The sequence below is a fragment of the Fistularia commersonii genome, chromosome 6, assembly GCF_037954325.1.
Source record: "Fistularia commersonii isolate RoL2024-O1a breed Wild chromosome 6, RoL_Fcom_v1.0, whole genome shotgun sequence".
Taxonomy (NCBI): Eukaryota; Metazoa; Chordata; class Actinopteri; order Syngnathiformes; family Fistulariidae; genus Fistularia; species Fistularia commersonii.
This window is the reverse complement of record NC_141289.1, coordinates 14,849,389-14,957,403: the sequence shown is the minus strand read 5'-3', so window position 1 is coordinate 14,957,403 and position 108,015 is coordinate 14,849,389. Positions and strand designations below refer to the sequence as shown.

Below are 108,015 nucleotides of genomic sequence, written 5' to 3'. Positions count from 1 at the left end.
CTTGCATTCGAGTCTCACCCAGACATGGGATAAAGTGGCAACTCTAGGATGGGATCTCATTCGGTCTGGCATATATATTTATTTATCGACATCATACTGAAGTAGCCATACATACAACTATCTAATGTAGCCTATTTTGTGTGAAAATAATCTTAACAAATGAGAAGCTGCTTGACAGTGGTTAAATAAGGAATGAAAATTAAAACTTGAAAAAATGAAATTATGAAAGAATGACAAAATTTAAATTGAAATCATCCAAAACAAAATTTTGATAATATTGAGAAATGTACATGAGAACCGATCAATTGTTATATCCATGAACAAAAGCAAAAATCTCAAAAAACGTTGCAAGTCATTGTGTAAAAAAAAATTCCCTTTCCCATTTTTAAACGGCAAATATGCCGCTGTTTAAATGTATCCAATATACTTTGCTTCACACACTTTTGTTACTCCCTGTTCATAAAGTTCAGTCTGCATATTTAGTCAACCATCCATAAAATCATTCATCGATTATATTTCAAGTGACTAATGAGCCATGAAGATGCACTCATGTTTGTTGATAAAATTCTCATGAGACAGTAAGTTACATCACCATTGAAGCCAATTGTTCCTTTCATAGATAATTTTCCCATAATTGTTGATATGTTCAATTGAATTACTAGGTAATTTTTCCCTTTAGACTTAGGACCACAGATATCACTGCTCTGATTCCATACTACAAAAATTTACTCTAATACTCTAATATGATATATCTTTGAATGGCCATATTCACACACCCATTACGGTATGGGCATGTGATGTTTTATTTTTTATTTTTCATTTATGATTTTATGCAATTTTAACTGAAGGTTAATCAACACATCATGATTTGGCTGAAACAAGTAACATTTTTCTGTTTTTCAGCACTGCATCCATAGAATTAAAGGCATTTAAAATGCTGTTGAGCTTAAATAACCCTTACATTTTGCTAATGCTCGCTGCTTTTACACCTAGTAAAATATTTTCACAAGCCAGAACTATAACCTTTTCTAAAATGATCTGAATACTTTGCTTTCTAAATCGGTGAACTGTGGTTTCATGCATTGATTTTTGTTATATACTTATGGATTTATGTGGGACAAAAATCACATCATGCAACAATTGACAAATAAAGAGAAATGTTTGTGTACATGTGAGAGAGTGAGAGAGTGAGAGAGAGAGAAAGAGCGAGAGGCACTAAGAGAGTTACTGGATTATGTCCAAAAGTGTTTGGATGTGAAAATTATGTTTGGGTTAATTTTTAACATATTTAAAATTTCAGTAATGCAGACCTTTCTGTTTGAACAAGAATTTAGTAACCACAAACCAGCAGGGGACCATGCTGGTGCATACCCCCGTCAACGATACAGGAACGACTGAGATACTTTAGACCAGACAAGAATTGTCGCTATGACGAACATGAGAAGTGTCATCTTGAATTTACTGAAGAATGATTTGTTAGCTGCAATGTAAAACCACGCAAATCTTTTCCACTTGGCCATGCCAACTTACTTTTGTAAAGTTCCATTTCATTACACACATCCTCTGTGACCCTGCTCCTTCTTCCTCTCCCTCGGCATCATGGGAGCGGACAGTTTAAAAACGGAGGTATTTACGACTCAGCACTCTCTGGTAGAGTTCTTGGAGCTCCACAAAAAAAAAAAAATGTGAGCCTGGCAATGTGACATGAGCAGCTCAGTTTAAAGATAGACCAGGTTTTGGTCACTATCTGGCTATTTTGTATCAGGGTCCATCTGTCTGTACACCTGCCTCTCTGTCTATCCATCTAACACTTGAAGACACTATCAAATGTGCTCAGCATAATGTGAAGCCTTGTAACTTCTGCCTAATCAGACTGTTTATGTGCTTCTTAACATCTAGTATTTGCTCATCATTTAACAGTGTCGTAAAACTCACATTAAACAACATTTCCACCTCACAAAATCTAAGTTTAAAACAAACAGATTGTATATGTGAGCAACTTTACTGTCAAAGCTCTGAGCCTTTTCATTGATCATCGCAACAGGTTTTGTTGCCCCATTGTCGCACAATGACCACAGCATCTTTGTAAACTGTCTTTTTTTTTTTTTTTTTTTTTTTTTTTGAGAGGGACCAGCAAAAAGACGTTGGGCAGCGGATGAAGCAGGTGACTCAAAGACAGGGAAGGTCACAACTGGGAACTTCAGGTGCGAGCAATCAGGTAAGTAAGGGCAGGTGTGTGGAGACTTGAAGAGAGAAAGTACCTGAAAGTATTGAATGCAGTTTAGAGTTGCTACAGACTGTTATAGACAATCTTTTTCTGTTTTTTTTTTTTTAGTTTTTTTTTTATAAATGTTTTCACTGACTAAAATTAAAAGTTATTATTTGACCTAATGTTACATTATTTAGATTATGCCACATTGCAGAAAGCCAATTTTAAGAAAATGTGAGTCATTAATTCACAAAAAATTAATTTTGAACATTGAAAAGTTGAATGTCGATTTGTGCTTGTTAAGATGAATCATTCGTGTGTCTTAAGTAATGTTTGGTTTGGTTAACGTCTCAAGAGCGGTGAGTATTTTAATCTACTATCAGTCAAGATAATTATATTTTGTGTTTCAAGTCAGTATTTACAGAGCTGAATCAACTCCTCTTTGTTGACAGTACTATTCCTCCGTTTAATTTTCCGTTTCTTTTTCGGTTTCTTATGTTTTTTTCTGTGCAAGCCGTCAGCAAAACACCGATTTCCTCAAAGCTATCACGTTGTCGCCATCTGCTGGTCACATTGTGTAATCACCCTGGGTCAAGGAAGTGGTTATAAGAGAGAGGATGTTTGAGTGCAAGAGCATATGAAGTTAACCTTCAAACATTTTCTTTTGATTTTTACTTTGTAATGTGTTAAAGAACCTCAGACATGACAGACAAATGCTCTCAGAACCCAAGAATCAGCTTTCACGTTGGGAATTATATCCCAGTGGGACGACAGATTCCTAGAACTCCTCCTTCAGCAGATGTTAAAAGAGACTCAATTGATCCCAGTGAAACTTTCGACAATGACGGCTTCAAGTTACCTGGGCATATGGAGGTACATTGTGTGTGTGTGTGTGTGTGTGTGTGTGTGAGTATATTCTCTGCTTTTCCTTGTCAAACTTGAAAGTAACTGTCACCTCTCAAAAGGCAGGTGTTGGATGTCAAGATGACAATGTCAAAAACAGCACACATAATTTCAACGTTTGTGAACCAAAACCAGGTAAGTGATCAATACTGTTTTAATACACTCATGTAAAGACAAATGTTTGATGTGATGGTCATTTTTGGCCTCCAGTAGTTAAGTAAATATCATTCCCCTCTGGAAATAGATGGTTACAATTACAGTGAAAATAATGAACTGTGTAATACCTTACATAAATTAATTTGGAAGTACCATAGTCTATAACAGGGGTGGGCAAACTACAGCCCGCGGGCCACATCCGGCCTGTTGGTCTTTTTAATGCGGCCCACCAAAGATTGGTACACGATTCATACTTGATGTGAATGATTGGATCGAGGAATGTGGTGCCTCAAACAGGAGATTATTTCATTTTTGGATCTACTTGAGAATTTTCCTGAGCTGAATGACACAGATTGGCTTTGTGATTTAGCTTTTACTGTGGACATACTGACACACATGAATGAACTGGGCGTGAAGCTACAAGGGAAAAAAACAGTTTGTGCATGAAATGCATACAAATGTTAAAGCCTTCAAAACCAAGCTAGTTTTATTTTAAAAGCAAATGTCAGACAATGTTCAGACAAGTCTGGAATGTATTGTTAACAAATGCGTTTTTTTTTTGGTTGTTTTTTTTAATTGTATCTTGTGCTGACCCAGCCCAACTGTCAAATTTTAAAAGTCAATGCGGCCCCTGGGCCTAAAAGTTTGCCCACCCCTGGTTTATAAAGTAAGCAATAATTGTGTATCAGAGATATAAAAGTAAAAGTGCACTGAGTTACAAGCAAATTAAAAGAAAAGTAGAATGTGAAGTGCGCAGATATGACCATTGTGTTATATCATGTTGTTCTTTAAGCCGACAATAAGAGATCTTGTTGATAGAATTGTTTTGCATCCAATTTCCTCATCCAATACTGCATCATAATATGTATCATAAGTATATCATTTTTGTTTTGCAGTCTGTATAAATCCCGTTTCACTAAAATATCAAAAGTCAAGTTGTTGAAATATGGACAATAGAAAATAAGATTTTATGAAATTACATAAGAGGTTTAAAATGGTATTTTAACTGTTACTAATGCAATAGACTTCAAGTAAGGAAGGGGTAGGAAAAGGAGGATAAGGATACAACACTAAATTCTTTCTGTTGTATTTTAGTTTCTGCTTCCAACATTTTGCAACCAGATGACACCAAATCCCTGCTGAGTGATATGAAGGGGTATCAGTTGACAACAGGTGATTTGGAGTTTATTAAACATATGAAAGAAGAGAAACTCATTAAAAAGCTACAGGTCAGTTAGCGCTTTGTTAATTGCAGCCAGAACATGATTCTGATGAATATTGTGTAATTGCTGTGTGTGTGCAATATTCCTTAGGGAGACCTGGAGCATCTGAGCAGGATATTAAAGGGTGAGCTCATGGCATTGGAGTTGATATTGGCCTCAAAGGAGAAAACACAAGCTGAACTCAAAAAGGTGATTTTGGTTGCTTTTTCACTTTGTTAAATCTTAGCTTTATACTTTGGAAGTATTTCCTCTTTGCAAATTAATCTATTATATCTGTAAAATATATTAAAGGAAAAAAAACAAAATTTTATTGAACCACATTAATTGAAACACTTCAGGTTGGCTGCCCAGATTAATAAAATGTTCTTTCACTAAATTATGATCATAATATGGAGATGTTGCCAACATTAACCAAATTTAAGTTAACAGCTGATGGCAATGGGAGGCAGTGTGTATATATTCCATGAGCATAATATTGTTTAACCAGTCTCTCTGGTTAACTGTCTCAGGGGATGTTATTGAATCAAAAGTTGGATTCACCTGCCATCAGTATTGTTTGTATGTTTCGTTGTTTTTTTTTTACCCATATAGGACAGGTTACAATATACTATCTACATTTTGTAATGCCTCTTGTATCCATATATTTTTAAAGTCATCTATTGAAATTCTCTGTTACATTGCTTTTACCTTCTGACCATTGATGGTAAATGATGTGCATCCAGCCTGAAAGCATACTATGTTAACACTGACTAAGATTAATATCACTAACTCCAGCCAAAAATCAGCTGATGCATTATATTGCACCTTTCGCTAAAAGAAGAAATCTTGCCAACTCTTCTTTTGGTTTCCTGTTAGTTTCCATCCAGTGATGAACTCATTGAATGGGTTAAAGAGGTCTTCAAAAAAATCTCGCCATCAGATGAATTACCAGATCTGGATGCAAAGACCCTCCTCACCATGGTTACAAAACAAGATGTTGAAAAAGCAATTGATAAGCAAAGGATAGAGATTACAAAGGTGAAGAATATGGTGGAAAACAAGTATGTGCCATTTCCCTTTGGTATTTTATAGAAAATTAAAGTTGGAATGTTCTGAAATCTTTGTTCTCTTATGCACCTGTTTACTCTTTCACAGCTTCCAGTCATTTTTCTGGATGTAACGCATGTGTGTGTTTAACTTGTCTTCCCACCCTTTAAGTAGCAAGTGGCTGTGGACAGCTGTTTCATTTACATTTTTATTATTTTTCCTTTTTTGGTAAAGTATTTAACATAAACAGAACTGATTCTCTGCAGCCGCTAGTTGAGCTGTGTTTTTTCCTGTGAATTGCGGAAGGGTCAGGGTCCAACAGTAACATGGAGTCTTTATGTGGCAGGAGGAGAAAAGCGGCTAAAGAGAGAGGACGGCTTGAAAAACAATTAGCCAGTGAACAGGTAAGAGAAGCGCCAGCATACATGAAATTTTATGGCTGGTTTTATTTGTTCCGACACTTTTTTTTCCCCTCCCCCTTTTGTTTGCTTTTAGCTGAATTTACAGTGTCTGATAAGTGAGTTGTCTGACCTGAAATCCAAACTTGCACAAGAGGTGAGAACCATATTACACCTTGTCTTACAAAGCTGGACTTGTTGGGCACTGCAACAGAAAATAACAAATTGGTTGCTCCATTGTCATAAGGTTTTTAGGGTGTTTTTTAATTATTTTTTTTAAGCTTATGAAACTTTTCAAATGCAGATCTGTGCTGCAGTGGCAAATGAAGATGAAATAGAGGATATCAAAGCCACCAAAACACATGGAAAACAAAGGAAAATGGCTGGTGCATCCACTGCAATGCCCAAAGTCACATCAACCCAAAGTCAGCTAAAAAGACCAAATACAAACACAAGACCGAGGGGAAGCCTGGAAGATGAACAGCAGAATAAGAACACAAAAGAATCAAGAAAAACATCCACAAAAGTGCATGTGAAACAGAAGTCTGGAGTAGAGAAGCAGACAAAACCAATGAAGGCAGCCAAAGTGTTAGTGGTTGAGCAAGAACCAGTGCAAGCAATGGAAGGGGGACAGAAATCTGTCCTGAAATCCTCAAAGAACAAAATTCCCCAACCAAAAAGGCAAAGTAGAGTAAAATTTAAGGTGGAGCAATCCTTGCCACAGACGAAAACTGCTGCAGGTGATGTTCGAGACAAGGAGCAAAACTGTGGGCTTAGGAGATCCAAGAGGATTGCATGCCGTACCTAAATGGTTCTGAGCCTCGGTTCATGTTAGGCAATTTTTTAGACGCTACAAAATCAACTTTTTTTTAAATTTGTTGGCGTAATGTTAAGCTTTTTGTCCATGTCGTGATTGCAAGTATCTAATGTGAAAAATAAATAGTTTTAAATTGGTTCATGATTCACTTAGTCACATTTCACCAGAAAATCACCTTGCTTGTGAAAATTAACAATTCAAAACTTCAAGTTAAACCAATCCTGAATCCTTTGACTTGAATGTCTGGGAAAGAAGAGCCCGTTTTTCAAATTATGTTGAAAATATGTACCCTATACTGTTCCCATCCAGCACCCTAATGTGCAAATTTATTCTAAAGTGCAGTTTTTCCAGTGATGGCCTCAGTGAACCTCCTGGTGGCCATAACACAATTTATATCTAAGTGGGGAAAATTACCCTTTATTTAGAAATAAATTAACTGAAAAACACATTACAGAAAAGTCTTTTAATACGTTATGAGAATATTACCACCAATGTGTTTTCTTTCCCCCTTATGGCGCACTACACTGCTCATCTCAGCCTGGCCTCTTGCTACAGATCTTTTTTTTAATGGATGAATTCTTGATACAGCCAGAAATATATAAATATATAGATTTGAGACAAAACATACAGCTTAATCTAGTTTTGTGGGATTCTGCCAGCAATTTATCACACCTCATCAATCTTTTCTCACTCACAGTTGGAAGCAAATCAAGATTGCTGCTGAATCATTGTAATTTCTGGACAGCAGAGCAGCAATTTGGGTGTAACATTGTTAATCTTATATTATTTCCCAAGCAATCGGTCTGCGCCAGGCAGAAGAAAAACATCCCTTATTCAACTGTCTGGAGTGGAAACAATTTGTGCTGTCAGTTGGAATGTTTCAAGGCACCTTCTAAAGTTACAAATTAAGTTTAACCTGATGGTCACATTTGTGCGTCATTTGCCAGGATTTGCCTCACAAATGGCCAGCCTTCGTCAACATCTTCTATTTTTCCACATTGGGTCTTGAGCCTTGACTTCTCTTTTAGTTAGAAAGATTTTTTTTTTTTCAGTCTACCTCTAATCCCCTGATGAGGGATTGCCCTTTTTCCTTACAGCTACACAAACACATACACGCACATCTACAATTTATATTTGTCTGCTGGTCAAGCACTAATGCCAGGCCAACACCAAAATACAGGATGAAGGTCATGGATCCATATCCTGTTAATAAATTTAATGTTTTCTGAAAATCAGTTTTCCTTTCAAGCAAACATTATGAGCAACAAATTTATTTTGCGTGAGGTTTCTGCAAGATTTTGTTTTTCTGTTGTTCCTGTATTTGCCTCTCTGTGGCTCTGCATTCCTCTGCTTGCATTTTGCCAAACCTGGAACCCTGAGCTACTTTTTATAATCCAAGCATGGGAACATTACCTCAAATACTTTCAGAAATCAGATCTTGTTTAGAGATAGTGTCCAAGCAGACTGCTGGGATCCTGGACCAAGGAGTTGTGGGTCATTGATTATGTGCTGATTGCTCCTGTCTTTTGCATTGTGGCTGAATAAATGGCCCTTGATTTTTTTTAGCAATTATGGAGTGACTTCTCCCATTTAAACAGCTGGTAAAACAGCTGACTTATTACATGGAATTGTAGATTTGGCAGTAAAATAAAAGCCTTTCATAAAGTTATGAGGTTGGTATCCTAAAATTTAAAAATCTATTTTCATTCAATTTAAATTACAGTAGAAGAATACTTACTCAAGCAATAATTATTTAATGGGTATTGGGACCCAGAATGGCATATTAAACAATCCTAAATGATTGAAAATTATATATATATAGATATACCAATATACATTTTCTGTGTGAGAAAATCTCGGCAGTTGCTGAGGTGTTGTTTATTCTGCTCAGAAATTCTACCAATGTCCTACAACAAATTGACCAGCTCTATGTTATATAGTGAATATGTAGCACCAAACTTTTAGAGTTTTGACATAAATTAACTTTGTGGCTTAGACAGTGGTCAAGGTTCGTGAACATCATCCCACAGTTGAACAAATTTATTTTCAGACTTTTTGCACTATGTTGAGTTTGCTGTTTAGCTTGGACATTGAGGCAGGATGGTCCCCACTTCAGCTGCCAAAGGAAACCCTCCTAATGTATTTCTGGGAGTGAGACTGGGGAGGATTAACAGCCATGCCAAGTTTTGCAAAGCAACACATTTGTGCTCAATAAATGCATCCAAATCCCAGCGTGGAGGCAAAGTGTGAATTTTGCTGCTCAGGACTTATGCCAGTTGTACTAAAATCATACCGGGGGAGCAATTCACAAATGTATTGTTAATGTATTTTGAAACACTGAGGAATGACCAGAGATATGACAGATCTAATCACTGGAATGAATTTTGCGAAAAGAGTGATCCCACCTGGTAATGAAGATCTTTGGTTTGACACTGAAATCGCAGCAGTTTAGATTAATTTAGAAGTGCCCCACATTTTAACATGCGCTCCAAGGTTATTAAATCTGTCTCTCTTTATTGGTTTTTCCCCCCTGAAAGTAAACATCAGTCGCTGAAGTCATTAAGTTTTTCTTTTACATGAAAGATGCCAGGAGAGAAGGACAGGAAGGGAAGTAGCTTGAAACCCCGATTAAGGAAAAAATCATTTTTGTAATTTTTATCATTTTTGTTTGTACGTAGATGTTTTGGAGGTGTCAAGTAATTAACAGAAGAAAAATACATTTAAAATGCATATTACAAAAAAGTCTGTTAAAAAAAAAAGGCACACTGTAAATAAAAATATACACTTGCAAATACATAGATTAAACCAATAAAAAAAATCAATTCTGACTATTAAAGACAATTACTATATGCAACAATTAAGATAAGTAATAACTAATGAGTATTTTTTTCCATTTTAAAAAATAAGTCGGTGGCAGAGTCTCAATGTTGTCTTTTGACAAGCACATGTTTAGGATTATTCTATCAGAAGGAAGGAATGGTAGTGGCACACTGTTTACCCTGGAGAACACCAAATTTTTGCAATACACCAGCATTTTTTTATTCAAGCCCAAGGAAAAAAAATACAATAAATACCAGTAGCCTAGACAGGAGGCAGGCTGCCTCAGCTAACACCTGTAGACAATTAGTCGCTGTGCCTGCAGTGTCTCACGTAACAGGCTGGAGTTCACTTCAGCCAGTTGGTGAGTGAATTCTCACACACAGGATTACTTGAATGTGCTGCACAGTGTGACCTGCGCAAAAAATAACAGACTGTCTCATCATGGTAGAAGTTACAACAAAAATAGGCGAATGGATGTCTGTGCTCTAAAGTTTTGCACATTCCCAGAATAATAAATCAACAAGATTTTACCAAAATGTTGAATCAAACACCAATGCCTGACAGTCATTAATCATTCATTTATCCATCCAATCTCTGTTTTCACAGATGGTTTAAGTGATCAAATGTACAGAAAATCAAGTGCATGTTTGGAAGATATCTCCGAATCTCAAAAGAGGAAGCAATTACCAAGGGATTTACAGGAAATAAGCAACCATCTCAAAGACATTACTCCAAAAAATAGCCAGAGCCAAAGAATAGCCAAAGAAAATTGCGGGAAATTACTTAGCAAAAAAAAATAATCTAAAACATTTTAAATTGAAAAACAAATTAGGCATTAAATATAGAAATCTATGAATCCATTTCCATTGAAAGTGATCTTAGAGGGATGAATTATTATCAATCAAAGTAATGCATTGCATACAGAAATACAGCATACAGAGATGGGTATTAAAAAAAAAAAAAAAAAAACGCATTTAGCCATATTTCAAGGTAAATCCAAGAAATTGGAATTTCTGCATCTGGGCAGCACCTGCAGTGGGGCCTAATCATTTGAGACTTTACTGTACTTATAGTTCTTTAACAAGAAGTTTGAAAGTTGTCATTTTCAAAGGTTATTTTTTTCCTGGACACCTTCATATCTAATTTTTGAAACACACTACAGTTGTTGCTCATTTGCTCATGCACTTACCTGCATTGTATATGATTGAAGCAAGAGGAGCTGAATCGCACCAAGAAAGATTCTGAATACTAGGAGCATTTCTGATACTGCTTGTAGGCCCTTAGGTAGAGCCAGAGGAGGCATTTTTAGTTTACCTGTCCGCATATGTTCCATTCATGTGAAAGCAGCAAAGACCATGTGTCCATCCCATTGTTGTCATATATATATATATATATATATATATATATATATATATATATGTGTGTGTGTGTGTGTGTGTGTATATATATATGTATATATATATATGCAATTGGGCAAAAGGATGAAGAGAATGTGAAGGTCAAAGATCATTGTAATGTTTGTCAAAAATTAGTTCACAAACCAAGATAAAAAAATCTCTTACTGTGTCATTTGATAGGAAAAGGCCTCTTTATACAGAGACAAGGATTTAAACATCATCTCTTTGGGTTTAATTCAAAAATAAAATGTAATCATAACAAAATCAATTTCTAAACCGTTAAAGGTCAAATTCACAATGTCATGATCTTCTCAATTGCATTTTATATTGAAAAATGTTTTAAGAAAAAGTTTTAAGAAAAAGTTATTATATGGGCCTGGTGTTTCCCCGAGCCAGCATCGGGGCGGTACAGGCCAGTATCACCCTGAGCCCGTCCCAAGGCCGCAAAAATGCAGAGGGTTGCGTCAGGAAGGGCTTCTGCCAAAACCAAACATGCAAATCAAACATAATAACCAGATCATACTGAATCGGTCGTGGCCAACATTGATAATGATAGCCGCCATTGGTAGTGATGACCTACAGGGAACCAATGGAAACAGGGCCTCTGTAGGTCAAAGAAGGAGAGGAGGAAGGCATGTTCAGAAGCAGAGAGAGATGAGGAAAGCCAGGAGTCTGGAACTGACAGTAGGGACTTTGATTATTGGGACAATGACAGGAAAAGGTTGAGAGTTGGTCGACATGGTGCAGAGAAGGAAGGTGGATATACTGTGTGTCCAGGAGACCAGGTGGAAAGGTAGTAAGGTTAGAAGCTTAGGAACAGATTTTAAGTTGTACTATCATGGTACTGACAGGGAGAGAAATGGAGTATGAGTTCTCTTGAAGGAAAGTTTTGTTAGGAATGTTCTAGAGGTGAAAAGAATGTAAGATAGACTGATGAGTCTGAAACTAGAAATTGCTGGTGTGATGCTCAATGGTGTTAGTGGCTATGCCCCGCAGGTGGGATGTGAATTTGAGGAGAACGAGAAGTTCTGGAATGAGCTAGATGAAGTGATGCAGAATATCCCAAGAGATGAGAGCGTGGTAATTGGTGCACACTTCAATGGGCATGTTGGTGAAGGCAATAGAGGGGATGAAGAAGTGATGGGCAGATTTGGTATACAGGATAGGAACGCAGAAGGGCAGACGGTGGTAGATTTTGTTTAGCAAAGAAGAAGTGGGACACTGTGAGGACGGAAGAGAACAGACAGGAGTACAGGGAGATACACAAAGTTAAAGATAGAGGTAGAAAAGGCAAAACAAAGGGCGTACAATGACTTGTATGCTCAGCTGGACAGTAAGGAGGGAGAGAATTATCTATACAGGTTGGCGAAACAGAGATAAAGATGGAAAGAATGTACAAGAGGTCTGGGTGATTAAGGATCTGTAGTGAGAGCAGGGAACGGGTTGAAGAAAATCTAGAGAGGTGGAGGTATGCGCTGGAAAGGAGAGAAATGAAGCTTAGTCACAGCAAGACAGAATATATGTGTGTGAATAAGAGGAACTGGAGTGGAACGTTGAGGCTACTCAGAGTGGAAATCAAGAAGTTGGAGGATTTCAGGTACTTGGCCTCAACAGTGCAGAGCAATGGAGAGTGTGGAAAAGAGGTGAAGAGACGAGTTCAAGCAGGTTGGAATGGATGGAAAAAAGTGTCAGGTGTACTGTGCGATAAAAAGGAGTACAAGACAGTGGTGAGACTAGCGATGCTGTATGGCCTAAAAATTGTTACAATGATGAAAAGACAGGACCAAGAACTGGAGGTCGCAGAGATGAAGATGTTGAGGTTCTCTTTGGGAGTGACCAGGATGGATAGGATCAGGAATGAGTCTATCAGAGGAGCAGCACATGTTAGATGTTTTGGAGAGAAGGTCAGAGAAGCCAGACTGAGGCGGTTCGGTCATGTACAGAGGAGGGATATTGAATATATTGGTTGACGGATGCTGGAATTAGAGCTGCCAGGCAGGAGGTCTCGAGGAAGACGAAAGAGAGATTTATGGACATATTGAGAGAGAATATGAAGGTAGTTAGTGTGAGAGATGAGGATACAGAGAATAGAGTTAGATGGAGAAGGTTGATTTGCTGCGGCGACCCCTGAAGGGAAAAGCCAAAAGGAGAAGACGACTTTAAATCAGGACGGGTGACTTCATCTGTAAATAAGTGAGTTTACCCACCTTAACACAAACATCACAAAGTTTAAGACTTTCTCTTTTATGAAATTAATCCTTAATTTGTATTTGAAAACAATTTCAACAGCACTGTGAAAAATTAAACAATTCCATAAACCTGGACAGCGTGCGGTCAATTTGGTTTAGGAAATTCAATTAATAACCTGCTTTATCAAAAGCAAGATGAATCAGTCTGATGAAGGAATGCGGCAGTATTACAACTCACAATTAATTAACCAGGGCTTGTGCCTTTTTCATATTCATCCTATATTTTCAGACATTTTACTTGTAACTTCAAAAATCAAAGACTTCAACATGTTTGCCCAGAGGGATTTGTTCGAAATTGTCTTCGATTTAAATATTTATATTTTTTGATGTATATTTCATCACCGGATATCAATAATATATATTATATCAGCTGGTTATTGGTGAAATCCCAAGAGGTCATATTAAGGAGTCATAAGGCAAGTGTCTGTAAACTTGAACAACCCTCCATCATCATGACTTCCGTCTCTTTCAGCACATTCTGTGTGAAACCTCTCTGCGTGCGTCTCATTTGAAACTCTGAATGCCAATACAAACTTGTTCTCCTGGCAGATGAAAAGAGAACATGCTCCATCCATCAAAGCTGGACAAACAGGTTCCAGAGCTGAGCAAGGGAGGCACAGACCCACTGTGAAGAACCACACTGTTCTTTTGGCCGTCATTTTACTTCTCTGGTCTGGCAGGAATCTTATTATTCTGTCTCTGTTATGACTGTCTTTCACTAGCACTCCCTATCCGGTCTCATCTTTAGTTCTGGTCTTAAAAGACACTTTTCAGACATGGGGAATCCTGAATTGAAATTCAAGCCAGGTCAAGTGATCTGCTTTGGCTGTTTCTGATGTTGTCAATATGAAATGTAACTATAAAGACCGAAGCATCCCACAGCACAGAGTTTTCTTGATCCTAAAAATAATGAGCCGTATCTGGTATCAGAAGCATGGGTTTATTTATTTTTTTTGCAATGTGAAGAAATTCCATATCTTACAGTGAAATTATTAGTGCTACCATTCAATTTCTTTCACATATATTTCCAGCTTTATCCGCATCACAAATGGTTGAACGAAACATTTAACGCCATGTTATTCATTTATTATGTAAATGAGCCATAAAAACGTGAAAAATCTTTGTCTTTGGAGAGAGAGTATAATATTTATAATTGAGGCCAAAAGTACTTGCTGTAAGAATTACTGTATTCAGACAGAAAATGGGTCAGAGGGAGTTACCTTGTTACTGTTTCTGTGGTCTCTAAATGTACAAATGTGTTCATGCAAGTACATGCACGTATTTACATGTGCATGCATTTACCACAAACAGTTCAAGAAGGGGGCGGAGCCAGGCTGACATCATCATGTGGATTTTGGAAGACTAAAATTTTGTGTCGTGGACCCACCACTTTGTCTTTGACAAGGGTTTCAAGACCGACTAAGAACATTAAAGCTAGATATCTGGTTAGAAATCTGTCACATTGAAGTTAGTGAGTAGTGGGGTCGCTTTTTTTAAACTTAGCTGTTGTGTGTGAACTGAAGTGTGCATTTACATACTAAACTGTTCTGCATGAACATTGTTCCATCCATTCATTGTGGAAGCAACATAGTAAAATCAGAAACAATAGCTTTTTATCTCTTTTTTAGTATAGTGGAATACAGTATCTCTGCCTGTCACGTGGAAGACCGGGGTTCAATTCCCCAAAAGGGAGGAAACACTCTCTACAGGGAGGCGAGATGCAGGAGGTGGAGCAATGCTATTTGGAAATGAAAGTTTCTGGTTCGATTCCCAGCTTCTCCGAGTGTCTAAGTGTTGTTCGACTGTGTCGAGGCGGCTGCTCATTGTTCATCCAGTTAATTTCAGAGAACGAATTTCCCCCCGAGGGATTAGTAAACGATAAATTATAATTATGTCAATGCAGCATTGAGAAATTGCTCTTCTTCATCTGTGTGGTTTTCTGATTTTGACATCTATTAAGAATGCCATATCAAATCATTAATGTTTCATTAATGTTCTGGTACTTTATATCTTCCTGTTTAATGGTTGCATATAGAGTTCCCCATCCTCAAGAGCTTTCTTTTCAGTAGCCTCCTGTCTCACTGATATCCTGCGAACTTTCGACTCCTTCCAGTTTCTAGACTACACTCGACTAATTTTTATTGACCTGCTCGATGTGAGATCCCTGTTTTCAGTTTTTCGGCTGGTTTAAAAAGAATGCAAATTTTATTGAAAATTCAATGAGCCACAAACTGATCTTTTGTTGTTGTTGTGGAAAGTCCTCCTCTGGTCATTATTTTCCTTGTTTCTCTGTTCCTTGAATAGTTGAACATAATTTTTCAGGATATTTTGCCTTAACTGCTAGTTGTTTTGGTTTGTTTTTTTTCTTGTTTTTGCAATCTTAGAGGACATGTAGGTATGATATTGTTTGCATTTACTGCATTACAACTTATTAAGGAGAGCTTATGGACCTTCATACCATGAATTGAAGTTCATTTTTAGAGGCATCTGGTCTCCTGCAGTCAAATGTGTAATATTAAGAATATTTACATATTTATGTTTTCAGCTTTCAGGATTTTAATTTTGGAGCAAGTGCTGAAGTTCATTTTAAGGTTAATATCCACATTGATATGAAGACATAAGAGACAGGAAGGCTGAAGGTTTTAAGAAGCAATTTCATGGACAAAAAACAGATGAGATCATAATCCAGGCATACTTTTATTTTTGTATCTAATCAGAGTCTTCGTTTAAGGCCCGACAACAATGAATATTTCACCGTCTCAGCTTGAGTGGCAAAAGAATGCCAGGGTCAGTTTATTCTGTCTCCTGTGGAATGCTTGGAATTGTTTGTACTGTCCGCTTCAGCCTCTGCTGAATCTGCTAGCTTTGGCTTTTTCTGGATGCACACAAACACGAATGCATCACTTTGGACTTCAAGAAATGTTTTATGTTGTAGCCTGTAAACACGGCAGAGACTTTAATACAACAACCGCAGAATGTTTGTCTTGCTGATGCTCAATGACTTTTGGAGGCCAATTTGGGGTATGAGAAAGTGAGCGTGTGAATGTCCCTGTTTGGTGTCTTAGGTGCTTGCTTTTAAACTTGTAATAGACAGAATTTTAAATGCAAATATTTTGCCAAGTGCAGAAATAAGCCAGAGCTTTGAGGTTCAATTAATGAACAAGCAGGATGGAATTCAGCTAGCACGTGACACTTGTGTACTCCTATTTAACACAAGATTTAAATACAGTACTTCTAAAATATTCCCAAATACACGAGAAATGCAAAATTTTCTAATGAAAACATTCATCTGTTCCATGGCATGGGGCAAAAATACCTGTGGTCTGGTGATCTTGGTAGTTCAAAATGTGTAATGAGGGCTGTAAATTACCCATAGAGCTGTAAAATTCTAGGTGGAGGAGAAGGAATCCATCATTTATGTGAAAGTGATATTTTGATTTGTCTGGACAGCACTGACAGTGATGTTTCATGGAAAACAGACAAGATTCTGGCTCATTTTCCTGTTTTTCAGGCTATTATATTTCATTACTTCGCCTCCATTGGCTTGAATGTTCGACAGCTAACTTTCTTGGCTCTCGAAATTATTTCATTCCAATAAGAGAATATAGAGTACATCGACAATTCGAGAGACTTTTACTGAATAGTTTAGACACTAGTCATGGCTGGTATGGTGGACCGTGATTTCACCTTTCCATGGGATCATTTCTGTCAATCTGTCATATTCGACAGCGTTTTCATGTTTTCCCATGGCTATGTGGGTACTGACTTGGTGCTCTGCTATGCTCCCACAATAAAAAATGTGAGTATGCACGTAAATATGCATACTCACTTATCATTTATCACGTATGATAAGACAGTTTGATCCATCAGTTGTCATGTCCAGCGCAAAAGCAGCATTTTATTCTTTATTCTAATTGAATTGTTCTCTTCTACTTCTTCCCCTTTTGGGTTTTCCCTTCAGGGGTCGCCACAGAAAATCCAACCTTCTCTATCAAACCCTGTTCTCTGTATCCTCCTCTCACACCAACTACCTTCATATCCTCTCTCACTAAGTCCATAAATCTTCTCTTTGGTCTTCCTCGAGACCTCCTGCCTGGCAGATCCAATTCCATCATTCATTTACCAATATATTCACTATCCCTCTTCTGTACAAACCATCCAAAACATGTGCTGCTCCTATGATAGACTCATTCCTGATTCTATCCATCCTGGTCACTCCCAAAGAGAACCTCAACATCTTCATCTCTGTCACCTCTAGCTCTGTCATTGTTGCGTCATCATTGTTACTGTTTCTAGGTCATACAACATTGCAGTTCTCACCACTGTCTTGTACACTTTTCCTTTCATTCTGGTTGATAGTCTTCATCAGCTCTGCAAAATCTACCACCATCTGTCCCTCTACCATCCTGTATACCAAATCTGCCCTTATCTGCACCAACATGTCCATTGAAGTCTGCACAAATTTCCCCTCTCTCATTTTTGGGTATATTCTGCATCACTTCATCGAACTAAGTCCAGAACTTCCCCTTTTCCACTAACTCACATCCCACCTGTGGGGCATAGTCACTAACATCATTGAGTATAACACCTGCAATTTCTAGGTTCAGACTCATCAGTCTATCTGACATTGTTTTCACCTCCAGAACATTCCTAAAAAACCTTTCCTTCCAGATAACTCATACTCCATTTCTCTCCCTCTCAGTACCATGATAGCACAACTTAAAACCTGTTCCTAAGCTTCTACCCTTACTACCTTTCCACCTGGCCTCCTGGACACACAGTATATCCAACTTCCTTCTCTGCATCATGTCAACCAACTCTCAACCTCTTCCTGTCAGCGTCCCAATAATCAAAGTCCCTACTGTCAGTTCCAGACTCTTGCCTTTACTCTTCTCTCTCTGCTTCTGAACACGCCTTCCTCCTCTCCTTCTTTGATGCACAGTAACTAAATTTCAACTAGTACCCTGTAGTTCATCATTACCAATGGCAATCACTGTTAACCCAGGCCTGGACAAATCCAGTATGAGAGTGTTAGGTTTGATACGACCTTCCTGACACAACCCTCTATATTTATTCAGGCTTGGGACCGGCTCAGAGAGACACTGGCCTGTGCCATCCTGAGGCTGCATTTCTAATTGAATTGTTGTCAATTTGCATAATTCTAGAATGCTATTTATATAATGTCTTGGCTCACAGCCCACACAGGTGGCCAGCGGCACTTGTCTTTCGGCAAATGACTTCTCTGTGTATTTCAATGACAAGGTTGAGGATATTGGAGTCAATATAACTGGATCTTTCAGTAGTGAGGCGTAGCACCCTGTTGCTTGGCCTTTACATGAAGGGCATGGCTTTCATGATTCTGAAAGTACGTCCCTGGCAACTCTTACTAAGGTTTATATGGCAGCCAGAGGTGCAAATTGTTCTCTGTATCCTCTGGGTTGTTGAAGAATTATGGTTGACATCCAGGCTTCATGTCTTCGATATTCAACATTTATCATTTTCTTTCAGAGTTTTCCCAGCATGTTTTAAAAATGCAGTGGTTTTAACTCTTTTGAAGAAACATGGCTTGGATGCTGAGTTGCTGGCAAACTATAGACAAGTCTCAAACATTGCCTTTTTATGAAAGGTTTTTGAGAAAGTTGTCTCAGATCAGCTTTTTCATTAAATAAGCAAATAACGCACTGGGATAACCTTAGTCTGCTTTTAAAGCAAATCAATACACTTAAACAGTCATTACAAAGGTGGTGAATGATTTTTTTTACTCTATCATATATAGTTGGGCAGATCGGAGAACTTTTTTGGCATCTCAGGCCAGGTCCTCCAGTGGTTTACTTCATACCTGTCTGAGAGATCTCAAAGTTCTGTGTTTAACAACACCCTTTATGAGCCCTGTATTGTGAGTTATGGGAGAACTTGGGAACAGGGTTCTATTCACAGCTTTTTCCACCATACATCACAACATTGGGCCAGACTCTTCAACCATTTGAAATGTACAGTATGTTCACTGCTATGCAGATAATCTGTAGCTTTGCATACCTTTAAACATAGATGGATTGGATACACATGAACCTGGTTCCTGTCAGGGTACTTTTATGAGAGTTTCAGCATTTTTTTTGCTTCTTAACTCAGCTAAGGCGGACATGTTTGTCATTTGGCCAGCGATGCTGAGTTTTTTTTTGCAAAAAAAAAAAAAATCACTCTTTCTTTGGATTGTAGTAGTGTTATTTACTGCATTGACAATGTTAGAAATATCAGTGCGTTCTTTGACAGGAGGCTGTCTTTCAACCATCATATTAAAGATGCAACCTGAGTCATCTTTTCACACCATAGAAACATAACTGAGATCAGATCTGCTCAGTCAAAGGATGCACAGTTCCTAATTTATACATTTGTGGATCACTATCGGATTATTGGAATGCCCGTTTGTTTAGATTGCCAAAAACCAGTGTCTAAGGCCAGCAAACTGTTCAGAATGCAGCAGCCTGTGTTCTAAACAGAGAAAGTATATTTGAACTTATTTCTCAATTGCTGACCTTGCTCCGCTGGCTTCCTGTTCTGGTTAGAACAGACCTTAACGTGTTCCTCCACATATATAAAATAGTTAACAGCATTACAACATCATATTTATCTCACTTGTTAAAGTCATGGATGCAAGGACATGCAAAGCACTCCCAGGGTTCAAACCTTGTGCGTCTAACAAGTCTGAAAATAGACGATTGATGAGAGAGCCTTTTCTTTTCATGCTGCAACTCCATCAAAAACTGTCTACTTCTTGACATCAGGCAGGCCTGCTTTGTTGATGTCTATAGAGCACAGCAAAAGACCCACTTGTTTGCTGTTACTTATGAGTCCTGAGTTGTGTTGTTGAGTTTTGTGGTGGGATTTTTGTTATGTAATGGTAAACTGCAGTGGTTTGCATTTCAGCCTCACAGTAATCAGTTAAACCTGTCCAGGATGTGTCTCATCAATCTTTAAAAACATGGGAATGAATGACTGATTTTGTCTGTGGTCTTCTTGCTCGTGTGTTCTTTTTCCACATGAGGCAAAACAGATGTAAAAAGGAGAATTGGTGTTGATCACCTTCTTTTTGTCCACATACACACAACTGTTAACCTCTTGAGGAAAAGTACATATTTTGTGTTCATTTGGAGGTATTATAAAGAAAACTGATCCATTCATTTCAATGGATGATGAAAAGGCTTCTTACCTCATGGATAATGCTTTCTTTAAATTTGAGACTTTAGAAAAAAATGTATGGTATCAAGTCTTACCATAACTGGCACTGATTATTTAGGATGGAAGTAAAAGTCCTGTATTAGATGATAAGAGTAGGTCTAGACAGGAAATCAATCTTGCACTCTAAATTTATGAACATTGTTGTTGACAGCAAATAATGGTGATTGGGTGTTAGACTAAATGACAAAGTGATCTAGTTGGCTACTATCTCTGACAGCTGGGTAGCTTAACCTATTTGTTTCCTGTTTGTAATACTCATGAAAATACATGGCTCCTCATTCAAATTTAGGCAACTATCAATGTTGATCTAGTTACATTTTGTATGAAGCAATATTATTATTTAAGTTGTCAAACATTGTTGGATGTCTAAGCTGAATGAAATGATGTATCTCAGTTGTATTTCCAGACACAGGCTGATCCAGAAAATAGATCAACCATGGCGAAAGAACAGAGGAGCCAGAGCAACCAGGTGGGTTTTGGAGTACATCCGAAATTAAACTTTACCCACTGCACAATGGACCACTGATTAACCAAGGCCAAGTCCACAGGGATGTCTGTGAAAGAGACATTCCAGAACATACAGCATTTAGTGTACACTGGTATTTGCTTAATTCTACTGCAAAAAAAAATTGTGCTGTAGTTCCCCTTACTTCTAACCATGGTTACGCTGTTTCCATCGAGCTGCAGAACTTCAAGCTGCAGTGAAAACTGAAGCCAAAAACTACTTGGACTTCAAAGATATAAAAGTAACTGAACTCTGTGACAGAATACTGACATTTGCTTCCCATCTCACGGTGGATCCTCTCACTGCTTCATCATACAGTAACTCATACTGTTTGGTTAAATCCTATTTAAATGCTGGTTTTACTGAACTTTCTCATACACGACTGAAGGCTTCATCGCAGCTTATTAAGGTCAACTCTGTTAATAAATCAAATAAACTGTTGGCAGGTACACGTTTGCATTAACAGATCGGACTCCAGCCAAACTACAATCTGCTGGTGTGTCTTGAAAAGAAACAGCTTGTCCTTATGGAGTTCTTACCCACAATGTACTGCATGTTCAGTGAAGCCAAACCTCTATTGGAAGCACATATAATCTTTGATATTTTTAACATGTTTCTTTTTTTTAGCAGTTTTTAGTTTATCTTAATTTGACCATGGAGAGTGTCACACTGGTATGAAGATCAAAACAAAGTTTTATCCAGTCCTTTCTTGTTGCATACCAATTCCCAAATCCACCCTGGTCTGCTGCTCTACTAATCCCTGGAGGGGGTTTCAGTCGCCTCGCCTACAGCATATGTTCAGTTTCACACACTGTCTTGATTGACTAATAATTGCACTATAAGAGAAATCTCCCCACTCTTCATAAAGGTGCTAATTTATGTTTTTTTTTTTTGTTTGTTTTTTTTTTTTTTTTTTTAGAGGTTTATTAGGACAGTGTACTAATACATTAAGCACAGAGGCAGAGATGTTTGTACCAGATTATAGGTCATGGCTAATTTCCATCTGTAGTCCTTTTGACTGGAATATTGATGCTGTGATTCTGAATTTCAGTATATATGTTTGTTTTCTGTTATTTTGTGCGTGCGCGCGCGTGCGCGTGTGTGTGTGTGAGTGAATAGAGAGAGAGGGAGAGACAGAGAGAGAGGGAAACTTAAAAAGTAATTATGAACCACAATTCTGACTGGGGAGGCTGAGGCAACCTCAAATATTCTTGAAGTTATTTTTAGGTTATCTAATTTTTAAGTTCTAAGTTTAGTTGTTTCTTAATTTGGGTGGTTGCAATAATTACTACAAATGGGTATGCAAAATAATAAAACCCACAAGTTCTTCAGTATTATGTGTATACCTGCAATATTTTCAAGTATAGCTTCCTGATGCTGAGCAATAACATATGTTCTAGTTTTAATAGGTGCCATCTAAATCAGGGAGTGGTCCTACTGTTGTTGCCAAAGGGCTAAATCTTAATTCACTCATGCTTTGGTTCCTCTCCCTTGTTCATCTGCTCTCAAGGAATCTTGGCACTGTTCATCCTTCAATCAGCTGACTACAGCTGAATCAAACCTCCAGCAGACAGGAGGCAGAGGAGAAGTTGGGTGAGCATGTAATAAAACACGTCTGGCCTTAGCAGCACTGTGAGGAACTCAACACAAGCTCCCACCGACTCCGTCTGGGATAGACAGAAACACTGGGCGTGCCGGCAGCATGAACTCAAACTACAAAATCTTGAAATTCCTATCTAATCCACAAGTGTTTTAACCCCAAAAAATAGAATAGTAACATTTAAAGTCTTGTGTTTCCATTATTCAGATATGAAATAATCTTGCAATATGTTCAATAATAACAATTCATCAAATTTTATTCACAATAACTGCTTGAACTGGTTCCAAAAGTATTGCAAATGCAAAATGGCTAAGCTAATGCAGAAAAATAATGCAAATGTCAGCCACCTGCGAAGCTGATGAAAGGACCTAAGTCTTTAATTTCTTTAAAATATGAACAGTGATGTACAACATCTTGAATTAATTGGTTTGGTTTGGTTCCTTCATGTGAACTTTGAACTGCCTCCAAACTAAGATCCAAAATTGCAGATGATCTGCAACTCCCAACTTCAGGAGTAACCTCTTACACTGGAGGATGCATTGTGTTCGCAAGAGCAGTAAATCAGCTTGATCCTCAGGACTTGTAATATTTTTGTAACTTAGATGCACCCCAGACATACATACAATGTTACTGTCCCTGCTCCATACCCTCCCTTTCCTACTACTTTCCCTGCTGATCCTAGTTTTTCTTCACTCACTCCAGACGCCACACTTAATGTCATACATCTTTGCATACTTTACCACTCACACCTGAGTACAGTTTTACTCCGAGGTGAGACACACCACTTTTTCAGAACTACTTCTGATCGGGAAACGCGTCAGAGTTCCTTCAATTCAGGCTGGTTGTAGGACTCGCTAAGTGTGTACAGAGCAATGTCTGGTCTGTGCTGTGGTTAACATCTGCTGGAAATCTGAAATTAACCAAGGGAAAACATTTGAATTTGCCTTAGTAATTTGGTCTGGCAATGCTATGTTGGTTACAGGCTGTTTCACACAAATGGAAACTCAGAAACAGTTACCAGAAGAATGGTTAAAAGCAATTTATTAAAACTAGATGTACTAATGCCAACTGCATCAAATGAAGGTTAGATCATTTTGTGTTGCCATATCATGGCAATTATTAGCAAATTATTTTAGAATATACTGTCAGATAAAATGATCAAAAAGAACTCACAAATAAAACTAAGAATTGACCATTTCTGTGTTCAAATTTAACAATGGCATTTTAAAGTGGAATAGGCAATAGACAGGAACTTTCTCATGTCTCGTGCCCAGACGTTGGCCCGCCTGACGACAAGATGTACAGACAATGACTCAGTGGTTTTTCAAACTGTGAGCAAGCGCTTTTTAAACCCACGTTAAATTGATTAATTCACTTCCCACCGTCAAGCAGTGGGGGTTTCCAGTCCTCACATATCTGGCACTCATTCCAAGGGCAGCAAAGGAATGAGGCAAAAACCAAAGCATTTGGCTCCAACTTACAGGCAAATAAATAAAACATTTGAGAGTGAGTCTCTCCTGAAGCTGTGGTATTCTTTCATATACATGTAGTGATCTTGACAGGCAGAGATTACCTTCTTGTCCAAGGCCAGTGAACTGTGTTCAGATTCAAATGATGGCAGAGTTGACATGGAGTTGATATAAATGCAGAGGACATAATTTGGTACATATGTCTTGTAAATGCACCGGTCACAAACAGAGCTTTATGTTTATTACATATATCATTATAGACTACATATGTTTGGTTTTATATTTTCATATTGCTTTATATAAAATTAGATTTCTCTAAAATAGCATAAACACATATTGATAGAAATGCCCTTGAAAAATATCAGTATACATTTCACCTAGCTCCAGTAACTTTGTTGCTAAGCCTGCCAAATATCAAGAATATACAATGAACAGTATTTCCTTTGTTATATCAGTGATTGAAAAGTATACAATATTGAAATTAAGGTAATTAAAAGGGTTTACAGTTATTTATATGTTCTTATTGATTACATTTGGTGTGTGTGTGTGTGTGTGTGTGTGTGTGTGTGTGTGTGTGTGTGTGTGTGTGTGTGTGTGTGTGTGTGTGTGTGTGTGTGTGTGTAAAACTGGGCACCCTGGTTCCAGTGCGTAGGTGCTGATACAGACAGACCACAAAAAAAACAGAAATGGAGGAGAAAAAGTTTAAATTTATGGATCATCTTGGCTGTTTGCATACGTTAATTCTGCTTTATAAGCTGCTGCTCTTCTGCCCAGGGACAGAATGTTGTAACGCAGGTTACAAAAGCCCCATTGATACTGACTGAGCAGTGTAAGTGTTTTTTGTTTTCAAAACTCTTTGAAGTCAGTCCTCAAAAGCAGTTGTATAATTTTATCTGCTTCTGTTGAGGAGTCACATATTAGCAAGAGACACTCGGAGTGTGAAAAGTACAAGCATTCTTAAATGCTGTACAGGGGATAAAAACCTGGGTTGGAAAAACACGCATTCTTTTTTTATTTACAACTTGCATTGGATCCCACTGTGAAATATTGAGAGCAAATATATAATCTCATATATATATGAGAACAAACGCAGAACTGGTAAATCAACATAAATGTATTACAGTATCTATATACTGAAACTTGCATATTCTTCTTTGTGCACAATTAGATTTATGTGCGCAGTTCCATGAGAACTTGTCTTGATCTCATGAGAGACACTATTAATATTCTCCTTCAAAATACATCTGCAAAAATGCATATAAGTCCAAGAAACATCTTAATAGACCTTGTGACTCTTTCAGTGACCATAATATAGTATATTCATGTTCAACAGGTTGAAATCATGTGCCAACGGGATCAATAATATAAGACAAAAATACAGAATATGTGCATATTTGAAAAGATGACAGTTCTATATTTCGTCATTTAACTTTCACATTCAATCATTTTTTTTATTGTAAAACTATTTATTTCTAAATGGAAACAATGGCTAAGATAGCCTGTGTCGTCTTTTCTTTTATGATGTCAGCACAAACTGGAATCTCCTGGCATCCACTGCTGTTTGTTTTTTCAAATATCGCATCGATGTGTCTTTCTTCAAAGTTTTACTCATTTTAAAATGAGCTAATTTGTTGCCTTAAATGCCGGGGGCAGGAATGGGGGTGGGTGGTTCAGTTTTAACAGGCAGCCCAATTCGACAGGGCGTTCCTGTGAGACACTCCTACAAAAATACTGAACACTGTAACAGTATGTACATTATGTACATTTCAATTTCTCTTCTTCCAGACACAGGAGTTAAGCAAACTGCCTGAAGTCTCTGAAAGAATGATTTTTATTATTTTTTTCCTGGTCTGTTGAACATTATTTGATTGCATCATACTTAGAAAAACAAAAGAGCAGGAAAGGAGCAGCAGGATGGCTGCCACCCACCATGTTGCACATATTTCTACACTGAAACATGTCTACTTACTTACAGTCACAAAGACAAAGCAACACAGAAACACTCATGACTGAGGTCTTACAGCAGGAGGCATTCTTGCATTAGACCTTCACGAGGACATACATGTAGAAATAACATTTGCTAATTAGCAAGTAAAAGCATGTGTAAAGCTTCTTGATGCTGCCTTTCTTAATTTGTTTCTTTCTTGATAATGATCATTTTTGGCCAATTATGAGGCTTGTTATATTTCTGAGTTCAGATTTAGTTTGGCTGATTATTTTTCTGATGGTCTTAATTTTTTTGAAAATTGAAAATCTATTTTAAATGCACATTTTTTCTTTTCCAAATATTTAGTAATTGCCCTTGAGCCCGTTATTCCTTCCAGATTTTGAGGTTGTATTTCTTCTAGTATTGAAGTATTGATCTGACCTCTAAGGTATTTAAATGTATTATTTTGCAACTGCTCTTTAAGTATCAAATTATAGCTGTAACTTTGAATAGAAATATTTGTCTGAATACTGAAAGACATTACATATACGTTCTCATTAATAAAAATAACACAGACTTTTGCCTGAAAAATTATCAAACACAATACACTTCAATAAGATATGGTTCTATACTTTATGCCTCTTTACATACCTTTTTTTGGAATATGTTGTGATAAAGTAACAAAACAATGAAGGCATAATTCTGCCAGGTTTATTGTGTAGCTAGAAAGGAATAAGAACCTCTGCAGCTGAAATGGTTAATGAACTTATCTGGCCCCCTTCTGAACTGACATCACAGAGCTTAAATTATCACAAAAACTGACCTAAATAATTTTTAGATCATAATTATCAAACTATAAATTTTAATTATTAAACACAGAAAAGAAAATTCTCAAACTACGAAAGCTGTGTAAGGTATGTGGAATTTCATCAAAGACCTGACCAAAATGTTATGTTTACATCTTAGTTGTATATTTACTAATGGTTGTATGTTCACAAGGTTGTAAAAATACAGAGTTTATTACTTGTGTCACTACCTATTTCCTTTTCAGGAAATGATGCCACATATCCACTCAATTTTTTTCCATCCCAAATATTTCAAGCAGAATTTAGATGCACAGGTACAATATTAAAAAATAAATTCTATACTAAAATTGTTTATGGTGCAATAACAATGTATGTATTCCAAGGGCAAAGCCTAGGAAAGACCACAGCAGAGAGGAAAGCAAGGTCAGTACCCCTTCTTTTTCTCTCTTCACAATAGTTTTAATGGCCACAAAAAATGTTGGTGAAAGCAGTTTGTGGCTAATCAACCTTTTCCTGCGATATGACGTGGAATTCTTTCAGTTTGCTCTGCAATTTCCCCTCGACCTCACAGAAGAAAAATACTTGGTGGCATTTGGAACAATCGGTACCCTGTAGTGGTTCAACTGGCTTCATGTTTTCATAAGCTGCACCACACAGTCTGCTGCCATGAGAGCCTCACTCACCCTGAGATAGTTACGATAACATTTTGCCTTCTGTGCCATATACAGTAATTTAGGCACAGTTCTGGAACAGTGCTCAAGTCAAGCCATGTGTTTTGACTTTATTTTATTTGCAAATTCAAAATACCTATAAGCACACATTTTTCATGTTTTTACATAGTCTATATGTTTTGAACCACCACTGTAAAGTATTTAAGATTGGAAAGGCCTACGATCAGCCTTGTTTCATTATGCAATTTTATGTCCGCACTATATATTTCTGCTGTCACTTGAACAAAGCAAGACCCCAAACTAAGGTGATACAGTTCACCCCTCTGAATGAAATAATACATTTTCCAGTATTGTGACAACTCAACTCATTTACACAGAGCCTCATTGCCATGTGTCTTTGCATGGAAACTGCAAATATCATGAACATGTGTACACCAGTTAGCATTAATCAGAAACAGACCTCTTGTGATTTTATTAAATTCATGTTCTTTCCTCAGAGGTGGGAGATGTTAAAACAGCTGTGCCACCATCTGATTTCTCTTGAAAGTAAATGACACATTAACATGTTCACAGCAATATTGATTGCCATTAATTATCAGCCTAATACAGCCGCAAACAGACATACTGGCTAAATTCAACTGAGATTGTTTGAAGAAAAGGTTTTTGCAGACATAACAATAACTAAATTCAGATGGAATTGCAGCATCAAGGAACCACAAGAATAGAATAGCTTTAAATGCATGAAAAGTAAAACAAAATTTATATATCTACTTTGGTATTTTCAGTAACGGAGTTAGGCTATTGAAGCAAAATGTCATATATTGAGAAATGTTATCTGGAGTTTTCCTCCTTGTAAAATTTTCAGAACAAATGGTTTGAAACAAAAATCTCAACACATGTTTTCTTTTAGTTTTAACTGGAGCTTGGAAGTGGAAGATGCAGTAGGGTACATTATTCCTTTCTGGTGTAACTGGAATAATTAGCGTGTCACAGTTCAGAGAAGCTTCATGCATCCCCAGGGCATGCATTTCTGCAACTTTTCAAAGTGCTTCATGTAATAAAAAAAGAAAAAAAAAACTCATTTTCCAAGACTAAAAAAAAATTAATAAATATGGAACAAATTATGAAAAGCAAGGAATGGAAACTGAATCTAAATCCCCGACCAAGTACCGATTAAAAAAAAAAAACACCTTAAGACTGAAAGGATTGATTTTTAAATGACTTTTGAAAGTGCTAAGTGTGCTTAGTAATATAACAGAAGCTAGTAATTCTGTAATAATAACAAGGAAAGAAAAGTTGTGGAGGACCGCAATTTTGCAATCGGCACATATAGCCTGTGTATGTATATACACAAACCCACATATACACACACACACACAGAGTAACCACGCATACCTTAAGTTCTTGTTTTTTCAGTGCCATCGGCAGGCTACAAGTCCTTCTTTGATACCTGCCGATTTTTATTTGCACGTAACCACAACCCAATGTCAAACAAGTCCTACATGTCCATATGAATATGAGTCCAGTTGTTCATGCCAACATTTGTGAAATAAGATGGATCTCCACTCTTAGAAAACAGGGTTTTCAGCACTGTTTGTACAGTAGATAAAATGGCACATTGTACTGCAGGAAAGTAAAATATTTGGCAACCAGTAGCAAGTAGCAGCTTCAACTGTCTCACATTTTCCTCTTTCCATCATTTCCTCATACCGGTTTGAGTAACATGTTGTCAAGACTCAGAGGGAAAATGAGAGGTTAATGTTTTGTTTTGTTTTTTTAAATCCTACTACCACCGAACGGGCTGCATATTTTAATGAAATTTCTGTGTCCGGTTTACTTTGCAGTCACTGCCAAATTCCTAAAGAATTTACAGAAGATAGACAGGAACAGTTAAAGTAGCAGAGCAATCAACAAGAGACGACCGGATTAACAGCTAGACAGAAAAATTCAGCGGCGGTCAACAAAAAGAGAAAACAACTCGTCACCGCATTAAGTAACTGGTTCCAGCAGGAATCAGCGGCTTTTGCTTGTTTCCCTGCAAGGAAGTATGTCAGACTGTTGACAAATCCATTGTGTACCACATGTACATTTTGACTGGGAAAGTGCATAGTTCTGCCTCAACCCATAGAGTCCATTAGTCCTGCTGCCAATCTGTCACACAGCTATAACTGGTGTTTAGTTTGCATCACATCGTGTAACTATAGTCAGGAACTCCATCTGCTTATGACATGAGCACTCTAAGCCAAAATCTTGAATGTCACAAAGGACAAAAGGACGATCCAAAATGTAAGAAGAAAAGTTCTGGTAGCAATTATGAGTCCATCCATCTGCAAACAGTGGGGATACACATAGTTTCAGAGGATTTCCGCTGGTTCAGGCCACCAAAAAAGATGTGACATTAGGAAATCTCTCCACATGTGATTGATATTTGAAAATTTTCAGAAATCTCAAACCAGCAGGACAAGAAATCAAGAATCAAGAGTTCAAATCTCTTACAACCCATTTGAGTTTAAGGAGAGCTTAACAGCACCCAGAGGAACAATATAGACATGTTTCACTGCTTTATTTCTTATAGCCACTGCTGCTTATATCGGTCATCTAGCACCATATGAATGTGTAGATATTGCCGGTGTTACTGTCTATGCACTCTGAATATATTATTTGACCAGGTTGCTGACTGTCCCAAAGTCTATTACCCCAAAAGCTATGTACTCTCTATTTTCAGCTCCAGAATGGTTTAAACTGACATAAACTGGGGCAAGCATGATTAAGTAGAGGGCCAATTGTGCCTTAGCCCGGGGGCCTCCAACCTCCAGGGGGCTTCAAACTCCAGCAACTGTAAATTCATCTGGTCTTTTATATGTTTTTAATTAACCCAAAGAGTCACTTGCAAAATCAAGAGCAGTTTAATATAATTTAGATTTTAATGTTTGGAAAATATTTGATTTGACAAAGCACTAATTAATTGAATCTGGCCTTTGCATATTATTTTCATTATTGAGATCTTCAAAAGCTCAGGGCCCAACCATTTAGTCTTTGAAGGTTTCAAGAAAGAAATACGGCATGCACAGGAATAAAACCAAAACAGCTAGAGGAAAAACCCTTTATTGGGCATTATCTCTGATAAAATTACACCTAATACAAAATTAAATGACATAAAAGAAAACAAATTTTAAAATAGTAAAGAGCCAGTACTGCTATTGTGAGCAAATAACTCCTATAACAGAACTTTAAAACCTCAGTGACACACAGGTGAGACTTTAGTGTTCTCTCACTGTTCTTAAAGAAGGAAAATTGACTATAATGTCAACACATACAGACAGAGCTTTCTTGTCACTTTGAAGCAAAAAAAGTTCTACTTCTACTTCTTATTTCCTTTTGGGTAATTTGTATTTCTACCTGATTTCCAGGCGATTAAAAAAAAAAAATGGGTGAAAATAGAAATTGCTAATCATGCCCATTACAATGAAAAACAGAGTTGACCATGCAAAATAAGCCAAAATATCTCCCTCAGTCGTACCCGATGTGTTAAGTTTAGTTTAATGGTGAGGTCAGCAATGTTGTGATTTCCTTTGACAAAATACTTAAGGAAGGCATTCCAGGAGGGTGTGTGATATAATGGATTTGAACCACATAAGAGATTCCATATGCAAAAATGATCAAACATATGAATTATTACAGCTAGAAAATGTTTTACTCGAAATGTTCTCTTTTTTTCTGGTCCCAGAAAGGCTAAATAAAAATGCACTTCAAGCATGTGGTGAAATCCAAAGCTTGGCAGGCCTGCTGTTCCTGCACAGTTGCTAAGTAATGATTGGAGGTTCACCGTTCAGGGGGTTTAACAAACGGTCGATTTATAATTCTAGGGGCTGAGAGATCTGACCACAAACAGCCTTGTGGTTGGAGGTTGACTAGAGTCCTTGAGAAAGTCAAAAAGCCCTGAGGACCATGGACCAAAAGAAAGTTCATATTGTTATTTGCAAGAGTAAAAATGAAATATAGCCATAAGCAACAATCACTGGAGTCTGGGGAGAAAAGAAACAATATGAACCTGAGCTGAGATCCAGAGCAAGTGATGTGTTCGAGCAAGTGAGGATTCAGGCAAATACTAGGAATCTAAAGTAGACATGGAAACATCAGCCAGTGAGACCAACGATATGCTTATCAAAGTACAGTTATATAGTTGCTTCGGCCCCGCGACCCCACCCCCACCCCCAATGAACAACTAGGATAAATGTCAGTGTAGAACTGAGGGATTTCATATCAATTCTAATTGATGAGTTTTATAAGAGTAGCCTTTTATTTTACTAGACATTGCCCATAGTGTATTAACAGATCATTGTCTGTGGAGGTTCTCAGTCATTCAGGTCATGGTGAATTCTTGTTGAAATCTTCTTGTGGTGGCGACTTGACTTGAATTTCTGCACCTTAAGGCTGCACACCCCTTATCCGCAAACATGTGCAAATCGGTCTTGGTATTGATCCCAGTACTGCGTTATACATTTGTGTTAGGTTGTGTCTGAGGCCCCTTCCTCTGTTCAGAGAGGGTTATTTCTGTTTTGAAAAAGATGGCTTCTTTGACTCCTCTCTCGAACCATCTGTCTTCTCTGGCCAGAATACAGACATTGCTGTCTCCCCACAGTGCATTAGAACTGAAGAAGCCTCTCAAATGAGGGGTGAAACGTGAAGAAATTCAAGTCCAGTTTCCACGACAACAGATCTCTTTTTTTCATGTCTGAAGATACTTCATACTAACTTTCATGACCATGATACGACCAGCCTGAGAATAATTTGCTTTTCCTTCAATTATGTATGTATGTATTCTTACTGGACTACAGTTTGAATAGATTAAACATTCCAGGGAGCAAGATAATGTGTTTTCTGTCAGAAATATAACACATATAGTTCTCAGATATGAACCAAATTATGAACATGATTCATTTGTGCAAAGGAGAGGAGGAAGAAGAAGTGGAGGAAGAAAATGAAGAGCAATAGCAAAACCTGAACAACAAGAAATTTTGTAGAGTTCTTTGCTGCTTGGATACCTAATGAGGCTCTTCAAGAAAGTCTGGAAGCTGCTGTTGGCTCCCCAAATAAGATTATGTAATTGTACATATTTTTTATGTGAGACTTTATTGTTTGATTGGTATATGTTGAATCCTGGCTGTGCAACAAATTGCCCCTCAATAAAAACACATTGAGCCAAGTCAGCAGCCACGTTTTCCACATCACAATGACCATTCCTGTGAAATGGGTCTTCCGTTTCAATCCTCACACTTTCCCGATCGCTTTTTAGCTGCATTCAGTCTGCACAAAATTCAGACTGACCATCTTTAACATTTTCACAGCAAATCCTATTTTCCTTTCATTGTACCAAAATGCATCATTATTTCCTGAGTGCTGTTTCAACCAACAATAAGAAGCCAAGAGGTGAACTGGAATGAGGAGAAGGCCTACATTTTTGCTCTTGCTATTTTATTTTATTTTTTTTAGATGTCCCCGATCACTGTCCCCGAAAGCTGGCCAAAATCGGCAGCTGTGGTTCCTTAAAACGGAAAACATTGCAGGATCTGCACTGGATGGAGGTGTGCTGGGCTGATGTGACAGAAATGGAGTCAAGGTATGCTTTCAAATCATTGCCTTTGGCAGCATCAGCGTTGGTTGTTTCTCTTGACGGGTATACAGTGACCACAATAACATAATGCGTAAAGCGTCTTATTTGTGTCTAAAAAGATGGAAATCATACAATGACAAACAAGTGACATATGTTTTGACATCAATTAAAATGCCATTTTTTCCTCAGGTGGCCTTGAATAGTTCAAACATTTTAAATTCTTTCTTTTTTTTTTTTTTTTAAGTCAGTGCAAAGAAACTCAACATAATAATAACTTCTACCTCAACCCTTTGTTTGCAGGAGCAGAATCTATTGACAGTTTGGGTTCCATCCACCTTGTCAGAATTGTAGAAATCCTAACTTGTTTGGAGGGACTAGAGGAAAGAAAAAAAACATGCTCTCTTAACAAATTTCTTCTGCTTTTACTTCCGGCTTTTCCCGTCATAGCTCGGCACAGCAAATCAACCTCCTCCAACTAACCCTGTTCTCCGTATCCTCTACTCTCACACCAACTAATGGTGTGAAGGCCTACATTTTTGCTTATGTCTACATTCACTACATCTATAACTCCTCTCTTTGGTCTTCCTCTAGGCCTTCTGCAGTTCCATCCTCAGCATCCTTCTACCACTAAATTCACAATCTCAGAAACCCACAGAAACCTCTATTGCTACTCTCTACATTCAAATGACATATATTTATACATTTCAGATGGATGGATATTGGATGATGATGGATATTTACACAACATGTTATGTTATCAAAATATAGGATGATGAGACCATTTAATCACACTCATTGTATGAACCCCCCCTATAAAAACTGAGATCTAAAAGACTCAGCTCTGCATAAAAACAGATTTCGTGGCTGTAATGAAATAATTTACTAACAATCTGTCCCAGTCAAAGTACCAGTTTAAGAAGGACTCAGGACCTGGCACCTTTAAAAATAATTCAAAAAACTGAAAGAAAACTTTTGAGTAGTATAATCCTGTACCTCACATGCCCTTGTTGAGCAAGAATATTTTTGTGGGAGTGGGATCGGCCAAATGTAAAAACCAAGGCATCTTCTAAAACATGAACAGAGTGTATTGGAATTGAATAATAGCTGAGAGAAGCTAAATAAGTTCAAATAGGAGGGTTACAAATTGTTCTCATCAATGACTATGGTGAATTTTAAATATAAATTCAGTAAAAAATGATCTTCCTTTGAGTCTTATACACTCAAAATATTTCTGAAACATTTGCAGAGCCAAAGAGCTCATCATTTTTGCCTTTTAAGACAGTTCTAAGTCATTTTGTCATAAGTCATAAGTGAAGAAAATTGGTGAACAACCCACAAAATACAGGGTCAATACTGAGCCAAGGGAAACAAAAATACTCCTGAAGGCTTGAATTTATTTGACATTTAGAGACCGTACATTCCAGAGACATATAGCATCGACATTATAGAACAAATGAAAAACCAACCAATAACTTACATGAAGCACTACTTGGTCAGATTATTTATAAAAGGAAGCAAAAAACAAGGCTGTCAACCAAAGAGTTGTGTAGTCAGAGTAAATTCAGTTCTGTGATTATAATTGTGTTACTTTTAAATTGCCATGTTCATTTACAAACGTCACAGGAAAATAAATAAAGCAAGTGCCCTAAGAGGTTCAATTTGTTTTCCCAGTGTCCACTTCACTATATTTCATTTAGTTAATGTTTTTCCTCTTAACCCAATTGGTAAATTATATTCTTGTGGACTAATGAATTATATCTAAAGTACATGCTCTTCATTCAAATGTCTAAAACTGTTGTGATTTTAAGAAAAAGGTTAACCAGGAAATGTTTGAAATTTTCAAAGGTACTGTGCACATGAATATCCCATCAGGATACAAATAGGGAAATAATTAATCTGCATTTTCCCAGGCAAAACACAAATCCAAAACACAAACCAAACTTATGGTTCTGTAACAAAACATACAACTGTTAGCATTACTCACAACTCCAACCTGCCAAGATGGGAGGGTGTTGATTGAGGAACAGGAAACAGGCAGTAATAAGAGACAAGCTGAGCATTTCTGTGCCTTTCACGGTCCTGCAACAACTTGGATTCAAGATCTAAGTCATACGTTAATAACTACACAAACAGGAGGTCTGCATGCAGACAGGTATGAGCTCAGTGTTTCCACACAGATGACTGGTTGATGTTCTCTCTGGAGTATGCTGAGAAAACAGTTTGCAGCTCTCTGGTTTCATTAATTTAAAATAATCATGGCTGGATCATGAAAAAACAAAAACTGGTGGATCTGTTCAATTAGAAAGTAAACAGGAGGCAAATACTCTGAAGCTATACAGTGCTACTTCACTTGTTTATGTGCAAACTCGTGACTGCCTTTTCTAAACGTAAAACTAATGTTTTCTCTGCAATGAATTTCTGCATGGGGTGATCTCATGTTAGGAGAGTAAAATAGCAATAGAAAACAAAAACACTAGGAATAGTCACTCAAAAGCCACCCTGCTGTTTTCAGTGTGAATTTTCTCCCTTCTTTCCCTCATTCTGACTTGATGTGCCTAGTATTGTTCAGCAGAGCCCAGATTTTAAGAAGCAAACAGCCATGCACGCTTCCACAGATTTCAATTCAGTCTGGAGGTTTGAATCTTGGGTATATTGAGTCTTCTGTTTTATTTTCATGCTGATTGATCAGACCACTTGACAGATGGAATGCCTCTAAGTTACCTTCCTTCTGAATGGAATATGGTGATGTAGTTGCCGTGCATCTGGAATCATCATTAGTCCAAATTGTTATTTATGCTTAGGTATAACATTCCCATCAGTCTAATGTTTTGTGTGCTATGCTAATTGTTTGCATGCTAACAAGCTAATCAGCAATGGCTTTACCTGCCAAATAAAAGCATACTGACTTTGTTATTGTGAGCAGATGAAAGATGCAGGTTTTTGAGAAGTAACCCAGCTCGAACCATGAGGTCAGAATAAAGTAGGACTCAAATGTAGGACAGACTTTAAATTTACAAAAAATCAAAATCAGTTTTATGTTAATGATTGAAAAACTGACATAGGGCTCCAATGTTTCAACTGAACATACCAAAATATCAATGTCCACATTTCATTCACAAGACGATCCCAGAAGCATTCCCAGCATCCTTTGCTGTAACAGTTAGTTAGAACTTTGTCAGCCTCCTATAGCCTGATGCTAAAAAGCCCAATTGTTTGCGTCAGTGTCCCATGTTAGTACATATATGATGCACTCATTCGTGCTGTATTATCATAAAATGGGGGGCAGAATGTGGAGGCACCATAAGCATAAGCATTACTGTTCGCTTAGTGAATTACTCCCTTAAGTTTTCCTTATTTGCTGAATCGATAATCCTTTTTTAAAAAGTTATCCTTGAGTACCTCAACTCTTATTTGGCTATTGCAAACCTGAGGTTCGCTAATGAATAAATGCATGTGAGAATGAGCGTGTGTCTCCGTATGTATGTGATCAACGCAGTATCAGTCCAGGGTATGGTGTATCAGTTGGATCAACAGTAATGTAGCTTGCACAGGTTGATTCTTTATCCAAAATGGAAAATTCAAATATTTCGGTGTAACATTCAGTTTGTAGAATGAGGTTGAACAAACTATGAAAATAACTGTTGCAACCATATACAATGGAGTAATGGGAGCAGACATAAAGCATATACCTGTATATACCTCTTATTTATTGTGAATTTTGATAGTGAGTCCAGATGTCGAGAAAGATGTCCGACTGCTTCTATTTTCAGAACTCTTGTCAGAGCAACACGATACTAACTATGCTGACCAGATCAAATACATAAAATGCCCATTCACCATTCAGCCACCCATCCATTGTCTGCTTCTTATCCTACACAGGGTCGCTGGAGTCTATCCCAGCTGCCATTGGGTAAGTGGTGGGATACACTCTGAACTGGTCACCAGTCAATGGCAAGGCCATACAGTCACTCTCATTTGCACATCTGGCTAATTTTCCCAATTTTTCCAATTAACCTGCTGCATGTTTTTAGACTTTGGGATGAAACTGGAGAACCAGGAGGAAACCCATGCAGACATAGGGAGTCCTTTGTGCTGTGAGGCCGAGGCACTTATCACTGTTCCACCATGCCGCCCAAAATGGCCATTATATCTTGTGAAAAATACTCTTAAGATGCTAAATATGAAAGAAAATCTAAAAGTTGTGATTAATTTTGAATGCTTTGTACAAATACCATTGTTTTTAAACCACCAACCTATATCACTGGACATGGGAGAAGGCCCTCTTTGAAGAAGTGCATAGCTCATCACACATAACCAACTCTTTCACCTTTCCACATACAAGTAGATGTGTTCATCCTGATGAAAAACTCAAAGCTGAGATTTTAAGAACATTGCAACTGGGGAAACGCATCAAGGGAAAGTGTGTTGTATGACTGAAACCTTCTCAATGGACTTGTCTCTGTCAAGAACTAACTTTCAATAGCCACCAGAACCCAAAAGCCAGATATCCAGCCAGCCATGACAAAAACTGAAGAAGGACAGGGCCCTTGAATTTTTGTGCATGTAAAGAATGCACAGAGATTCCGGTCAAGCAAGAATCATCCTCTCTGTGATACATCGTTGTGCAGTTGATTGACTTTCCCGTTTTTTCTGTAGTTTGTCCTTGCCTGTAATAACCTCTTATCCCTCTCCAAACATGCAGTTCCAATAGTGGTTTCTCTTGCACAGATCCTGTTATCCTCTTTGTGTTTTGACTCCCTCCTTCTCTCACACGCAGATGCAGTGCTTTACCGCTCACAGCTCGTGCAGCTCCACCCTCCTACAGATAAAAGCCAAACCCTCACCAGGGCTGCTGTTCAGTGTCTGTCTCAGACTCCTCAAAACTCTGTGTTACTTGCACAACTGCAGGAGCAATAGCACACAAGTAAGGTAAGTGATGCGTAGCTACTGGCACAGCAGTTGGGGATGTTTCAGTTAGCGTGGTTGGCATGTTTAGATTTCTTATTTGGGGGAGCAGCTGTAGCATCCAGTTAGCACTCATCAACTGGGTAGGCTTGATCAATCTGTTGGTGGGATTAGAAATGGATAATTTTTCTTTTTTCTCTGCCTTGTTTGACTTGGAATTAAAACCAGATAATGTTTGGAAGGGCATGTGGTTCACAGATAAATGCAAGGAGATGAGGAAAGAACCAAAGCGAAAAGAAGTTGCCTCAATTATTTTCACTCACTGGCATCCAAAAGGTTTCATAAGACATCCTAATTCAGGGGGCTTTCTGCTGTGAAGCCTCAACTGAGGCAGGTAAAGACTGATGGATTCTGAATGCAGAGAAAAAGCAAAAGAGATGTCTCAAATGAGAATTAATGTTGGTGCATCATCTTGGAAGGATGTAGCAGTTAATGTCATGTCATGGCCTTTTTAAATGACATTTGCACAGAGCCATTATTTTTTCAGCATCTCTGGCTGAGAACAAATAAGTGTCCGTATCTGTCTTTTATTTAAATGCAAACTGAATCATTGTAATCATCCTGCATAAAAATATCAAATAGGCAAAATTATGTTTGTATAACCTCAGGGGTTTTTCAAGTACTGGAGGCAAAACTTGACGCCTGAATATAAGTCTGTGCACCTGCCAGGAATACAGTCAGGAATACTTTCTCCACACCCAAGACGGAATTATCAGAAACATGCAGTTGAACTGTTGTTTTCCTGGGGCTGCACATGAGAAGAAATGAGTCTGAGACTTTCATTAACAACACATTGTAGGTAAAAAGAAAGGTATTGAAAAAAAATGTGCTTCTAGTGACTGGGCTTCACAGAGATGACAATGTGTGATTTATTTGTTGTTTTGTTTTGTTTTGTTTTGTTTTGTTTTGTTTTGTTTTGGTTTGGTTTGTTTTGGTTTTTTTTGTTTTGGTTCACAAATCCAGCTGTTTCTAACTTCAAGTTCCTAATTCATGTAATAAGACACCCACCGTGATCATTTTTCAGTACAGAGAAGTACAGAGGAAAATGTGATGAGAGGGATTTACATGTGCGAACACAGGCATGTTGTGTTGAGGCTCAACAAACTGGATGACTGTGATCGTTTCTGATGACCGTGACGCTCAGTGTGATTGCTTGATGCACTAAAAGGACTGTTGGCATCAGCAAAATGTTAATGTGGCTCATTCCTCACTCAGGATTAAGATCAGTTGAACCAAACAAAATTGAATCTTGAAAAAACAAGTTACAAAGACTGGTTTATGAAACTGCATACTTGATTACAGTATACCGTTAATATACTACTTATGGCATCTTGTCCACATACACATTAAAAAAGGTTCAGAAACTTAAACCAAGATTATTCAAATATTGTGTTCCACAGCATATAGCAGTATTTCTATTCATCACAATTTCTACCTTTTTACTTTTTTCATGACATGCTTCCACATTGAATAATTTAGCCAGTTTCAAAATATAACATAGTGTTAAGGATTAAAGCGTGGCTGTCCAATTCCTCTTGGCTTCTGATATCTTTAAAAACCCAGCATGTTGTCTGGGTCACATTTCAGACATCTATGAGTGATTTTTCCTTCTTAAGGTCTCATATGGTTTCATTTCAATACCACCAAAAATCAAATATTAGGTTGGAAAAAGGGCCGGAAAAACTGAAAACAGATCTGCGTATCAGAACTTTGTTCTTTCCTCTCCCATTAATCATCTCGCCACTGCTATGATTGATGTGGTGTCCCTGTATATTAAACTGCAAGGTAGTTGATCTAAGTCCAGCTGTACTGCAGTAACGCACTGATGACTGACTTTTAATAACTGAATTATTGTCATTCATGATCAACCAAGCAAGAGGACATAGCCTTTAGGTTCATAGAGTGATTAAGTTCTAGCTTCATCCTAATCAGCAAAAGAAAAGAATTGACACTGGATGTAAGATCCAAATTAGAAACAACTTGTCGCTCTAAAGCATTAATATGATTCCCAACATCATATGAGAAAATTAAATGACATGTAATTAAGCAACCATCTCTTGAAATAATTGGATCCCATCTGCAAACACTTACAGGGGCATACTGAATATAATAATTTGATCTAACCTGCTTCTACGCTATTTACAGAAATGTAAACCTTTATACTCAGCTGTTTTTGCTACTGTGGAAATAATATAGTTAGTTCTCAAATCCGTTGTGATCATTTAAGAAATATTCTTAATGTGGCGTTCAATATAATTATATGCTCCTATTTTCATACATACATATCTGTTTAGATAGATATTTTCATTAATAATAGTGTTCAATTCAATCACAAAAAGTTCTGGGTTTATTGCTCTGTGTTTGCTCCATCATCCCATTTAAACTATATAGTATTTGCCAGAAATAAACCTGACAAATCCAAATTTTTTTGCAAAATAATCCTATCATTGTATTTTTTGAAATGCTAGAAATAAAAAAAAAATAGGTTCAATTATAGTTCAGATTACAATTGGCGTTAATAAAAGACTGAAAATGTAGAATGATTAGCAGTGAAATATTGACAGTTTGGCTGAGATGAGATGGATGTGCATTTTCATATAATATTCATATTCTTTGTAAATAATTTAATTTTATCATGTGAATATAAAAAGATGGTCATTTAATAATTCTGGTTGATGCATGTCTGTTATTTGATTATATATATATATCCTTCATAATGAACCTCTGAAAGTAACGCTGTTAAAACTACAGTATGGTGAATGTTGTGGAAAAATGTTTCAAATGTCTTCGAAAGAACTTTTTCTTCAGCTTCTCAAGAAGTTAATGAACAAATTTGTGAATCAATCATTGCTTAATTTTGTGGATTGGTGTAAATGACTGTCACATTGCTGCCAACTTGCAAGTGTAAAGTTTAGGGGACCTTCTAAAGCCTGGTGAAATAAATAATTACTACAAGAGTACTTTTATTGGGGTAAAATAACTAAAAGGTCCAGATTCTGTTGCTTTTGTTATGTACAGGGTTCTAAAACAGAGTACACACCAATCTTTCTCTGTGGTGCATTTAAATACATAAGCCAACTCATGTCCCTCAAATATGTTTATGGCAGAGACCACTGAAAATAGTATTTAGAAATCCAAGTTCCCATCAACACAAAGGACATGAACTACTCTTTACACAAGTGTTGTGCTTGTGCTGTTGTTGTTGGCAACTGTGAAACTTGATTGCAGAAACAATGGAAAATAGCGGGGCTGCAGGAAAATCTGTGCAGATCTAAATCAGACACATCTATTAGCCATCTGAGAATGTAATATATGTATTTGAGACCTTTTTATGCCTCCTGAATGTACCTTTCCTTTGCCTTACACAAAGCCACTGCCACCTCACACCTACTGAACAGGAAGTGTTTGTGCAGCACAGAGGGAATGTGTTGTTTGATCCTGCAGCTGTAGCTTTTCAGTGATTTCATGCCATCTGTACAATCGCTGCCACTGTACAGCTCTAGAAATGGCTGGGATGTCAAAACTTTTTCTCAAAGTTCATAGACATAGGTCAAACTAAGAAGAAAGGTATCATTCTGCTATTACAATTCGCCATATCTTTTGGACAAATATGGTATCTGAAGTAGAATCCAAAGTTGTTGTTCTTATAAGCCCCCCTCCTCTGCATACGCATCTGGATAGTGGGGAGGGGGTGGATCATATTTTTCTCTGAGTGGCATATTTTACAGTGTGACTGTGTAACCCATTACTGTGACTGCTCAGGCTGTGCATGCATGTCACAGACAAGCTCCAAATTTTCTGAGCTATTTTATGATCTCATCAACTTGATATGAGTATAAAAAGTACGAAGTTCGCCAGTGCTGACAACCAAAATCTCAACACTGCGAGCTTCTTTCAGTCATTAAAGCCGGAAAAATGCTTGAAGGAAACTGCCATCAACATAAAACTGCCCGCAATAAATACTACGAAACCCACTTCTAAAGTAAAATGTAACCACTGATCTTTTACAAATATTAATTACATCCATAAACCTTTTCGTTTCATGGAACTTTCAGTTTGTCCATTGATATTGGATGAGTTTTAATACCCTGTGAGTTGACATTGCAAAAACAGATTTTATTATGCTGTAAATGCAGTTAGATACATGTGGACGACTGAGTCTCAGATATTCTATTTCCTTAGCTTAGCAATCTTTATGGTTGTTGGGCAGGCTTTCTGAACCTCCTTGTGGCCCTAGCCTAAATTGCATGTCTACATTTTCAGCCAAAAAAAAAAAGAACAGGGGAATAAAAGGAAATTTATCACTCTTAAATTGAAATGTAAGATGATGATCTAGATTTATATGTGTCAAAGTCACATGGACCTCTTTTATACATTAAAATTGACCAAATACATTTTCCTAAATCTCGAGAAATTTCATTTCAAAACTGTACTTTTGATTGAAGTGCTTCCTGCAAAATGGTGTCGCAAAGGGATCAAGCAACATAATGAGACATAACAAATTAGCTATGAGCAGATGGAGTTCAGAAGGAGTATACAAGGGCATGAAATGAAATACTTGATGTCAAATTTATCAAAATAGATTATGAGTAAATACACTTGTTGCCTTTTACACAGCTTGGCTTGTTCTGTTCTGCATAACACAGTACACAAATCATTTTACAGACTCTAAGTTCAGAATTCCCCACCAGAGTCTGAAGTTCAAGTGTAATACGATCAATCTGAGCTGATTACAGGCCAAATGTTGTTGTTGCCTGTTGTTCCCCTGGGGCAGTGTGGCGCAGGAGGTAGAGCAATCGCCTTTGGAACCGAACATTCCTGGTCGGATTCCCGGCTCCTCCTAGTGTGTCAAAGTGTTGTTGAACAAGACACTGAACCCCTAACTGCTCCCGTGGCGCTGATGGACAGCAGCCTACTGCTTGTGGCTCATCCATGATGGGTTAAGTGCAGAGAACGAATATCCCCATGATGGATTAATAAAGGATAAATTATATAATCATTATTATTATATAAATAGCTGTTCACTCATGGAGTGTCCCTTTGAGATCCACTATGGATATAGGGCAACCCTAGATAAATGATTCCAAACACTGAATGAGTCCAAGAAATGCATGATGGGAAGTATTGACTTATGAAAGTAAAAGCTAGGAAAGTCTGGACAGTGTTTCCTTCCTGCTATACATTGGAACATTTCTTGTAAAATGAGCTCTCTTCAAATTAAAGCCATTGTTTGATTTTCATCCCTCGTTTTTTTGTGGATTCAAATTTGTATCTGTTAAAAGAAGCAAATGGAATATCAAAGTGAACTCTAACAGGAAAATAAATCACAAATTTTTGCCTTAAAAAAATCACTGACTTGTGGTTCTCTGCACTGTGATGAAAAAAAAATCTAGATTTGTGGTGATGATGTATTGTGTGGATGTGATTATGTTTTTTGCTCTTGTGTGTCAAAGGCTAACAAAAATTATAGTCATCAGTTTGTAACTCATCCTGACATTATCACAGTTATGCAGAGTACCAGTTTAAAATTTCCCTACCTTAAAATGCAAGACAGCTGATACCTCTAACATGCACCGTCACAAACGGCAACTCCAGCCTTCGGCATAGTCGTGGGGTAGATGTGAAGGAATGCAGCTATACAGCAAAATAGGTCGGTGTGAAACTGAAGCACATGTTGCTGCTTTGAGAACTTTTTATGGTGTTGCCCACCCTCAAAGACAAGATCCTGTAGTTGTGGGGGGTCAAAAATGTTACACAGTAGGATAGATCACCTGCTCTGAAAAAATAGAGGATAAATGCAGAGGAGAAAAACAGTTCAATGTCCTGCTCATTTTTAAGGTATGACTTTGTGGTTGGGAGAACGATGCAGTGAAAGAGGCCTGCTACTCTGAAAATCGGAGATGGAAAATAGCAGGCAAGTTTCATGAAACCAGTTCCCAGTATTAATTACAGAAAAAGAAAATCCAGTCAGTATTTAAAACATAAGTTAGCAAGCATGGTCTCTTTCTGAATAGATGGTCTCTTTCCCTTGCCATTGGAATCGCTTTGAGTTCTCCACCCAGTATTTGGAAAACAGCACACAGGACAGATGCAAATATTGATTGGTTAAAAATCCCTTTTGTTTGGCTCCCTCTGTTGAGCCTCACTGCCGCTTTTCTTCTGTATCCTCCACCCCACAAACACAACTCACAAAGAAAAAAAAATCTGCAAATACTTAAACCGCAGGTCTGAAAATGTTTCTCAGCTTATAATTTGCTTAGGGCTTTAGATCCATGTTTAAAGTGAGTTTAGATTTCTTTTAAAATACTTTGGATAAAAAAATCAAATAAAATCAGCAGTTTATTCCTATGATCTTTCAGACCCTAAAATAGAAGACAAACAAAGCAGCAAATATGTGACTCTTAAAAACGAAGGAAAAATATTTCACAGTTCATTATCGTAATCATTATTGTCAGTATCATTTCATTTTAAGAGATAAATTTATAAGTGTTTGGTGACTCTTGGAAATGAGAGGTTAAAGAGAGTGCAGTGAATGTCAAAGAAGGCCAATAGAGTATTTTGCTCATCACATGCAGCTTTCACACACACTTGCACACACATACACACACACATGCACACATACGCACACAGGTGCATTCCCCAGATGTTGTCTTGGCACTTAGGTTACCTATGTCAGCTGAGTGTTGCATTCCTGTGTGTGTGTGTGTGTGTGTGTGTGTGTGTGTGTGTGTGTGTGTGTGTGTGTGTGTGTGTGTGTTTGACTGAGTGCAAATCGAGTGTCACAGTATGATGTCCTTGTGCAATTGCTCCTCATATATTAGGACTGTCTTGCAATGAAATCACAAAATTTAAGGTTTTAGTAAATTTCGTGTAAGGTTAGACAGTAGTTTTGGTGATTAAGGAGACAGTTATTGTTAGAGTAAGTGCATTTGTCAAGGAAATAAATACAACTCAATGCAATATCGTTTGAAATGACAAAAACAGTGTGTGAAGTCCAAATTCCACTACATAACAGATGACACTTCCTAAAACAAGGAATTAACCCATTGCTTTTCAATGAGGACTGGAAAGTAGTTGTATTGTTTTATTGGAAACAGCTTGTATTGGATAGAAGAAACACATCTGTTTGGACAAGCGTTTCCAATAAACAAATAATATTTAGATAAAGATAAAGTAAAATACAAATATAATTTGGATTTACATTTTTACCTTTTTATTTTACATTATATTTATATTTAATCTTGCAGGAGGAATATTGTATTACATGCACAAAATGATTCTCACTAATCCTGTTTTCATTTTAAATTTGTAGACAAATTACTTTTTCTATTTGTCTCCAATTTTTCATTTGGGAGATTCCATTGATTGCTCTGTAAACATCTATGTATTCACCTTATAATAATTACAATTGACATCCACTTAATAAGAAGTGCTCTAGAGGCAATGACCAAACAGCACACCTTGGATTAGATAAAAATATCTAAATTGTGATCAAAATGTAGATTTTGCGATAATGAGTTACAGTAACTATAACATTGAAATGGGATATTGAGAAACCTAAGTAAGGGCCATTGATATCAAGAATTTTTTACAGTTTGACTCCCTCTTCTTTAATCTTTTAGCCATTTTAGGGCGGTTTGACAATGGATATAATAGCGCCTGGGAATAAAATAAAGAAATTCCAGTTTTTTATCCCCGTATGACCCTAAATTAAGAAAATGTAGTCTGAGGTGTCTTTATATTTCAATTATGAGAGTTTCTTCTGAACCTCACTCTACAACTCCATTCTGCCAGTTTCCATTGGAATAGATGGACACTGTGATCTGGTTGAAACACCAAAACCAGGCCTGACCACAAGCAATTAAGACTGGCACCTCGATCTGTAAGCAAAGACATGCCTCCTTCTTCATGGTTTATTTATCATGCAGTACAGTCCCCCATCTGGAATCGGTCAGAGCAGAAATGGAGATTTGATTATTTTCAAAGCCAAGCTGGAGGTGATAAAAGACTTGTGGCTCATCACTAAGCTGAGCCGGCTGGAGCTGTAAGTGTTGGCAACAAGGTTCAGAGAAACCAGCATCCATCATGGGGCAAACATTCTTTATTGCGTGGGACTGACATGAAATGACGTGCATGAAGGTGTTTGAAAAGCTTTCATCTAATTCACACACATGACCAAAGAAATTTTGCTCTGTCGTGTTAACAGTATGTTGGGCTTCAGTGATGTCAAATATCCTTTTTTTCTGTATAAAACCAGCAAATTAGAACTTTCCTTTCAAAGTTTTTTTTTTTTTATTTCCTTGGTATTAGTTATTTAGTTATTTTAGGCATTATTAGAAATAGCACACTGTAAGTATTAATATTTGTATTAGTTTATATTTGGTACAGTACAACTGAAGGTTTCTGCTTTTGGTTTTGATCAATTCTACTATCTATCATAGGTTCGTTTGACTTGTATTTTGACTTTCCTGTCAAAGGATATCTGCTCAGTTTCTCTGATTCCTCCTTTCCTGGCATAATTTTAAAGTCATGATCAAATTTGCAAAAACTGAAAACCAAAGGCCAAAATATATAATTAAAAGAAGAACATAAGTTTACACTGTTTATTACAGTGGACTCAAATCTGGATCTGTCACCATTCATGAATCAGTATGCTGCAAAAAGCACACAGACTCTGATATTTCCAGATCTGAAATCTCAAATTTCCTCCAATGACACGCAAATGTGAAATTTTAGGGAATCATGATACGTCTGGAGTATACTTTTCCCCTCTTTAGTCTGTCTCCAATTCCATGTAGATTGATAAACTTCAGGTTTTACTTGCTTGATGATATGCCAAACTAAACTCTCCGATTGCAGATTCTGGTAAAAGTTAGTATGTCAAAAACATTGGCTGCACTGTTTCCGCCCCATCCCTCCCTCCCCCCACCCTACCCTTTTTTTTGAAGAAAATTTGCTCAATAAATCTGACTCATCACTGTTGAAATATTTTTTTAATCTAATGAAGAAGTCTTGAAATACTGTGGTTGTGCCGGTAATGTTCTTGGAAATAATTCATTAAATTCTATGCAAGGCAGGGGCACAAAGAAAATAGGAGGTACACTCCAGTAAAGCACAATGTTATTCAAGCAACAGTATAACTGTGTGATGAGAAACAGAGATTAATAATAATGATTGTGAAAGGAACTTTATTTGTTGTGTTGAAAAGATAAATATCCAGAAAGTCTGTAAAATTCAATACTTTTCACCTTTGTGGGCTGCAATAAAGTCAGTCTGTGGTCCAGACAGTTCCTCCAATTGTTTTCCCATTACACTGTCTGGAAAGTAAAAAGTGACTGATGATATGGACTCTTAGTAATCAAAGCCCCTATCTGGAGTAATTACAGTTGAATAAATGGCAAATTTGCCTGCAAATATGAAACGCACTCACGCATAATGTTCCAGTGGAATATTACCATAGTAAAATACTGTGAAATTGTCCTGGTTTGAGGCTTTTTGTTTTTGTTTTTTGAGTTTTTTGCTATGTATACAACCAAAACACACATTAGGCATGAATAACCACCATTTTCAGATAGTTTCTGTCCGTCTGGTCCAACTTGGGATTGGAATACAAAGATTTTAGACGCATGTGTAAGTTATGAAGCATAGTTAAAGATCCGTCAGAAGACTCAAGAGTCTTGCTCTGTCTAGTCATTGTTAGACCTGAGTGCTGCTTTTGATACTGTAGATTATCCCATATTGTTGGACAGACTGGAGAACATTTGTGACTTCTAAGATCAGGTCGTCCAGTGTTTTAACACTTGCCTATCCAAGAGGTCTCCCAGTGTTCTGTTTGATAATGAACTCTCCGAGCCCTGTGCTGTGAGTTATAGGATTTCCGTGGGATTCTGTTCTGGGCTGCTGCTGTTTTCGTTAAACATGGTACCAGAGATTCTGTGCTCACTCAATATCAACTTCCACTGCTATGCAGATGATCAGCAGCTTTATTTGCCATTAAAGACAGATGGATTGGATACACATAGACTTGATACATGTCTGGCTGCTGTTTAGAGCTGATTATCAGAAATGTTCTTGCTTCTGAACTCTGTCAATACAGAAATGATAATTTATTTCTTTCATTGGACCAACAAGGCTGTGTTATCTCATTTCACACTGTCCTGGGATGACAGGGTTATTCACTGCAATGACAGAGTTGGTAACGCCTGTGTGTTCTCTGATTCTTTGACAGGATTCTTTCATTCCACCTTCATATTAAAGAGGTCACCAGAGGTCACCATCACAGACACTTTCTCAAGATCAGACTTGTCCTGTCATTGAGGACACAGAGATCTTAATTCACATATTCATGGCATCACTGTTATATTATTGTAATGTCGTTTCGTTGAGGTTGCCTTGTAAGACTGTCCAAGACCTATAAACTGTTCAGAATGACGCAGTGTGCAACTAGATTTAAATAGCTTACTCTAGTCTTGGTCTCTCTCCACTGGCCTCCTGGCAGGGCAAGAGTAGACTTGGGTGTTGCTCCTAAAATAGTCAGTGCCATTATACAATCAACCTGTATAGATCAGTCTCTCCCTCCTTACTGTCCAACTGAGCATACAAGTCATCATACACCCTTTGCTTTGCCTTTGCTACGTCTATTTTTACCTAACTTTCCTAACAAACTCCTTCAAGATAACTCCCTCTCCATGACTCTTCCTGTCAGTACCATGATAGTGCAGCTTAAAGCTGGCTCCTAAGCTTTTAGCCTTACTACCTTACCACCTGATCTCCTGGACACACAGTATATCCACCTTCCTTCTCTGCATCACCAACTTTCTACCTTGACCTGTCATAGTCCCAATATTCAAAGTTCCAATTCTCAGTCCCAGGCTCTTTCCTTTCCTCTTCTCTCTCTCTCTGCTTCTGAACACGCCCTCCTCCTCTCCTTCTCCGACCTACAGTAGCCCAGTTTCCATTGGTACCCCTTAGGTCTTCAGTACCAATGGCGGTTGTTATTGGTATGAGATTATTAGGTTTGATTCGCATGTTTTGTTTTGGCAAAAGTTTTACACCAGATGCGCTTCCTGACGCAACAGTTTGCATTTATCCGGGCTTGGGACCAGCTCCCGGAGACAGTGGCCCGTGCCGCCCTGAGGTTGCATTATCGAACCATCATATCTATCTAATTCAAAATCATGTGGCCGAACACACATTGCTCTGCATGTACCCCAAAGGTCAATAAGAGAGTAGCAAGGGGGCCATTTTTCATTGTGCACCAACATTTTGTAACAGTCTGCATCTTGACATCAGGCAGGCCTGCTCTGTTGATGTCTCCAAAGCAATATTGAAGAGCCATTTGTTGGCCACTCCAAATGGGTCCTCAAAGGTGATTGTTGAGATTTTATTGTGTAAGACGTTTTGTTGTTTTTTATTTATTTATTTATCTATATATTTATCCGTCTATTTATTTATTTATTTATCCGTCTATTTATTTATTTATTTATTTATTTTTCTCTGTGGCACTGTTGTGCAGTAGTTCACACTTCTGGGGTCTTTCTGTGTGCCCTTTGCATTTGGTCTGCGTTGGTTTACTCCCACAGTCCAAAAAATAGTAGTGGGTTATTTGAAGCCTCGAGCCCCAACATGTTCGTTACTACAGCATACCTGGAATAAAAAAAAATTGAATGTGTGCTATTTGTTCAAATGGTGTCCCTTCTTATTTGCAAGAGCACTTTGATGTAGTCTATTAATATTTTAATTGTATTATGATTATTATCACACCGTCTTTGCCTTAAGCCAGAGATCATTTGTATTTGATAAGCTCATGATGTTCGTCTTTGTCAGATTAAACTTGCGTGCATCTTTTATATTCATAAAATAGTCAAATGTTTGCATTGAATGAAATTATGTGAATATGCCAAAATTCCAATGTCAACCATACAGGCCATACAAGTTTTTTAATCCTGGCAAGGATCTGTAATGTATTCTTGTAAATGTAATCAATACAAGGTAAACTTCTTCCATTAAAATGAGCCATAAAAGATGATGAACTGCACCATGTGGATGAAAATTCATGTCTAATAATAGGAAGATGTGTGAAGTAACACATTTTTAACGTGTAATTTGGTAAATTACAATAAGATCTGCGATTTGTCACTCACACAACACTTTTTTTCAGCTATGCACATGCATTTAATCTGCATGGGTTATTTTTTTCAGATATTAGATTGAAAGTAGACAATGAAAATTTTTACACATTTGCAAAATAATTCTTATTAACAGAAAGACTTTATTCTATTCAGACAGAGAAGGCTGACCTCAGGTCTATTAGCCAGGAAGTCACCATGATGTAGCTCTGCCAAAATCTCCGTCCAACTTTCCAACTGATTCCTGTTACTCTTGCAGACCATCCAGGAAATGGAATAGGATGTTTTCTTTTCGAGTTCTTCATAAGTTGCCTGACTAGAAACCTAGGGTTGTATGTAATATGTTTGGTAGTACTGCTTTGCCTTATTTTTTCACTGTTTACTACATTTAAGGTTCTTTAGTTTTGTGGCAACGCATTCACTGCTTTTGATTTGTTGAGACATTGGCATGTGGCAGTGAGAGTTTTACAAGCTACTCTGGAGTAATTGCTATTGTTTTACAAATCAGAAAACTTTGAAGTCATATCCCAAGGCAAGTCAGGCAGTGTCAAGGAAGTGAAAAATTTGAGGGTTTGGAGTTTAAATGAGTCTGAGAGTGTCTTTACAAATTTATGGCAATAGAAGAAGAAATGGACACATTTCATGAGCACCAATATACTATTACAGAGATGGTTGCTAATTAAAAATGTGCTCATTGGACAACCCTGGTTTTTATTTTATCAAGTAGCACGTCATTACATGCATTTTTTGTCGAATAAAAACACCAAGAAAATCCATTTAAGCTAAGTAAATATACCCTTCTTTCTTTGTCTTTGATGGAGGCTCATGTCTTAAAACTGTGGCTAAGAGTGTTTAGCACTGTTGCATTACAGAAAGAAGACTCTGTGGTTGCACAGAACAGAAAGAATGTTTCTATATATGGGTATGTGTTCCATTAGCAATTGGTCCCGGTGTAAATGCCTCCCGGATGTTATCTAATATACTATCTGAGACTATAAGAGTGTTGTTACAAATTTTGGAGGTAGGACCCACACGCAGACACAGGACTCCTGGGTTTGAAGAAGGTTTACTTGGTCAAGTGAACAGGTACACGCAGACTCGGTAGGGAGGACGCACAGCAGGAATAGGCAACTAGGCAGAAGGCAGTCATTATAGTCAAGATACTGTTATCGCGACGCAGCCTCTTTTTTGATGGCAGATTTGCAATTAGCAGTCAATTAATAAATTCTGGGGCAACACCAACAGAGCTGCACCAGATAGTGTGAATAGATACTATCTGTGCAGGCTCTGTCCATGGTGCTGGATCTTTACATTGGAATTTAAATAACATATAGTTTAGCATCTTCAGACTGCAGTCACTCGTCAGTGAAAAGACTAAAACAACCTTATTTATCAAAACGATCATAAAGGGCCTCATCTTCATTTTCCAATTAATTGACCCTCCAAGGACTGTCTTTGACACTCAAAAAACACCTTATATTTGTTATGAATTGATGCTACTTTTACAGAACTAATCCCATACTTGAACTTCTTACTTATTATTTACTGCCTTGAAACAAACATCAGTCTTCAGCCCATTTGCTGATCTTCAAGGGGGCTTTGGGAAGAGATAACATGTCCTCTTACATGCCTCAGAGTGCAGCAGGCTATCTGCTGTAAATTGACCCATAATTCACCTTTATATGGCCAAACCGTAATCATTTAACTTCCAGGGTTCCTCTGCAGTCGGTTAAGCATTAAAAAGAGTTGTTCCCTAAACAGCTGCTCCACTTTTTTTTACTTTTTTTTCTCTAGTGCCTCTAGAACAAATGGTCATGAAGCCTTCTGCTCCACAATGACTTTTATAGTTCAAGTTAAGTTATTTTTCATACTCGTGCCCCAACATTCCAGATGGAAAGACTTACAGTATGTCTCAGCATAACTGCATCACAGAAAATCACAGACAAACTATTTCTACAAGATGAAGATGTCAGCAGGAGTCAGCTAGGTATTACAAACCCCAGACCTCAGTGAAAGGTCACCACCTGACATTCATCCCATCTGACATTCATATTTTCACAGAGACCTGGACGGCAGCGAACACCTGGCCAGAGCCTGTACATGGCCACTGTCCCACTCATGCCTTGGAACAGACCCAGAGAAGCTACCTAAAGCAAGAGGAGAGGCTGGTCCAAAGAGGCAAAGATATTTATTTTGAGATAAGAAAGAATCCAAAGGTCAGTAAATCCAAGTGGAAAATGAGCAAAAACAGAAGAGAGAAGGTGAAATAACCTGTCCTGTCTCTTAAATGCACTTTTTAGAAACACTGCACCTGAAGATACGGATTAAGACATGCTATCTAAAAATATGCCAGTGTAAACACAAACAGCCTGACACTACTTTGTATTCCTTTTTATAAAAGGCATTACTGAAGGATTTATTTCCATTATTCTGTCTCACCAAAAGCTTTGATCCTCTTTGCCCTATTTCAGGATAAAAAAAAAATACCACAGTACTGGAAAACATACGTATTTCTATTGCCGTTTATTTTCACAACATGCTCTTGGCAGCTCTTGGCCAATCTCTTTAGTGTAGACTTGTTTAAAAGATTAAGGATAATGTTCAAAACTGACTACATCCCCAGTGGGGCCTCTTAATTGCAATATATATTTTAGCAGCATGTGATCTGTTTAAATCACTTCAAGGATAAGTGACTCTGGGGCTTTTGCACGATGTGTTTGACTTGATGTGTTAAAATTGGGGTAGAAGTATGAGAGTGACTTTACTCAAATTCAGCCTGTGGAGAGCATTTCACCAAGGTGGGTTTCATAGGTGTTTTTTTTAAAGTCCCTGCTCATTTGAATGGCTGAACAGCGCAGCCTGCTGGTCAAACATGAAGCTGCTTTGTCTTGACTCGATTTATGGCTGAGTTGATAAATGTATTGTGAATTTATTTGCAGTGTGTGCAGAATGCAACACACCATATACTCTTGACTGCAACTAATAAATTGGTTTGCATCGAAAGAGTGACGGGACACTCAAGATGGAAATTTAGAAATATTGGTCAGAGAGGCTTAGCTGAAAAATCATTGTTCAATGTAGGGATTTGCTTTGCTGCACAATATTGTAGAAGAGAAATTATTTTGCCAAGAAAACAGTTTTATTTGTCTTTGATTTGATTGTCAACAAGATAGAACACTTCAGTGAAGTTCTTTCATGTTTAGTAATTCTGGATTAGGACCTGTTCGAACATCATCATTAGATTATTTCCTCAAACGTACAACTTGTTGATGACCAAATTACCAAAAAACCTAGCTGCTTTTGCATGTCTGACTGATTCCTTGTTGTTTTGCTTTGAATTGTGAGGTATGTCTGTCCCCATACAAAGCTAGACTAGTTGGACACACATGTTTCATTTTCAGACATTTACTGCCATTTGGTCATTTACCACACTGTCTTCATCACATCTTCACTCATAAAATAAAAAAAAATCACAAAACTACACAATGAAACATTTGAAAGTTGGTGGAATAAAACAGACTTGTTTTCAGCTGCAGAGAGACTCAAATGCTTCTCCTTGCATTTAACTTGTTTTCTCCTCTATTACAGAAAATGTTGCTTGTACTACCACTCCATTATTTGTATCTACTCATCGCAATGTTCCAGCTGGGTTTGTTACACCAGGCCCACGGTGGAGCATATTATGGACAGAAACAGCCGCCTCACCAGCATCCGCCCCTGCCGCAGTACAATGATGGTTATCCCCAGCAACAGTTTTTGGGGAATGAGATGCCATTAGCTCCACACCTACCACAACAAATGGGCAAAGAAAGGCTGCTGAATGAAGGCAAAGGTGCAGTAGGACAGTTTAAGAAAAATCCACTTCAGAAAGAATGTATTGCAACATGCTGTAGATATAAGATGAAGTACGATTTGCGTTATATTTCGTAGTGAACATCTGTTTTGATCATTTATTAGTAGTAAAGGAACCTCTCTACTGACAATGGAATCCATTCAAACACATAGTTTTCACTGTGCGTTACATAAAAAAAAAAACAGATTTTGAATCAGACTGACACATATGTGAATCTATTATTCTGGAAAGCATGTCTGAACAGCAGGTCTTTTTTAATAAATACATTTTTTAAAAACATTTAATTACTTGTAAATGTTAATCTACACCATTTATTGTGTCAATCTAAGAACTCTACTATCTTTACTACTGAAAAATATAAGGAAAAACTATCACATTCAATATCACATCTACATTAAAAAAGTTACATTAAAATTGCTTTATATGCGCATCCAGATTAATGTGTAGTTTAATAAAACTTCGATCTAATATACTTGTTAGTAGATTTACAATATGTAGCTTTCTTATTGGAAATGTTATAGTGATCATTTGAAATGTTTTGATGAATTTATCCCAATGCTTACTTTGTTGGTAGTTTTCTATCAATTGCTTGACAATGTGGTGATGCTTAGGTGGTTTCTTGCAAATTATATTCAGGTAATATTTTGTCGATTTTTGACAGGTTTTTAGTTGTTTTTATTTTCCATGAATATGACCTAAGGTAAATGCATTACAAATAAATGAATTTATATAATTATATAATTATATATAATGAATTATAATGAATTATATATATATATATATATATGTGTGTGTGTGTGTGTGTATATATATATATATATATATACACACAGACATACACACACATATACACACATACACACACTGTAAATATACATATATATAGTGCATCCCAAAACTTGTTATTTGTAATATAGTTTCTTGATCAGTTTTCATTAATATAATATTACAAATCAGAAAAAAAGATTTGTTACATTAATTTCAAGTAACAATTGTTTCTTGTTTCATAAGGCCAACTTTTACCCAGAGGAGCCAAAGGCCCACCTCCAATTGGTCCTGGTGTTGAAGGTCTCAGAGAGGGGCCTCAAGGCATTCAAGGACCACCAGGGCAAAAAGGCCCACCAGGACCACAGGGCCCCCCAGGGCTGCCAGGCCAGGGATTGCCAGGACTACCAGGAAAGCCAGGGCCTCCTGGTCCTCAAGGTTACCCTGGATTAGGAAAACCCGGCATGCCAGGTTTGTCTGGAAAACCTGGAGGACCTGGTTTAACAGGGCAAAAAGGTGAACATGGGCTTCGTGGTGGTGAAGGGCAAATCGGACCTAATGGGCCTCCAGGGCTTCCAGGTCCACCTGGACTTCCTGGGATATCAAAGCCAGGACGACAGGGTCTGCCAGGACAGCCAGGTATTGCAGGGGAGCCTGGTCAAAAAGGGACACCTGGGCTTCCTGGTGCTCCAGGCTCGGCAGGAGAAAATGGAGTTAGCGTGCCAGGTTTGCCAGGAGTGAAAGGACCTAGTGGGCCACCGGGCCCACCTGGACAAATAGGGAACCCTGGGGTTGGCAAACCTGGGTTAAATGGTCTCCCTGGGCCACCAGGGATGCAAGGAAAACCAGGACTTCCTGGAGAACCAGGACTGGCAGGGCTACCAGGTGATAGAGGCCAAACCGGACAACCAGGCTTGCAGGGGGTTGGAAAACCAGGAAATGATGGATCAAGAGGGCAACCTGGGATTCCTGGAGGGAAAGGGGAGCCAGGCTTTCCTGGTTTACCAGGTGGTCCGGGATTACCAGGTTATGGTAAACCTGGGTTTCCAGGACCAAAAGGTCACAAGGGACATGGTGGTCCTCCGGGACCTGCAGGCCCTAAAGGTGATAAAGGTCATGAAGGTTTTCCAGGGGTCATTGGTCTTACTGGTCCAAGTGGTATGCCTGGCCCGCCAGGTCTCATTGGGCCTCCAGGTAGTATTGGCTTCTCAGGACCAAAGGGAGAAGATGGTCCTGTGGGCCCAAGAGGATATCCAGGACTCAAGGGTGATTTTGGACCTCCTGGCCTTCCAGGACATCCAGGGTTGGGGGGTGAGGTTGGACAGCAAGGCCCAAGAGGTCTCCAAGGGCCTATGGGCCCCAAAGGTGAAACTGGTAATAGGGGTTTATCCGGTGCCCCTGGAGCTGCAGGATTACCTGGACCAAGAGGAGAGGGTGGACAACCTGGTGAGAGAGGCCAACAGGGACCACAGGGTATTCCAGGACTAACAGGTCCAGGAGGACCAATTGGACCACCTGGGCTGCCTGGGCAAAAAGGGGAAATTGGTCAACCAGGTAAACCTGGCTATCCTGGTGCAGGAAAACCAGGACCAGCTGGTCATATTGGTCCCCAAGGTAATCCAGGTGCCATTGGGCCTCCTGGACATCCTGGCCAGCCAGGCCAACCTGGGCCCCCTGGACCACCAGGACTACCTGCTGCATCCCCTGACCTTGGACAGATCCTCCCAGTGAGCGGTACGTACACAAGTCAAAAAAGAAGTTACACAAAAAATGGAGGAGACACTACTACAAATGTTATGGAGATGCCAGCATTCACAGCCAAGCTGACTAATCCATTCCCTCTCGTTGGTTCTCCTGTGATTTTTGATAAACTTTTACACAATGGCAATCAGGATTACAATCCTCAGAATGGTGTTTTCACCTGTAGCATACCTGGGATTTACTACTTTGCGTATCATGTCCACTGCAAAGGAGGTAACTTGTGGGTGGCGTTGATGAAGAACAATGAGCCAGTGATGTACACTTATGATGAGTACACAAAGGGCTTGCTGGATCAGGCGTCAGGAAGTGCTGTGCTCCCATTACGCCAAGGTGACACTGTCCATATACAGCTGCCGTCAGACCAAGCATCAGGACTTTTTGCTGGTCAGTATGTCCATTCTACATTTTCTGGATACATCTTATACACGATGTAAAGAAAATGTAAAAAGACTTTACCATAATACTGGTAAAACTACTTAAATTGCAGAGGCTCAATGGAGGTCAAGTGAAAACGTTTACAATATGTGCTTTTATTGTAGCATTTTTTTATAAGCAACAAAACATTTATTTTCAATTACATCTGCTTGCAATATCAATGGAGTCTTCAAAAGACCTGTTTTTCAGTAAAAGGCACAAGATGTATATAAATGTGAAAAAAAACTGCCAGATGATTATACAACATGCAAGCAAAGGGAAATTCAGAGCACAGATCTGCAGAAATGTTTCCTAAAGAAATCAATTAAACATTCAATTGAACACCCCACAACTGTTTTAACTTTAAAAACACAATTTGTGCAATCCTGCTGACAGAGAGAAACAATTTGTATTAAAGTATGAATATGATATCATTTGGGAATATTTTCACAGGCACAATTGTTCTTGAGAGTTTTTAGTTGTGAATCATGAGTATAAAAATGACTAATACATAAAAACACTACCAGATAGTCATGTTTCCTGTGTTTTTACATTATGCATTTCTACCTGTATTCATCTTTCCATCTCCATAAAATAGCTAAAATGGTCCTGATACTTTGATTCTTTGTTTTGCAGAATTGTATTCAATGTTTTCTCTTCACATGCTTTGCTGTACAGTTCTATACCTTCTACAGGGCACATACCTACATATTGGTTTCATCGTAACTGACATTTAATCACTACTTCCATCATATACAGTGTGATAAGTTGTGGTCATTGCACAGCAAGGCTAGATATTCTGTGTTTGGATGATTGATTGATTGATTGATTTTGCTGCATCTTTTCAATGCAACAAAATCTACACACTTTCTAATCCTTATCTGACAGTGCACCAAGTATCTACATCAACATTGTTACGTTTTATATAATTCTAAAATAGATAAGGCCACTACAGCACAGAGAAAAAAGCAGTACTATCCACAAATCAGTGGTGAAACTGTCCTTTCATTATTTTCTTATTTGACGGATGGATATCATATAATTTTCTTGTTTTGTTTGTAATAAAATTGGTTTTTGAAAAGGAATTTCTCTGTTTGTCACTATTCTCAATAATTTATTTTCTGACTACTGATTGTGAGGATTTTTTATTTAATTTTTATTCTTTAAGTCGTGTAATATAATGAAAATCATTCAAAAAGGCAGAGCACACTATATGTTTTTGTTATCAATATGATTAAATGATAATCATAACAATAACAATAATATAATGCCACTAATGATATAATCATTAATAATAATGATAACAATAAAATAGTAAAAATAATAATGAGGATAATAATATTAACACAAAATTAAATGTATGCTCTGACACGTTAATAGATTTATTATACTTGACTACTTTTTCAATGTTTTCAAACAGTAGACATTCCATTTTGGAGTGAACAGCAAAACTTTTTTTACAACACTTTCTTCATATATTGCTGTTCGTCATACGCATATAATAAATTGCATGTTCAGTTTGTGATATTTTTGTGATATTTATGTTGTTTTTGTTGGTTAGTTTTAATAAAGAAATGTAAAAATTGATTTGACTGGCTATTTATGTAATTTTACATTTGCCTGCACCTATGCCTACAATACCCAAATACAGTGATTCAACCATAGATAAACAGGACATGAATAGTAATTTTTCTCTATCAAGGTACAGTGAAGGGGCGTGTTCAGTTTTATGCAGTATGTGCAAGCTTGGATACAGCTTTCAAGTCATAAAAACAAAAGTACAGTATAATGTATTGGTATAGTGTGAAAGTGTAATGACACTATGGCCCAAACACGACTAAAATAATACACAAAATCTAATAAATCAAATTAGAAATGATATGCTCAATTAGCAGTTGTCACAATAAAGGTATTATGTCTTATATAAATACATTGTGTGTAAACATACAAATGTGTGTAGATGTACATATATGAACAGAAACCTAATTTTATGCATATATACATTTTTATGCTTATAATGTGTGAACAATAAAATGATATTTGATGATTTATTCACCCGAACATAAATGAAAAAATCCTTAAATATATCTCTAACAGTTATTTAACATTACTTCTTTTCTTTATCATTTGCAATTACAATGGTTCTCAGAAAACATACATGCCTGTTGACGCTGTTTTCCCAATAAAGGTGGTTTGAATCAGGAAGCGTCTGACCAATCACACCTCAGAATGTCAGACTTCCTTTTCTCCGCCTTGGTAGTGTCTGCAAGCAGCTTCGTCTGTAGAAGCAAACACGGTTGTATGAACGCCGGCAGATAAGAAGTAAGTATTCTAAATTTTTACATGATAGTGTCGATCCGCTGTTATATCAAGTCAAACGAAGTAACCTTGCCAATCTTCCAACTGCATAACCCGAGACCTGTTTAAAATGAGCCAGAAGTAGCCTGCTAGCTCCAGTGCTCTTTGCTAGCTGTCCGAGCTACCGTCCGTTTGTCAAATCTGTCATAGTAACTGCCATGTCTGACATTCTAAGTAAACAACCCTCAACATTGTTGTGATTTTGTTGCTAAACAAACAAAAACGATCACGTTCTGACTAATCCATTAAAGGAATAATTCATTTTGTAGTCGTCAAAGAGTATTTTTTATATATGCTGTCATTGAGCGTCCGTTGCTTTGTATTTTAAATAAATCACGTTTTAAGGAAGATATGGGCTAACGCCACCATTACAGACTCTCAATGGGAAGGACTGAGTAACAGATCCTTAGTACTTAAGATAACGTATTTACTATTTTATGTGGATATGATGTTATTTTACTTGGAGAAAAGTAAAATTACATACATTTGTCTCACACAGGAGGATTACCAATGGTTTATCCATTTCTGTTTTTGGTTTTGTTAATTTGGTTTTAAGTCCAAAATATGAGTGTAGTCTAGACAAGTGATTACATTGCCACAATACCACTTTCTAAACCTTTTTTCAATGTTAGCTCTAGTCATAAAAAGTGCTCCAGCTTGTGCCTTTATTATGGAACAATGGAAACGGTTCTGTTGATAAAGAGTCTTAGATTATATGTCATGCATGATGCATGTAATGCAACAAAATAATTTACAAGTGCTTTGCAAGTGAATTTTTTGATAGTGTCAAAGAAGCGAGAGCTTTTATTTATTTTTATGTTGGAGGATTATTAGAAAGTAGTCATGTGGCAAACTGTTTTATTTTTTAACACCTATATAGTATGAGTTGATATTTTTCTGTGAAATGTGCAAATGAAGATCATTATTTTACAAGTGACGGAACTAACTAATAGTCAAGCAAAGCCTGTTTATTTTGACTTCAGTTATCTTCTTTAGAGGAGGGAGTGGGTTTACGTTGACATAGGCTTACTCAATTCATTTGTTTATGATATAAACAAAAACAGCTATTAGACTGAAAGAAGCATTGACGGTGATGTTTTGCTTTCAGATATTGGCTATGGCTTCGCGGGCAGGGCCGAGGGCAACAGGCACAGATGGCAGTGACTTTCAGCACAGAGAGCGAGTTGCTTCACACTACCAGATGAGGTTAGTTTCTTTTTTTCAGTAGCAATTCTATTAACTTAAAGAGCTCCTATAAAGTAAAGTGTTAAGTGGATGCAAACACGCTGCGACAACTGTATAGAATTATTGACGTAAACTGAGAAAACTTGTGCTCAGCCCATAAACTATATGCTTTTGGTTTAAAGTTCAGTGTTGATCCTAACATCAAATGGATCTTCAGTAATTTCCTATTTAAATTTGATTTTTAAACTTTAATCGTTCAACCTGATGTCTTTATGATGCTTGAGTACTGCTGTCTCTTGTTTGTACTATCGAGAGCATCATGGTTTTTCACCTTGACTACAACATAAAAATGTGGCTCAAATGTCATTGAACTCAGATAAATCCAATAGTTGAGACACACTTGTCTAAATGGTACCTATGCACTTTATGAAGGGTATCAACTGATATTTGATTTTTTTTTTCTCCTGCCTGTTGGAATCTGGTTCAAAAAAGGACCCCCAAAATTTATGGACTGCAATAAAAAACACAGTGTTTTTCACCTATGTGAATATCATTTCTCTCACTACTGTTTGTTTCAGCTACTGTGTGTTTCTGAATTAACGCCCGCGTCTACTTTTTTCCAGTGTTGCCTTGAAATCTGAAATTCGTAAACTCAACATTGTTCATCTGCTTATCTGGGTACTGATGGCTACTCAGGTGAATACATGCTTTAAATTGCAAAGTTATTGTTATTATTCTAGCCAGGTATGAGTATTTTAAACTGTGTTTTGTTTTGTTTTGTTTTTTGTCAGGTGATTGTGAGCCAGCTAAGCTTGGTTTCACACAAGATAGTCGCCACTCCATACCAGTGGGAGTACCCGTACCTTTTGAGTGTAATCCCAACTGTCTTTAGCTTCTTGGCTCTGCCACGCAACAACATAAGCTACCTGGTCATCTCAATGATCAGCTCTGGACTTTTCTGTATGGCACCACTCATCTACGGCAGCATGGAGATGTTCCCTGTAGCTCAACAGCTCTATCGTCATGGAAAAGCCTATCGCTTTATCTTTGGCTTCTCAGCTGTGTCAGTCATGTACCTGGTCATTGTCATCGCTGTGCAGGTGCACGGCTGGCAGATCTACTACAGTAAGAAGCTGCTGGATCAGTGGTTCACCAGCACACAAGAGAAAAAGAAGAAATAAACTCCTCTAAAGCATACAAGATCATCTGTTGCTGTTTTTGTGCAGATAAAGGTCTTAGTGCTGACACGTAAAAGCCGGAAGTTGAACAGTCTCAAAGGAGAACATTATAATTAATTTGTTGTTGATCATGCCAGAGGAAACCTTGAGAGACTCCAAGACATGTTCTGGGCTTTCATTTTTTTCTATATTTATATATGAGAAATTTTTAAGCATTACTGAGAATTCATTCCCTGGACATTCACCATAACTCTGTACATGAATTTATCATTCACAGTAATAAACCGCAGGTAACGTCTGTTTGTGTTGTTATTTCACAGATTGACAAGTTTTTTAGAGACAAGAGCTATAGGAAGAGAGTTTTTTCTTCATGGTGATGATTATTTTAGAGTGACTGTTTTCCTTGGATGGTACGAATCTGCTCGGCTTTCATGTGCTACTCATCCACAGTTTTCCCATCCAAATTCAGTATAATTTTGGTTATGGCATGCATGAGGACAGAGTACAAAAAAATGAAGCACTTGTTGAAAATTTGTCTTTTAATACATTTAATTAAAAGATTTTACATTTATTAAATGCTTATTTTAGGACGATACATTTTTAAACAAAAAAAATAAAATTAAGACATGTTTTATCACATTTCCAGTAAGAGAGATCAAACATTTATTTCTCTGCCCCCAAAATGTTTAATAATACAACAGTATTATATTCCATAAAACTATTAAAAAGCATGGAAAATAAAACTTACTAACAACAACAATGTTAGTAACAAGACAGTGTCACTCATTTATTGTATGCAGAACAATACAACTTGTTTAAATAATTCCAATTAAAAACTAAAGAGCAAAATTTGATTTTGACTCCTTATACACCACTTCCCCACGTACAGTAAAACTCCTATAACTGAAATAAAAGATAAACTTGTCTTGAGCATTACAATGTAATTGACATTTTCTAATGTTTCATTGAAACAACAAGCATCTGCCATGGGGCAAATGATATAGTGATAGACTGGACTGTCTGACTGACAGTATTCTAGAGTTCCCTTAAACATAAATATGTGTCCTTTTCAGGATCAAACGTATCTGAAATGAAAAAGAAATATATATGAAAAAGATTCAAACCATTGTTGCATGATGTGTTTTTTTAAATGTGTGATTAATAATATGTTTCAAAAGAGGACTGGTAAATAGCTACCATATTAGTATTACTATATTATATTATTTATTATATTATTTATTATTATTACCATATGAAACAATATCTAGTCATCGCTTTGCTGATTACCTTTTTACCCATGCTGCTTTGAGGCAAAAGCTGTAAAGCTAGCTCATTTTCACGATTTCTGATCCCAGGATCTGCTCCATGTGACAGCAGCAGCTTGACAGCTGCCAATTGATTTTCATTCTGTTGTAGGGAACAGGTGATGTGCAGGGCTGTGTTCCCACTGAAAGACTAAGCACACAAATGTAACATACACACTGTCAGCGAAATGTGCCTGCTGTGTGAACAGCAATTACAAAGAAAAGCATCAAGACATCTAATATATACAGATAGACAGATAGACAGATAGACAGATAGACAGATAGACAGATAGATAGATAGATAGATAGATAGATAGATAGATAGATAGATAGATAGATAGATAGATAGATAGATAGATAGATAGATAGATAGATAGATAGATAGATAATATAACACTTTATTATGCTTAACTGTCACTCAAGCATTTTTGATTTACCAATCACTTCCTAGATATAAGAGGGGATCTTGAATTAAGTCTGATTTACGTTAAGAAAAATGTCATAATGAATTAAATGATGACCTGAACATTCACAATCTCTGGGGACGAGGGGTGTTGGAGAAATATATTCATCAGCTCCAAATTTGCTTGATCAGATACCATATGGAGACAACTTTGTCCACTTTTTAAATCCTGAAGGAATGAAAAAGAAAACACTCATCAGTATTTACTGTTCATTTTAATGTATTTCTGAAGGAAACAGTTAGATTATCAATTGTAATGTTTGGTAGTAAAGATACAAAGTAAGAGGATTTCTTGCTTTACTATAATCAAATAACCACCAGGTGCAATGCAGCGGTGAAACACAGCCCAGTGTAAACATACCAGTGTCTTACAAGAGGCACCCATGCTCAGCAGAGCATTGATGCACAATGTGTACATCTGTCGGCGCTGCGTCAGTCCTGGTATGAGTGAAGGATCTTCTAGGTTCCTCAGAGCCTTCATAGTAGCATTGTGACATAAGACAGCTGAGTGAAGCGGCGTCAATCCTCCAAGAGAAAAGCAGCAGTATGAAATCACAGCAGTCGTTTGTTGGAGAGGCAATAATATCAGGACTTCAGGCCAAGGTGTCTCATGGATGAAAAGACACTTACCTTCATAATTGATCATGTCAATGTCAGCCAATCCACCACGACTTAATAGGGAAGCACAAATGCTCTGTGGAGACAATTTGTGTCAATGTTTTTTATACGTTGTAATGATGAGCATGGGTTTGTAAGGATATTTTAAAAATGTAAAATAAAAAGTCATCTTATCTCTGCTACCTCCAGCTCTGCTTCCTGCCTTTTCTTTAGTACCACTGTCTCCAAACCTCACAACGTTGCAGGTCTCACAACTGTCTTGTAGACTTTTCCTTTCATTCTGGCTGATCTTCTTATATCTCATAGTACCGCTTACACTCCCTGACCCCTGATACTCCCACACCCTCTGACCGTCTCTACCAGCATTCTCAAAGGCAATACTGCAACTGTAGTACTCTTTCCAGGCATGAAATCATACTGTTGCTCACAAATGCTCACAAATGCTGACTTCTGCTGAGTCTAGTCAGTGTGATAAAATGATAAAAACTTCAAAAATTGCAGTAAAGAACACAAGTAATAAGTGATGTATGTATTATTTTTATGCAGTTGAGTTCTTCAGCATATCAAAATATCAATGGACTTAACACTTAGATATGGTATGAAATATTTTTGTTAGTTTAAACCTACATTTGAATACCATCTCGAATGAATGGGTATTGTGTTGGAAAATGAAATTGTAGTCATGCAGTAAACCCAGACCAACAGTCGCCTCTCAAGAAAAGTGAACCTTTAGTGACTCAGTGAACCAATGTAATTGAATCCTATTTTGTTTTCCAAACATTAATATGAATTCTTACTTTAAGACTGAGATAGTGTCCTTTCTCAGTGCATATATGCAAAGGCGAACGGCCCCATAGGTCTCGAGCACAGTGCTGGGCACCTAGTGTCAACAGGTCATGGATGATCAGGTGTTGGTTGGTGGCCGCAGCTACATGAAGTGCTGTCTGTGCAAAAAGAAAAAGGATAGTTGATAATTAACAAATATTAATGTGCTGGAGTTATTTTCTTTTAAATACTTATACCTGATGATTGTGCTCTTTTCTATCCAAAGAACCGCTTTTTGCCATCTTTGTTGCAATGACATAAGCCAGAGCCCTTCTCCCCTGTGCCACTGCTATGTGAAGAAATCTGTTGGTGAGGAAAGAACAAAAGCTAAGACAGGATCCACTAAATAAAATATTTATTCTCCTCATCAGAACATACGTGTCACCATCTGCATCCTGCATGTCAAACAACTCAGGAGAAACACCCTCTAATCTTTGAGCTTCTTGCTCTAGTTGCCAATGAAATAAAGACATTCTGGCTCCAACATCTGGGGGCACTTGTCTCTGCAGAACTGGAAGTTCCATTTGCTTTCCAATAGCATGACAACTATGCAGAGCAGGAGAGGCCAGAGGAGTGGTGACATCGGGGATCACTGCTGGTGCATAGTTCAACAGATGAAGACCACTGACTGCTGCAGTTGCTTTGTATTTTGCTGATTCACATTCACGCTCTGCATTGTTTTTTGGCAAGCAGCTGCTTTCCTGCAAGAGTCATGAAAATCAATAGGGGTATTTTCACTGTAGAAATACATACACCTACATTTGGTGCAGCATTTTTTGGCTTATTTCCAAATTACTTCTATACAGAAGCCTCAACATTACCTGCTGTCTCTTCTTAAGGAGTTCCTTTACCGTGAGTCTTTTACCCATAGTTCTCTTGCATCCTACCGTCCTGGGATAAGATCCTGAAAAACATAACAAAAATGCAATAATAAAACTGATATCAAAGAACCAGTTCACCATGCCAGCTTTTTTCTGCCTGCTGTAATACACACCACCCTGCGCTGCCTGTCTCCAGGAGCTTTTCGTTCACTTGCAAATCCTGGCTTGATTACTTTTGTTTTTGTTTATTATGAGGGTTTGTTGTTGTTTTTTTCTCTAAATCCTTAATTGCCTGGACCCTCACTTAGGACCTATGAAGGCAGATGTTCCAGAAATCAGGGCAGGATCATGGAGACTCACACTCTTCTACTAAGATTAGGTGATAATTCCGTGAGGAAACAAAATGGCATGCAAAGTTGTAATACTCACATGATAAAACTAACATGCTTACGTGTAGCTAAACAACGTGCATTTTGGAAGAGGTCACTGTTGACAAAGAGGAAAACCTAAAAATGCTATATATTAATAAATTTTAGATTCTGTTTTAACTTTTGGTAATAACAATTTAAATAACTTTTGATCATGCTTTTCACTTTAGATTTAAAACGAGACATAACATACTTGCAAAAAATTACATTTTGAAATCAAGCTTGAAATTTGAGTGCAAATTCATTTGATGCATAAGACGTGTTTTTCAACCCATTCTTTTTGAAGCACTGTGGAAGGTATAAAGGTAAATTTAATACAAATATTGACCTGTCCCTGATAAAGGTGTGTATGTAGTAATACAGTGATTTAGGCTAACAACATAGATAGATAAAAGAATAATAATAAATTGAGAGACTTAAGAGTTTAATGGAAATAATGTCCACATTTTGAATGTAAAATTTCTCTTTAAGTGTAAGGCTTTTTTTGAAATAAACAAATTATGATTTTAGGGCATGACTGGAATTCTACTGACCTGTATTGTTGTTTGGAAGCACCAGGTTTCCTCCATTCCCTTGTTCCAACATTTCAAGGTCATCTGTTACTGCTCAGTCCCACCTGTAAGTTGAGCCTGTCCTCTCCAACAGTTCCAAAGAACAACCTGGCAGTTGAAACTGACTGTTGGAAAGAAAGCGTGTGGGAGGGGCACACCTGTTTGCATGTTTTACTTTGCCAACCACAGCATCGGAATAGAGGAAGCAGTACAGAAAATACCCCACTTCCTGATTGACAGGTTTGAAATGCATTTTTTTAAGAGTTGTGCTATTAAACTGACTTGTGATTTATAAATACTGTATATTTACTCAAACACGCATGCAAACCAATGTATTGAGGTGAGAAAAACCAAAGAATAATTTAATTTGTTGTGGTACAAACCCTTCCACTTTGTTTGTTCACCTCAATTTTCTCCTTCAAGAAAAAAAAGCCTCACTTGGATTCAGTCACTGCATTTCCTCATATGTAATCAAATCTTGGAAGTAGAGGTAGTATTTACACAAAAGAAGTTTCAGTACTCCTGTTGATGGTTGGTATATTGAGCTCCCCTTCATGCAACATTCTGTATTATTTAACTGAAAAACTGAAGGTCTTGTTGACGTTAATTGCTCCTCAGGAATGCATCAATGCAAAATGAATGTTTCGTGTGAGATATTTGGACATTAATTAAAAAATAGAACAAATGTAACATTCTTAAGCTTCTTCATAGTTAAATTATTTTAATTACATTGACATACAGTGTTTTCCTGCAGAGAAGTTCCTGCTCTCTTGTAGTTCTTCACTGTCAGGCTGACAAGACATAAAATTTATTGTACACACATTATACAGAACATACAATAAAACTGGTAAACATACAGCAAAATGCAGAATGGCAACACAGAAGTGGCTGTGAGTTTTCAGTTAAGAAACAATGTGCTATAATATATAACCACTGATCGTCCCGTTAACATCTGAACATAAGGAATGCAGTCTGCTTCCATATTTTAAAAAGAATGTAACTCATATTTGAATGATCTTCTAAAATTATCCAATTAATCAAATAGCATTTTTAGCACCCAAACCTTTTATTACATTACTATAAACCATCTCTTGGCTACACACAAACATCATTTCAACACCTAGCAGTGGCTAGGCCAATTGGCTCTTATTTTGAAAAGAATCAAAACTCCTGAACATACATTCTTAATCATGGATCTTTACTCCCCACTGAATCAAAAGGAAATTCTTTCAAATGCATGACTCTTTGCTCAACTCCATGTTGTTTATTTCAAAAATATTTTTCAGTGAAATTAGTACATTTATCATCAGTTATTAAATAAATAGTTGCCATCTGAAAAATCTATACAACCAAATAAGCGGCAAGGTTTAAATGATTGGATCCTGCACTCACATGGCAAAACAGAACAGTAGTTAGCGCTTTCACTTCACGGCAAGAAGGTCCCAAGTTAAATCCCAAAGGAGGGCATATATTCTATACGGAGTTATGTTTTCCCCGTGTCTTCGCCCCCAGTTTCTTCCCACAGTGCAAAAAAACATGCAGAAGGATCATCAAAGATCCTACTTTGCCCAGATGATAAAGGGAAATGACTCATATGTGGCCCTGTGATCGACAGACGAACATCCCAGGGTAAATGCCACGTCTTGCACAGTGCCAGCTGCACTGGATCCAATTCCCTGCAGCCCTGACTGCAGGATAAGCAGTATAGATAATGAATGAATGAATGAATTCCATATTCACCATAATAAGCGTTGAAAATACTATAAATACAAGACAAAATAATTTACAAATAGCTGTTGATACCATGTCTCATGACAGGAGTCCAAAATTTTAGGAGCTGTTTTCCTGGCTCCTGTTAGGCTTTTGGTAGAATTCTGACTTCAAACTCTGTACTAAAGATAATAAAAATGATGGTGATGTGATTTGGCCATATTACCTTCCCTATGTTTATAATTCTTTACTCATACTCAGTAGTATACCTTACACATGATAAAAGTTTTTCTTTCACAGTTACAAAACTGTCTATAACTACCTCATTCTTTGTGTTAATTAGTTCTATTTGTAAGAATAATTTCAACTCCCATGAAACAAAATATAAACAGCATATAAAGTGCTTTTGTGATCCGTCCACAGGTTACAGAGGTGGGGCTCCCTCAAGACATCACCAAACAACTTTGAGAAGACTGATGAACAAGGTATGCAGTTCAGCTGTTACTTTGCTCTACATGGCATGTGAAACATCTGAATAATGTTGAGACTCAACATAACAGGTTCAAGATCCATACCACTGACGCTTACAATAACAAATAGTGCATGCACATCCCTGCAGTAATTCATAACATTATTTTTTCTTGTCACAGAGAAAAGAAATCAGAAAAGTTCCATTAAATGAAAAGGTCTTGGTCTTCCATTTCCGATGCGGAGCAACTTTTCCCTGGAATGCTTGAGGAAAAAAAAATAAAACTGAGGGGACAAGCAGTGAACTGAGAGGATAAGTGGTGGTCCAACATGACAAGCTTTCCACTGCCCTCTGCGTGCACTTGCCTCCAGGTGCTGGAGCCTAGTTCTGGCCTAAAGTTGACAGTAAAGAACATATGCTGACACAGGATGATGGATACAAATTTAACATTAATACTTTACTGAAATACTAGAGATTTACTTCATTATGGTATCTCAGGCATGGAGAATTTAAATTTTGTTTTAATTTTACTATATTATTAGTTGTAAAATGCCTGCATGTTATATCACCTTTTTTAATTTAATATATTGATAATTCAAACCATTTTTACATTACTTATATCATTTTTGTCTAAAGACATTCTTCTTATTTACTAACTTGAAAGTGCTTTAAAATTTATATTGAAAGTGAATTCAGGCATAAAGTCATCATGTCCAAATCAAAAAAAGATTATAAAGGATTTTCTGAATAAATTCTAATTGAACATTATAGGATTATAAGAAGAATAAGGAGAGATTTTATTCTGATTGGAGACTGATTTGATAGGAAACTTGATGCTGTGTAATGTCTGAATGTTTAAAAAAAATTAGTATAGTAAGGTTAAAACTTTAGGAGAATGGTAGAGTGAGAAAGTTATTTGGGAAAGTGATTTTTGTGGTAATTGATACAATTTAGATTGACTGCATATTTTATTGGGTGAAAGAGAAGGTAGACAGACTAAAAATCAGTGATAATTCCACTGAAACAATTCCCAATGTTAATACTATAGTGATTTTCCAAAAATGTGTTTACAATTTGAAGAATATTTGGACAAACACTCTACAGTGCCTAAAAGTACCTTTCTTTATACAATAATTTCAGTCTAAACTTAACAACAATAGGCATGACTCTTTTTACTATTTCCTATCAACCCACAATATATTTTTTCCACAATGAAAACATTTGGAGCCGACATGCACGCACACGCGCGCGCGCACGCACGCACGCACGCACGCACACGCACGCACGCACACACACGCACACACACGCACGCACACACACGCACACACACACACACACACACACACACACACACACACACTGACCTGCAATATAATTTGCCCCAATTAACATTAACATGCTGCCCATGATGTAAAAGCCAAGAGGGACACTGCTGAAGATGCTGGTTTCACCTGTCCATCACAAAAAACAACTCCATTAAAACACAAACTGAACTGATGAAAATGGAAAATATCCTCTTATTGTCTCACATGTGATTTGAACATGTTTGTGTAAAGAAACATACTGTATATCTGTAAGTTTGTGACTGTCTGCATTGATGCCTCAGCTGTATGTGAATAGATAGAAATACTGCTTCTGAAGGGAAGAACTTGGCATCAAATTGGTCCTTGTATTCTCACATATACAACCAGCTGACGAAAGAAATTAAAAACTTAAAAATGGTATCACATCATGTTACTTAACTTCTACTGAAATATACTTACTTGCAATCACTGAAAAATTCCTCTGATAAAGGTGATAAAAATGACTGCACTTTAAAGTGCCAACACCTTACTCAAAAAGTTGTTCCAAGTTGCTGCCTCAACCTTACTGCACTCTTTTTTAGTAATTTATTTGCATTAAGTAAATAACATAATGACATAATTTTAAAATATCAAGAGCACATAAGTAGACCATTAATCGTATTTTATTGGACCTTACGATAATATTGTCAGATATTGTGAAAGCCAAAATATCAAGATTTGAAAACCAAATATGGCTAAGAGTTGCGTTTCCCAGAGAGAAAAAAAAAGTTTCAGAACAGTGGTTTATGTTAATATCACTGTGTATATATTTTAAAGTTTATTAGTGAATTACTTAGCAACCTGACAGCAAGCCAAAGACAACCTCTGTTAAGTGTCTGAATTTGGACATACCGCTGCTTCCATTATTAACAGGTTCTGTCGTCTCCCAGTTCATGGATTTCTGAACAGCTTTCTTCCATCGAGCATAACGAAACTCACTCTCTGCCAGACACATACAGAGAAAGACCTTTCACATCTGCTATGCAAACAAGCATCACTTGTCAGTGTCTTTGAGTGGACAGCTCATCATACCTTCAGTGTTTATCTGAGGCTCAAACTTTTCTGAGGTGACCTCGCTCAGATCATCCGGGCTCAAACTCCAGACGCTAACTCCCTCCGCTGCTCCAGCTGCCATTGCAGCACCCAGAGCAGTGGTCTCAGGCATGGAGGGCTTTACTATACATGGAAGAATTAATCTTTAATAAGAAAATAAATTGCCGGTGGACCTCTTTTGCCAAGAAAGTTTGATTTCAAATGCAAACATTAAATACAGATCAAATGTACCGGTAAACTAAATCATTTTAAGGATAAAAAGGCAATGCAAAAAAGTCTAGATGCAACAAATGTCAAATGAATTCAATATTAGCAGAAAAGGACATAGAAATAAAAAGCAAAAGTACAAATCCATATATGGATTTATTGTGCTGTAACAATAAAGATACAAATATTTTTATGGTGCAAATGGACTAACTAAAAATGGAAGTAAGATGACACTCTTAAAATAAACAACTAATGGGCTTCCTAATTAAAAGTGACTAACACTATCTGATCTGGGAAAGGTTCTCAAGTACCTAAACCTATGTTAAATAATGAATGAAAATCCTACCAACAGGAATGCAGAGTATGTCCGCCTGCAGCTGCATCAGCAACTTATTGGAGGTCATTCCTCCATCAACCTGGAGCTGAGTTAATGGTATACCACTGTCCTGATTCATGGCATCCAGGATCTGCATCCAAAAGAAGAATCGGACAATTGCTAATTCTTCACATAGTCTGGAGACATGAAGGGAAGAGGGAGGGATCTTACCTCCCTAGTCTGGAAACAGACTGCTTCCAAAGCAGCAAATGCAAGGTGACTCTTGTTAGTGAACTGAGTTAACCCACAAATAACCCTGTGGCATAAAAAAAGGTTTCAAGTATGAAAGCTGTCAGTGGTTTCAGAGCAGTCAAAAAGCTTACACAACAAATTCATCAGTTAACTGTAAACCAGGGAACATCATAGTCCTACCCTCGTGCACTGGGCTCCCAGTACGGTGCATAAAGACCAGAAAATGCAGGAACAAAGTAGCAACCGTAAGATGTCCCAACTGACGCTGCCAGCTTCTCTGCACACATGAAATTAACATTTAAAAAACAAAGTGCCTGCCACCTGACTCAGCAAGACATGTATCTACAAAGTAGAGTCAAACTGTGATATTGTACAATGGTATTCTAAGAATTGAAATACATCATACTGTTGTCTATATCCAAATAATAATGATCATCTATGTGTAAATATGTATATAAACATATACATACACACAAGCCGAAAGACGAAGAAACAGAAGAATATAAATGCATATCTTCTTCTCCTTTCAGCTTTTCCCTTCAGGACCTACCGAGTTCTTCAGAGGATCCAATGATTCCGAGATTGTCCTGCAACCAGCGAACCACTGCTCCTGCGATGGCTACTGAACCCTGGTGGTGAAAATGTTGAGGACAGTCGTTGCAAAGTACAGTGGGGCAAAAAAAGTATTTAGTCAGCCACCAATTGTGCAAGTTTTCCCACTTAAAAACATGAGAGAGGTCTGTAATTTTCATCATAGGTACAATTCAACTATGAGAGACAGAATGGGGGGGAAAGTATCCAAGAAATCACATTGCAGGGTTTTTAAATGAATTAATTGTTAAATTCCTCTGTAATTTAAGTATTTGGTCACCTACAAACAAGCAAGATTTCTGACTCTCACAGACCTGCAACTTCCTCTTTAAGAGGCTCCTCTGTCATCCATACATTACCTGTTTAAATGGCACCTGTTTGAACTGGTTATCAGTATAAAAGACACTTGTCCACAACCACAGTCACACTCCAAACTCCATTATGGCCAAGACCAAAGAGCTGTCGAAGGAAGCCAGAAACAAAATAGTAGACCTGCACCAGGCTGGGAAGACTGAATGTGCAATAGGTAAGCAGCTTGGTGTGAAGAAATCAACTTTTGGAAAAATTATTAGAAAATGGAAGACATACAAGACCACTGATAATCACCCTCAATCTGGGGCTACACGCAAGATCTCACCCCGTGGGGTCAAAATGGTCACAAGAACGGTGAGCAAAAATCCCAGAACCACAGGGGGGGGACTAGTGAATGACCTGCAGAGAGCTGGAACCAAAGTAAAAAAGGCTAACATTTCTGCAAATGGACCATGAAGACTGATCCGTGTAAAGTAAAGAACAAATAGAGCCATGTATTGTGAGAAATTTTAGTGAAAACCTTCCATCAGCAAAGCTATTGAAGATGAAACATGGCTAGTTGACAATGCATGACAATAATCCCAAACACACCACCCAGGCAATGAAGGAATGTCTTCATAAGAAGCATTCTAAGGTCCTGGAGTGGCCTAGCCAGTCTCCAGATCTCAATCACATAGAAAATCTTTGGAGGGAGTTGAAAGTCCATGTTGCCCAGCAACAGCCCCAAAAAATCACTGCTCTAGAGGAGATCTGCATGGGGGAATGGGCCTAAATACCAGCAACAGTGTGCAAAAACCTTGTGAAGACTTACAGAAAACGTTTGTCCTCTATCATTGCCAACAAAGGGTATATAACTATGTATTGAGATGAACTTTTGTTATATACCAAATACTTATTTTCCACCATAATTTGCTAATAAATTCTTTAAAAATCAGACAATATCATTTTCTGGATTATTTTGTCATTATGACTCTCATAGTAGAAGTGTACCCATGATGAAAATTACAGGCAATTACTTGCATAATTGGTGGCTGACTAAATACTTTTTTGCTCCATTATGAGTGTATCGAAGATATTTTTGTATACAGTTGTACATTCAAGAGACTTACCTCGAGTGCATAGCAAGCCAGTTTATCTCGTCCAAGTTTGTATGCAACTGTGGTCAGGAGTCCGTGGTCAGACATTACAGGCTGCCAAGTGACCAAATCATTAAAAGCAATTCAATAAATATCAGCACATTTTATATGGATGTGTCTATTTTAACAGATGTCAGAGCACCAGTGAACACACCTTGGCTCCAGTGTTTCGAAGTAGAAAGCAGCCAGTTCCATAGCTGAAATCAACAAGAATAAAGTACCTCTTATTTATTTAAATGATGATGCTACCAGATAAGCCTGTGTTACCTGTAAATAAAATGAATACCAGGATATTAAGAGGATGTGATAAGACATATTTTTTCCACAGATATGGAGTATCACATTCTTATACTCAACACAAAGACACTGAATGTCCCTTGAATATGGAGAAGTTCAATTCCATTTTATTTTGATGTTTTATTCCCAAATACTTAAAGACAAGATATCTAACACTTAAACACTTATCCAAAATTTGAATAATTTAAGGAAATCAAAAATGTCTTGTTCAGACAGATATTTGAACTTAGAAATTTGAACTGATTTTAATTAAAGTTCTTGCAAGTTTTACAATTTTCTCAATTTTGCAACCTTTTTCCTTTCGTAATGTACAAAACTTGAGAGACAAAGTTTAATGAAACCTCAAAAAATAAATGTTTCCAGCCATACACAGCCGTTTCCAGTCTTATCAAGGAAAATAATGCATTATTAAATTAATCAAGTCACAACAACACAGCCACAATGCAAAACTTACGTGTTCTTGGCCTGTCCATCCTGAAAACACATCTGTCCAACGAGTGCAGCTGATTGATCTCCAAGACACTGGTTTGACAGGATGCAAATATTCATCATGTGGTGCCTTTGCTTCTTCCATCATTCAGGACAAAAAAAAATGTATATACACATCATCTTACCCCTGAAATAGGGATGCCAGAAAGAGCTCCTGATTTCTATTAAAAAAAAAAAAAAGATCAACAATGTATTTACAGAGTGGACTTTATTCTTTAAACCGTATTTTAAAAGCATTTCAATCCTTCTTTCGATAGCTTTAGGTAAAATATTAATTTGACAAATGGCTTACTTTATCAATTCTCAATCATAAAGTTAATGGAAACGTTGAGAAACAGAATTAAAATGACAGAATTCTTGATGTCTGTTTCTGTCTGGAAAATGAGCAGCAGCACCACAGATCAGGACCTTGATATTATACAGTGGTGTATCATTCTGTGTATTTTTTTGTTCAAATATCAAAGCCATAGCAACATGTGAACACAAATTCTAATATAATGATCAATGAAAAATATATTCATTACTAATCCACTATGGACATACTGTATCTCTGCCCTCGTCAGACTGAAAGTAAACAGTGAGTTATTCATTATTTGACCAGGCAAAGTCAAATTATAACACTGGGGAAATTCTTCAGCTCAATTATTATAAAGTATTTACTAACACTTGAAGCATAGTGAGCAAATACAAGAGCACATGCAAACCTTTTTTGCCATTCAAAATGTCTTCACTCCTCCCTGAGGCCATTTAGATATTTAAAGACTACAAGGCAAAAGTTCCAATTGAATAGTGGCAAAGAGTGAAGAGATTTAGGATCAACTGGATGTTGTAGAGAATATGGTCTGACAGGGAAGTTGTGGGTCTCAACAATCAGCAAAGCAGCAGCTCACAACACAAGCAATGTGGGACATGACTCATCCAGTACATTTCGAAAAAGATACCTGCAGGCTTACCAACTGATTTCTCTATCAAGACAACAGGGAAAATATGAGGTCCCTGAATCCCAAACCCCATTGGTGGTTTTGAGGTATTTAGTTCTGGGTGATACAGTATTTCAAAGAAATGGACAAACACCTAATCGAAAACTTTTTCCAAAAGGTTTTTCATTTTGACAGTGATTTTCTTTTCCCAGCAGAGCTTACTAATCACTCATTTCAGCTAAAAGTAAGATGTAATTACTCAAGGGAGGATAACCAGATAATAAGGAGATATACAAATTACATATCCAGAGACTAATCAGTAGTTCCAGATTTCAGCTAAAAAACAAGTTTCTAACTAAATTTAAAGAGAATGTCATTAATGCACTGAGGGATGACTTTGCCCACAGAGAAGCAGGATGGGTTATGGTGCATGATGAGTAAAATAGTGATGGCGAGGTTATTACTTACCCGACTAGAACATATTTTCTACCGGTGAGAGAAGAAAGACAATGGCACACAGAAATGCCTAAAAGAATTTCTCAGTCAACCTTCATGCATTTAGAGTAGTCTGAAAGCATGCTAACCAAAAAGACTATTCCACAATTATTTTAAACTGAAGACATTTGAGTCTTTCAACATTAATAACACAAGACACAGAACTCCTAATGTTATATTGTCCATAAGTTTTAATAAAATGACATAAAGACATATATTAAGACCATTTTTTTATTGATGGCTTACCATGAGACCATATATTTCTGAAGAACTTCTCACTCTGGGCAGAATCTCCATGGGAATGCCAAAATATCTAAGAGGTGACAAAAAAAAAGAGATATTGCCTATGTTAAGTCACTGTCTTTGTTTTGTTTTTGAGAAAGATTTCAAAATCAGCAAAAGCCAGCTGTTACTTGCAAAGCTCTGGGTCCCAATCCAATGTATGAATGTTAAACAGCATGGTTCTGCTGGCATTGGTCACATCTGTGCAGTGGACCCCACCAGTTTTACCCCCAGTTAAGCACTGTTAAACAGAACAGAACATTCTTATCAACATAGGTTAATTCTGACTCTTTCCTAGATGTAACATTTATAGGGATCACTTAGTAATGGTTGTACCCAAATGAGCCAGGAGTCGATGGTGCCAAACATGGCGCGGTGAGATACGACAGCTTTGTGGACCTCATCCACATTGTCCATCAGCCAGCGAAGCTTCACTGCGCTGAAGTACGTGCTGATTGGAAGACCTGTTTTATGCTGCAAGTGGAAAATTACAATAAAATTACAGCAAATTGGTTCTATATTGCCTCAGCATCTGTGAAGAGCTTATGATTCATATTCTAAACACAGTGATACACTAACTATATGCTTAGGTAATAATTAAAGTTGGCTAAATAGATATTTTACATACATATATTATCACTAACTTATAGAAGGACTAACACATTACTCAAAGTTCCCAGTACAGTAAGGAAAAGATGAATTTATAGTTACATAATCTTTTGACAATTGAAAACTCATGACCCATTCCTTAATAATAGGCAGAAGGTTAATTAAGGTAAGAAGAGGTGAAGAGCATTGCAACATGAATTAGATTCTCTGTCAAAACACTAGAAGGGAAATCAAACGGGGTATTTTTAAAACTACTTACGCCGCACCTTTGAAAGGATTTCATACTGAAGATAGTCTTAATCTGTAGATGGAAAACTCAAGCAAGAGTAACGAGATGGATCTCACCTTCAGGTGGTTCTTATTCCTTCCTGGAGTTTTGTTGATCAGGCCTTCAACAGTAGATTGAGTCCTCAAGTCGAGCCACACTGAAACACAACACCTGAAGTTATTTCAGAGCAACCTCAGACAGTCCATAGATCAATGACTTGGTGAACAAGATAAATCTTGATAATCTGCAAAGTCAAAGGTTACCAATTGCATTGTAGAGAGGCTCCCCTGTCTCTTTGTCCCAGACAAGTGTAGTTTCTCTTTGGTTGGTCACACCAATAGCTAGATAATATCAAGCAAAAATGTACGTAACCTTACTGTGAACAATTCTGAAATTGTGGACATTGTTCAAATCCTGCTTACCTTTAATATTTGAGATGTCAATGTTGAGCTGCGTAAGTTTTTCACAGGTCCGTTCCATGCACTCATACACTGACTGCAAAATCTCTTTGGGGTCCTCCTCAACCCATCTGTGAGGAAATAAACCAGAAAATTCTGATGCTCATTTATCCATCCCTTTTGAACATCTCAGGAATTAGTAGTAAAACATTAGACAGCCAAAAACATCTTGAATGTTTAATTGTTTTCTAGATTTGAGGAGGTTGTACTTGCCCTTCTTTGGGGAAGCTCTGTTTGATTTCTACCTGGTGATGGCTGAGCAGTTCAGCCGTTTTTGAATTGAAAACCTGAAAGAAGAAAAAACATTGGCTTTATTATTTATTCAGACAATTTCTTACACATATAGATCTAGTAACAGTGTGATGAAAATTGGCTGCCTGCCAGTCAGAAGCTTATATTTTTTTGACAAACTTACCTACTTTTGTATGTTTTGGGAGGCTTAGTTGTTGCCACCATGAAGAAAATCATTAAAGCATTACTGTCTAATGGACCAGCAGCAAGCAAACAATGCATCAAATTTGCTTGTTTTGAAGGTCAATATCCTGATTTTCCATCGATCCATCTTCTCCCGCTTATCCAGAGTTGGATCCCGGGGGCAGCAGCCAAAGCAAGGAGGCCCAGACCGCCCTCTACCCCACCCCATGGTCTAGCTCCTCTGGGGGGGACCCCGAAGCATTTCCAGGCATAGTTTCTCAACCATGTCCTGGGTTTTCCCCACAGTCTCCTCCTAGATGAACATGCCCAGAATACCTCCCCTGGCAGGTGTCCAGGAGGCACCCTGACCAGATGCCCGAGCCAGAGTCCACATCGCAGCAGACGCCGCAACGATCCACCTGTCTCCCACTCTATCCTTCCCTCACTCATGAACAAGACCCTAATATACTTGAACAACAAACAGATTCTAATTAGCAAAAGGTTTAAAAGATGGTGGGGCATATTATCCCAAAAAGTTTGAAGGAGACTAGTAATTTTACTGTGTGATACTTGTATATGTGGTAGATGATTTTCCATACAGAAGCACACATTGCAATGTATACTGGACATAGGTCTTCTGAATCAGATGATTTTCTTTTACCTCCAAACTGTCCAATTCATAGAAAATAAATACAATATTGGTTCTAAGATATATATATACCATTCTATTGAAGGTGATATACGATTCTAAATGAACTTACATCTTGTTTACATACAGTTTTCTAAAAGCTAATGAGCAGGACAACTTGTATTAAGTCCTTTGAGATACAAAATAGCAACATGAGTGGGAAAGTCGAGACGTTTTGCTATGCGCAACTGGAAACGCTTTTAAACTGCCTTAGTATTGAATATTGAACAGTAAAGCACCAAACTCCCTAATTAACAACACATTTACAGTACAGCCACTGACAACAACATATTATGTCGCAGTTAAACAACTACCACCCCAGCTACCCAGTCCCCCTTCTCATTCTGGGGATCTGTTAGGAAGCACTTGTTATGGTCAGTAGTTATTAAACGCCAATTATAGATATGTTTATGGTAATGAATGGCCTCTTAAGCGGCTTCAATATCAAACCAGACGCTGAAAAGAGGACCCGACGGGAGAATAAGTCAATGTTTGACTTCTGCAAGTCAAACATCGAATAGTGAAAACAGGTGCTAACGCTAGCTCGCAGTCGCTGACTTTTGTTGGGCTCACCAAGAATCGAGTGGAGCTCGTCCCCTGGTCGATGGCAGCCACCAGCGGGCCCAGCATTATCCGGTGTGAGGACGCAGCCATGGTGCCATGCATGGACAGCCCCGCAGTTTCGCACCGAAGTGGGCAGGAAACCGACTCACCGCCACAGTTAAGGCGGGTCAAGTAGTGTGCAAGTAGGGCGTCAGGTCAGTGTGTCGCGTCCTTCATGCGTAACTCGGTCTTCTTCTTCCTTTTTGTTTGAGGAATTACCCGCATTCGGCTCGCGTACGCCATCATCTGTCGAGCTCTGTCGTCGTTGAATCCTCGCCAGACTCGTTTAGATAAAAGACGCAAGATTGTTTTCAAATCGATTTTTAATCCTTTCATATTTCTCGTTCAGATTAAAGATGTGAGTTTAGCTTTGGTGCCCTTATATGGCCTTGACAATTCATCACCAGTGGGTGGTACCGTTAAAATCGATTGTTCACGATTTGCACTTAAATCGTAGAAGAAGAAGCTTACGTCATCTTCGTTGGACGGTGTTGTCATTTTTCGAGTGTGGGAAATGCAATCGCGCCCTCTTTGTTTCTGACTACTTGTAAAACTGTAAACGTCCAATGTAAGTAAATGTATACAGTGAGATATGTTATCTGTATTATGCAAATACACGTGTTGTCCATTTGGGCCCACGGCATGCTCAGTCTGTTTGCCACGAAGGCTCTCCGTTCAATCATCCCCGTCTGCTTTCTAGGGCTGACTACTGGAAGTCTCAACCGAGGAAGTTCTGCCAGTACTGCAAGTGTTGGATCGCAGACAATAAGCCCGTGAGTTGGCCATATGGATACATAATGCTTGTGACAGTACATACACTAATCCTAGCAATTCTGTTGTTTTGTGTGGCTTTGCAGAGCATCGAGTTCCACGAAAGGGGGAAAAATCACAAAGAAAATGTGGCTGCCAAGATTGCTGAGGTGAATGTTGTTTATCATTTCTAGTGGTAAAACTCACAACTCCCTCTCAATTTATGTTTAATACAGAATGGTTTTCGTTGATGCATTCTGTGTATACCTCGTCTGGTTTTCAAATTCAATCTTAAAGACTAACATTTAGTTTCATATGAGTAACATTCTGTAAACAGATTCTTAAAGATTAAATGTAAATGGAGTATGCATGTAAAATATTTGTATTGTCTTAGTATTTTGTCTGTAGGTGTAAATTCCAGATGTGGTATTTGATTCAAAAAAAAAAAAGATTTGACAGCATTCCTCGTCAAATTTTCTCTCAACTAATACCACTGACTAATTTTAAAGATGCGGGAGGATAAATTAAGCAAACTGGAATGATGTTTTTGGATGATTTACAACCATATTGAAAGATAGTTGATCTAAGTTATTTTCATCATCCCACCCCAGAATGTATATTCTATCCTTCATTAATAACTCTCAGAAAGACACAAACACTTAAGTCAAGAAAGACCTGCCTCTTTTGGCCGTGCTTCTGGTCTGGCTAGAGAGATAAAGACCGGGCAAGTCCTATAAACTGCCAACAGCAGTCATCCATCCAAATATCTCATCTTACAGATTAAGAAAAAGAGCGTTGAGAAAGCAAAGCAAGAAAAACGTATGTCCAAGGAGTTTGCAGCCATGGAGGAGGCTGCACAGAAGGCATATCAGGAAGATTTGAAGAGGATGGGAATGGAGTCAGGTATCATTGCATAACACTTCATAAAAATATAAATGTGGACTATACAGGAATGACCTGCGCTGTCTAAATGTTGCAATGTATTTTCTGGTCTCAGTGTCTGGTGCAGGCTCATGCCAAACAAGCTCATGTCAATCACTTGTCCAAGTCCAACCACCAGCACCAAGGCAACCTCCAGTCCAACCACAGATTAAAAAGCATCCAAAGAAGAAAGACAAATCAAAACAGTATACTAGACAGAAAAAAGAGTTGCAAACTTGGGTGGAAGGAACGACAGATGATGGAAACACCTACTATTACAACACAATAACTGGTGGTGAGGCAGATATGAAAGTATATCATTTTGTTAAATTTAGGTGAAAGGTTATTTGACATTTATGATCAAATTAACATTTGCAAAACAGTTTCATTGATAAATACTTCTCTCTTCAGAATCTCAGTGGGAAAGACCTGACAGTTTCCAGGGGGGGGTTTCAAATTCTGCATTGCCTGGAACAAATGAGGTAAAAATTTTCTGCCTGCTTTCTTGTATTTTCACAAGAACCTGACCATCATTTTGGTTTCTTTATGTAGATATTGGAATGTTACAAATTGAGATTTTTTTTAAGTACAATAGCTGAACTGTTTACCTTTATTCCCAGCAGGTGATCAGCTAACACTTATCATATAGATTCCAAATAGAGCATGTAGGATGAGACAGACATTGGAATAAGTAACCCCAATGATGTAGATATTGATGAGATCTAATAGACAGTGTTATTGTGGAAGCAATGGAACATCTTGCTTTATCTTTATTTATATTAAGGCAGTATTAACTTCTGTGTTTACATTTTAAGTCAACCAGCTATTTCTTCTCCAACTAAAATTTAACATCTTTCTAAAGTCTTTGTACCATTAAGTTTAGATTCATCTGATGTTCAGCCTTTCAGTAAATCCGATTAAAAAAAGATTTGTTATGTTAAACTGATGTCTATTTATTAAATACAAGTTGGTATAGACAACTCAGCAATATAATGTGTAGAAGTTAGCGTGTAATACTCAGCTTTGATCAAAATATCAGGTGATATCAAAAATCAAAAGTGTCACTTTTAGTATAAGCTCAAGAACAGAAGTACGGTTCATGTTGCATTTTTACTTCATATTATAACATGACTTTTCATGGTTGCTGATCCAGTTCAGTTTTTCATTAGTAATGAATGTTTCTCAATAGAGCTTTACAGGTATTGCTTGGGTGGAAGGCATCAGTCCAGATGGTTATACATATTACTACAACACAGAAACAGGAGGTAAAACATACTCTTCAATTTTAATGTTTGATGCATATTGACTATTGTTTTTATCTAGATATATTTACGTCTCTAAAAATCAGCCAACGAGTACCTAAAAAAATAAAATGTAAAAAAAAAAAGTCAAAAAGAATTTCCCATCGAACTGAAAAGAACTTCTCTAAAGATTGCAGGGGAAGTTAATTATTTCCAGAAGATAATTAAAACTTTTACCAGCGTTGTTATGATGAAATGGACAAAAAGGGCAACAAGTGACTGGGACGAAAACATTGCTTTAATTGTATGTTATTGAAATAGATTTTTGAAGGCCAGACCAGTGGTGCTGTGATTCTTTCATTAACCTGTACATGCTTGGGACAGACTGTTGATGCATTAGTGTAATTTGCATGACAGGCTATTTCTTATACTTCAGCAGATTTGTTAGATGAGTGCAGAAAATGATCTGGCTACCATGAAACTGGGTCTGGGAATGAGACTCAAGTCAGATTTTATTTATATCGTGCCAAATCATAAGGAGTTGTCTCATTCCTCTATATATGTAGAGCAGGTCTTGATCACACTCTTGAAAAGTATTGATAGAGGCCCTACAAGAGCAAGCGAGAGAGAGCTATTCTATGCTGATCCACTGATCACATGCATTGTCTACCTCATCCCTCAGAATCAAGCTGGAAGAAGCCTGAAGATTTTCTTTCCAGTGACGGATCTGGCTCGGGTGAAGTAAAGAGTCTAGAGGAGACATCAACCACACAGCCGCTGTCAAAAACAGAGGACACCCCATCTGATGTTCAAAACACTACTCCACAGGCTGAAGTTAGTGAACAACCCACCCAGCAGTCAGATGTCCCAAAAATGAATTTCAGGGTGAGTAAAACTCGCTCTCAATCCTTGAGAGGGTATATATATATATATATATATATATGAGAGCGAGAAGTGTGTGTGTGTTTTTATGCTATTAATTACCTGAAATAGACAAATTTTGACATCCATGACCTTATAAAAGTGAAATAGACCTGTCAACAACCAAGGATTGGGCCTATATACCAAATATCTAATTACGAAAATTTATGTAGAGATCATCACCATGTTTTTTTGCAGAAATTAATTAATTGCTATTGCACTTTCTTACATTGTAATGACAATGAGATCAAGAGTTTTGCTTAATGGTAGATATTTGGTGTATATAGGCCTAATAGCCAGCTGTAGTGCTAACAGAATTTGGAGAAGAGGTTGAGGTTCAATGAAAACTGATTGATCTCTTTGTTGATGGATTTCAGAAAAGGAAATCAGAGGATACCCCCTCAGAAAAGGAAGGAGAGGTCAAATCTGTCAACACACTGTCCCATGAGGATGCTAAAGAAAAGAAGGAGGAAAATGTCAAAGTTACAACTACAGAAACTGAGAAGAAAACCGAGGAAGAAACCAAAAGGGCCAAAGAACAGACCACAAATGCTCAACCTATACAGAAAAAGGAGATGACTCAAGCCAAGAGGCCAAAAGGAGCCAACCCTTATGGATCCTGGGAACAGATCAAGGAAGAGGAAGATCCCTAGTAAGTTTCTTAGCATGTGTGTGCGTGTGTGCTTGCTACAGCAGCTCTCATAGTTTTGTTTCCTCCTCAGCTCCAAAGTAGACTTACAGCTGCCACAGATAGATGAAGATGCATTGGCTGCCTCAGTAGATCTGCCACCTGAGCCCAAACCAAAGTTCAAGGAGCGAATCATCACTTCTCTGGGAGTGGAAGGGGGATCTACTTCATTCAAAAAGACCAAGACACAGAATGGAAAGTCAAGGAGGCTCCGACAGAGGGACGATGATGACTAACAATAACCGTGTGTCACACTCTGTCCTCAGGATCTCATATTGGAAAAATTTGTTTAGAAACATTGTATGCCAAGAGTCTGTGTGTTATACAGAATAACTGGTTTGTTTCATGTATTCTGTCATCAGATTAGGTCTCCACTGTGTACATTTTTTTAACATGAAGCCATTTGTTTAATATTTAGCTGACTGCAAAAAAAAGCCTGACTTCTTGTATCCACATTTGTATTTTTTTACCACTGCAGGTTAAAAGTGATCTATTCTCCCCTTTTGATAAAGCTACAGAGATATAAAAGAAAACTAGAAGCTCTTTGGTCATTGTATTTAATGAAGAACAGAATTTCTCACATGTTGTAGTACAAGTTGTTTGCAAGTGCATGTCACAAGACAGAAAAGGTGGATCCATCAAAATAATGCTGTATATTTTGTCCACTGGAGAGGTTTTGTTGCTGAGTGATGATCATGCACAGCCACTGCAACCATCCTCCACTAATTCAAGAAGAGCTTCCATTTCTGCATGTTCTAGTAAGTCAGAAATCAAGTCTGCGAGAGCCTCCCCTCCTCTCATGAATTCCTTAACACAGATCAGAATAAAAGAAAAAAATGTTAAGTTTCATCAATGGCAGAGTTGGGCACATCATTTATAGCATTCTCAGAGGTTTATTCATTAGTTTGAAATTTAACCTTTTTGTTTTCCATTTTTGTGCTGTTCTTTTAGGAAGGTCTGACATCAGCAATGACATATGCATGGAGAGAAAAATTGAGACTGAGACTTTGCTGAATAAGTTATTGCACTCTCAAATTATAAATCAGATCTGGTGTGGTCCTTGTAACTTCTCATCCAGAACATAGCTAATTTATTTCAGATGTGAAAACATTGTTCGTTTAAACTGGTAAATCTGATTCCAAAGCAAGATTACTTCTTAGAAAACATTAAAAGAAAGAATTAAATGTAAGCTTTGGTAGTTTTATGCGAAGTTTAGCAACACTATTTGCAACACTAACCTTTATATCTCTGGCAATGTAGCCGGTCCTGTGGTCTGTGATCCGATCCTGGCTGAAGTTGTACGATCGAATCCTCTCAGCCTGAGATCGTGTGCCAACCTGGAGTTCATGGGTAAAAATGGTACAAATAGAGATTTATTTTTGGGGGACAGAATAAAACCTCTTTCACCTACAATATGACTTAAAAAATCACCTGCTGTTTCCGTGCCGTGAGATTGTGTTCCATCTCTTTTCCCATCATGCTCTGGTGAAGGCGGGCCTTCAGCATACGCATGGCAGTATCTCTGTTCTGTAGTTGAGACCGTGTCTGCTGACATTCAGCTGTGATGCCTGGGAGAGGATAAAGTAGCATTAAAACACATGGAGAGTCCTTACTGTAAATGTTCAGAGTAGCCAAAAGGCAATTTGAAAAAACTGACCTGTGGGAAGATGGACAATGCGGACAGCGCTGTCTGTTGTGTTGACACTTTGACCCCCAGCACCTCGAGATCTGAATGTGTCAATGCGCAGTTCCTTTGGATCAATGCTGACATCAAACTATGCAAAACAAACAGATGTACAGATTTTAATTTTGCCTCAGAACAAATAGGAGCCCAGCCAGTGTTTCAGGGAGCTAGTTATATTGGTCAATATTTTGTGGTTATAATTTTTTTTTCACCAAATCAATAGTTGATGAGATATAGTCATATGTTTAATTTCCATTTCCAGCCAGCAGCTGAACAACAATAATGTTTGGATGTTTATACCTGTTTGAATATAGCTTGTGACATGAATATCAGGACTTTTATGTTAAATTCAGTCACCAGTCACTAACAAAAAACAACATTGATAGTGTTTCGTTTGTAATATGTAGGATTGAAATTGCAATGTGTTTAATTCCAACTAAAATGCCTGCCTGACTGCTCTGTATTTATAAATTCTTGTTGACAGTTAGAATGAGGAAACCCATACAGGCAGGGGGAGAGCATGCAAACATTAGAGAACAACTATGACATTGTCTGGCCTATGGCTGTGAGTTACATAATGGAAGAATATACCTCAGTGGGCTGAGGCAAGACAATCACAGTCATGGTTCCAGTGTGGATCCGCTGCATCCTTGAGGAAAGGCCCACCTCAGGGATCCTCTGCACTCTATGTGTCCCCCCTTCATGCTTCAGATATCGGTAAACATATTCACCACATATTTGCACAGCTGCATGATGTAAACCACCTGATGAAACCAGAGCATTAAGCAAAATAATTTTCAATGGAAATTTATCCTCATCTTGTAAATATAAATCAATATAGAAATGAAGATGAAATGTTAATAACAGAAAAATCTTGGCAGCTTGAGGGTAATACTAAAAAACATTTGTTTAAATATAGTTAGAAATCTGTCTCCTTCAGTCAGCATAGAAAATATTAATACATTTATTAAACTGAAATATCAAGAATCTCTCATGATACTGTCCTATAATTGCAACAGCAATTTGATGAATTTTATGAAGTAAATTTGCAAAAAATACAAGATTGCCAAAAGTAAAAATCTTGATTGATGCAACCGCATTCTCTTGGATGAATGAAGATTTATGCTACCTGACTCGCATTGGTCAATGTGAAATACAGCTAGGGCTTGTCCCCTAAAAATGATGAAATTGTCCATAACCACAAACAAAATTTGGAGCAAGAGCTATTTAGAAAACTTGGCATAAATAGCATTTTTCCACAGTGCCAGTATTTAGCAGAAAGACATAAATGACTTACCATACTCAGCAGGTGTGTAATTCAGAGTTACAAAGTCCCAGTTTTTGTAATGTGCAAAACCCTGGTACAGATCAAACATTTCTCTGGTAAACTGCTGACAGATGTCTCCTACAATCAAATGAATAATGTGTCAAAAACATGCTGTTGAAGATGCATATAAAATGAAAGAATTTCAAAAAAAAGGTTGTATTGCGTTATATATATTGTCTACCGGTACAAGTTTTCTGTGTGTTGCTCTAATGTATCTGATATTGATTGCTTATTATATTATATATTTAATTACTTTCCAAGAACACATAAAATTAGGCTTTTTTAAATCATGTGAATCAGTTTTTGTTTTGTTTATTTTACTTTATGCAGTTGGCATTGGTTAATACTTGTTCGTAGAACTCTAAATAAATGCTGCATGCTGGGAGTTAGAAAAATGAGGATGGCAAAGAAAGAATGAAGATTCTGAAATGCATGGAAAACATAATTTTCTTATCCAAACCTTAAGAGCAATAAAAGAGAATATGTAAATCAAAATGGCAGTAAAAGCATTACAATGAATTATTTCAGGTATTTTAATAATTGTCACATACCTCCTGTTGTTCTTCCTGAAACAACTTCCAGCAGCACATTACTGGAGTCGAGAGAATCCACTGGAACAAGAACTTTTACTAGCTGGAGAGACAGAATATCACTCAAACACCAGATGTTCTACCATAACTTTATATGCATTTGATAATTACTTCATTTTGTTACATCGTTTCTTAAGGCTAAAATTTGCTGGGAGACACGCGCTTCTTCCTCCTTCAGCAGTTGCGTGAATTGTTGGTCTTCCTCTTTAGAGCCAGCAGTACCTGTAATTAAATGTATTTGTTAGGAATCAAAATAAAATCTAATAAGTCTGTTGGTTAAGGTTCTCTGAGGAAAGTGCTACATTTGGAAAAGATAATACAATTAAAATATAGGTTTCAAAACCTTATCAAACATGACTTGAGTTCTTAAGTTAATAACTTAAAGTGGAGGTTCAATCTACTTTCAATGGACAGATCATTCAATAGCCTTTTAAAAGCACTTAAAAATTACGACCAATAAAATGGTCCCAGTGATCAAGATCTTCTCAGAAAGTGTGAAAGCCAAAAAGATAAAGTTCTTTATCTTCTGTAATGCAATTAAAAAAACAAAAATTACTTTTTCATGATATTCTAATATTTTGAGATAGGATTTGAGTTTTCTTAAGATGTAAGCCATAATCAGTAATATTAAAATAATAAAAGGCTGGCAATATTTCAGTTGATTTATGATGAATCCAGGATGTATGACATTTTTGTTTTTGTAATTGCATTATAGAAGATAAAGAACTTTATCACAATATTCTAATCTTCTGAGACAGTATATATATGTGTGTGTGTGTGTGTGTGTGTGTGTGTGTGTGTGTGTGTGTGTGTGTGTGTGTGAAAATTCTTTTCTGCATGTCTTAAGATCCCTGAAGTATGATAGATAAAAAGAGCACTCACTGTTCTGAAGTGACAGAACCTCCTCAAGCTCCTTCAGAGCCCGTTCCATGCTCTGAAACACAGTGGCCAAAGGCAGCAGCTCAGCGTGTCTCCTTACAAGCATTTTTCTGTCCGAGTCGCTGAGGTGTTCATGCTGTAACCTCTGGCTTTGGTTTCTGTGCTCCTCCATGAGTTTTCGCACATACCCCTGGACGCGCTCATTCATGTACAAGTCCCCCAAGTCACTGTGACGGAGGCGTCTTGTTGCTTCGGTTCCACCGTGGAGAACATTTTCCAGTCCGGTGTGTCCTGCACCACCTGTCCTCCAATCTCTGCTTCTTCTGCTGCTGCTGAATGTTAAACGGGGCAAAACAGAAAAACAACAAGCCCGAGCACTGGCAAACATTTGACCCCCAATAGCCAAACATGAACCGAAAGAAAGTAATTAAAAGCAACTATTACGGGCGACTTGGGGATCGAAACATCACTACCCTCTTACGGTCCATATGGTAACCCGGACATAGTCTATCAAAAAAGGTCAAGCTGGAAGAAAGGAGCTCTGGGAAATGTAGTTCATATTCCAGTTAGCTTACACCTTGATTGATTAGCCTATCTAGATTTAATAAAGTTGTGCTGTGTTCACTTAATATGCTTTAAAAACACAATGCTGACTAATGACAGACCAAAGAGAAATTAAAATTGTGAACAATATGGAGACGGTAAGATAATGTAACGACTTCAATTTGCTTGTTACTTAGAAATTTAGAAATATTTACCCTGATATACTGTGACTATTTTAAAAACGAATTAATGAAAATCGATATTCCCTATTGCTAAAAAAATTAGCTTGAACATACAGCATCTAAGTAGCCGTACATGTTTTGAAATAAACTTCTCCGCTTGCTAGGAAAAATTCACACATAATATCAGCAATTTACTTAAGGCCATAACACGATATTTGCCGTCAAATACGTGTCAAAAATGCTCTTGATAAAACAATGTCTTCATTATCGGGATTAGTTTAATTCGGCAGATTATAGGGTTTCACTATATGCGTTAGCTAACGACGGTACAGTTTCACAAGACTGCTGAGGATATCGGTCAATAATAATAATAATAATAATAATAATGCATTTTATTTGAAGGCGCCTTTTGGTCCTGAAAGAGAAGCCGACGACACTTCGCAGTGTTTGCAGTTGGACTTAGTCCTGCACTACACAGTGTATCCTCAGATTAATACCTTTATTGTGGGTTTTGTAAGTAGTGGCAGTTACACATGTCAAGGTTATGCCTATAGAGCCAGTCTTTTCACAAAACAGTATAGCCACATTTAATATTTAAGAGATACATGATAGAATATTTTAATGTTTTAATGTAACTGATGTTATATTTTACACAGTGGAAGTCGATTAATAGTAATACTACAGCCTGTAATATGTAGCTGTACAAGATTTGTTAAATAACTTTAGTATTTAATTTTTTTAGGTAACACAATCAAAAAACACTTGATATTATGTGCAAGATCTAAAATGTCATAAAAGGATTTCTAGATTTAGATTAGCTGAAGTTTACGAATGTATCCGATGAAAATACACAATTAAAGTGCAAGTACTTTAAATATTGTACTTTGGTTGATTTATTAAATAAATGTTCGTTATTATCCTCCATCACAGATCATGGCATCTTAAAAGAGATGCAGATAATGTTATTGATCACTGATTCTAAGGGGTTTTTAAACACTGAATGGCTTTTACAGGCGACTGTGTTGGATGGTGATAAGAAATGTGAAGCTAACGAAAAGAGGCTAAAATGTCAATCAAGCAAGGATGAGGTGCGAGACATGGAGCAACAGACATTGTTCCTGCGAGATCAATGTGTATCAATCAGAGTGGGCATTTCTAAACTTCTAGTTCAAATAAACGAGGAGGAAGAGAAGACTTTAACAGCACGGGCAAAATTTAACATTTGTCAAAACAAGATGGAGGATCATAGGAAGGCAGTTCTGCATGCAGTGAGTCAGACAGACACGTACAAAGAGCTGGAGGAGAAGAGGGAGGTGGTCAGGATGCTGAAGAAAGCCAAAGAAGAGCTGGAGGAGGATTTAAGGAATCCAACTGGATGCACAATCCAAATGGCAAAGGTGAAGACAAAGACAAGGGAATATACTCACATTTTCACTCAACAAATCCTGGTTTTGTTTTGTTTTATGTTTTTTGTTGACATAGATTGGAGGAAAGGTTGTGGGAATTTCTAAAAGCAGGTGTCACAATGTGCGTATTTTTTGTAATAATTGACAACAGGGAGAGACTGATGCTCTGAAAGAGGAGATCGCAGTGATAAAGAAGATGGTAGCTGAGAACAGGAAACAACTGCAAAAAGAGTTTGAAAAACACATCCAGCTAAAGAAAGACATAGAGGTATAGAGACAAACAAAATTGTGGAATAACTTACTCTAAAAAGACAAAACCATAAATTGGGATTTTACCTCAAGGTCATTACATTGTTATGCTGCATATCGTCGTTCTTCTTTTGTAATATTCCTCCAAATAATCTTTATATGTTGTCACACTCTTAGATCCAGAACAGACGATATGAAGCTATTGTGAAGCGTCTTCGTTGCCAGCTGAGCAAGGCCCAGGCAGCACATAGGTAAAGACAAATATATTAATTTCTGAATCAGCATTATAAGCTTCAGCGTAATATGAGGATATACAACATGTATATCCTCATAGTGTTGAATAAGCCTCATATTCAGGGCCTTTAAGAAAAAAATAATATCACAATGTTATATAAAAAAAGCTTTTTGCTTGTTACAGGCAAATTTCCGGTGATATTTACCACTTGGAGATGCAGATAGCTGAGCTCAAACAGCAGCTGGACACCTGACATAACACAGTGGTCAGTCCTCTGTTAACTGTCATTTTGGGTCTGCTTTCTCTAGATTATCATCCTCAGCTGTCATTCTCACATTGGATGGCTTTTCTGTGCTTAGACCAAATATAAGTCTTAGGTTCTGTTTGTGTCTGGAGGACTTGTTCTTGTTACTACAGTTGTCCAGGTGAGGGCAGCAGTACCACTCAAATATTTTAGCTTTGTCATAAAGCCCCAAGTTAAACTACTAAACAAAGGGTTTGTAACAGCTGTAACTGCCATTGATTAATAGGCCCCACTCATAAAGGAACTTTCAATCGCAGAATTAAAGGGATTTCATTTAAGAATGTCTCAGCTGTTTGGCACTTTCTGTCACATCTTTTTAAAGGTACAATGTGGAATGGGATTTTAGGTCTTCATGGCGATCATTACAGTAAATCTGATTGCCCACAACAGCACGCAATCCATTAAGAACAAAAGGCAAGTGTCCACTCCAACTGTCAATATGATGGTGTCGTTCTGGCACACACTGTTCTAGCTTCCGCTTCACTGGCCCGGGTGATGGAGTGCAAGGTGACAGTCCAACAGGCAGCTAACAAGGGCGTGACTTTGCTACTTCAGCCATATCTCAAAACTAATTAAACTACAAACCTGCGTTTCGGATTGTGGCTTCCCATCACTTTTTATCTATTAAGCCTGGGAGAAAACCTAGTTTCTCTGAATTTTCTCCCCTGAAGTTTATTATTCTCCAAACTAATATGAAATAAAATTTGGGACATCAACATGAATCTAATTATTGCTACTGACTGTATTAAATATCTTTTCACCCCTTAAAAAAACTTTTATAGGTGAATAACACTTCACACTATTATCTCACTCCAGATAGTCCTCTATCGTACACGGCTGACCACAAACCACTGTCCCAGGTTTTGTTTTGTTTTTTTTTAAGTTGATTAAGCATGGCCCTATAATAAAATACAATGATATCTAGCTGTCTCCTTGACAATAAAACCAACTGTTTCAGAATAAATGCCTGATCGGTCAAGACAGGCTCAAGATCCCCCTGATTGAAATGATATTGGTATTTCATTAAATACTTTTAACAATGACAAGAAACACATTCGTAATTAACTTGTTTATGGCCTATAGCGTCAGTGTTGCTGTAAATCAGATTTTACAGCTTGGGTATAAAGCTAAATCTGTGATGAAATTACTTCAAATTAACACTATTTTTATTGCCTATTCAGCTAGAAGTTATAGTTTATTGGACCATTTCCTTCAGTGTATTACTGGAGTACATCCAGCTGGTCTGCTGTAGTGCTCTTACTGACCTTGTCAGCATGAGACTGACTTCCCCGGGCTCTTTTCTTCAGACTGTCCTCAACCTTGTGCCTCCCCTAGCATACATTGTCACCTTGTGTAATTAAATTTTTTGTTGCTAATTTGTCCTCCGCAATTACAAGCTTTTGTTCTTTAAAATATTTCATTTTATTGGAATTCCTGACAGTGCTGCTTTTTTCCTGAAAGACTCCCTCCTTTCGCTAATTAAACCCAATTTATTAGGCACTGGATTAAACACCAGTCTTCTACCACATGCTGATTTTTATATTTGATTGTCACACATTTTCCATTTACACTAAGTGAGTTACATGGAGTTAAGGGGGGTGTTGGCACAAACTTGAAAACCCGTCAGGGTCATTTAAAACTGTTAATAGCTAATTTGATGTTGATATTTTTTGAAGCACGATATGGTGATGATACATTTGAATATTCTGTGTTGAAGGTTGTTGCAGCCGACTGATCTGATGCTCAATAATACATGTGTGAACAGGTGAACAGCTGTTCAGAAACAAACATAATTTCACACACTGAATCAATGAGTTAGACTTCAGTTATGAAGGCATATATTACACTAAAAGAAAATAAACCAGAATGCAATGAAAACAATATAAAAAGCAGCAATGTCAGTTATCAGCTTTGGTCCAGCTGCATGCTGATTAGACTGTATAAGTTGGTGGGGCACTTCATTATCTCATATTTTGTGTCACACAAACAGATGATTGTAGCAAGATATTCTTAATTCTGCATTTGCTACTTTGCTCCCTCGAGTACTTCTGAAATGAAGGTCCACACTTCACCCAAATATTTTAAGTCCGCCTTTTCAAGATGAGCTTTGTGAGACTTTTGGGACAAGGCCCAAGCTCTGGGTTGAGAACAGCAAGGAGATGTTTTTTGGTGGCTCCAATTTGTTATCATATCTTTCATATTCATGCCAGAAGGACATTAAACTTTTTCTAATGTTTGTTCTTGGTTTGCTGAAAAGATCTTTCATTAATACAAAGTTTTCAAACCTACATTAAAGACAGATAATTTTAATAGGTCAGCCTTCCTGTTATGAGATGTAAAGCAATAAATCCCATTTGTTGAGGAACTATGAACAATGGAGCTGTGTGTCCGCTATAACATTAATAGAATTTTGCATATCCTGTATAGGAGTGCACACGCAGCATGTGTGTTGTGCATGTAGAGACACACACATATGACCTGAAGTGCACCCAAAATCATTATGTGCATACCTAGACTGTGTGTAATAAACATTAGTACTCCTGGACTAGTGTAGATGTTTATATTGCTGAAACAAAACAGCAGATGTGCAAATAGCAAGGATATTGCAAGGAAGGTTGTGTTTATCAAGGAACGTTTCTTGGTGTGTATGTTGTTTAAACTGGATGGAAATTTCATTTGGTCTTTAAAATGTTTATGTGTCTTCAGCTTTTCATGAGCATCTACCTGTCCAGTTTTGATTGTATTTACCCGGTGGTCTTTCTGTGGTTTGAGTATATTTTGACAGTGTTAAGGGATCCTAACAAGCCGGGGCGATGATGTGAAAGAAGCTTTTTCTAATCATTCATTGTTACTCAAATGCATCAAATTGGAACGGATGGCAATTTTGGAGGGGCTTCTTTTTCCAGTGAAGACAAAACTTTGTTTAAGTATGTTTTGATGAGCATGCTTACTTGCTGGTTTTCCAAAAAAGCAGGTGAGTCACAGTAAAAACTTTGCTGAGCAAATACAGTTAAGGCAGTGTTGTTTCCCAGCACATTTCAGATTGGATGCACTTCCAGGTTTTCATGAGCTTATTGTCTTTGAGATAACCCAACACAAGCAGCTCTTCATAGTGTTTCCTAGAGAGAAACTTCTCAACAGTATCAATCTTAAGAGTACAATTAGTGACAATAAAATACTAAAATCTGTAAATCAATAAAGATGATTACTTTCTTGCATGTATAATAAAACTCAAAAGCAGTTGCATAATATCAGAATCAGATATATACTTAATTGAATGCCTTAATGATCCTGAAGGAAATTGAGGATCGTTACTGTATGGGTTTCTTGAGGATGCCATGTAGTTTTTGGTTTGCAGAACTGCCCCCTATTTGTTTTCTGTTTGCAATCTCTCTCTATTATCAAGAAGCCAACAATGAATGCTCTCAAGAATCACAAATAAGAATGATGGTTAACCATGACAGCAGAAGTTTACGTGATTTGTGTCATTGCAATAACTGCCATAAAAGTCTGTGTCATTCAGTTGTTGTTAGACTTCCGAGGATGCAATCACTAGATTACAGATGACAGAGACTCTGGGTTTTTACTATCCATTAAGTAAGGATGCCCTCATTTACAAACAAAAAGGCCTATTCTAACAGCAGATGTAAGCTTTTTATCTGATCAGTTTTGGAATTATGTAATTTTTATGTTTTATTTGAATATTTGTGATATTTCTTGGCCAATTTCTTTTTTTGACAACTTGTGAAAAAATTTCAAATATTTTTAATCAATCATCAATTCACAGCGGAAAAAAACAAAAAGTATATGAGGAAAATTGATTTAGAAATAGTAAAACAAAAATTATTGTAACACGAGTTTTCCCAAGTATTCAAAATTGATTTATTTGTCTCAAAATCAACAACCACCCCAAAAAAATGTACCCAACTATTTTCTGTGTATTGCTGACCCCTAAGAAAATTTACATAACACTACGAAATTGACTGCCAAGTTTAGGGAGGTAAAAGGAAGGGACTTTATGAAAACTAGATTTTATGATCTAGCTCTTTGTCCATAGGTAGGATGAATGGTGGCTGAATGTAGCTTGACCAATTTAAATCTTATCTCTGCGAACCAACAGTGAACTGACCTGAGAGGCATACAGAGGTCATGCAGGTCTAGGACATATGTTTAAAGAGTGATCGATCATCGATAGTAAATGCAAGTCAGTATTCTCAGAGACAAACCAGATGAGTAAGTGATTTGACAACTGGAGAGTTCAAAACTGACAGAATAGTTCCGGAGCAGGGTCCATAAGTGAACAGTATTCTTGCAGTCTACTGGAGATAAAAGCATAAAAATAAATTATTAAACATTTAAGATCTGAGCTGAGGTTTAAATCTTCAAGCTGTCTTTTAGCCCATATAAGAATTTTTTTTACTAAAACACAACAGAAGTAGCTGTGTTTTTTGTCTTGAAAATGCATATTCCCAGATAGCATCCTCCTAGTTACCAAAAAACTAAATTGAAACTGAAACCCTAAATTGACCTGCAGTGTGAATATGGGACCTAATAATTTTATATGTCGACCAAGGACGAACATTGTTTAGAATATTAAGAAATAAAGACATCTGAACCAGGACCCCCCACACCAGACCTGTTCCCTGCCTGCTCCCAACCAACAGCGATTGGGTGGTAAGTGCCTCTCCACCATCTCTGACTTGGTGTATCCTGTGTATACAAACCTGCAGATCTAGTTGCTTGCATAAACACAGTTGGCTTCCCCTGCGGCATCAGAGGAAAGGCAGGATGAGCTTTCAAAACAATATAAATTCAAGCATCAGCATCGCCTTTCTCCTCAGGAGTAGCTCAGGATTTATCTACTTCTTGATCCCAAGAAAATTTTAAAGGGATATCTGACAGAAAATTAGACTTCCGTTAAGCTAATCATCATTTGACATAGTCTTATAGATTTTGCCACTATACCAGAGACTTAAATAGATCCCCCAAGACCTAAGGTAGTACATTTCCCTTTGTTGGTAATTACTCTGTGAATTAATCCAGACAAGAGCCTGCCTGACAAAGCTTTAATCCAGATTCATGACATGAGCTGTTCTTTGTGACATGTATGAAAGTGTAGGTTTTGATGTGTGGGTAACCAAATGAAAAGGATGTATGGTGGGATATTCCCTGCAAGGCAATACACACAGGAGAAACCACTGTCACACTCCTGGCCTCTAATTGCACTTGCTGGTCTTTGTCACACAACATAGCCTCACAAGTTTATAAACATCATACCGCATTTTCATCCCTCTTGTGTCTGTGAGAGATAACAAGCATGTTGTACCCCTTTTTTCAATTTTTGACCTAATATGACCCATGCTGGGCTTGATTTCAAGGTATGGGAGGTTCTCTGGCAACAAAAGCAAACAAAACTAGATAAAGATGTTCTGAACTATTTCATGGTGTGGTTGTTCATTACTCTGAAGAATGCTTGATTTGCATGTTATTGGCAGGAAATGACCCAGAGCTGCATTTGTCTGCGTGAAAGAATTATCCAGCTGATTAAAAGGCCTTGCTTAAAGGCAGAAAAACTTGTCTGTAACAATTTTATTTATCAGGACAAGGAAAGGAGACACACGTATACAAGTCTAAACATTTTCAACAATTAGATGGATGTCTTCTTTATGAAACCTTGACCAAAACTAACTCGTGTTGTACATATGACATGAGTTTCTATGCCAAATCTGGAGGTGGTTGTAGTCAGTGTTTAACACCACTGACTCTTCTCCGTTGAAATTGCTTTCCAACTTTTTGCCATGTAAAATGCCCCAAATCCTCTCACAGGAAAATAATTATCTTAAAAGCTGATAGCCTCAGGGAATTCAGAAAAACTAGTTAATAATTTGCAAGTGATTTCAGCACAAGTTGAAACAAAAAAAATAAAAAAAATAAAAAAAATCACACAAGGTTGTCAACGTCTATTCCTTACACTTCTTCTTTTGGCTTTTCCCTTCACGGGTCGCCGCAGCGAATCAACTTTCTCCATCTAACCCTATTCTCTGTATCCTCCTCTCTCATACCAACTACTTTTATATCCTTTCTCAATACCTCCATAAATCTTCTCTTTGGTCTTCCTCGAGACCTCTTTCCTTGCATCTCCAATTCCAGCATCCGTCTACCAATATATTCTCTATCCCTCCTTTGTACATGACCGAACCATCTCAGTCTGGCTTCTCTGACCTTCTCTCCAAAATATCTAACATGTGCTGTTCCTCTGATAGACTGATTCCTGATCCTATCTATCCTGGTCACTCCCAAAGAGAACCTCAACCTCTTCATCTCTGCAACCTCCAGTTCTGCCACCTGTATTTTCATCATTGTAACAGTTTCTAGGCCATATAGCATCGCTGGTCTCACCACTGTCTTGTACACCTTTCCTTTTACTCTGGCTGATAGTCTTCTATCACATAGTACCCCTGACACTTTTCTCCACCCATTCCAACCTGCTTGGACCCGTCTCTTCACCTCTTTTCCACACTCTCCGTTGCTCTGGACTGTTGACCCTAAGTACCTGAAATCCTCCAGCTTCTTGATCTCCACTCCCTGTAGCCTCACCTTTCCAACCGAGTTCTTTTCATTCACACACATATATTCTGTCTTGCTACGACTAACTTTCATTCCTCTCCTTTCCAGAGCATACCTCCACCTCTCTAGATTTTCCTCCACCTGTTCTCTGCTCTCACTACAGATCACAATGTCATTTGCAAACATCATGGTTCATGGAGATTCCTGTCTAACCCCATCTGTCAGCCTGTCCATCACCATTGGGAACAAGAAGGTGCTCAGAGCTGATCCCTGATGGAGTCCCACCTCCACCTTGAACTTCTCTGCTACCCCTATTCCTTACACTAACAGTTGAAAATTTGTTAAAAAAACAACAGTTTTTAATTATACAGTCATAGATTCATAGATATCTATAGACGGTTCATCTCACCCCGGTGCAGAACTGAACGCTTCAGACACTCCTTTGTGCCCACAGCCATCAGACCGTTCAACAGCAGTCTGAACAGCACACAACTTTGACCGGCCTGAGGGGCACCTGTGCTGCTTCCACAATCTCACTACCTGACCCCATTCACATGCCATGCCCTTACCCTGCTGTCTTTCTTATCATTGTTGCTCCCAGCCCACACACATCCTGCCTTTTTTTGTTTGACACACACACACACTTCTTGTGTGTGTGTGTGTGTGTGTGTGCGTGTGTGTGTGTGTGTGTGTGTGTGAACAAGTATAATACAGGTACGAAGTTATATTTCCTCCCAAAGGTGTGCGCAATCACCCACTTCATATTTCACATTGTACTGTGTCAGGAATGCGGAATATCATTGTTCACAACCACATTTGACATACTGACCTCCAAAAACTGACTAATCCAGATAATGCTAATCTTCAATGCTATAAATGATCTCTGCTCAATTTGGATAGCACACATTGAACTGAAAACTCAACAACATAATTGCTGCAACTCAAGGTTGTTAGCAAGTGTTGGAAAACCAAGATAATTTTAATGCAGCATTTCAAACTATAATATATACTATATTATAATATATAAACAGACATAAACAACGAAATAAAAATAATAGTGTTTATCAAAATTCCTCTTTAAAACTGGATTTTAAAGGTGATCGTTCCCAATTTACTGATGGTATTTTTACCATCATTAAATTAAATAAATAATAAACATAAATAATGAATTAGCATATTTATCATTGACAATATTGAGATTGTTTTACTAGAAAATAACCAAATTCTGGGGTAAAAAATGCAATTAAGTAGAGCATTTAAAATATATATATATATATATATATATATATTGTATTAATAGTTATAAATACACTAAAGAAAGGGTATGCTATCATAACATTAATATATTGCTGTTTGACATAGACGGCAATCATGTTCATTTGTGCAAGATGTATGCTCGGGCCTGTGTTAAGCAGTCGCTATGGATGTGAGGATGCTGATTTTGCTCATCTGCAGACAAAAAGTAGGACAGCCAAGGGGAGCCAAGGAGACTGCTGCACTGTCCTGTACCAAAAGCAAGGGGAAGAGCACCTTTTTATTTTGCTCTATCATAATTGCAGGCAGACCAGTGGTACAGTAAATTATGAATGAACTTGAGACGTATGCTCTTGCAGTGAGGAAATAAATCGCTCTCTTTGTCCTCCATGCTGCCATGGAAAAGCCCTGCACTCCTGAGCTACTGTTCCCTATTTAGCCCCCCATACATGCTCCCAACAAACCTTAGAATTTAGAAATCTACTGATTGTTATCCCTCATAGTGTAACAGAAGAAAAAAAAATGATTTTCTTGAACTTTGATATGAAGGGAATGTTAAATAGTATCTCTCAAATCAGAGTACATTAATGTAGCTGATAATTACAAGATATATTTTAGAGCTAATTTCACACTGAAATGTTTTGTATATTGATTTGCTCTGATGAAATAAAGCTAGATAAGTACTATGAGGTGAGTGCCTTTATAATGAAGATGATTTTTTCTTGCACTTGCCATTTCATGCACAAGAAATAGCATTTACAGTCTCTCCTTGCTACAGACATTTTAAGTGATGACAATGTAGAGCCCACACTGTTAGATAACAGAATCATGGCTGCACGTGTCCCATGGCACTTTGAAAACATGATCTAGGCTGAGGTCATGCAAACAAACCCTTTTTCAACCTCTGCTTGTGAAGAGGCTGACTGTTTACCATTAAGTCTAAACCAGGTGTGTGGGGGTGTTTAGATACCACTATTTGTATTTTCCGTGTTGGTGTGTTTTTTAAAAGGACATCCTAAATGACAGCAGGGTTAAGAAACCTGGATATGCTTAATTTCATTATGAAAACATCATACCTTTCCAAATTGTACTTTTAGTCCATTGAAAAAATCCCCAAAGTAATCAGGCCTGGATGTAACAAGTGTTGTGCCCCTTCTATCAACTGTAGATACACTATATATGATTGAACATGCTTATTTAATTCTGTAGAAATCACACAATAATCACTGACTATCAACTGAATTATCTAGTATTATACTATTTATGAAAACAGCTTTTGGACAATTGTGTTATTGTTTTTTGTTTTACTTCTTGGTCACTTTCATGTGTATATCTGCAAATTTAATATCAATGTTCAAGTTATTTTTCCATTTGTGTGTGTGAGTGCATGACGGCGCACACACATGGCTCTATTATAGTGTGTATCCATGCTTGAACAACCTTTAATTTCAGAATTATTTTCATCTCTTCCAATAAATCTCTTTAAATGCTACCAGATGAGTGATGTGACAATTGCATCACATACCTCGGCAATGATATGTGCAGCTATTGTCTTACTGGCTGTTTCCATATAAGGATAATAATTACTTGATATTTTAACTCTGTCAGAATTTCTCTTGCCATTTTATGATGGTGAAGTGTTTCATATTCGCATACATAAGGCTTTGCATCATGTCAGTCACCTGCAGAGCCAAATCTATGACTGACAGATAAATGAGAACTCCCACAGAAAATTAGGCCTCAAAGCATGTCACATGACAATATCTTGTCACAATGTGGTCCTTCTATTAAAGCTGTCTGTCAAAGTAAAATTAGCACTGACAATTTTCTATTGTAAAACTCACAACTTAAACGCAGTGTGATTGGTAAAATTCTGAAACTATGTTAAAATCACTTGAGACTTCAAGTATTTTACACATTTTACCTATATTGTGGTGCATTGCGCCTGAAGATAAAACTCTGAGTGTCTTCCTCCTTTTGTTTATTGCCTCTCAATGCTGTCTCTGTGGTTTCTGGTAGTGTTTCTTTGCGCATTTTTCAGCCCAAGTGTTCAGTTACCAGATTTCTAAAGTTACAAATGCAGTATTTGTGCAAATGGTAATATGAGATTATGAAATGAGATTTAGAGGCATTAAATCAATCTTGCTAGATGACAAGGCATGGCATTGTGACTTTGACCCAAGTTTAAGATTCTGATAAAGATTGTAACGTGTTTGAGCAGCAGGACAGAAGACAATAAATTATTATTTTGTTCCTAATGATTAAAAACTAAATCTGTTTGGGAAAAAAACAAATTCTCTAGGGTTTTCTACTGTAAGCCACCATGCAGCTTGAGATAAAACACTATCTTTACTCAAGTGGTGAAGTCAAGTGTAGTTTTGAAGTATTTGACCTTGACTTCTTCTACATGCTCCCAGCCATGAGGTGTTTATCACCACAGTCATTTGACATATTAAGGGGAATTTTGTTTTTGATAACACATGTATTTTCATATAGCTAATAATAAACACCTATGAGCTGTTAATTATTTTAAGTTTGAAGGTATATACTATATACTTACATAAAATAAAATGTAGCACAACTGCTGGCAATGCATGTCAATCGAAATTAGGGCCCATATTGATAAACTACAACAGTAAAATGTTTTGCACATACTATCATTTTGAAACCATACAATATGCTCTAATAAGACAATCTGCAAAACGAGTATCTTTATTTAGACAGATGTATTTATGCATTTAATAGGTTAGCTAAAGTGAATAAAGGACATTTTTTTATATTTTAATCCCTGGATGGTACTGAATTCAGATTAATATTGTTTCTTATTTTAGCTAATAATGTGATTCAAGCAGCAAAATTAAAGATGGAATCCATTATATCATAAATCCTAATGCTATGTCGTGAAGATGGCCGGTGGACAAAACAGACAGTCATATCATGATAAAAAATAAGACGCATAAAAACAGAGAGCTTCATCTTCATTTTCCAACACAAACAAGTTGTACTCTCAAACAGTCTGTCATTAAGTGCAGATATTTAATGTCCCCATGCCTCAAACTCATATTTAAAGTAGTTATGCACCTGTTGTGTTAAGAAATGACTGATAAGAACATAGTGTACTGTATGGCTCTATGGATTTGTTGCTCTGTGTGTGTGTGTGAGTGAAAGAGAGCGAGAGCACGAGTGCATGAGAACACACTGTACTTCTCAAATACTCTGGGTGGTGGCTGGGAGGTTACGCTGTATTACACAGACTGGGCTTGACCTACATATCAACTCAGTGTGTGTATTTACTATCAATGTGTATACCACATTTCTGATAAGGAGATTGACTGTGTAATGTTGAGGCCATTCGCCTCATCTTTGTCTCTTTCCCACCCGCTGTTCTGCCATTGGGAAGATTTCATGACCTAATGAATAAATGATAATCCACTCACTTAAATGCATTTGGAAACATAATGGAAGTGTGGAGATGACAGGCATAAGATATGTTGAATTATAAGATTGCTCCCTCTCGAAATCAGTCGAAGATTATTTCATGTTTGGCACGTTTGGAAAAAAAAGACAATTGTTTTATATTTATTTCAGTCCAGACATACATTTAGTTGGCTAATTTTAATCAGACATCAGCCGTTCATACATCAGTATGTTGGCTCATATGAATTGGTGAAAGTCGATGTTGACATTTGGTTGTAAGCAAATGTGACGTCAATGTCAGGATGCCGTATGCAACCATTTGATTACGATAGTGACAGCAGCGATGCTTTATAATGTGCTGCTTTTGAATTATGGTCTAAACTAACTATACTTCATAATTTTTAAAGGTTAAAATATTCACTTTTACACAATGTGACATACTAATGACAGGTTATGTTTGTTTGTTTTTTATTTCAAGTCCACTTTAAAGAGTTTCATTTCATAATGTAATATTAGGTTATTCTGATGTTAAATGCATTTCTTCCTTACATTTAACAAGTATCATGTGTAGCTGTAGTATGATGAAACTTAAACACTGATTGAATATGTCAAGTTGCAATCATTCCCCTATACGTCTGAAGTCTTGTCAACACAAAATTGGTAAATATGTAAATAATCAATTTAATGACAACTCTATAACAACAGAAACCTGTAATGTCAAAATTAATGCTTGAAATGGGTCTATTGGTAGCAGCTGGTTCTGTCCATGTCACGGTCAATGTCTCTTGAATGGCAGCAGCCTACGAAGCCAGAGTTGCATTGATGTTTCATTTTTGCAGGCATATAATACAGATGTTTCAGTCCTCAATGTGAATGTACAAAAACATTGATGTAACATTACCCTTAGACTATAGATTTTTGTGTCTGTTTCTCTATCTTGTGCTTTTACCAGAGGCTTCGCTAATTTCACTACTAATGTTGTTCCACATGTTATTCTTTCCTGCTTAGAAAAGTGATGGTAGTCACTGACCTAAGTATGTGGGGCATTTTAGTGAGGAGCATTATCTTGTCAGCCAAATGACAACTTCAGACACTCAACAATTTCATGCATGGCAGTTAAATGTTTACTAATACTATGGATTGATGATATCAAACTGTTGTTGCAAAATCATTAGTGTTTTGGGGGGTTTGAATAAATCAATTGTTTGCAGATTCAAAGATGATGAGTTAAGGAGGTTAACTCCTTACCATAAAACAAGGGTAATTGTAAGATAACGCGAGGGACAGGCTGAGGCTGAAGAAAGGAATACGGTTGCTAAAGAGCTGACTAGATCACTGGAGTGGCACATTTGATCAGGGAGACACATAATGAGGGATCAAGAATACAAGGGGAAGACGGTAGGAAATTAATTATGGTATTAAATTAAACTGAATGGCCAAAAAAGAAATCAAACTCAAGAGTTTACAATCTTGTAAGGTGCAGGAGAGTTGAGGGCTCTTTTTCAGCCGGAGATGATGGTGGAGATTTGTGCAGCAGGTGTGTCAGAGGACGATATAGAATGTCCAGCTGCCATCCCAGTCATCACCGATATGAATATTGATAGCAGTATTCAACATTCATGGGCCTCTCCTGATGTGCTACAAGATAATATGAAAATACAGATCCAAAAACACATAAGGCTTCTGCACAAGTTGCGTGCTTATTAATTGCCTTTTACAAATATTTTTTGTGGATTGGATTTTGGATCTTTCAAATGTCAGATTAGTATAAGCCTTTTAGTCTGAATAGGAGGTCATGGGGCCACAGGGATTATAGTTTCCTTCGAGGTTGGAGCCCCCAACTGGGTGTCTACAAACCTACCTCAAGAACACTTAAAAATTCATACTGTATCTTCTACCAACCCCATCTTCCATACTTATCTACTTGAAACTTCTCACAGTCAGAACTGAAGAAGATCCTTAGATGACCAGTGAAACCTTTTCAAGACCAAATAAGTCCACTTGCTCCCGCAAGATTATACAAATAACACATAAGAACATTCATATGCATAGTACACTTTACTTCATGACTTAAATCCCCTGGGTTCTATTTCTCACCTTCATACCTTGCCCAAAAACAATTTTAAACTTGTCCTTTTGATCTGTAAAGTCTGTGTGATTCTAACACCATCACTGTCCACTAATATAAATTCCTGACAGAGAACTTAAAACTGTCTCTGGCATGTCATTGTAGTAGATATCTTGTAAAAACAATCAGGCATTGTTGTGAAAACCACCAGATTTATAAAAGCAGCTGCGGACAAACATGTCTGATATTGGCTGATGATGGCTGCCTTAAACAAAGCCCTGCTGACCTTTTTAAAACCAATGCAAGTGGAAATGAGAGATGAGTGAGAACTGAAGGATGCCACATGGAAGAAAGAAAAGGCTGCTGATTTCTCAGACCGCCTCAAAAGTAGGAAACAAACAGGAAACAGTGCAGTGACCTCAGACAGTGTGTTTATATTGGTCTGTGGTTGAACACTATGTACCAGATGCATGCTGATCAAGAGTTCAGGGACACAAGGGATAGAGGCCCAGAAAATGAATCAGGAATGTGGTGTGCTGTCACCAGCAGCAGCAGTGTGTTTGCTTGCTGTCTGGTACCATCTCACTGCATTTGAGTCCAGAAAAGATACAGAGGAACCTGGGCTGTTTCTGGAAGCACACAAACTACATTAAGCAAAGTTGATCTCAAAACAAATATGTTTTTAAGTAAGGTCACAGTTTGTTTGCGTTTGCTGTGTCAAACGATGTGTTCACTAAGAACACAGCCTCACTGTCCTTGTAAACGGAGAGCAGGATTGGAGCATTTCTGTGAAGGGCTCCGTAAGATCTTGCTAATGTGTCAGCAAGTAGGAACACATGCAAACCAGATGATGCATCTGACGTTCTTATCCAATGTCAGGTTTCCAAAACTTAATGACCCCCAAAAATGTTGTAGCAAGCAGACTGGACACAAGTGGAAGGATTCACTACAAACTGATGTCAGAAGAGGGGAGGGGAGAGTTAATTATCATGTGAATTTCAAGTCAAGTTTATGTTCTTTATCTGCCCTCTATCATAAACAAAGTTTGGTCTCAAGGCTTTAAAAACATATAAAACACTCACAACCACACAATACGACTTTGGGCTTTGCCCAGTTTTTGAAATGTAGAATTTAGAGAGGGGAAAAAAAGGTTTTCTCTCAAATAGAAATAACACTTGAAATAGACAATGGTGATTCATCTTAACCTTTATGATCATCACAGCAACTCTTTCTCAACCAGGTCACATTCCCATTGATTGTCCCAGCTGATGCGGCGCCCCGCTGACGCCTACTGGGTGTGCAGGCTATTTTTACGGCTGCAAAGTCGACTTCTCCTTCCTGCAGCTTGAGCATCAATGTTGAGGAAGGACATATTTAATGCTCCCGCTGGTGTTATGACAGCCATGCCTGCCCTCAGATAATACCTGTTCAGCATATTTGATGTGTTCATGTTTCTTACAGTGATGACTGCAGACACTCCCTCCCCCCACCCCTCTAAAGAGAAGTTCAAACAATTAAATAGTAGCTGTGCTTCATTTTTAGCCGCAGGTCGTAAAGGAGGATTTTGGTGGTTGGGTGAATGATTGACAGTTCTGAAGGAGGTCAGAAAGGCCATGGTGTTCTTCAGTGCATCATGAAGAGAGCAGATACTGCCCCACTTCAAAATGCTATTAACTGAATTTTGTCAACAAACACAGAAAGGAAACAAAAGGATTTTATGATGTATACTGTTAACAAAGTGTTGTGTTTGATGTCTCTTCAGGATGTTACATTTCCAAAATGCATGTGCAACATACCAGTGTTACTTCCTTCTGTCTTTAGGTTCTTATTTTTCCATGGTGCATAAAATTGAATTCTTTTAAGTTTCCCTCTAATATAGTGGCGCATACTGAGTCATAAAGAAGCTGTTAAAGACTAAAGCTCCAAATGTAGCTGTGCACGGCTCTTTGGTGGTCTCTCTTGCTATGTTGCACGAGCAAAAGCACACACATAAGCGCACACTCACACAGTGAAAAACTAAGACAAAAAATTTGAAGAATCCAAACAAATCTTTTCTTAAGCTGGATTTTTTGAGATTTGAAACAACCACAAATACAAGTGACACTACTATACACAAAGTAACGAAACACACATTTGAGAAACCAGCCAAACATGCACACACCTGTCCAGCTAACTTTATTAGGGTGCTGCATCAACTTTCATTATCCTCCAACAACCCTTACTTAAAACAAAATTACACAATTTTCCTAAACTTAAGCAGGATGTTTTGTCACATAAGGACCAACAAAACATGAAGGCTACTGATTTTGCCAAGGTGCGCTGTATGAGGAAACAAAGACATCTGGAGGACCCCAGACACACACACACACACACACACACTCACAGAGAACTGTCCTTCAACTTTGCACTTGAACAAATGATTGACATTAAGCTTAAGCAGAAGCTCAAGTTGATTGAGATTTTAGGATACAAACATTCTCCTTTGTAGGTGAAGGTGCTAAGAAGGGGGAGGTTGAGGAATATGAGAGAAGTGTAATCCCACATAATCCCTTTCTCCCCCCAGTGGGGTGCGAGCTGTGGGCCTCTTTCAGTGCTTCCGTCTGCCTTTTGTTTTGACATTTCAGAGGCTCCCGCACAGTAGGGGCACGTGGCCCTGAAAAATGTGATTTGGGCTGAGGACAAATGAGGAATTGAGACAGAGTCCGCTTCAGTTCATATGCACACATACACAGACTCTTAACCTCTCACTAAGTAATTTGGCATGAAACTTAAAGAGCATGTGGTTTTATTTTCCTTTAGAAAAGTAATGATAAACATTTTCTTTTTGTCTTTTGCAAAAGGTATATGAAAATTTCAATTTGTAAGTTTTTATTCTACTTCTATTGAAGTAAAAATTTGTTCTGGTTTATATTTCTCTATTACAAGAACAAACTGAACCTAAAGATAACCACCACAACACAATGCACCCATAAGTTCTAACCTTAAGCCACTGGATTTTCTTTGTTTCTACTAAATGAGGAAATAGAATGCCAGGCCGAAGATTGGGAGACAAATGATGTGGATACAGTTTTGTTTTGTTTTTTTATTTTGTGGTGTGTCAAACACCTTCAGACACATTGTAAGAATTTCATCGACAGGTAAAGGGGCTCGCATGTTGCTCCTAGGCTGTTTTATGGCTGCTATGAGTTCGAGACTCTATCAGCTGCTTCTCAAACACAGACATGACCCAGATGA

At 37.5% G+C, this 108,015-nt stretch overlaps 8 protein-coding genes across 15 annotated transcripts in view; 5 read left to right on the top strand and 3 right to left on the bottom strand.

Moving 5' to 3' along the window:
- The window catches only part of LOC147233490 (uncharacterized), a 12,085-nt gene extending 3,765 nt beyond the window's left edge, over positions 1 to 8,320 (top strand). The window contains exons 2-10 of the mRNA XM_086148345.1: positions 2,126 to 2,218; positions 2,902 to 3,082; positions 3,175 to 3,247; positions 4,364 to 4,497; positions 4,582 to 4,680; positions 5,347 to 5,531; positions 5,864 to 5,921; positions 6,013 to 6,072; positions 6,220 to 8,320. Coding sequence (XP_086004471.1) covers positions 2,912 to 3,082; positions 3,175 to 3,247; positions 4,364 to 4,497; positions 4,582 to 4,680; positions 5,347 to 5,531; positions 5,864 to 5,921; positions 6,013 to 6,072; positions 6,220 to 6,723 — 1,284 coding nt within the window. The 5' untranslated portion in view covers positions 2,126 to 2,218; positions 2,902 to 2,911 and the 3' untranslated portion in view covers positions 6,724 to 8,320. The remainder of the gene's footprint in view (positions 1 to 2,125; positions 2,219 to 2,901; positions 3,083 to 3,174; positions 3,248 to 4,363; positions 4,498 to 4,581; positions 4,681 to 5,346; positions 5,532 to 5,863; positions 5,922 to 6,012; positions 6,073 to 6,219) is intronic.
- A 29,572-nt stretch (positions 8,321 to 37,892) lies between these two features.
- On the top strand, positions 37,893 to 58,497 carry LOC147233489 (uncharacterized). Its single transcript, XM_086148340.1, has 4 exons — positions 37,893 to 37,955; positions 52,181 to 52,335; positions 53,708 to 53,951; positions 54,984 to 58,497. The coding sequence occupies exons 3-4, from the start codon at positions 53,711 to 53,713 to the stop codon at positions 56,930 to 56,932; spliced, it is 2,190 nt and encodes a 729-aa protein (XP_086004466.1). The 5' UTR covers positions 37,893 to 37,955; positions 52,181 to 52,335; positions 53,708 to 53,710; the 3' UTR covers positions 56,933 to 58,497.
- Positions 58,498 to 59,135: 638 nt separating this feature from the next.
- Positions 59,136 to 61,657, top strand: LOC147233488 (protein jagunal homolog 1-B). The gene is made up of 4 exons (XM_086148333.1): positions 59,136 to 59,234; positions 60,379 to 60,476; positions 61,079 to 61,151; positions 61,247 to 61,657. The coding sequence occupies exons 2-4, from the start codon at positions 60,388 to 60,390 to the stop codon at positions 61,634 to 61,636; spliced, it is 552 nt and encodes a 183-aa protein (XP_086004459.1). The 5' UTR covers positions 59,136 to 59,234; positions 60,379 to 60,387; the 3' UTR covers positions 61,637 to 61,657.
- A 199-nt stretch (positions 61,658 to 61,856) lies between these two features.
- nfkbiz (nuclear factor of kappa light polypeptide gene enhancer in B-cells inhibitor, zeta) lies at positions 61,857 to 66,810 on the bottom strand. Of its 4 annotated transcripts, XM_086148332.1 has the most exons (11): positions 66,626 to 66,646; positions 66,094 to 66,150; positions 65,838 to 65,975; positions 65,665 to 65,747; positions 65,041 to 65,544; positions 64,816 to 64,962; positions 64,031 to 64,094; positions 63,762 to 63,925; positions 63,459 to 63,569; positions 62,921 to 63,088; positions 61,858 to 62,718 (listed from the first exon to the last, which is right to left on the bottom strand). In XM_086148332.1, the coding sequence occupies exons 4-11, from the start codon at positions 65,710 to 65,712 to the stop codon at positions 62,680 to 62,682; spliced, it is 1,245 nt and encodes a 414-aa protein (XP_086004458.1). In that variant the 5' UTR covers positions 65,713 to 65,747; positions 65,838 to 65,975; positions 66,094 to 66,150; positions 66,626 to 66,646; the 3' UTR covers positions 61,858 to 62,679. The 4 variants fall into 4 exon arrangements, with proteins under 4 accessions (XP_086004455.1, XP_086004458.1, XP_086004457.1 ...); XM_086148331.1 differs by lacking the exon at positions 66,094 to 66,150 and having other exon boundaries at positions 66,626 to 66,810; XM_086148330.1 differs by lacking the exons at positions 65,838 to 65,975; positions 66,094 to 66,150 and having other exon boundaries at positions 65,041 to 65,146; positions 65,222 to 65,544; positions 66,626 to 66,810.
- Positions 66,811 to 67,338: 528 nt separating this feature from the next.
- Positions 67,339 to 79,707, bottom strand: LOC147233486 (glycerol kinase). Of its 4 annotated transcripts, none has more exons than XM_086148325.1 (21): positions 79,526 to 79,707; positions 78,064 to 78,137; positions 77,815 to 77,921; positions 77,656 to 77,733; positions 77,470 to 77,549; positions 76,852 to 76,989; positions 76,647 to 76,756; positions 76,480 to 76,546; positions 76,207 to 76,224; positions 74,944 to 74,979; positions 74,784 to 74,851; positions 74,187 to 74,229; positions 74,006 to 74,086; positions 72,544 to 72,622; positions 72,174 to 72,270; positions 71,973 to 72,057; positions 71,772 to 71,892; positions 71,198 to 71,341; positions 71,018 to 71,107; positions 70,187 to 70,273; positions 67,339 to 69,214 (listed from the first exon to the last, which is right to left on the bottom strand). In XM_086148325.1, exons 1-21 carry the CDS (start codon positions 79,616 to 79,618, stop codon positions 69,204 to 69,206), a joined length of 1,707 nt encoding a protein of 568 aa, XP_086004451.1. In that variant the 5' UTR covers positions 79,619 to 79,707; the 3' UTR covers positions 67,339 to 69,203. The 4 variants fall into 4 exon arrangements, with proteins under 4 accessions (XP_086004451.1, XP_086004453.1, XP_086004452.1 ...); XM_086148327.1 differs by lacking the exon at positions 79,526 to 79,707 and adding an exon at positions 78,266 to 78,419; XM_086148326.1 differs by lacking the exon at positions 76,207 to 76,224.
- A 328-nt stretch (positions 79,708 to 80,035) lies between these two features.
- On the top strand, positions 80,036 to 84,925 carry wbp4 (WW domain binding protein 4). Its single transcript, XM_086148324.1, has 10 exons — positions 80,036 to 80,123; positions 80,256 to 80,328; positions 80,413 to 80,475; positions 81,085 to 81,208; positions 81,303 to 81,521; positions 81,638 to 81,708; positions 82,416 to 82,491; positions 83,150 to 83,352; positions 83,766 to 84,040; positions 84,111 to 84,925. Coding segments are annotated over exons 1-10 (1,308 nt in total). The 5' UTR covers positions 80,036 to 80,121; the 3' UTR covers positions 84,313 to 84,925.
- On the bottom strand, positions 84,625 to 89,073 carry mtrf1 (mitochondrial translational release factor 1). 2 transcript variants are annotated; one of them, XM_086148323.1, is made up of 10 exons: positions 88,745 to 88,836; positions 88,560 to 88,611; positions 87,802 to 87,899; positions 87,639 to 87,720; positions 87,058 to 87,165; positions 86,352 to 86,524; positions 85,734 to 85,851; positions 85,508 to 85,644; positions 85,315 to 85,413; positions 84,625 to 84,883 (listed from the first exon to the last, which is right to left on the bottom strand). In XM_086148323.1, the coding sequence occupies exons 2-10, from the start codon at positions 88,606 to 88,608 to the stop codon at positions 84,770 to 84,772; spliced, it is 978 nt and encodes a 325-aa protein (XP_086004449.1). In that variant the 5' UTR covers positions 88,609 to 88,611; positions 88,745 to 88,836; the 3' UTR covers positions 84,625 to 84,769. The 2 variants fall into 2 exon arrangements, with proteins under 2 accessions (XP_086004449.1, XP_086004448.1); XM_086148322.1 differs by having other exon boundaries at positions 88,560 to 89,073.
- Positions 89,074 to 90,378: 1,305 nt separating this feature from the next.
- On the top strand, positions 90,379 to 91,424 carry ccdc122 (coiled-coil domain containing 122). Its single transcript, XM_086147410.1, has 4 exons — positions 90,379 to 90,678; positions 90,839 to 90,955; positions 91,114 to 91,187; positions 91,355 to 91,424. The coding sequence occupies exons 1-4, from the start codon at positions 90,379 to 90,381 to the stop codon at positions 91,422 to 91,424; spliced, it is 561 nt and encodes a 186-aa protein (XP_086003536.1).
- The last annotated feature ends 16,591 nt before the right edge of the window (positions 91,425 to 108,015 follow it).

Coding starts and splice junctions, on each gene's coding strand:
- nfkbiz (XM_086148329.1), bottom strand. CDS start 66,677: ATGTTGGAACAAGGGAATGGAGGAAACCTGGTGCTTCCAAACAACAAT. Junction 64,963..65,040: donor GAAAAGAGCACAATCATCAG/GTATAAGTATTT, acceptor CTTTTTGCACAG/ACAGCACTTCATGTAGCTGC. Junction 62,719..62,920: donor AAAGCAGCATGGGTAAAAAG/GTAATCAGCAAA, acceptor TTTTCATTTCAG/ATACGTTTGATCCTGAAAAG.
- wbp4 (XM_086148324.1), top strand. Junction 80,329..80,412: donor GGATCGCAGACAATAAGCCC/GTGAGTTGGCCA, acceptor GTGGCTTTGCAG/AGCATCGAGTTCCACGAAAG. Junction 81,522..81,637: donor TTACAACACAATAACTGGTG/GTGAGGCAGATA, acceptor TTCTCTCTTCAG/AATCTCAGTGGGAAAGACCT.
- LOC147233486 (XM_086148325.1), bottom strand. CDS start 79,618: ATGCATGGCACCATGGCTGCGTCCTCACACCGGATAATGCTGGGCCCG. Junction 76,547..76,646: donor TGGGACCCAGAGCTTTGCAA/GTAACAGCTGGC, acceptor GTCACCTCTTAG/ATATTTTGGCATTCCCATGG. Junction 71,893..71,972: donor TCTGTTTCCAGACTAGGGAG/GTAAGATCCCTC, acceptor TTTTGGATGCAG/ATCCTGGATGCCATGAATCA.
- LOC147233488 (XM_086148333.1), top strand. CDS start 60,388: ATGGCTTCGCGGGCAGGGCCGAGGGCAACAGGCACAGATGGCAGTGAC. Junction 60,477..61,078: donor GCTTCACACTACCAGATGAG/GTTAGTTTCTTT, acceptor ACTTTTTTCCAG/TGTTGCCTTGAAATCTGAAA. Junction 61,152..61,246: donor GGGTACTGATGGCTACTCAG/GTGAATACATGC, acceptor GTTTTTTGTCAG/GTGATTGTGAGCCAGCTAAG.
- ccdc122 (XM_086147410.1), top strand. CDS start 90,379: ATGGAGCAACAGACATTGTTCCTGCGAGATCAATGTGTATCAATCAGA. Junction 90,679..90,838: donor GCACAATCCAAATGGCAAAG/GTGAAGACAAAG, acceptor AATTGACAACAG/GGAGAGACTGATGCTCTGAA. Junction 90,956..91,113: donor AGCTAAAGAAAGACATAGAG/GTATAGAGACAA, acceptor TCACACTCTTAG/ATCCAGAACAGACGATATGA.
- LOC147233489 (XM_086148340.1), top strand. CDS start 53,711: ATGTTGCTTGTACTACCACTCCATTATTTGTATCTACTCATCGCAATG. Junction 53,952..54,983: donor GCTGCTGAATGAAGGCAAAG/GTGCAGTAGGAC, acceptor TTGTTTCATAAG/GCCAACTTTTACCCAGAGGA.
- mtrf1 (XM_086148322.1), bottom strand. CDS start 88,944: ATGTTTGCCAGTGCTCGGGCTTGTTGTTTTTCTGTTTTGCCCCGTTTA. Junction 87,900..88,559: donor GGTTCTGTCACTTCAGAACA/GTGAGTGCTCTT, acceptor ATTTAATTACAG/GTACTGCTGGCTCTAAAGAG. Junction 87,166..87,638: donor TTCAGGAAGAACAACAGGAG/GTATGTGACAAT, acceptor ATTTGATTGTAG/GAGACATCTGTCAGCAGTTT.